The sequence below is a fragment of the Entelurus aequoreus genome, linkage group LG09 (assembly GCF_033978785.1).
Source record: "Entelurus aequoreus isolate RoL-2023_Sb linkage group LG09, RoL_Eaeq_v1.1, whole genome shotgun sequence".
Classification (NCBI taxonomy): domain Eukaryota; kingdom Metazoa; phylum Chordata; class Actinopteri; order Syngnathiformes; family Syngnathidae; genus Entelurus; species Entelurus aequoreus.
Genome location: NC_084739.1, coordinates 34,490,115 through 34,623,700, shown reverse-complemented (window position 1 = coordinate 34,623,700; position 133,586 = coordinate 34,490,115). Strand labels below are relative to the sequence as shown.

Genomic DNA, 133,586 nt, shown 5'->3' with positions numbered 1-133,586 from the left:
TCTCCTAAATTAGAGAGCGCAATCCATTTAGCGTGTCTGTCTTCATGAATATGCAGAACAAATGCTGATTATTACAATGCCCACAATACTTGAATATTTTAGCACACGTAATGTAATTTAACAAGACTAAAACTGCGGGAGCTGTTTTGCGTCTTTATTCATGCAAACTGGCTATTGTGCAGCAATAGATATGAGAAAGGAGGTGATCGTCAACATATACTGTACATACACAATGATGTTTAATGACGTTTTTCCCATACATTGTATATGAAAAAAAAATCTTACAATATCAATAAATCAAAGTTTATTTATATAGCCCTTAACCACAAGTGTCTCAAAGGGCTGCACAAGCCACAACGACATCCTCGGCTCAGATCCCACAACAGCGCAAGAAAAAACTCAACCCAATGGGAGCAACGAGGAACCTTGGAGGGGACCGCAGATGTGGGAACCCTGTGGAACTCCGCATGTTACCTTAACATACTCCGAGGTCACATTGTTAAGGGAGACACACTGCATCCTGTCAGTAAAATAGGAGTTAAACCAAGAAAAGGCTAAGTCTGACATACCAATACGTGTTTTGATACGTTTTAAAAAAATTTTATGATCGACGGTATCGAAAACAGAGCTAAGATCAAGTAGCAGCAACATGGATGACGCATCAGCATTCATTGTTAGCAATAGATCATTAGTAATTTTTGTGAGGGCTGTCACCGTAGAGTGATTTGCCCTAAAACCGGACTGAAAGGGTTCACAGAGATTGTTAGACTCTAAGTGTTCATTTAGCTGCTGTGCAACAATTTTTTCAAGGATTTTCGAGGTAAAGGGGAGGTGGTAGTTTACCATTAGGTCAGGATCGAGGTTAGGTATTTTGAGCAGAGGAGGATTAACCGCTTATTGAATGCTAGGCGAACTGTGCCAGAGGAAACTGACAAGTTAATAATATTTAGCCTTGACGGTCCTGATATTACAAACAGCTCCTTGATAAGTTTCCCAGGAAGTGGGTCAAGTAAACATGTTGTTTGTTTTGTACAATTTACACGTTGCAAGACTTCCTCTAATGTTATTTTATCAAAAAGAGAGAGATTATTTTGGAGGGCAATATCCGTCATACATACATTTGTATCTGCGTTAAAGGCCTACTGAAACCCACTACTACCGACCACGCAGTCTGATAGTTTATATATCAATGATGAAATCTTAACATTGCAACACATGCCAATACGGCCGGGTTAACTTATAAAGTGCAATTTTAAATTTCCCGGCAAACTTCCGGCTGAAAACGTTTCGATATGATGACGTTTGCGAGTGACGTCAATGCTTGAACCGGAAGTATTGGTACACCATTGTATCCAATACAAACAACTCCACAGTATTCTGGACATCTGTGTTGGTGAATATTTTGCAATTTGTTTAATGAACAATGAAGACTGCAAAGAAGAAAGCTGTAGGTGGGATCGGTGTATTAGCGGCCGGCTACAGCAACACAACCAGGAGGACTTTGACTTGGATAGCAGACGCGCTATCCGACGCTAGCCGCCGACCGCATCGATGATCGGGTGAAGTCCTTCGTCGCGCCGTCGATCGCTGGAAGGCAGGTGAGCACGGGTGTTGATGAGCAGATGAGGGCTGGCGTAGGTGGATAGCTAATGTTTTTACCATGGCTCTGATGAGGTCCCGTAGCTAAGTTAGCTTCAATGGCGTCGTTAGCAACAGCATTGCTAGGCTTCGACAGGCGGCACAGCATTAACCGTGTAGTTACAGGTCCAGTGTTTGGTTCGGTGTCTCCTGATAGTAGTATTGTTGATCTTCTGTCTATCCTTCCAGTCAGGGGCTTATTTCTTTTGTTTCTATCTGCATTTAAGCACGATGCTATCACGTTAGCTCCGTAGCTAAAGTGCTTCACCGATGTATTGTCGTGGAGATAAAAGTCACTGTGAATGTCCATTTCGCGTTCTCGACTCTCATTTTCAAGAGGATATAGTATCCGAGGTGGTTTAAAATACAAATCCGTGATCCACAATAGAAAAAGGAGAAAGTGTGGAATCCAATGAACCCTCGTACCTAAGTTACGGTCAGAGCGAAAAAAGATACGTCCTGTATTGCACTCTAGTCCTTCACTCTCATGTTCCTCATCCACGAATCTTTCATCCTCGCTCAAATTAATGGGGTAATCGTCGCTTTCTCGGTCCGAATCGCTCTCGCTGCTGGTGTAAACAATGGGTAAATGTGAGGAGCCCTTCAACCTGTGACGTCACGTTACTTCCGGTACAGGCAAGGCTTTTTTTATCAGCGACCAAAAGTTGCGAGCTTTATCGTCGATGTTCTCTACTAAATCCTTTCAGCAAAAATATGTAAATATCGCGAAATGATCAAGTATGACACATAGAATGGATCTGCTATCCCTGTTTAAATAAAAACATTTCATTTCAGTAGGCCTTTAATAGAACCCAGTTGTAGCTGGGACGTGTTGTTTTTAATCTCCTTTCTTTTAAAAAAAAATATTTTATTTGTCAGTTTTCTTAATACAGACATATACACATATAATAAAGTAAATAAATAAATTATGAAAATAAAAAATAATGAATGAAAACGTTTTTTACACAGATCATAACATGTAAAAACAAAATACATACAAAGAGGCTTAACTTATCAATTGAATGTTCACTTTCATCAATCACATCAAGTATGCCAAAACATATACTTCTTAGGGGGGGTTAGGGTTATTGACTACAGTTTCCGGTATTCCAAAATAGGTCTCCACACATCACGAAATGTATTTAAGTTACCAGAAATCTCATATTTTAATCTCCTTTCTAATGAGTTCAATATACATTTTCCGGAGCGCGTGCTAAAAAGTGGGTTCCAATTGTAGATGTCCAGAAAAAAGTGGTACATGTCTGCTGCATATTACAAAGTAAAATGCCACAAGCAGGAGCATGATAACATGACTGTTCAGTAAAAGAGTGTTTCCATGGTGCAAGTTGCGTAGTATATGCAAAAAACTCACTTAAATAAGGCGGTATGTATTCGCTTTCAATTGTACACGCAGTCTTAGGAGATCACACGAAACACGGCAGTACATGGCATTTTATATTTTGCACACGTTGTTTAGCGCGTGGTATTCGGATCTAAGCAGATCATGCCCAAACTACGCAATATGAAATTGCCTCTTGTCTCTTGTAGGAGATGTCAGCAGGCTGATGCAGCCCCGCCCACATTTAGAGCTAATTCAGAAATTTGCTAAAATCAAGTCTAAAATGACTACTGAGTCTATTTTGAAGGTAGTCAGCGTTACCTGCTCCTCTCCCAGTGTAACAGTTTCCCCCCTTTCTGTCTGTTATGCAATTCAAACAAACGTCTCTTTATTGACAAAAATATTCTCATGTCAGGCCAAATTCTGAATCTGGCAACCACCCCATTCAGTTGGAAAGTCTGTTCAATTATTGCTAAGTGAGATGGCCAGAAATCTTGGAACACCTGGCCATTACACCTGCAGGACATTAGAAAACACATTCCAGCCTTGTGGGAATATTTTCTTTGGAATTGTTTGTCCATTCATCCAAAAAGAACCCTAAGAGGCTCACAATGTATGTTCTATTTCATCCTAAAGGTGTTTGATGAGGTTGAGGTCTGGACTCTTTCAAGTTCTCCCACACCAAAATGATCCAAGTCTGCCATGGGAAACCTTGCTTGTTGGAACAGAAAAGGACCCTTTCTTAGAGTCTTAGGGTCACAACAAATGCAAACCTCACAAACCAACAGCTTTCAGCCACAACACAATTGCAAAAGTAACGACAAATATAAACGCAACAACACAAAACATATAGCAACAACACAAAACAACCACATTAAGCGACAACGGAAGTGACAGGCACAACAGAAGTGACAGCAGAACAAGTTTTGCAGACAAACCAGGTGGCTAATTTTGCTCAATTCAGAGCTGCAATCCTCTGTGCACGAGTTTAGTAGATCCGTTTTGCGTGTGCTATCAAGTTTTTTAATACACGCAAACCTTTAGGAGCTCGGGCCTGATGCTCCGCTGTACGAAATTGCCTCCAGTCATCTGTAGGTGATGTCAGCAGGTTGAAGCAGGCCAGTCCACATTTTCGGAGCTAAAAGTGGCCGATCCAAAAAGTGCTGAAATTTGTTAGAAAACAATCCTCAAATCACTACTGTGTCTATTCTGAGCGATCATTTTACCTGTAGACATCCTTTTTAGGTCCAGAACTATGAAATAGGAGACAATGTTGTCAGGATTATAGGGGCCCTTTAAAGAAGAACTGCACTTTTTGTGGTATTTTGCCTTTAATGCGTTCTATCTCTTAAATAAATGTAAATAAAAGTCCACTTATAATGGAGCTAATGGAAGCTATGACTTTGTTGTGTCTATCGCGTTTATTCTGACCATACAACCTAAATAACCATCCAAAAAGTGCTAGCACTCCTCCATTTACATTTCCTGACCTGAATATTAACAAAGTATTAGCAATATTTACCAATATTTAATTGATACGCTGTTCTCGATTCCAATCCCTAGCGATATTGTTGTTGTAAGCCCTAACGTTAAAGATATATTTTTAGAGAGGTAATTTCCGTATGCTGCTGTATTTGACATCATCAGCTGGTGAGCTGCTTTCTCACCTGAAGCTCATGGAAGTTTTTTCTAGATTATAAATCATGCCTCTCACATTGATGGAAAAATGTTATGGAAATAAACGGAGAATTTGACAAACTTTTGTGTTGAGTTGACTTTGAGTTTATTTCGAACGTGCATGCATACAACATGATACATCACAATTTCCAGTTTCTCTATTCAACATGTTCGAAAAGGAGTAGGAAGAAGCAGAGCTTATTTAATCCTACCCCTTTTCCTTTACATAGCAGTTGCTAAAACTTTTGTTCACTTCCTGTTCTTAATTTATTCACAATGTACTCCATTAGTAATAACAATAAAAATAAATAAATAAATAACAAATACTTGGTCAAGTAATTAACAGTATTTCATATGGTGAGATGAGTAAGATTATTTAGAAAATGAATGAATCAATTAAATAAATTCAGAATGTTTATCATGGTTCTTCTTCTTTGTACTTTGTAAACACTTTAAGTTTGAAGAGTTTCTTGAAGTGGATCGTAGTAGTACATTGTTTGATTTCTTTGCTTAATCCATTCCATAATTTAATCCCACATACTGATATACTTAAAGTCTTAAATGTTGTACGTGCGTACAAATATTTTAAATTACATTTTTCTCTAAGATTATATTTCTCCTCTTTTGTTGAGAAGAACTGCTGTATATTCTTGGGTAGTAGATTATAGTTTGCTTTGTGTATAATTTTAGCTGTGTGCTAATTCACTATGTCGTGGAATTTCGTTGTTTTTGATTCAATAAATAACTTTAACAGCCAATTAATCCCAGTAATGGAGAAAAAGATACAAAAAGAAGGTTGGTTCCATTTCCGAGGATTATGAGTCATCTCAACGAGAATATATCAACATCCCATCAGTCGGCATCCCAGTGAGAGTAGACATTGTACAGTAAGTAATGTTTTGTTAAAGGCCTACTGAAATGATTTTTTTTTATTTAAACGGGAATAGCAGATCCATTCTATGTGTCATACTTGATCATTTCGCGATATTGCCATATTTTTGCTGAAAGGATTTAGTAGAGAAAATCGACGATAAAGTTCGCAACTTTTGCTCGCTGATAAAAAAAAGCCTTGCCTGTACCCGAAGTAGCGTGACGTCACAGGAGCTAGTATTCCTCACAATTCCCCATTGTTTACAATGGAGCGAGAGAGATTCGGACCGAAAAAGTGATGATTACCCCATTAATTTGAGCGAGGATGAAAGATTCGTAGATGAGGAACGTTACAGTGAAGGACTTGAGAGGCAGTGATGGACGTATCTTTTTTCGCTCTGACCGTAACTTAGGTACAAGCTGGCTCATTGGATTCCACACTCTCCTTTTTTTATTGTGGATCACGGATTTGTATTTTAAACCACCTCGGATACTATATCCTCTTGAAAATGAGAGTCGAGAACGCGAAATGGACATTCAGTGCCTTTTATCTCCACGACAATACATCGGCGAAATGCTTTAGCTACGAGCTAACGTGATAGCATCGTGCTTTAACTGCATATAGAAACAAAAAAATAAACCCCTGACTGGAAGGATAGATAGAAAATCAACAATACTATTAAACCGTGGACATGTAAATACACGGTTAATGCTTTCCAGGCTGGCGAAGGTTAACAATGCTGTGCTAACGACGCCATTGAAGCTAACTTAGCAACTTAGCAACGGGACCTCACAGAGCTATGCTAAAAACATTAGCTCTCCACCTACGCCAGCCAGCCCTCATCTACTCATCAACACCCGTGCTCACCTGCGTTCCAGCGATCGGCAGAAGGACGAAGGACTTCACCCGATGCGTTTGGCGGCCCGGAGACGTAGGAAGTCAAGGTGAGGTCGGCGGCTAGCGCGGCTAGCGCTCCAACAAAGTCCTCCTGGTTGTGTTGCTGTAGTCCGCTGCTAATACACCGATCCCACCTACTACTGTCTTCTTTGCAGCCTTTATTGTTCATTAAACAAATTGCAAAAGATGTCCAGAATACTGTGGAATTATGAAATGAAAACAGAGCTTTTTGTAAAGGATTCTACGGGGTACCATAACTTCCGTTACTCTGACTTCGTCACGCGCATACGTCATCATACCGCGACGTTTCAGCCGGATATTTCCCGGGAAGTTTTAAATGTCACTTTATAAGTTAACCCGGCCGTATTGGCATGTGTTGCAATGTTAAGATTTCATCATTGATATATAAACTATCAGACTGCGTGGTCGGTAGTAGTGGGTTTCAGTAGGCCTTTAAGTTTGTCGGCTCACATGATAATCAGCGATGTTTTTGTAAGAAAAAAGTGAACGTTGCGATGCGTTTATATGGAATTAAATATGCCGCCTTATGCGTAAAATTAGTAAATGATAAATGATAAATGGGTTGTACTTGTATAGCGCTTTTCTACCTTCAAGGTACTCAAAGCGCTTTGACAGTATTTCCGCATTTACCCATTCACACACACATTCACACACTGATGGCGGGAGCTGCCATGTAAGGCGCTAACCAGCAGCCATCAGAGGCAAAGGGTGAAGTGTCTTGCCCAAGGACACAACGGACGTGACTAGGAAGGTAGAAGGTGGGAATTGAACCCCAGTAACCAGCAACACTCCGATTGCTGGCACAGCCACTCTACCAACTTCGCCACACATAAATAGTACATGTTATTATGAGCGTGCCTGTTACTACATTGCATATATGTCAGGGCGTGGACTTTGGCTTGGTTTGTTTTCCCATGGTGCAAAGGATTTGGACCGGACATGGCGTGAAGGTAAATACATTTTTAATTTTAACACTCAAAAAAGGAACAAACAAAAGGCGCTCACAGTGGAGGCAAAAACTTAACGCAGGGAACAAAAACTTGGACTATGCATAACTATGAACATGGCAAAACAAAAGACAACTAACTGTGGCATAAATAAACACAACTTACTTGCGGAAGCAAAGAGCAGCATGAACGATGGTATCAAGAGTGTCAGGGGTATATCGAGAGTGTGATGTCGCCAGGCTGATTGCCTGGCAACTACGGGCTTAAATAGTGAAGACATGATTAAAGACAGGTGCGTGAGGACAGGTGAAAACTAATGGGTTGCTATGGTGACAAAACAAACAAGAGTGCACAATGAGTCCAAACGTGGAACAGGTGAAACTAATGGGTAACCATGGAAACAAGACAAGGGAGTGAAAAAGCAGGAACTAAAAAGAGTCCAAAAACCAAGCAGAACATAACTTAAACAAAACATGATCCTAGACATGACAATATATACTTACATCATGTATATAAAACGTTGATGGCGGTGTTAGATTTTTAAAAACATTTTTAAGGACTTTATAGGTAGACTAAAGTGGCCCCCATAGGCTCCATTGTAAGATTACATTTATTTGCTAGTTAGAATGCATACAAAAAGAAAAACTTGTGTTTGCTTGTCTTACATAAGGACTGTGAATGATAGGCCAATTTCCCCAAAAATGTATTTCCCTTTTATTGATTAAAATAATATATTTTCCAAACTGACAATTTCAGTGACCACACTATTATAGCACATAGTGGAAACACAGCTCAGGATTAATTGACAACAATATTAAACTGATGCCTACATTAAAGTGTCAATCAAAACTGAGAGTCATTATAATTCAGCAGCACCTCGTGGCGTTACCTGGACTCCTAGCAGAGCAGTGCTGACAGTGTTTACCCACAGACCAGAGCCCCTCTGAGGAGCCAAGGGGAAATAACAGCCTGGCCAGAAGCTATTAAATCCCTGATGGCTTTTGACAGTAATTTCTTCATGAGTCCACAGCTCATGGGGCCTGCCAGTGGTGAGATGGGGTGCCCATTAAAGCACACAAACTGTGCCCACAAATCCCACTCAATAGTATCTCTGTGCTCAGGGGGTTTGTTTGTGCGTGTGTGATGGAGAGAGGTGAGAAAAAAAAAAAAGGGACTGAGGAGCTGGAGAAGGGGAGACCTTGCCAATTGTGCGATGGACCGCGTTAACGATGCCAAAAGGTTTGGACGCTTTTTCTCAGCTACTCCATCAGTTCAGGCAGGAGTCCAAGCCGTCATAACCATACTTTGACACCCGGCCAAGTCGTAAAAGGTGTTTACGTTCATCTCAACGCAAACGGAGCAGAAATCACAGATGACCAGACTCAAGCTTTGTGGACTAAGTAGAAGTTGACGTGAGGGTTGGATTAAAGATGGATAAGAATCACCAATAAGGTGCTTTACCTGTGTGCACATTAAACAATTACATGGCTGCTTGGAACAAACTAATGTTTTTCTGGGCAGGATGCTAACATGTGACCACCATCATAACTGGCAACATTTCAAAAAGGATTGAAATTGCATCTCAGAAAGGTGTTGGAACTTGCAAAAAAATGTAAATGTGTAGTTTTGACCCTGTGTAAATGAAAATAATTTGAAAAGAAATACAAACTTCAAATTCTAATCATAGAGCTGGAATATAAATCCTTTAACCCTAGAACCAGAGTAGTTTAAGGTGCCATTTGTATTTTAAATTTAAACTTATATTTCTGTCTTTTCTAAATCTGACAAAATATACACATTAAACTACTCAAAATGTGTATTGGTCAATTTCATGCAACTTTATTTTATTTTTGACAAGAATCCTAAGCTGAAGATGACTCATTTTCAAAAACAGGAATGGCTTTTTAGCACACAATAGAATGATTCAACAAAAAAATGTACAAATTACATCAGTAAACAATTTAGGTAACAAATTATTTTGGGTAAATTAACTTTTTTGGCCAAATGTTTTAGTATAACATTTTTTTTTTTTTAAATCAGTTTTACGTTTAACTATATTTAATTAGTTAGGAAAAAAGTTACAAGTGCAAAATAACAAAAATGCAGTAATGTAAGAAAAATGCGAATATAAAAATGTCGACAAAACAGTTAATTAGGAGTGCTCACAAAAATCGATTCAGCTCCATATTATGATTTGTATTTGTTCCAGTTGTAAATCCATTCATAATTTTCCAAAATTGATTAAAAAAATAATTAAATAAATTGTTATTTAATTGAAAAAAAACAAAAACGTTTTTAGGCCACTTACTCGCTGTTCGTCTACATCATACATCAGCAGCCAAGAGAGTTTTTTTTTTTTTTACCCTGTTTTAAGAAGGTTTTATTATAATTTTTGTACCAAAAAATATACTGCGAGAATTGTTTTAAATCGAATTGAGGCGTCATCCCAGGAATCAGAACCAAATTGAATCTTAAGTTGTTGTAAGAGTCCCATTGGAAGCAGATAGATACCTTCCATTGCAGGCAGATATATATATATATATATATATATATATATATATATATATATATATATATATATATATATATATATATATATATATATATATATATATATATATATATATAAGAGTTGGAATTGGGGGTTGAATCACCAAAAATTATTCCCGGGCGCGGCCACCGGTTGTGCTCACTGCTCCCCTCACCTCCCAGGGGGTGATCAAGGGTGATGGGTCAAATGCAGGGATTGATTTCGCCACACCTAGTGTGTGTGTGACAATCATTGGTACTTTAACTTTAACACACCTTCTCATTCAATGTGTTTTCTTTATTTTCATGACTATTTACATTGTAGATTGTATGAGGGCATCAAAACTATGAAAGAACACATGTTGAGTTATGTACTTAACAAAAAAAGGTGAAATAACTGAAAACACGTTTTATATTTGAGTTTCTTCAAAATAGCCACCCTTTGCTCCGATTACTGCTTTGCACACTTTTGGCATTTTCTTAATGAGCTCCAAGCACACCTGTGAAGTGAAAACCATTTCAGGTTACTATCTCTTGAAGCTCATCGAGAGAATGCCAAGAGTGTGCATGTCATGATCCGTGGCCCGGATCATGTTTAGTTTAGTTATGTTCTGTTAGTTTTGGACTTCTTTAGTTCCTGGTTGCACTTCCTTGTTTGTTTTATCACCATGGCGACTCATTAGTTTCACCTGCCTCATTTGTTTGGATCACACCTGTCGCTAATCATGAGATCACTATTTAAGTCCGCCTTTGTTAATCACTCGTCCTGGCTTCATTGTTTATGTCACACTGTTTCCAAGTAAGTTTTCTTGTTCCATGCCATAGCTTCTGATACTTCTTAGCTTCACGTGTTTGTAGGCACGCATGCCTTTTTTGTTCTGTGCCTGTGTTTTGCTAGTTGGGTGATTTATGTCTAATAAATCAATCCTACCTTTACGCCTTCGTCCGGAGCCGTCCTTTTTGCATCTTGGAAGAACAACCGCGCAGCAAGTGTAAACCCCGATCGTGACAGTGCAAAGCAGTAATCAGAGCAAAGGGTGGCTCTTTTGAAAGATCTAGAATATAGTTATTTCACCTTTTTTTGTGTTCATTCATAGTTTTGATGCATTCAGTGACAATCTACAATGTAAATAGTCATGGAAATAAAGAAAACATATTGTATATATATATATATATATATATATATATATATATACATATATATATATATATATATATATATATATATATATGTATATATATATATATATATATATATATATATATATATATATACAATTATTATTTTGCTTTTTTACTGTCTCGTTTTAATGCTTTTATGATGTTTTTATTCCGTGGCACTTTGAGACATGTTATTCAAATGTAAAGTGCAATACAAATAAAATCTATTATTATTATTATTATATTTGTGAAAAATATGCAAACAGTTAAAAACATGCAATTTCTAAATGATTTAAATGATTATATTTCATGGTAAATAAATGCATTTTTGAAGCAGGGACAAGCAAAAAATGCTGTTTCAAGTCTTCAAGGTATGACTCTTTTAAATTGTATTCATTTACTATGCAATGGGCATGACATTTTGCTGAAATAAACACATTTTTAGTATTTAACTGTATCGTGAATTTATACATTGTATTTCCTGTGGGTGTAATGGCACCATTTTGTTGCAATGTCACACAAATCATTAAAGCCCCCAAATTGATATGAGACTGTAACTGTATGACACATTCTTTAACAGATTGTTTTCAAAGATATCGAGACATATTCAAACCTGAAATATTCTTTGGTGTGTTGTAGATGGAGACATTTTTTTACGAAGGTCCGTCAAACATCCCTCATCTAGTCCAGAAATCGGCTAGACTGGTCTCAACCAGACCATCGGGCCGGATTATATTACGGAAAAGTGACTAATATGTTAATCGTGAATTAGAAGTTCAGGGTTTATGAAGAGGTCAGCGTGAGGTCACTGACTCAGCTTTATAAGACTCTCTGTGTGAAAAGCCACAGTTTAGCACTTAGTAGCCTCAACATAATTATGCTGGAACAATGAAGTGCAGTGTAATGTGTCATGACTGCTCTGAGCTGACTGTTATTCTTCAAGAAAGAGTCCATTCAACAGCTTGCTTGTAAGTATATCTTATGCAAATACACACCTTTACACGCGCCATAGGTCATGGATCTCCCGTTGGAAGAACACTTGCAAAATGTTGCCATGGGGGTATTTAGCATACTGTCTGACAGTGGGACGATACACAATATATGCTATGTATGACTAACACTTGGCTTCTTGGGACTGTGTCACCAAGGTCTTTTGTTGGCTACAACACACACAGTAACACAAAACTTATGTATGTAGAAATCTAATTGGATTCGACTCACATTAATTACCTGATATATTTGGCAATGTCCCAGACACACAAAAACAAAACATGTACAAAACGGTTCTTTATTACTAATAAACAAGAATACATCGGAACATGTAACACGTTTCTTATGGTTAGTGTTTGAAACATTCTCACAAGCTGCCATACAAGGCGCAGGAAAAGTCACTATAAGCAAAATATCAGTTTTAAAGGGGAACTGCACTTTTTAATTTTTATTTTGACTATACATATATATATATTTTTTCTATTTTATTTTTTTTTTCTTTGCATTCTAATTTGTAATAATCGGTTCGTTCTAGGTGGCTCGCAATGCAGATAATGGGAGTAATCCATTCTGCCTTTTAATCACTCTAAAATGCATTCAAAAACCGCCAACAACACTCCAATTACATCTCGTGACCTGAATATTAACCAAATATTAGCGATATTATTATAATAAGCGCTAACGCAGGCAAACTGTTTTTAGCAGGGCCGTGATCACAGAGCGGTCACTAGCTTGTGCAGCTGCAGTGTTGAGATATTGACATACTGAGCTGATGCATCATGATTGCCTCTAAATTTATAGTAGATTATAAATCATGCCTCTCACCGGAAAAAAATGTGGTCATAAAACCAGAAGTTGTTCATCTGTGACATCCAACTATTACCTAGCGATGGAGAGAATACAACGACAAAACGTTATTCTGCGGTATTTCTTTTTTTTTTAACCTTCGTGTGGATCATGATTACTTCTTCATCTAAAGGAGAATATAAGAACATCCTATCAGTCGGGATCCCAGTGAAAGCAGACATTGTACAGTAGGTGATCATTTTATTTGCATGTTGATAGTTTGTTTTTCTTGTTTAGCACTTAGCAATAGCGCTATGTGATGCCTGTTTCACTAAATCCGGATCTGTTTAGCAAACAGCTTCTAAAACTTATGAATCCTCCTCCTTATATTTAGGCTTAATAATATAAGGTTCTGGATCATCATTTGTTCCAAAGTAGTCTTTATTGTTTCTCACAAGTCTGCCGTAAGTAGTAGTGTTGTTGTTGAAGGAAAAAACGAACATTGTGATGCGTCTGTGAAATGTATACGATTAAAATGATAAAAAGTATGTAAATATGACATGTACCGGTAATTCCGAATGTGCCTGTTACTACATTACATTAGTGTTGTAACAATACCAATATTTTGGTACCGGTACCAGTACTAAAATTATTTCGATACTTTTCTAAATAAAGGGGACCACAAAAAAATTGCATTATTGGCTTTATTTTAACAAAAAATCTTAGGATACATTAAACATGTTTCTTATTGCAGTTAAGTCCTTAAATAAAATAGTGAACATACTAGACAATTTGTCTTTTAGTAGTAAGTAAGCAAAAAAAGGCTCCTAATTAGTCTGCTGACGTATGCAGTAACATATTGTATCGTTTATCATTCTATTATTTTGTCAACATTATTAAAGGCCTACTGAAACCCACTACTACCGACCACGCAGTCTGATAGTTTATATGTCAATGATGAAATTTTAACATTGCAACACATGCCAATACGGCCGGGTTAGATTAGTAAAGTGCAATTTTAAATTTCCCGCGAAATATCCTGCCGAAAATGTCTCGGTATGATGACGTTTGCGCGTGACGTCACGAATTGTAGCGGACATTTTGGGACACCATTGTGGCCAGCTATTAAGTCGTCTGTTTTCATCGCAAAATTCCACAGTATTCTGGACATCTGTGTTGGTGAATCTTTTGCAATTTGTTTAATGAACAATGGAGATAGCAAAGAAGAAAGCTGTAGGTGGGAAGCGGTGTATTAGCGGCCGGCTGCAGCAACACAAACACTTAGCCGGTGTTTCATTGTTTACATTCTCGAACGATGACAGTCAAGCTTTACCATTGGCCTGGGACAACAGAGACTCTTACCAGGAGGACTTTGACATTTACTGTTAATATCTGCTTACTTTCTCTTTTAACATGTTCTGTCTACACTTCTGTTAAAATGTAATAATCTCTTATTCTTCTGTTGTTTGATGCTTTACATTAGTTTTGGATGATACCACAAATTTGGGTATCAATCCGATACCAAGTAGTTACTGGATCATACACTGGTCGTATTCAAAGTCCTCATGTGTCCAGGGACATATTTCCTGAGTTTATAAACATAATATACATTTTAAAAAACGAAAGAAGATGTTGTGATGCCAAAAAATATCGACGTAATCATAGTAGTATTGACCAGATACATGCCTGTACATGATATCATTACAGTGGATGTTAGGTGTAGATCCATCAATGGCGTTTGTTTACATTTTGATGCCGGTGAGCTACGGTGTGTAGTGAAGCATATTTAGCTATTCCTTGTACTGCAGGGATGATACTTGTAAGAAATGTACTTTATTTGTTGCCATGAAGGCGAGTATTAGTGATTTAGAAATCGCTAAAACACTGCCGACTGGGGCTGGACTTTAGCCGCTAGCTCGCTAGCCATGTCCTAAAGTCCTAAAGTGTTAGTTTTTAAGCCAAAATGCGTCAATTCTCCCTATTCTGTCTGCTTGTAAGTACTCCGTGATTGTGTGTTGCCGAACATGCTCGTCTGCTCGTAAACCAGCAATGTCACGACGTGACTTCGACGCGGGCGCAGGGCGGGGGCGGCGGGACCGGTACGTTTCAGAGACCGTATAGTACCAAAAATGATTCATTAGTATCGTGGTACTATACCAATACCGGTATACCGTACAACTCTACATTACATATATACTTACACCTTGTATATAAAACAATGATGGAGTTGTTTGAATGGTTTTTAGAGCCTTTTATAGGCGGAATAGAGCGAATCCCGTTGACTCCAATGTTAGGGGACTTTTGCTGGAAGTGAGTTGGAATGCACTAAAAAAAACATATGTGGATTGTGAATGAAAGGCAAAATTCCAAATGAAGTGCAGTTCCCCTTTTAAGTTATCAACACAAGCGGAAAAGAGTCCACAGAGAAAAAAAGCACAATGTGAAATATCAAACATGAAGAACTTGTACAACTCAAAAGGACACATACATTGTATGTGTTTAATCATCAGGACACAAGGAGCTAATAACTACAACATTCACAGATTCAGCAGTCTGTTTAAATACCTTATTTCTACAAAGTGAATTTACATTTTTATTAAAGTACAAAGTGCAAATACTATTGTTTCTGTTATCGCCGATTGGTGAGGGCAGAATCTCAGCTGATGTTTTAGCCTTGTTTCTTCGATGGATGCTGAGGGGATTAAAACAGAATCTCATCAGTTTTGCAAGTGTGTCTGCCACTTCCATAATAATAAATAAAACACATTCTGCTTATAATAAATACATAAATAAATTGTGCTTTACTCTACGAACGATATGTCACTCAACCACCTTGCCAGGGCCTCCCCTGACTAAATTTGGGATCCAAGCAGAATTGTATTTTGAGAAATGTGTAGAAACGTGTCATTATAGGAAAATGTTTGTGGTCAAATTTCAAATGAAGCGCCCTGTCATTCATTAGTTGACATTTTACATGTGCTCATTCAAGCAAAACGGGGCCCCTCTTAGATCTTGGGGCCCTACACAGCGCTTGATCTGTGTATAGGGAGAGGCGGCCCTGAACCTTACAAAAAAGTGGGTTTGAGTGACTAATACATGTATGAAGTATTGTTAATTCATTATGCTAAACATATGATCACAACAGTGTAAGTTAGATATATCCTCTAAAGAAATAAGCAGAGATATATTTAAAAAAATAAATCAAACTTAAATAGAAATGTCTTTTTTTTAGATCAAACTTCAATAGAAAGTTCTTATTGGCCCATTAGGGATGTAATTGACTGAATAGTCATTAAATCACCTTTCTTTTGTTTTGCTTTTCCAAACCGTTTCTATCTGCTTTCTTCAAGGGGCTTGTGAATCAAACCCTGTGGTTTGTCAAATGTAATAATCATTGAAACGGATTTGAGTCAAATATACAAACCCCGTTTCCATATGAATTGGGAAATTGTGATGTAAATATAAACGGAATACAATGATTTGCAAATCCTTTTCAACCCATATTCAATTGAATGCAAAGACAAAATATTTGATGTTCAAACTCATAAACTTTTTTTTTTTTTGCAAATAATAATCAACTTAGAATTTCATGGCTGCAACACGTGCCAAAGTAGTTGGGAAAGGGCATCCACCACTGTGTTACATGGCCTTTCCTTTTAACAACACTCAGTAAACGTTTGGGAACTGAGGAGACACATTTTTTAAGTTTCTCAGGTGGAATTATTTCCCATTCTTGCTTGATGTACAACTTAAGTTGTTCAACAGTCCGGGGGTCTCTGTTGTGGTATTTTAGGCTTCATAATGCCCCACACATTTTCAATGGGAGACAGGTCTGGACTACAGGCAGGCCAGTCTAGTACCCACACTCTTTTACTATGAAGCCATGTTGATGTGACAAGTGGCTTGGCATTGTCTTGCTGAAATAAGCAGGGGCGTCCATGGTAACGTTGCTTGGATGGCAACATTTGTTGCTCCAAAAGCTGTATGTACCTTTCAGCATTAATGGTGCCTTCACAGATGTGTAAGTTACCCATGTCTTGGGCACTAATACACCCACATAACGTCACAGATGCTGGCTTTTCAACTTTGCGCCTATAACAATCCGGGTGGTTCTTTTCCTCTTTGGTCCGGAGGACACGACGTCCACAGTTTCCAAAAACAATTTGAAATGTGGACTCGTCAGACCACAGAACACTTTTCCACTTTGTATCAGTCCATCTTAGATGAGCTCAGGCCAGCGAAGCCGACGGCGTTTCTGGGTGTTGTTGATAAACGGTTTTCGCCTTGCATAGGAGAGTTTTAACTTGCACTTACAGATGTAGCGACCAACTGTAGTTACTGACAGTGGGTTTCTGAAGTGTTCCTGAGCCCATGTGGTGATATCCTTTACACACTGATGTCGCTTGTTGATGCAGTACAGCCGGAGGGATCGAAGGTCACGGGCTTAGCTGCTTATGTGCAGTGATTTCTCCAGATTCTTTGAACCCTTTGATGATATTACGGACCGTAGATGGTGAAATCCCTAAATTCCTTGCAATAGCTGGTTGAGAAAGGTTTTTCTTAAACTGTTCAACAATTTGCTCACGCATTTGTTGACAAAGTGGTGACCCTCGCCCCATCCTTGTTTGTGAATGACTGAGCATTTCATGGAATCTACTTTTATACCCAATCATGGCACCCACCTGTTCCCAATTTGCATGTTCACCTGTGGGATGTTCCAAATAAGTGTTTGATGAGCATTCCTCAACTTTATCAGTATTTATTGCCACCTTTCCCAACTTCTTTGTCACGTGTTTCTGGCATCAAATTCTAAAGTTAATGATTATTTGCAAAAAAAAAAAGTTTATCAGTTTGAACATCAAATATGTTGTCTTTGTAGCATTTTCAACTGAATATGAGTTGAAAATGATTTGCAAATCATTGTATTCCGTTTATATTTACATCTAACACAATTTCCCAACTCATATGGAAACAGGGTTTGTACATGTTAAAAACATTTAATATGGTAGGGCCACGCAGCCTGACCAACAGCTTCTTTCCGGAAGCTGTTAGACTGCTGAACTCCGACGGTGCTCTGTAGCCTCTTTTTATGTTTAGTTATATTTTATATTTGCATTGTAGGATCAGAATTCTATTTTTTGCACTCCTTCTTTATTTTTTATATAGGCCTTTTTTATGTGAAGATTGTTAAATACATATTTTACATATGTTACCTTTTGGTACTTATTGGGCTAAATCTGCAGTGTAAAAAAATGTAGATTTTACAGTAAAAAAGTCAAAAAATATATATATACGTATATATATATATTCACATCTAAATCGAGATTTATCTGAATTCCGATTCGACATGGATTCATAATTTTCGATGATTGATTTCAAAATGTATATATAATTCATTTTTAAGAATACATGTTTGGGTTAAAAACAATAAACAACTATGATTGGTATTATTAATATTTTGAATACTGTTGCTTTTATTGATAATTGGTTTTCTTTTTTTAGTATCGTATTATATCGTAAAAGGCAGCAACACAACAAACACAGCAACAACTCCAGCATCTAAAACAACTCTTTTTGAGGCGATGAATACCACAACAACAACAATCTCACCTAAGAAGCAGCTTACTGTAGTGCAGTCATTTACACAAGGTAGCATGTATGACGAGAAAAAAGAACAATGCACAAAGCGATCACTAATGTAGTTACTCTGCATGCACATCCAAACCGGACAGCTTGTACGTGCGTGTGTTGCTGCGAAACTCTCGTGGAATTATAACACATTTAATTATCAATATAGTGTGTGTATGTGCAATGAAGTGTACATTAACATCAGTACACACTCACAAGGATCCCAGGATACTTCATGGAAAAGCCTGCGTTTATCCACTTACTAAAACGTTATAGTCATGTCAATGATTTACTTGATTATTTATTTGCACATTTGCATACAATGCTTTTTTTTTTTTTTACAGACATATTTAATTCAAGCAAAGGTATTGCCTCCCAGAGGAAGCTCTTAATTTAGTTAGTTAAAAATGATTGCATAAAAAGTAAAATTTATATCTGGTCTAGAAAGAACAACATTATACATATTTGAATTTTGCTAAGAGCAAGATGCAGTGTATGCAGTGTCATTTCAAACTACTAGTCTTTCATTAAAGACATGCACCTGGGGATAGGCCCCTCCCACCTCCAAAGACATGCACCTGGGGATAGGTTGATTGGCAACATTAAATTGGCCCTAGTGTGTGAATGTGAGTGTGAATGTTGTCTGTCTATCTGTGTTGGCCCTGTGATGAGGTAATGACTTGCCCGAATGCAGCTGGGATAGACTGCAGCCACCCCGCGACCCCGAGAGGGACAAGCGGTAATACAATGGATGGATAGTTTTTGATCAAATAAATGCAAAACATGTCAATTGAAAAGTAGGGGAAAAAATTGTGAATAAAATTTTCTGTGAAAAAATCAAAGATTTTATTCGCCCATGCCTAATTCCCAATAAAATATGTTTGCTGAAATATTTTGGACGTTTTTGTTTGATTCGGTCTTCGCCAAACATTTTGGAACAGACACTAGAAACAACAACTGGAACCACTGTACTGTATTGTCATGTAATCACATGAAATAGCATTGTTTAAAAAATACAGGTGACATACACTATATTGCCAAAAGTATTTGGCCACATGCCTTGACTCACATATGAACTTGAAGTGCCATCCCATTCCTAACCCATAGGGTTCAATATAATGTCGGTCCACCTTTTGCAGCTTCAACTCTTCTGGGAAGGCTGTCCACAAGGTTGTGGAGTGAGTTTATAGGAATTTTCGACCATTCCTCCAAAAGCACATTGGTGACGTCACACACTGATGTTGGTCGGGAAGGCCTGGCTCTCAGTCTCCGTTCTAATTCATCCCAAAGGTGTTCTGTCAGGTTCAGGTCAGGACTCTGTGCAGGCCAGTCAAGTTCATCCACACCAGACTCTGTCATTCATGTCTTTATGGACCTTACTTTGTGCACTGGTGCACAGTCATGTTGGAAGAGGAAGCTTTTTCCCACAAGGTTGGGAGCATGGAATTATCCAAAATGTTTTGGTATCCTGGAGCATTCAAAGTTTATTTCACTGCAACTAAGGGGCCAAGCCCAACTCCTGAAAAACAACCCCACACCATAATTCCTCCTCCACCAAATTCCACACTCGGCACAATGCAGTCCGACATGTACTGTTCTCCTGGCAACCTCCAAACCCAGAATATTTAGGAGCGAGGAAATTTCACGACTGGATTTTTTGCATCCTATGACAGTTCCACGCTGGAAATCACTGAGCTCCTGAGAGTGGCCCATTCTTTCACAAATGTTTGTAGAAACAGTCTCCATGCCTAAGTGCTTGATTTTATACACCTGTGGCCGGGCCGAGTAATTAGGACACCTGATTCTGATCATTTGGATGGGTGGCCAAGTACTTTTGGCAATATAGTGTACATGATTCCCGGGCGCGGCGCCGCTGCTGCCCACTGCTCCCCAAGGGGATGGGACAAATGCAGAGGACAAATTTCACCACATCTAGTGTGTGTGTGACAATCATTGGTACTTTAATCTTTAATCTTTAATTGTGGTATTCACAAAGGGGTTATGGGGTTAATATAATAGAGGGAATGGTTGACTTACAAGTTTACTGGAAGATAAGCCTTCTCCTGTTTTGGCCCCTGTAAGACAAAGAGTGACAGGACCCTTAAACTCTATTGGAAGGAGGAAATACTTCAGCTCAATTCACATGTCAAATCCTTACAAATTGACCCTTCACTAACCTTTAATCCCCTTAGTTACTGTTGCTAGGCCTATGAAGCTTATCGCAATGGTTTACATATGCTGGTATTTTTCAGCTCACCTTCTTCCTTGGTCACCCCCAAGCAGCCCATGAGCTCCTGCAGGGACAGTGCTTTGTCATTGCTGATGTCGCAGTATTCCACAAACTTCTTCACACACTTCTTGGGCTTAGATTTCTTGCGCAGGAAGCGTTTGAATGGCTTGATTTCCTTTTTCCCAATGTCGCCGCTGGAGTTTTTATCCAGCTGACCAAAATACCAGTGGACCACCCTCTCCTCGAGGGTGTGGTTGGGGTCGGGCTCCACCACTCTAGAAGATAAAATCATCATAATCGTAAGATAAAAAAGATGCATTTTTTTGATAAATGTGTTATTTCATTGTTCGTACGTATTATATGTTAATAAAAACACTTATTGTTACTATGGATGGTACTGAATTCATACCGTCGGTACTACCGGTTACTGATTCAAGTAAAATCAAGCGGTTCTATATTTTGACACCTTTGTTGTAGTGACCGGATCAAGCACTTGGCAGGGAAACAAGCAGGCAAGCACTTAGTCGTACTGCCTCTAGGTCAGAGGTCCCCAAGCTACGGCTAGTACCTTTTTTTAAAATTAAAAACTGTCCTGTGCAGCCGCTCAAGAAAATCATATTGTTGATGTAGATGTCCATATCTGCTGTATTTGCCCTTCTCCTGTATTTACTTTACAAAAGAGAAGTGTGGGATACTTCTCTTGTCGCCTTATTTGTATTTGAATTCATCAAATGTTTGGATAGTGATTAGTGTCTGGCGCAGGACAGGAGGGAATAGAAAGAATGATATAAAAAAATAAGACAAAGGAGAAAATTGTGGGGATAAGAGGAACAGTACAAAACAAAATATATATCTACCTACAAACCCCATTTCCATATGAGTTGGGAAATTGTGTTGGATGTAAATATAAACGGAATACAATGATTTGCAAATCATTTTCAACCCATATTCAATTGAATGCACTACAAAGACAAGATATTTGATGTTCAAACTCATAAACTTAATTTTTTTTTTTTGCAAATAGTAATTAACTTAAAATTTCATGGCTGCAACACGTGCCAAAGTAGTTGGGAAAGGGCATGTTCACCACTGTGTTACATGGCCTTTCCTTTTAACAACACTCAGTAAACGTTTGGGAACTGAGGAGACACATTTTTTAAGCTTCTCAGGTGGAATTCTGTGTTGTGGTATTTTAGGCTTCATAATGCGCCACACATTTTCAATGGGAGACAGGTCTGGACTACAGGCAGGCCAGTCTAGTACCCACACTCTTTTACTATGAAGCCACGTATGTAACACGTGGCTTGGCATTGTCTTGCTGAAATAAGCAGGGGCGTCCATGGTAACGTTCCTTGGATGGCAACATATGTTGTTCCAAAACCTGTATGTACCTTTCAGCATTAATGGCGCCTTCACAGATGTGTAAGTTACCCATGTCTTGGGCACTAATACACCCTCATACCATCACAGATGCTGGCTTTTCAATTTTGCGCCTATAACAATCCGGATGGTTCTTTTCCTCTTTGGTCCGGAGGACACGACGTCCACAGTTTCCAAAAACAATTTTGCTGCAGCGGTTTTGTGCCCGGTCCCGCCCCCCTCCTCTGTCGCGGACGTCACGGCCCTCTCTCCATCCCTCCTTCCCATATACACTGTGTTCCAATTTTTAATGCAAATTGGATTTAATAGTCAAAAAATTATTATTTTTTGTTTGTTTTTCCATTAAACTCAAGGATGGTATTGTGTCTCAAGTCTCTGTAGATCATTGACATTAATCTCAGACACCTGTGATAAATAAATAGTCTCCCTGGTGAGCCCAATCAAAGGAAAACTGCCTAAAAGTGATGTTCCACATTATTAAGCAGGGTACAGGTTTCAAGCGATATGGGGTAGAAAAACGCTGCTGAAAAGCGTAAGATAGTACACTACCTTGCTCAGGGTATGAAAATAATGGATATTTTAAAAAAAACGTATGTGTGATCTTTGAACTGTAAAGACATTTGTTGCTAATCCAGAGCACAGGTGAGTTTGTGCAGATAAAAGCAAAATAAATAATATCTCTGCCAGACACCGTTATCGGATTAAGAGAGAAGCTGCTAAAAGGCCATTGCAAAGCAGTAAATAGGTATTTGAAGGCCCTGGTGCCTCTGGAGTGCCAAGAACCTCAAGGTGCAGGATCCTCATGTAGTCTGCAAGTGTGCTTAATGCTAAAATTCGGCCACAATAATATTTACGTCAACAAAGCAAGGAGAAGGCGCTCAAAAGTAATGCCACTTTTCCAAAATGCACTAGCACGATTCTAATTTACATTGGATTTGCCATAGACATGCTACAGATTAGCATGAGCCATATTACATGGCGATTTCAACACCTCCAAATTTTGTAATGAAAACTACAACTAAGATGCACGTTACAATCAAACAGCCGGTGTGTAATAAGTGCAATACTTATAGTTTGAACACTTTTTAGGTATCAACAAAAGACAAGACTGGCTACGGCAACACAGTGTAGTCAATACACGACTGCCGTCTATCATCTTGGAATTACAAATGTACGCAAAGTCGAGTATATAAAACCTGGAAACTAAACTCAGAAGTGTATGAAAACAAGATAACAGCTGGGCAGTACAGCTCAGTGTTAAAACGTTAAATAAAATGTTTTGATTTTATTATTAAACAATTAACATTTATTAGCACATTTGAAAACACACCAAAGTTCTAAAAATGTATACTGTTGAGTACCGGTATCAATGCTAGGTACTGGGAATTGTATAGCTAACGTTTTATACATTGATGCTTTCAGCCTAGAATGAATAGCAGTCCGACATCCCATGACCTAAATATTCAACCTCTGAACTGATGACCACAAAAGAATAACAATTTGGCAAAGCATATAACTATACTGTGTTGCTTGTGCTATTATTTTTCTGACAGATAACCCATATGGTGGTGCTGTTATTAGACCCTAAAACTGAATCCCATCAATTTGATTGACTTGAAATGACCACAACATTTGGAACATCTTCAGGGGACAGACAAGAACATGTCAAATTTGAGCAAGATTGGTCGACAAAATCAAGCAAGCCGTCTTTGTGGAGGCACAGACGAGATTTAGCAACTAATTGACATACACGGTCAGGGCTTGTATATATAGTAGACTGTCTTACTTCCTGCACAATATCTACTAATAGTCATCAGTCTGACAGCCCACTGCTCTGTTTCCTGTGTATATAAGTAGAACACTGTAACCAACATCTCTGTCAATATGTTTGTCTTCTGGTTGACCATGAGGTCATTAAGTTGTCTGGTACAGTTCCCCAATATTGTAATCTGTCCACTCAATTGTTTTCCATGTCTATATTGCCATACCATCATTCAGTATGTTTCTAAGACTAATTTCTTAAATAATTAGCTTCCTTCTATTTTCACACCTACATGTTAAGTCCCAGTTTCCATGCTCCATCTCCAAAGCGACTCTTGGCCATACGCAGTGTGCCTTTCAGAGGTGGGACCAAGTCATTGCTTTGCAAGTCACAAGTAAGTCTCAAGTCTTTGCCCTCAAGTCTCGAGTCAAGTCCCGAGTCAAGACAGGCAAGTCCCGAGTCAAGTCCAAAGTCAAGACTGGAAAGTCTCAAGTCAAGTCACAAGTCCTGCATTTTGAGTTTCGAGTCCTTTCAAGTCCTTTTAACCACAGACTAATATTTTTACACAGATTGTGTATGCTTTTAAACCGCTGTATTTATTTATTAAAACAAGTGCATTTGAAATAGCAGGAAAAAAAATAGTACTGACATTGCAATTCATAATAGCACTATTAACCAGTCATTTTAATAGTTTAAACAATGTTAAACATTTAACTCATTCCTTTACAGAATAAACACATTTGCAAAAACAAGTGCAACTGTACTTATTTGTACAAAAGTGTTAACATTGTATTTCCATGGCATATTGCATTGTAACTAGTTCCACAGCAGTTTCTATTCTGTTCTTACCTTATCTCATTGATCTCATCTCATACTGTATGTGTGTTTATGTGTGTGTACACATGAAAAACATAACAAATACATGAACATAACAATGAACAGAGTTGTACTTTTTAGATGTCAGTGCCCTATGCAATATGTACACATATTCTTAATATAGTATACATTTTAACTGACCTTTATTTGACTATGTTTGTCTTTTTGTAGGTGGCTAAAATACGCGGTGCTGCTGACCGCCGTCTAACGTTATGTTACATTGACTAACGTAACGTTAAGTGTAGGTACCTCATGCAACCCTGCTTAAAAAAATCACTTGACAAAAAGTATGAATAAGGTAGCAAACTGCAGTGGACGCAACATATTGCCGTGTTTGAAATGATGTTATAACCATAGACATCTTATAAGTAGATGCAGCATTGGTTGCTGTGACGCGAGCAATTTGCATCTTGAAGTGGTGATGAGGAGCCGGCGAGCAGCCTAAACTGACAGTTGACAGGTAGAAAACAAAGATGCCGGGCTGGTGTTCAGCATTTTCCTACTCAAATGAGCGGACTGTTGAAAATAGGAATCGGGGGATTACTTTTCACAAGTAAGATTTAACATTAATGTACTATTGGTTGTATTTTATGAAAATAACATTACCACAGAGTTGAGAAGGAGCAAAGATATTCAATATTTGTATGTGAAAATCACAAAGAAATCTTCTGGGGGAGGATGACGCCCCTACAGGGGTTTGGTTTACAAACTTTCAACCCCACCTAAAACAAAATTCACCAGCCGCCACTGATTATGATGCATTCTCATTTTAGGCAAAATATAAGACAATACTTTCTTAACAGTATAATTGTAACCAGGAATAAGTCTTCAAGTAACAATATTCAAATACTAACATTGTTGGGTAAGACAGCATTTGGTTTTATTCTGAATCCAGTGAAACAGATTGGTGGTTTTAGCTGATATAAAGACTTTCAGGTGTTTATATATGTTGAAGTATTTGGCAGACGCTTTTATCCAAAGCGACATACATAAAAAATACATATAAAACAATCACTGTAAACATGATCATTTAAGGGAAGAATGTAAAACAAAATATCAATACAAAGTGTCAAGACAGAATAAACTCTCTGCTGCTGCAGCAACAGAGATACGGTCTATAAGATATATAGATATTTAATGTATTCATAGATTGTTTATGTAGGATATACGCATGTATATATAACCTAATTATATTGTTTCTTCAACTTAAAAATAGCTGACCGTTTTTTTCCCCCTTCTCTGGGATTATATTCCCAGTTTTGATCTCGGACATCTGGTCACTTATAGCATATAAGAATATTATATTACTGTTAAGCAAACTATGAATAATAAAACATGTGTCCGTTATAGCGACACGTATGACAAAAAAGCGCGTGAAAATGAGTGGTATTCAGTGAGGTAAAATGAATTAAATGCGCTGACAGTTCATTGCTCCTGCCAAATGAATTGCACTGAGTGGAGCGGATCACCACTCCAAGATGGCGGCCCCGCGTCTCGTCTGCGCCAGTAAGCTGTAGCGCTCGATGCTGCGTCTACTTATAAGATGTCTATGGTTATGACGTTAGCAGTGAGTTTACAGCCTCACTGATTTAACTACAAAGCAAATAAAAGTCATGTTACTTAGCCAATAAACGTTATCTTACATTCAAAACTTACCCTTCTTTGTGCATCTTGTTGAAGTTGTTGCGTCTCCGTCTGTAATATTCGAACTGCGTGATTTGCATACGGCAATTCGTTTTTTGTTGACCAAGTCGTAGTTTTTATACCCGAACGAAACCAACTTTGGTATAAATCTTTCTCACTGCCGCGTTGTTTGACAACTCTTGTTCATTGGTTGTCCTGCAATTTGATTGGCTGAATGCTGTGTGATGAAAACAATGTAGATCTAATTTGATTGGCTGTTGTACTGAGAGCACACACGCTGACAGGCAGCACACACACTGATAGACAGACATGTACAAAATGAAAGCTACGGAGCGCTCCCAAATAACTTTTTAAGCTTTAGGTTTTGGGGAAAGTAGCAAGTCATGTCAAGTCAAAAGGCTCAAGTCCAAGTGAAGTCACAAGTCATTGATGTTAAAGTCTAAGTCGAGTTGCAAGTCTCTTTACATTTTGTCAAGTCGAGTCTAAAGTCATCAAATTCATGACTCGAGTCTGACTCGAGTCCAAGTCATGTGACTCGAGTCCACACCTCTGGTGCCTTTTGTACGGTTATTTCAGCTTATGTAGCTATATGGTAATGTAAATAGAAGAAGAAAAGGCTACATGCCAATGAGCTAGAGCTGGTAGCTGTCAAGCTCCAGATCTAACCAATATTTATAACTGCAATAGTGGTGAACTGCTTTTAATTTTTACTGTAAATACAAGCTACGCAGGTAATTATTTGCTTAGATTTAATCCTTACATCCCTGAAGAAAATATGAATAATGATGTTGATTGTTTATGTTGTGAATGAATGAGATCGAGGCATAAACACTTCATTTGATCTACAGCTGTCTATTATTGTTGTCTACCTATGACTAACAAAACACACATGCATTATTTTTACTCTAGCAATATTTCTATTTTACCATATACTTTAAAAGTATTGAATTATTTCAGCATGCTCTTCTTCATTTGTGAATAGAGCAGCTCTTTACAACATGCAAGAAATAACTCATTGCATAATGTAGGTAATCCGATTTTGTGTTGTAGAAAGCTGATTTCGAGACAGTTCGTACAATAAGTTACTTGTGTGCATGTAAACGCACTTAGTGAGGATATCTGCATGTACTGAAGCACACAGCCAGTTCAAAACTTGGGGGGACAAGCGTTTTTGCAGCAGATTCCCCAAAACACTACAGAGTTCCTGTTGTATAAAGGATCATGGACATCTGTAAACACATTGGCAGATTGACATTTTAAGATTGCTCGCAAACGTACAACACTGGGCCCAAACTTTTTTTAGTGGGGAATTTCCCAAAGGCACCCCGTGTCCTCACCTTTTGCCAGGTTAATTTGACTCCGATTCCTGGGGTTACGATGCAGAATCGATCCTCAATACAACACGATTCTCAATTCAAACCAATTCATTTAGTAGAAAAATTATAATAAAACCCTTTCAAAACAGGTTACAGGTTACAAAAGATCCTCTTGGCTGCTAACGTATGACGTACGCAGTGAGTAAGATTGGAGATGGCCTAAAAAACGTGTTTGTAAAAATGTGTTTAAAAAAAAAAAAGTTTTTAATTACTGTATAAATCGATTGGAATGAAAATAGAAAGGGATCATGATTCCTTAGTAACAAAGGTGTTGTCAATCAGTCATTTGTTCAACTTGCTTAGTTATATTTAAGATTAAGATTAAGATTAGTTTATTTCAAAGGGGACAATGCAATTTCACAAAACACATGACTACACATGGTTAAAAAAGCCAGAATTAGCCAGTAGGCTATTTTTCATCTGTAGTCCCCTGGCCATGATGTACAAAAGGCAGTAAAATTAAAATTTCAAAGAAAAAGAAAATACATATACATATACATATACATATACATATACAATACATATACCATATAATAAAAAATAAAATACAACATCACAACATAACATTTATCTTAGCATCAAAACAGGTTCATCTTTTAGTGCTGGCAGCTGTAGGCCTTGATAAGCCACATTTTAAAAAAATTTGTGAAGGCCTTGTATGTTGTAACCAGTTTAACTTCCTTAGGTACTGAGTTCTACACGTTTGCACTCCTTACTGACCAGGCCGACTTACTGAAAGTGCTCCTTGCGCAGAGGAATATAACAGTCACCTCTGACAGAGCCTCGAGTGGCACTCTCACGGCTGTTTCTTTGGCTGATGAACTCTGCCAGAGGATCTGGAGCCAATTCATGCAGTATTTTATAGGTCAGTTTTAAGTCTACAAACGTTTGAAGACTGTCCCAGTTTAAAATACTATATTTTTTTAGAATGGCACAGTGATGATAGTGCCTAGGTTATTTATCCATAACTTTAATTGCTTGTTTGTAAAAGATTTCCAATGTTGTTGTTTTTTATTCTGACCAGCCTGAGACCAGCTGGTAAGGCAATAGTTGAAGTGGCTAAAAATCATCGAATGCAAATACAATTTTGCAGCTTCAGTTGACATTTCATTCAACATTTGACATTTCATTCAACATTTGTAGTGTTCCTCAAGGTTACATTTTAGGTCCTCTCTTTTTCATCATTTGGCCCACGAATTCAGTTTAAAAACATGTGAAGATTTGCAGCAAATCTTTCAAAACACTAGAGTGCTGACTTTTTTTAATTACATGTTGATCAGTTTGTGTTTAACTTTATAGATTCCATTGTAAAAAAAAAAAAAGAAAAAGAAAAAGAAAGACATTTCCAAACATACTTTCCGGCGGATGCTGGATCTGTGACAGCGTGCACCATGTCCGTCGACAGCGCGTCAAGAACACTTGTCAGGAACTCTGTTTTCTTTGCGCCAGGACAGCCTGAAAAAGAATCCAAACATATCTGGATGAGTACCCATACAACAAACACATAAAACAACAACACAGTGTGGAATGCTGCCATCATAGGTGGCCTAATAAATGTCTGGGGAGGGACGTCATGTAACAGGCAGCATGGTTAAAGACAGCCAAGGAGCAAAATAAACCTAAACAAGTTTCTCACAGTTGTCTTAACTCCCCCTTCCTCATAAAGTGTCAGACCTCCCTTCATCTGGAGGAGGAAGAGGATACCTGCCAATCATCAGAGAGGCCCCTGAGTGCTTTTACCAGCTGGAGATGTTTCTAAACATTGTATGTATAAGTCAATTCTTCACCTGAGACACAAAGTACACCAAAAACTGTCCTGACAGACACAATATGAGTCAGGGTTGTGTCTCAAATGAGCATGGATGGACACACCAATAGTGGGATTATGTGAAATGCCAAGCAGATAAATGCACCAAACATGTCAATAACAAACATTAATGATAATGACACTACTATATATGCAGAATGACGGGAAGCAATTCAAATAAGGGAAGCCTGGTGTGGACTGGCCCTAATGATAGCCTGTTTGACCATTTAGTTTTAAGAGTGAGGCATCGAGTGGAAGGGCTGAAGGCTACAGAGGTCTGAGAGATTCCTGGATGTTTCTACTGGCTCTCTTCTTTCTCACACTCTGGCTCTCCACTGCTTTTCTGCTGCAACTCTTTTTACGGCTCAGGCCTGCGGGGCCAGATTCTCCTGCGCTGAAGATAATAGCATGCTTGCCCTTCTCTAACAGGTGGCGACTCGGCAACACGCCTCCGCTCCACCTTTCCCAACTAGATCCTTATAGTCTACAGTTGGGTAATATATACACAAGTCCAGACTGTTCCGCGGTCTTCTTTGCACGCTGAGCATATTTTAATTCAGGTTTTAGTGGAACCTGTTGGCCCACGTCTAGTAAAAGTCCAACCCACCTGTAAGCTACCAAAAGAGGAGCCTTGTCAAACTTACTGTAATCAATTAGTTTAGACCAAAGACATTCAACTAAATCGTTTTTGGGGGCCATTTTTCCAGAAAGCTAAGGACCAGGGGGGGACGTGGGGGGGCAGACTTGTCCTTTTACTATCAGTCTTATTTTGCATATTCCGTACAACCAGCGTTCTCTACAGTAGACATTTGATTTTGGTCTGTTTATTTTGTCAGAGTTACCGGAGCACTCTCCTGTTTTTAAGGACCTTTTGCAAAAAAGCTTGTCAAAGATCATCTATTGAGGCACTATAGCAGGGGTGCCCAAACTTTTTGACCAGGGGGCCGCATTGGGTTAAAAACATTTAAGCCGGGCTATCTATATCTATATCTATATCTATATATATATATATATATATATATATATATATATATATATATATACACACACACACACACACACACACACACACACACATATATATATATATATATATATATATATATATATATATATATATATATATATATGTGTGTGTGTGTGTGTGAAACAGGCCTGTAGAGATGAAATAGTCTTGTGATTTTTTCCCACACACACACACACACATATATATATATATATATATATATATATATATATATATATATATATATATATATATATATATATATATATATATATATATATATATATATATATATAGATGTAGAGATGAAATAGTCTTGTGATTTTTTCCCACACACACATATATATATATATATATATGTGTGTGTGTGTGTGTGTGGGAAAAAATCACAAGACTATTTCATCTCTACATCTCTCTCTCTCTCTCTCTCTCTCTATATATATATATATATATATATATATATATATATATATATATATATATATATATATATATATATATATATATATATATATATATATATATATATATATATATATATATATATATATATATATATGTGTGTGTGTGTGGGAAAAAATCACAAGACTATTTCATCTCTACAGGCCTGTTTCATGAAACAGGCCTGTAGAGATGAAATAGTCTTGTGATTTTTTCCCACACACACATATTACGCTCTACCACGGTATCGAGCACTATTTTTTTTGGATAATCTAATTAAGACATATATATATACATATATGTATATATATATATATATATATATATATATATATATATATATATATATATATATATATATATATATATATATATATATATATATATATATATACACACACACACGTACATATATATATATATATATATATATATATATATGCTTAGGCGGTCCATCGTAGTCGAAGATGACGTAGCTTCCATTTTGTTGCTCTGGTCGGTGGCTATCGTTGCTGACGACGATGCCACTCCATATGACTATGAAGTCCGATCCTGGAACCACACGTCCTGCTACAGTGGGGACATGTCAGGCCTGGATCAGGGGGCTGGGATGGTTCTGGAACTGCATGGTGGTGTCTTCGCCTCCGCTGATCCCTCCGGTGTTGGTTCCGACACTCCTCCAGATACATGACCCCGTCATGGCATAGCGAGCGCCACAACGATCGATTGGCTGCAGCTGTCTCAAGTTCGTAGGGTTTGATGTTGCACCTCTTCAATATCCCTTTCAGTTGGTCTTTGTACCGCAGCTTTTGTCCTCCGGGCTTTCTGCTGGCTGAAAGGAGCTGACCATAAAGCATCTGACGAGGCAATCGGTGTCCTGGCATCCGGATGGTGTGACCAACCCACCGGAGTTGTCGCTGTGCCAGGGTGGCCTCTATGCTCATGGACTCAGTGCGCTGTAAGATGTCCGTATGAGGAACTCGATCCTGCCATGTGATGCCAAGAATGCGTTGGAGACATCTGATGTTAAATGCATCAAGGCAGCGGATGTGTCTGCGGTATATTGTCCAGGCTTCTGACCCATACAGCAGAGTTGAAACACACACCGCCCTGTAGACAGACACTTTCGTTGAGGTTCGAAGGTGGTTGTTTTCAAACACCCGGGAGCGCAGTCTTCCAAAGGCAGAGGAGGCTGAGTTGATACGAGCCTGGATGTCATCATCGATCCGGCATGTTGGGGTCAGAGTACTGCCGAGGTAGCAAAATTGCTCAACGAGTTTGAGGGGTGTGCCGCTGATGGTAAAGACAGGGGGTGTAGGGGATGGGGACCTCTCCTGGATGAGAACCTCTGTTTTCTGGATGTTGATCACCAGACCTAGTGAGCGGTAGACTGATGACATGGTGTCTAGTGCATGCTGCATGGCATCAGGAGTGTGGGCGAGGAGTGCGCAGTCGTCTGCATATTGCAGCTCCTGGATGTTGGTGCCTGACATCTTCGTCTTTGCCTGTAGGCGCCGGATGTTGAATAGGCTCCCATCCAGGCGAAACTCGATGGAGACACCACTATCCTTTGTGATGGACTGGCGGAATAGGAGTGTGGCTGCTGCCAGGAAAAGATTGAAGATCGCTGGGGCCAGTACACACCCCTGCTTCACCCCTACTTTCACTGGGAAAGAGGGGGACTGTTCACTGCCTACAAGTACACAGGCCTGCATACCATCGTGAAACTGTTTTAGGATGCTGAGAAACTTGGGGGGGACACCAAACTTCCTGAGGATGCTCCAGAGCAAATCACGGTCAACTGTGTCAAAGGCCTTGGTGAGGTCAATAAAGGTAATGTAGAGGTCCTTGTTTTGTTCCCTGCATTTCTCCTGGATTTGACGGGCAGCGAAGATCATGTCTAGTGTACTTCGGTTCTTTCTGAAGCCACACTGTGTCTCTGGGAGGATGCCCTCTGCTAGAAATGAAAGGCGAGAAAGCATAATTTTCGCAAGTACCTTGCCGGCCACTGAGAGAAGGGAGATACCACGACTGTTTCCACAAGATGATTTATCTCCTTTCTTCTTGTAGATGGTGACAATGTTGCTGTCTTTCCATTCTTGAGGCAGGGCCTCCCTGTGCCAGATGGCTAGTATGAAATGAAACAGCTTCCGCTTCAGTAGATAGCCTCCCTTCTTCAGTATCTCAGCCGGAATTCCGTCAGGGCCAGGGCTCTTGTTGTTTTTGAGGCTCCTGATTGCAGTAAGGACCTCACTGAACATGGGGGGATCATCAAGGAAGGGAGAAGGCGGGAGATCTGGGAGTGCATTGAGCACTGATGGATCAGAGGGGTTTATTTTATTGAGCAGTGAGTCGAAGTGCTCAGCCCAACGCTCAAGAATTTGTTGTTTATCCTTGAATAACACGTGTCCGTCTGCGGATCTTACTGGAGCGATGCTTCGCTTTTGTGGGCCATAGATGGATTTTGCAGCAGCGTAGAATGCGTAGGTATTATTAGCATCTGCATATCCCTGGATCTCCTGGGCTTTTTTGAGCCACCACTCATTTTCCATGAACCGCAGTTGTTTCTGTGTCTCAGCTCTGGTTGTTTTATAATGGTGGAGGAGTGATGGAGAGTGAGGGTTGGAGAGCAGGGCAGCATGGGCTTTGCGCTTGGCGTCCAGCAGCTCCTGTATTTCTACCGAGCTGTTGTCGAACCAGTCTTGATGGTGCTTCTGAGTAAAGCCGATGGTTTCAGAGGCAGCTTGATGTAATGTTGACCTCAGTTTTGCCCACTCACTGTCCATGTCACAGGTGGTACCGTAATCCTCCAAGGTGGAAAGCCCCGCAGCTAGCTTGCTGCGGTAGTGAGATGTACACTCTGGAGAATCCAGGGCCCTGCAGTTCAGTCGCTTTCTTGGCTGCTGTTTCTTGTGCGGGGGTCGGATTTTCATCCTCAGCTTGGATCTGATCAGCCGGTGGTCAGTCCAGCATTCAGCCCCACGTAAGGCCCTGGTTACGCAGACGTCTTGTCGATCTTGTTGTCGTGTAATTATATAGTCCAGCAGGTGCCAATGTTTGGACCGTGGGTGCATCCAAGATGTTATGTATTTCTTTTTTAACTGAAAAATTGTGTTAGTGATGAGAAGTTGGTGCTCAGAGCACAGAGAGAGGAGTCGAATGCCGTTGTTGTTTATTTTCCCAGATCCATGAGGCCCGATTATTTTAGTCCAGAGCTGGGCATCTGTGCCAACTCGGGCATTGAAGTCACCCATGAGGACAAGCTTATCGGACTTAGGGACTCTGGATAGGGCAGCCGCAAGAGACTCGTAGAAGGCATCTTTGATGTTACTATCAGCATCCAGGGTAGGGGCATACGCACTGAGTAGCGTAGCAAACCGGCCTTTCACCAGGGGGATACGCCAGGTCATGAGCCGCTCACTGATGCCTTGGGGGGACTCTGGGATGTTATTGAGTAATTTGCTTTTTACAGCAAAGCCAACTCCATGGAGCCTACGTTCGCCTTCCGGGAGACCCTTCCAGAAGAAGGTGTAGCCTTCGCCGACTTCTGTCAGGGAGTCTTCACCCGACAACCGAGTTTCGCTGAGTGCTGCGATGTCGACATTGTATCTCTTGAGCTCATGTGCAATGAGCGCCGTCCGTCTATGAGGTCTCTCCGTCCCATCCTGCGTGTCGAGGAGGGTGCGGACGTTCCAGGTAGCCAGGTGTATAGTCATATGCTTTCCTTTGTTATGTTTTCGACCGCAGTAGGGGATGCCTTGGTGGCTGCGGTTTGCCACCCAGGTGTGAGGAACAGACAATTTTTGGGTCACCTTTTCCAGACCCTTCCCCAATTTGGGGTGAGCAGTGCGGACCCTAAATAGGGCTGCTCAGTCACATGGGCAGCTGCCGGAGGAAGATCATGTTCCTGATCCCAATCTTCACAACGACCATCACACCCATGCCGCCTCTGTGCAGGATTCAAGCTAGGAGCTCCCAGTCACATCCTTGACCTGCCCCCGTCGCTTTATCCTGTCGCCAGAGGACTTTTCGGAAGAAGCTGAAGCCTGCGCAAAGAGTGTATTTGTGTGAGGGATGGTGCGCGCAGTTCCTTCCCCCACAATCTTGGCCACACCCACCATATTCCAGTGGCACGAGAAAAACTTGAGACGACCTTCAGGTGAGTGCAGTTGCAGGGGACTGCCAGAGATCCGGTCTGCTGGAAACCTGCCCATGTGTGTGTCCCCGGAGCACAGATTTTTCATTTGGGGTTTACTCCCGTAGCCATACTGCCTCCCGGTTTTACCCACATGGCTGTGGGGTGCCTTCAGCACATTGCTTTTCTGTCAGGGTGTGCTCCCTTAGCCTTTGCCTAAATAAGCTGACCCACAAGGCAATGGGGCTATTTACCCATAGTTGGGGCAGGGTTGACGGGCGTCAGGGCGTGTTCCACACAAAGGTGGGCCTATACGCCACGTCTCTGGGGCCCACTGCTGCTCCGAGATCCCCTTCAGTTTAGTTCGGGGTCTGCAAAGACCCTTATCCGTGTGTGGCCACGAGGAGGCACTGAAGGAGTCTTGGTGGTGGAGAGGCTTTGTACCAGCAGGAGGAGACTTACACACTCGGCTCCTCTTTTCACCCCCCGAAGGGGGCTAGCTGGCGGCGGTAGCTGTAAGCAGAGAGTAGCAAGCAGAAAGCAACATGCACTATCTACAGACATCTCTCTACTTCTACTGCACTAGACGCGTCACACACACCCTGTGTGGATACATATACACACACACACACATATATATATATATATATATACACACACACACACGTACATATATATATATATATATATATATATATATATATATATATATATATATATATATATATATATATATATATATATATATATATATATATATATATATATAATATCATTGCAGATTAGACGAATTGCCTTTTCCTTACATTGAACAAAAAAAGTCATATGTCCCATGATGTTTAAAAACTCTGCACTGAGTCTATTTTATGTTTACGTCATTTTTTTTCCTCTTGCACTAATTGACTAATTGCACTTGCCCCGCGCTCGCCCGACACTGCGACGCGAGCGTGATGTCGACACGTTATCGATGGAAAAATGAATTTTTAGACAATATGATTTGCCTGAGCAACTAGGAGACCCTAAGAGTAACAAGCGGTAGAAAATGGATTGATGAATGGGCTAGAAAGGACAGATTTAAAAAATAATAATGATTTTTTTTTTTTTTTTACTCGGGACTACCCGCGGGCCGGATTTTGGACGCTGGCGGGCCGTAACTGGCCCGCGGGCCGTAGTTTGGGTACCCCTGCACTACAGTGTTTTTAATAATCTGCTGCAAAAATGTAAGTCTCTCACAAGTTTGTTGAACTGAACTGGTGGGCCGCCAGTTGAATAGCACAAATGATTAGGGACGGTATAGCTCGGTTGGTAGAGCGGCCGTGCCAGCAACTTGAGGGTTGCAGGTTCGATCCCCGCTTCCGCCGTCCTAGTCACTGTCGTTGTGTCCCTGGGCAAGACACTTTACCCATCTGCTCCCAGTGCCACCCACACTGGTTTACATGTAACTTAGATATTGGGTTTCACAATGTAAAGTGCTTTGAGTCACTTGAGAAAAAGCGCTATATAAATGTAATTCACTTCACTTCACTTCACATGAGAAAGAGAGGACCTAAAATGGAATCTTGAGGAACACTATATAACTTAAGAAGTTGAACAAATGACTACTGACTGCACCTGAAGTAAATAACCTACAGCAACACCTTAGTTACATAAATCACATTACAAATTAAATGTGTAGCTGCCAAAAAGAAGAGGACTTAACGGTGTGCCTTGAGTAATGCCTCAGTTATGTTTGGACCCCAGTGTTTTATGCTTGCTAGCATGGTTAAAAAGTCAATGCAAGGATCCGCCAAAGTTTTACTAGGAATGTAAAACTCTTTGTGATGGACACTTCAATTCACATTGCAATACATGGGTTATGATGCGATTCACTTATAAAACAGAACGATTCAATGCGATTTGATTTAGTGTATGAATGATTCGATTTAGCGTATGAACAATTCATTAATATTTGATATGGTGTATGAATGACTCAATTCTACGGTTACCGTTTGTTGATGGACACTTTTTTTTTTACACCACAAAAGAACAAAAACATTCCTTCCTGTGCATACACTCCTCATGTTAGACGACAAATAGTTAGGACCTTGGCACCAAGCGCTCAGACGAGATCTGTTCAAGCTAAGTCTATGAGCATGAACTGATGAAAACTTAGATATCATGTGAATTCCATTAAAATAACAATAATCTGATGAATGAGAACACCCATAGGCACATTCTATAAATGTGACATGCTTCCAGTATTTTTACATTTTTAAAACAACATACAGTATATCGCCAAAGAGGTTTTATAAAGTAAAAAGGCAAACACATGTCAAATATATTGATTTTCCTCGAGTCAAATCAAGCCAGACGCCTGCCTACAGGTTCTATGACTTTACTGGGGGGGGCAGGATTTCCGGGACAAAGACGGGAAATGACGTGTGTTGTGGAGTTGAAAGGGTAAAGGAAAGTTATCGGAAAAGAGAACAAGACACGGAGACTGAGTACGAGATTGTTTTGTGAAATAAAGAAAGACAAACTGGAAATCTGTCTGTACCTCCATTCCTTCCTTGTTGATGTTACAATATTGATGGACGGCACAGCACTGAGACGGTCCGTGGTGTTCACGTTGTGTATCTTGTGGGTAATTATTTGGCGGGCAGCCATGTTTCTCGCTTTGTTTTTAAGACAAACTGTCTACTGATTGCTAGTCTCGCGCAACACCCAGTCCAAGTATTTACGTCAATTATCGTCTCAAATTACGTAAATAACGTAACAAGCGTATGACTCTTTTCACGGACAACCCCTGGCTCTCGTGTTCTTTTAAAGGCAAAAACCATCAACTGATTTTTAGTTCGGCGTGATAAGCGGTCTATGTGTCTTCACTCGATTAACTTAAGGTTACACAGCTGAATCTTATCAACTGAGGGGGCTGGAACCGACATAGCTGAAGCGGCCACTTCTCGATATCCGGTCCCATCGATTAATCGTTAACAACCCTAGTGTTTATAGTGGTCCAAGTCTCTCTATACAACAGGAGCACTCTAATGTTTTTAGGAATTTGCTGAAAAAATATTTGCCTCTCAAGTTTTGAACTGAACTTGGGGGCCAGTATGGTGTCATTCCCGGGCTGGATTTGGCCCTTGAGCTGTCACTTGAATAGCCCTGGTCTAGACAATCACACAATTTCACTCTTGGAAGATAAATAGATGTTTATGTTATAATCAAAGGAGGTCATATTTTTTTGGCTTAAGAGCACAGCCTAACTTTTCCACTATTGGCAGCAGATGTCTGGCAACCATTCCCAAAGCAGCTGTCCATCAAGATGGTTTTTTATGATTGTATCTTTAATGCCCATGTTTGACAGTTCAAGTCGAGAAAGCATGAAATCATAAGATTGTTTCCTGCTTCTATTCCAATGCCTCCATTTATCAAGCTGCACAAGGTTGGCCAGTAAGTGCATGTGTGTACCTCTGTGTTGCTTTCAATAAGAAGCAATGTTATTCTATGGAACCACATGGGGCACAGTCCTGTCAGCACTCACATCAGCAGCTCCCAGTGTTTGCCCAAAAGTATCCCGTGATCCCACTATGGACAGAAAGAAAGCCAACTACACTACTTTCCACTCCGGCTCCTAACAGAGCAAGTGGCTCCTTTCTCGCATCTTGGCTCATAAACCTCTCAACACCAGCGCTTCAACAGCAAATGGACGTGGAGGCAACATTTATAATCACGCCTGGTTTATACAGTAACAGGGTTTACAGCCATTGACGCAATAGCTCATAAAAAATAGATGCTGAGCTTTTTTTTCTGTGTATTTCAAAACAGGTGACATGCATAATTCTTGTCAGAAATCAGCACAAACTATTGTTTCTGGCGACATATATTGCTGTATGCCAAACAGGAGCAATGTCGTCAGTACCACTATAAAGACAAACAACAACAAAGATGAGTAATATTTATTGATGTATGCTGCCCGTCCCACTTTTTGGCAATACAAGTCAATGATGTGTGAGCAGAGCCAGAGTTGCTTTGCTGCTGCTGCTAAAATGCAACACCTGTGACCAGAGCGCCCAAGTCTGGTCTGGCACACACGGCTGCATAAACACTTGCGGACCGGAGAGGAACAGTGGAAGCTCTGTGCATTTGCTATTGGATTATTAACATGTTTACCAAACTACCAGAAAAACTGCCCCAGTGCCAAGTGCCTTAAACTATGATTTGGTTGTATGCGCCTGTAGGCTGTAATTGCTGTTACTTTGTCTGCAATTTGTTATGTGCTGTCTTGAAGGATACAATTAAGTATAACAACATGCATTTTTCAATTTATGAGTAGGTTAAGGGAAAGTTGCCAAACATTATAAATAATGATGGCAAGTGGTTGAGCATTTATTTACATAACCAGCAGAAAGAATGTAACGTAATACAAGCAGCCCACTATATCTTTAATTGTGTATTAATCAATTTATTAATTTTTTTGTGCGGTGTACTGTATGGTTTTGTTTTTTTGCGATCAGAAAAAATTGTTTTGATGTCCATTTAATATAAGGCAAACCACCAAAAGACCATTGCAGTTAAAATTCCCCTCGAATGCTAGCAACTTATTTTATTGTTCTGGACCTAAAAATTATGTCCCCAAGTAAAATTACCCCCAAAATAGGCACAGCAGTGATTTTAGGCTTGTTTTTTAAGTGAAAGTTTTCACGCCCGATTTTAGCCCCGATCCTGCTGACGTCATCCAAAAAAGACCAGTGGCAATTTCATATTGGGTGGTATGTGTTTTGGTGGCATCTTCATCCCGAATTATGTTATTTTCTCTCAGTATTTGAAGGAATAATCAAATATGTCTGCCAGATGGATTGTTGCAGGTTGTAGAACTAATACTTAAAAAGGAGTCAGCCTGCATACATTTTCAAATGATGGGAATATGAGATAAGTATGGACTTGTCCTGTCAAATTGATGCGCGCGAGATGGGACGAACCAAGTGAGAAGAGTGTAATTTGCGAGGATAATTTTTTTAATGATTGTATCTTGGAAGCAGAAGAGTTTTGGATGGGAAACATTGAAAAGATTCAGGTCAAATGCAATCCTGAAAATCAGGAGCACCATCGAGGGGAAAACGACTGAGTCAGAACCTGCGGAAAAACGGAGAAAGAAGAGCAGAAAACGAGAGTAAAAGAAGGTAAGCTGCTCATATTCTATTTTGTGTCCTCTTCTACTGATGTTTGTTTGTTTTTTACCATGAAAAGACTTGTACACAAGGATAGCTTTTTATGTCACTCAGGCAAATCATATTGTGGATGTGGCTGCCCATATCTGCTGTACAGATTCACTTTGGAAAAGAGTAGTGTTGGATATGTTTGTTGCCTTATTTGTATTGACTTTATTAAATGCTTAGGTAGCATTTTTCTAAACAAAACCAGTTTTCTTTTAAGTAATACAAAAATGTATCATAGCTGTTTGTCTGTTATATGGAAGAATATAGTTAACTATAGAACTGGAACCCAATGTTAAGAAAAAAGTATTGATTTTGAAACGAGAATCGATTCTGAATCGAATAATTACCCCCAAGAATCAAATCGAATCGAATCATGTGGTGCCCAAAGATTTATAGCCCTTATATATATATATATATATATATATATATATATATATATATATATATATATATATATATATATATATATATATATATATATATATATATATATATATATATATATATATATATATATATATATATATATATATATATATATATATATATATATATATATATATATATATAATATATGCGTCATAGCAAATAATGTGATCATGTCATTTTGATCACGCCCCCTAACCACAGATATCTTGACAATCTAGGGTAAATATAAATAGCAAATGGGTTATACTTGTATAGCGTTTTTCTACCTTCAAGGTACACAAAGCGCTTTGACACTATTTCCTGATTTACCCATTTACACGCATATTCACAAACTGATGGTGGGAGTTGCCATGCAAGGTCCCAACCACGATCCAAGGGTGAAGTGTCTTGCCCAAGGACACAACGGACGTGACTAGGATGGCGAACACTGGGATCGAACCTGGAACCCTGAAGTTGCTTTACCATCCGAGACACACCGTCCCCAGGCATATATATATATACATATATATATATATATATATATATATATATATATATATATATATATATATATATATATATATATATATATATATATATATATATATATATATATATATATATGTATATTTACATTCCCAACATCTAATTTGCATGGTTGGCCATGACGCATGTGCATGTAATTGTAATGGACAACAGAGGTGAGAGGGACGGCCAAAAAATACATTAAAGTAAAAAACATTAAAGTAAAACAAATATGTTTATTAATACCAATAATTTTTTTCCGTTAATTCTTTTTATTGTTTTTTAAAATTCCACAAGCAAGACTGAGTGGCCTGTAAGCGCGTCTAGATGGGGGAGGAGCCCGCAGCAGCACCAAGTACTCAGTGGGAAGAGCAACATGTGTTTTTATGTCAGAGTCTCCAAAAGTCTCTTCACTAGATATGCCGCTAATATCTCTTTAAAAAAAAAAAGAATATCGAGAGAAGTCAGAACACTAACTAAATATACTGACAAAGTGGCTAAGTTGCTGACACAAATCTCTCCTGCTCAGTCTACTTATTCTCTGGCAGACTAGGTGGGTACTATATGATGTGTGTTAAGACGCAATGTTACCATGCATATTGACACCTATTTTACAACATGCTGCATTGGCAGACAGTCAATAAATGAATGTATGGCACTGGTCCCCAACCTTTTTGTAGCTGCGGACCGGTCAACGCTTGAAAATTTGTCCCAGGGTTATTTTATTTTTATTTATTTTTTAATTTTTTTGTCAGAAAGAAATACAATCATGTGTGCTTACGGACTGTATCCCTGCAGACTGTATCGATCTATATTGATATATAATGTAGGAACCAGAAATATTAATAACAGAAAGTAACAACCCTTTTGTGCGAATGAGTGTGAATGAGTGTAAATGGGGGAGGGAGGTTTTTTTGGGTTGGTGCACTAATTGTAAGTGTATCTTGTGTTTTTTATGTTGATTTAATAAAAAATATAAATAAATAAAATGTTTTTTTTTTATTATTTTGGTGTGTGGTTGGGGACCACTGATGTATGGGATTGCAGTCAATACCCTGGCCTCTAATAATATTGTCCATTGATAATAAGCAAATCTTTTGTACTCAATAATCTATTTTGCTTGTTTTTTCAACCTCCATGAGAACACTCCCTAAAAATCCTCTCAACTTCAAATGAGTTATCTAAGCTCTTTCCAAGCTATCTGTCAGTGCCTGTCTCTGACATCCCACTATCCATTACCTCCACCTCTCTCCCCTGCTGCTTCTCCTCATCGCCTATCTTTCTTCATCCCACTATCCTCCATCTCCCATGTCAGTTGGAGATGAATCCCCTCCCCGATCTGTCTCTGTCTCCTGGCTAACTGACCATGAAGGGGCCAGTATCTGGCAATGCTCAAGCCTTTATCAAGTGTTTCCTTGACCAACACTGCTAATGATATCAGCAAACACACACGTCTATTGTTATCACAAAATTGGAAGGGTGGCAGCGGTTGGAGGCCAACTCCTGAGGAACTTCCCCATGTGGTCTAAGCAGAGAAGAAAAAAAGAAACCATCAGCCTTTAAGACATACCTTGAAGATGCCGACTTTTGTAGTGGTCCTTTGGTTTGGTTGGGTGGGCCCTGGCGTTGCCGTCACATTTTGGCTGCTCATACCTTAAACACAGGAAATAGTTTAGGTCAATGTCATGTGATTGACCAAAGACAGAATTTACACACATCTAACTTGATGGGAGTGATATGAAGACAGTAGGGGTCACAGAGAGAAATTTAGAGGGAGACAGGGAGCGTGGGACACAAAAAAGCTTTAAAAGCTTCCCTTGGAGAGCCAGAGCCCCTCTCTTGCTCCTCTACAAGGGGGCCAAAAGTTGGTCTGGGACAAGTCAAGAGAAAGGGGAAAATCCACAATTCTATGTGTGCGCTAATGTACTCGCTGGCACTATGCCTGGATCCTTGTCATTCTGATAGCAAGCCTGTGTACCAGTACCAGTCGTACCAGTACACCACACAGCCACCCTGACCCTTGACTTGTCGCTTACCAGGAAAACTTGGTTTACATATCAGTCAGATTCCTTTCAGTCTTCTCTGTGAAGTTCCAGTTAACATGCCCTAGCTCGAATGTACTATAACTTCTGGACTATTAGACGCTATCTATTTTCTCATGCCTTGAATCCTTCGCTTTGTACAATGCTGCAGATAGTTTATGGATTTTTCAGAGTTTACAAGATTCCCATGCCGCCAATAAATTTAGCCTTTTTATATTAGGCCCAAAAATTTGACAGAAAGGTCACGGTGGACCAATTAAATTGTTCTCATTAAATCAAGCGCACTCACACAATCATTCAGTCAGCCATTTAGCGCGTTATGCACTCATCCTTATCAAAGGGAAGACACGACGGAATGCACAAGACACAGCCCCAAAGCCAAAGAAGATTGACCCAGCCGTGTAAAAAAGAAAAAGAGCCACTGCATGGAACCGAAACTACTACCACTAACGGACCGAAGAAGACGACTTCAGCGGTTTCAGCGTGCAGGAGGAGGAGAAGGACAAAGACCGCTTAACAGTAAGCTTCTATATGTCTGGTTACAGGCACAGATTTTTTTGTTAAATTTGTGAATGAACACAAGTGCCTGTGTAAATATTTATTATTTTAATGTGTACACCTGTGGTCAATATCGAGTATATACAAGATCAAGTCTGTCCAAAAATTAGGAGGGTGCGGCTTATATTTGGGTGCGGCTTATATTTGGGTGCGCTCTATAACCTCCAAAACACTAAGGGCAGAGTTCTCGTTTAGCTGTGTGGGTGTCTTAAAGATGAGAACGCTACATGTAACATGCAATAGACTGTAATGACTTGCTTTGAGTAACTTTCCGCAACGCAGTCAGCCGAATAAGCAAAAACATTGCACCTCAAAACGAACTAAGGAATAGCCTATTAGAAATTAGTCAGGGCTTGAAAAATATGAATTTTTTAACAGTCAGTTAAAACGGCATTTTGTCATTGCTCCAGGATAAAAATGTTAAAGTGCATTTGTGACGGGCCATTGTTATCCTTCTTTTATTGCCACTATCTTATTTCTTATATATGACATTCCTGCTATTGGAACCGTAATTTCCCTTAGGACACACACCAAGGAGCAATAAAGTTTTATCTAATCTAATTTAATCCATAATGCCATTATTGAACCATCGACTGCAGTCAGAGTAAAACTTTGTATAGTCTGACTGGCTTGTCCACATGGACAAAACCTCCCCACAGATTATCACTTTTTTGCTAGAAGTTTGGTATTTAATGTCTAGATATCTGCACTCAAACCGAGTGCCGTTCTAGCTCGTTCTTGCTTGATGTTGCTTTATATCTCACAAATACAATAGTACAGCACTGTGGAACCTCACAAATGTAACACAATCTGTGCAGTGAAACTGGTTGACTTCCAAGTTGGGTCAAATAAAATAATACATTTGCTAATAGGAAGTTATGCAAAGGTGGCTTAATAAATCTTTATTTACGTTACAAACAATCTTAACTGTGGCAACTTGAACATCCATCCATCCATCCATCCATTTTTTACCGCTTGTCCCTCTTGGGGTCATCGCAGGGCCAAAAAAATAGATAGACAACATTCACACTCACATTCACACACTAGGGTCAATTTAGTGTTGCCAATCAAGCAATCCCCAGGTGCATGTCTTTGGAGGTAGGAGGAAGCTGGAGTACCTTCAGGGAACCCATGCAGTCACAGGGAGAACATGCAGACTCCACATAGAAAGACACCGAGCCCAGGGATCGAACCAAGGACCTTCATATTGTGAGTCACACATGTACTACCTGATGTGGGATCTGAGCCGAGGATGTCGTTGTGGCTTGTGCAGCCCTTTGAGACACTCGTGATTCATCAAAGTAAACATTGATGATGATTGATTGATACTAACCCCCATCTATAGAGATTCTTGGCAGACATATAAAGAAGAGTAATGGACAGTGCCAATGGGCCAAAAAGTTATTGTCTTTGTAGTCTTTTATGGTTTCAGTTATTTTATTATATAGCTATAATTTCAGTTTTGTATTCTTCATATTGTACAGCACTGTTTAATTAATGGTTGTATAGTAATTGTCATACTTTTCCTCTTTGACATCATTGGTACCGAAAAAAACACATTTGTATGCATAATGATGGCTTAGAATTTGTTAAACATTTGAGGTATTTATTTTCATAACTCTCTGGTTGGAGCTACAATCATACAATTTCTGGGACATTTGACTTTGGAGGTTCCATGGTATATGTCTGCATTTGTATTCAGAAAATGACTCTAGCTGGGTCAAGTAGTCGGTTGGCGAATGATCACTAATCTGATGAAAGGATTATTGTATGTTTTCCGCTCAGAACAAGGCAGTATTTGGAAATCAAAGTAAACCCAACATGAGCTACATTCAGTTTATGATCGAGGTAGTCTGCCCTACCTGGTGGAGGTGCCAGGTATAGGTCGTCCTGTGTCTACCAGGACACACCAACAGTAGCCGGTGGAGGGGTGGCACTGGACTGGCTTGTACAGTCCACCTTGGGCACAGTCGGGAACAAATACAGCATCGTTCTTGTGCTGCCTTGCTTCCTCTTGAGCAGACTGTTGTTCTTGGTCACAGGATGAGGCTGGGAAGGGAGAATACAGAGGCATTTGGAGGTGTTTGATAGTTACAATAAATACACACACATATATATATATATAATATATTATAATATAAATTGATGACAAGTGCAAAAGAGATGCAGACCAACCTATTCAAATGAGGTTTTTGCATGTACTATCATTTGTGCCAAAGGAGACACTCATTTCTCTCCATCATTGTATGCTTCAATGGTCCAACCTGTGCTGTTTTGTTATGTAGTGGAATATGCAGCACACACCACCTGAGGCAGTACTGGATAGTTTTACGCTCTGGGCGAACCGTTCCCCACAGCACCCTAAAACGTCCAATCTAAAACTTGACTTTTACAGTCTTCTTTGATGCAAAATCAACAGTTACATTGTCATACAAAAGTTGTTGTGCAACTGTACGATTGATGCTGATGATGGCATGTCCAGAAAAACGCTTTTGTGATATCGTGGACATCAGTACGTTTTAATAAGCTTCACTGATTCGCTGGTCAGTCAACTGGAGTCGCGTGAGTCACGTAGATGACTGCACAGACTTTTTTTTCCCCCCTTTTTTACGTAACAGTCTAGAAAACTGGCATGGTTTCTTTTGTGCCCTCGCATAGATTGAGCCCTGGACGGTTGTCCACATTGCACATAGCAAAAACCAGCCCTGCACACCACCTTTTCTGGCCAACAAACTGTAAAAGTGCGAACAAAACTTATTTTTCAGGTCCGGTGTGATGATGTGTCTGCAATGATCGAGAAATGCATGAAAATGCATGTTGTAATAAGGGCTGTTCGAATAGGAGATATGTTAAAAATGTATTGCCGAAAAAAAGCAGACACCAAAATTAATTATTTGAATTTTTTTTAATCAGTCCCTTTTGTCATGCAGCAGTATACAAATATAAATTGATATTGCTGAATAGACAATGTGTATCGTTTTTTATTTATGATAGTCCAAATATGTTGACCTACGTACATAGAACAGAGGATTTTCCTTGTAGTGTCTGTCTTTGAAGCTATCTGCGCATAACTGTGTTAGTTAGCACAAACATTTTAAAGGCCTACTTTATTTAAACGGGGATAGCAGATCCATTCTATGTGTCATACTTGATCATTTCGCGATATTCCCATATTTTTGCTGAAAGGATTTAGTAGAGAACATCGACGATAAAGTTCGCAACTTTTGGTCGCTGATAAAAAAAGCCTTGCCTGTACCGGAAGTAGCGTGACGTCACAGGTTGAAGGGCTCCTCACATTTCCCCATTGTTTGCACCAGCAGCGAGAGCGATTCGGACCGAGAAAGCGACAATTACCCCATTAATTTGAGCGAGGATGAAAGATTTGTGGATGAGGTACGTGAGAGTGAAGGACTAGAGTGCAGTGCAGGATGTATCTTTTTTCGCTCTGACCGTAACTTAGGTACAAGGGCTCATTGGATTCCACACTTTCTCCTTTTTCTATTGTGGATCACGGATTTGTGTTTTAAAGCACCTCGGATACTATATCCTCTTGAAAATGAGAGTCGAGAACGCGAAATGGACATTCACAGTGACTTTTATCTCCACGACAATACATTGGTGAAGCACTTTAGCTACAGAGCTAACGTGAAAGCATCGTGCTTAAATGCAGATAGAAACAAAAGAAATAAGCCCCTGACTGGAAGGATAGACAGAAGATCAACAATACTACTATCAGGAGACACCGAACCAAACACTGGACCTGTAACTACACGGTTAATGCTGTGCCGCCTGTCGAAGCCTAGCAATGCTGTTGCTAACGACGCCATTGAAGCTAACTTAGCTACGGGACCTCGTCAGAGCTATGATAAAAACATTAGCGCTCCAACTACGCCAGCCCTCATCTGCTCATCAACATCCGTGCTCACCTGCGTTCCAGCGATCGACGGCGCGACGAACGACTTCACCCGATCATCGATTAGGTCGGCGGCTAGCGTCGGATAGCGCGTCTGCTATCCAAGTCAAAGTCCTCCTGGTTGTGTTGCTGCAGCCGGCCGCTAATACACCGATCCCACCTACAGCTTTCAGTTTGAATCCTGAATTATCCATAAAAGCTTAATGTTACATAGCTTTTTAGTTGAAATGCTAGTATTGTGGTAAGATCCTATGAAAAGATGTGGAGGATGAGTACCCAGAGACAGGGTGAGTAGACTGCTATATCAGCCCCCCTGTGGCACTGTTTACGGACATTAATGGGCTAAAGACACATGAGCGCAGCACCCTATGCTGCAAGTTAAGTAAATATTTAAAAACTCTGTGGATGTATGTGACAGTGAGAGAAACAGACAAGACACCTATAAAAACATTTTTCCATCGGGCCTTCACCTTCACACGCTAAGGCACATCAACACACTACTGCAGGGTACTGTAAAGCGGCTTCTCTATGTTTACATGGTCACAATTCCCAGAGAAAATGCAATGCTTCTGTGTTTTATCTGTCTGGCCGGAGGAAAAAGGTGGGCTTTTTAGCAAAGCCTCAGCAGGATCTAGTCTTGTGTGTGTGTGTGAGATTTTAGAATTTAATTTAATGCAAGCTGATCTTTTTGCTGCTTCCCTCAAGGATCGGAAGCTCCTTCAGGATTAGGGATATCCCTTTTTCTTTGTTTACTTTCATGAGAAGTCTTTAGACACAAAAAAGAGAGTGAATGAAATGCTTCCCTGCGTTTCTTAACAGACTCTCCTCGCTCCGGTTCCTTTAGTTGGACTTTCTTTGTTGGAGACGGTTTTCATTGTTTCCCTACTCCAATACCCCGAAGAACAGATGTTAATAAAAACCATTATTGCTGTGTTTTTCATGCTTTTTTTTTATTGCTTCCAAATTATGATAATGGGATTCATGCACAAATGCACTCATGCATGCTGGCTTTTTTAGCTCGAGGGTAAAAGAACAACGTTTTATGCAATCCAAAACATATTTCCCCAAAGAGCCATAAGGTAATCGATCTGTGTGGTGAGATCAACATGCATAAGAATAGGATTGATCATGTGTTTGTGCCATGTGCTGATAATTACAGATCATCTGCAACAAAAAGAACCACAGAGACTCAGATCCTCAATGTACTCCAACATCAAGATGTTCTGTACTGAAGAGCAGCCACAAACCATGATTGCTCTCAAAAGTCATCAGGGAAACACAGAGAATGCTTTGAGATGAGTTCTCAAACACCCAAATCGCTGTCATTTAGAAAAGAGGACTCTTGGAAACTCACATGGTGCTCTGGTTCTATTGTTCTGTCGGCTGCGGACCTGCTCCGTCCACAGAGTGGGGTACTGGGAAATGATGTCTGAAAGAAATCACCATGACAGCTTTATTAGCATCAAATGAAAACCCGCTCATATATCATTGAAGCCAAATGTGGATGTTCCAAAACTCACAAACTTTAAATATCACATCACATCACATCACGGTTGCCGCATCTCAAATTACATAAAAAAAACCCTGCATTTGACAGTTAAGGGTGGAAAAGGAAAAATTGTGTAGGTAAACAATGGACTAGGGCTGTGAATGTCATTAGGCCTTCAGATTATAACAGTGATTTCCGACAACCGGTTCGGGGACCGGTACAGGTCCGTGACACATTTGCTACCGGGCCGCACAGAAACATTAATGAATTCATAAACTACCGCATTTTCTCCGATTTTTAGTGGTCTTGTGGTTAGAGTGTCCGCCCTGAGATTGGTAGGTCATGAGTTCAAACCGCAGCCGAGTCATACCAAAGACTATAAAAATGGGACCCATTACCTCCCTGCTTGACACTCAGCATCAAGGGTTGGAATGGGGGGTTAAATCACCAAAATGATTCCGGGGCGCGGCCACCGCTGCTGCTCACTGCTCCCCTCACCTCCCAGGGGGTGATCAAGGGTGATGGGTCAAATGCAGAGGATAATTTCGCCTCACCTAGTGTGTGTGTGACAATCATTGGTACTTTAACTTTTAACTTTGGCCTGTCCCACTAAACACACCAATAAGCTTGTTAATAGATGTATATTACAACTCATTTGTTCTAGTACATGGGACAATGCACATTAATGGACATATAAAATGTTAATGTGCCAGATTGTAGCCAAAGGCTAATCTTTCATGCTAATTCTTTTTATGTTTTTATCTGCCACACGTAGAAAGTCGGTCGGTGAAAATAATGCATTTTTAATCCGGTCCCTGGTGGAAAAAAGGTTGTGGAAGCATGGATTATAATACTAAAAATGACTTTTTTCTGATGACAACGACTTCCAATGTAACTTTGTGCATGTTTGCAAATGTTACATAATAGATAGACATAGTTCTTCTGCTACTAATAACATGCTGTTGTATTCAAGATAGGGATGGGTAACTTTCACATTTGAATCAATACGGTACCAATTTCTAATACCTGGAATCCGCATCTGTACTCATCTCTATCCATTTTCATTTGCATTTTTGTGTGTTTCTGGGGTATTAAAGGTAATTTGTTTAATAATTATTCATCTTTTTTACTGAACATTAAGCACTGAGCTAATAATGATAATTGTCCTGTCCAATTGTTATAACTTGTTTTATTATACTTCTGATTCTCATTTGAGTGTATTCATTTCCGTTGGTCCAAAATGTGTTGCAATAGTCAGAAAGTAGTCTTAAAAGTTGAATGTGCCCAGTCTTGTTTTTGAGCATGTTTATACTGTAAGTATTGTATTTATTGCACACCAGCTGTTTGATTGTAACATGCATCTTCATTCTACGGTAGTTTTGATTTCCAATTTTGGAGGTGTTGACATCACCATGTAAAATTACTAATGCTAGTAAGTCGCATCTACAGGATATAGCATATTCAATATAAATTAGCATTGAGCCTGCTTGAAAAGTGCGGCCTTACTCCTGATCACTTTCTATCAGAAATGCTTGCTTTGTTTGCATGGAAAATTGCAACATTTACAGTATATTGGGACAATCTGCTATGAATACACCTGCACGTCACGTCATGTGCAACCCAGATTTCGAAAATTGGTACCTGTTGGATTTTATATCAATCGTACTTGGTGGTACCGATGGAATTTGTTCCATACCTGTAAAAGTACCAAATTTGGTACCCAGCCCTAGTTCAAGTGTCAAAAATGATGATAGCAATAAGAACAGCATTATTTTCCTTTTTTTCCCCACTAATCACTAAGCCTGGGCCGCTTCAAATTATTGAACGATAAATGAAAATGAACTCGATAACTTTGTTGGCATCGATCCATTACTTTGTCCTTTTGTGTTTGTTTTCTTCATCTGTTGCTGTCAATCAGGGTGGACGAGGGGTCACTCTGTGCATCGCTCTAAGCACTTACCACGTTCATTTAATAAGCGGAATTAAATGAGCGCAGTGAACCCTCTTGTCTTCCATCCGCAATCTTTGTCTCGGTGGGCGGAGGTGTGACCGCTAGCTTACCCACAGGATACACTGACAGAGCCCGGCTAGTTGCGACTCACTAGAGAGAAGTGCCGCAATGTAACAAAAATGTGTAGCAAAAAGATTATTTCAAATCCAAATGTCCCTGTGTGGTATTATTTCAGCTTCTAACCAAATAATCAACAAGGACATCAAAGCCAAAATGCCAAATTATTTGGAAAGTGATGTAAACAAACAAACAAAACAACAACAAAACAAATCACCAAGTAGGGAAAAAAGTGGCACTTCAAGGAGTTCAATAATTATTGAAGTTCAATTTTTGCTAACCGATATTAAAATAGCCATTTTATCTATATCTGTGTTTACTTACCTAAGATAGTTATAATGTATTGACCTTACAATTACAAAGTAAGAAAAAAAAGTTTATTGTGTTCTAAAATGTTTAAATTTGCATTATTACTATCGCATATTAAGATTACATTAGTGCTTAATTTGGTCTCCAAATAATGTTGACAATAACATTGTTTGTCTGCAATAATTTGTGGGACAATATATCCCACAAATTATCGATCCAGGTCTACTACTGACTACCCGATCAAGTAATAATTTTTTGAGTACAGAAAAGCTAAGAGATTAGACTAATGACATCGTCTCAAAGTTTAAATCAGTGGTTCTTAACCTGGGTTCGATCGAACCCTAGGGGTTCAGTGAGTTGGCCTCAGGGGTTCGGCGGAGCCTCTGCCGTGGAGGTCAAGACACACCCGACTCATCGTGTAAATAAAAACTTCTCCCTATCGGCGTATTATGATTACCCCCCAAACGATGTTCTCTCTAATTTTCCATCTGATTTGCATGTGTGTAATTTGTTGTGAGTTCATGCACTGTGTTGGTTTTGTTCTTTGAACAAGGTGATGTTCATGCACGGTTAATTTCGTGCACCAGTAAAAAAAACATACAACTTTGTCTTGAATTTTTTAAAAAATACATTTTATTTTTCACTAAAGAAGGGTTCGGTGAATGCGCATATGAAACTGGTGGGGTTCGGTACCTCCAACAAGGTTAAGAACCACTGGTTTGAATACTATCTTGTAATATAAACTATTTTTCTATTGATCTTATAATATATATCCTCAGAAGAACCAGCGTCCTCTGCAGTGGACATTTGATGATATGCATAAAAGGGCTCTTTTGTAACTCAAAAGAAATATCCACTGCGGAAGATTTTGGCTCTCAGAAGGATTCAGTATAGTGCTGTGTTTCATATTCACTCCTTGTCACATCTGTTTACTCAAAAAAGAGTGTAACAGTCTATAACATAAAGGCAACTGAGATTGATGGTGGTAGCAACACAAACAAATTATTAATATTGACTTTTTCGATTTATATTTTATTAGGTTGTTTATCCAGTACAGTGGTACCTCAAACTACGAGCACATTGCGTTCCACGACCAAGCTCCTAAATGGTATTGAAAAAGCAGATGTTCCTAGTTAGACTATCTCCCACAATCAGTGTTGTGGTAGAGATGACCGACCCCCTGGACACCCAGAGCAGCTTCAGGCATGTGCATTAAGCCAAGGTGTGGGCGCAGGAGCAAGCCTCCGCACTAGGAGATGTCAGCTGGAAGGCTGTGGAAGCTGGACCGATGCCAAAGGTTTGGCTTCCAATGGTTAGAAAACAAAGTTATTATTATGTGAGCTGTGTGCTTGGTATTTTTATGTATTTGTATCTATTTATCTATGTTCTTATGTTTTTATGTGTTATTATGAATTTGCACTAAATTAGTTTTGTTTACAATATCGTTGTACTATGTACAATGACAATAAAGATATATTCTATTCTATTCTAATGCTAGCAAGTAAGACCGGAAGTTTCCTTGCGGCGTTCATTGTGGCATTTGCTACGCCATTTAGCGCCTCGGAGGCTCGTAACTCAAATTATGCTCGCAATTTAAAGCATAAAAAAAATACTTGTAAGTTAAAGGGTCTGTTTTCAACATTTACACAGATGGCTAGACGGAGCTACATTTCCAATGTATTTTACATTGCCCTCTCATGGCTTCTCCTTGCTAATGACGTAATTACATACGTATGTAACACATGCACGCGCATTACCATTGAGTGTTGTTAGCTTATAATAGCAATTTGGATAGCTAGCGTTAGCTATCATTGAATGTACAGTACAGGCCAAAAGTTTGGACACACCTTCTCATTCAATGAGTTTTCTTTATTTCCATGACTATTTACATTGTAGATTGTCACTGAAGGCATCAAAACTATGAATGAACACATGTGGAGTTATGTACTTAACAAAAAAAAGGTGAAATAACTGAAAACATGTTTTGTATTATAGTTTTTTCAAAATAGCCACCCTTTGCTCTGATTACTGCTTTGCACACTCTTGGCATTCTCTCAATGAGCTTCAAGAGGTAGTCACCTGAAATGGTTTTCACTTCACAGGTGTCATAGTTTTGATACCTTCAGTGACAATCTGCAATGCAAATAGTCATGAAAATAAATAAAACGCATTGAAATGAGAAAGGGGGTCCAAACTTTTGTCCTGTACTGTATTATCTATCATAACAACAACATGACTGCAAATTGTTCGTCTCTTGGACTGCTTTTGTATGTGTGCACACGCTCCCTGCGCATACGTGTTGATGAGACCAACTGAGTGACCGCTGTACACACCAATCACATACCAATACATTTTTATTGCATAAACTTTGTCATTGTGAAAAATATCTAACATTTTTTAATTGTCAACAAATTGGGTTCTGTTAAACCATTGTTTGTAACATAAGCTTATTATATTTTTTTGCTTCTAAAAATGTTACTGTAAGGAAGTTGCAAACAGCACCTTTGAGGTACTCGTAAGTTGAGTACCACTGTATTTCTATTTCCATTCATGTGTGATGTTTTTTTCTTTTCGTTGACACTTATAAAAGTATGGTCAATAGATTCAGTAGATAGTAGATGGCTCACCTTCTTCATCTGTAGGTGGTTGTGGATCCACCACTAGGCCCGTTTCATCTGCATTCAGAATGGAGAATATTTGCAAAGAGACTACAATTACAAGAGTAAACTAGACACACAAGTCACATAACTGTGAGATTTGCACATTGCCCGGCCGAGAAGGATGTAAGCAGAAACAGAAGTGAAAGACAAGAGTGTGTATGTTGGATGCAGATTTAAAAAAAGTGTTTAGAAAGATAGTGGTCATGTACTCCTATGGCTTCACCAAACAGAGATCAGTGTGCTATTAGGGATGCATGTCCTTCTTATTCCAAGCATGCGTCAAGGTGGAAGAGACAAAAGCATCCAAGAAGTCAGAGACGAATCCAGCTCAGTGTTTGTTTGGTGACTGTTTGTTTGATTTGTGGTAAAGGGGAGACAAGGACAGACGTTTGGAGTCGCTGAGGGTGAAGCCAAGGCCATAGGTGTGGTTAACCTCACTGTGGGTCACTCATTCTGCTAGAGCAAAACTCTGTTAGTGCAAATCAAACGAGTGGCTCCATAAACAAGGATCAAATTCTTTCTTTAAACAATGCATTCTTCATTGCAATAAATAGGCTGCCCTTCCTCTTCTTGTTGAAAGAAAATTTTCAGACGTAGTGTTTTTACCCCGCTCACTTAAGGGATGGAAATGCCATCTAAAAAAATCCTGTTTATGATTTGAATTTATGACCAACCACTAATGATCCATCTTTACTTTGCGGCCTTTTACATTATTACAACACCTCCTTTAGCATCTGCCAGGAAACCCCTGTGCTATTTGTGGTTAGATTTACTGCTGATTGCCAGCCATCAGCTGCATGTGTTTCCAGCATGGGAATGAATCTGTCAAGTTAAGCACCACAGAAGGCTTTATGGTAAAGCATTTTGTGTTTTAATGGCACTTCATTGCCTCGACAGACATCATCCAATAATTTTGATGCTGATGGGCTTTTTCAGGATCAAAGTATTGATGCAGTTACTGCTATTTAAAGGCCTACTGAAATGATTTTTTTTTATTTAAACGGGGATAGCAGATGCATTCTGTGTCATACTTGATCATTTCGCGATATTGCCATATTTTTGCTGAAAGGATTCAGTATAGAACAACGATGATAAAGTTCGCAACTTTTGGTCGCTGATAAAAAAAAGCCTTGCCTATACCGGAAGTAGCGTGACGTCACAGTAGGAAGGATTCCTCACAATTCCCCGTTGTTTACAATGGAGCGAGAGAGATTCGGACCGAGAAAGGGACGATTACCCCATTAATTTGAGCGAGGATGAAAGATTCGTGGATGAAGAACAATAGAGTGAAAAACTAGAGAGGCGGTGCAGGGTGTATCTTTTTTCGCTCTGACCGTAACTTAGGTACAAGGTCTCATTGGATTCCACACACTCTCCTTTTTCTATTGCGATCACGGATTTGTATTTTAAACCACCTCGGATATTATATCCTCTTGAAAATGAGAGTCGAGAACGCGAAATGGACATTCACAGTGACTTTTATCTCCACGACAATACATCAGCGAAGCTCTTTAGCTACTGAGCTAACGTGATAGCATCTGGCTCAAATGCAGATAGAAACAAAATAAATAAATCCCTGACTGGAAGGTTAGACAGAAGATCAACAATACTATTAAACCATGGACATGTAACTACACGGTTAATAACTCTCAGCCTGGCAAAGCTTAACAATGCTGTTGCTAACGACGCTGAAGCTAACTTAGCAACTTAGCAACCGGACCTCACAGAGCTATGATAAAAACATTAGCGCTCCACCTACGCCAGCCAGCCCTCATCTGCTCATCAACACCCGTGCTCACCTGCGTTCCAGCGATCGACGGCGCGACGAAGGACTTCACCCGATCACAGATGTCTGCTATCCAAGTAAGTCCTCTTTGTTGTGTTGCTACAGCCAGCCGCTAATACACAGATCCCACCTACAACTTTCTTCTTTGCAATCTCCATTGTTCATTAAACAAATTGCAAAAGATTCACCAACACAGATGTCCAGAATACTGTGGAATTGTTCGATGAAAACAGAGCAGTTTGTATGGTGACACATTGGGTACGAATACTTCCGTTGCCGTTATGACGTCACGCGCATACGTCATCATACATAGACGTTTCCAACCGGAAGTTTAGCGGGAAATTTAAAATTGCATTTTATAAGTTAACCCGGCCGTATTGGCATGTGTTGCAATGTTAAGATTTCATCATTGATATATAAACTATCAGACTGCGTGGTCGGTAGTAGTGGGTTTCAGTAGGCCTTTAAGTGTTTACACACCACACATATTTACAGTTTATGCAACTTTTTCACACCATGCTGATTAAACAAACTCCAATGTCACCTCTTCTTTTAAAGCAGGGGTGTCAAACGTACGGCCCGTGGGCCGATGAGATTGCCAAGTATAAAAATGAGCTGAACATTTTGAATGAAATAAACTGCTGTTCTAAATGTGTCTACTAGATGTCGCAATAGCTATTCTTTGTATTTTTGTAGATTATGCTACATATGTAAAAACAAATAAACCACATGATGTTAGTGCACCAGTCAAGGAAAATGAGCAAACTACATAAATAGCATCCTGTAATTTGATTTTGATATTTTTTTATCTTGATAGATTGAACATTAACACCAATGAGTTGACTGGTGAACATTATCACATCATTTATTCAGAAAGTATAAATAATGACAAATAACGGTAGAATACTTTTAACCGCAACATGTAAGTGTAAAAAACTCCAACAACATTATGATGTGTACACTTTCAGAATGTGCTTGTTCAATCTGAAGTTGACTTTATTTTTAAGTTATCGTGCCGTAGTTTTACCAGTCCAGTAAAACCAACCCCCAGTACCTCTGTTTTAAAGTGTGCATTCCAGCTTGATCTAAATATAATGACCAATCTGAGATCCAGAGACTCAAGAGAGAATATGATAATAATGCATGCAACCATAATAAACACATAATAAATCCAGTAACCAACTGTAAACTCCCAAATTCTACATTTTTCCAAATACTTCAGTTTGTTGTTTCAAGTCGTAAAAATTGAGAGCAACATATCTTGGAAGAGAGCTGGAGGGGAAACCTGTGGTTGCTGGAGAAGTGCAGATGTTGAAAGTTAAATAAGGGTGATGAATAACGTGTCAACATTTCTTTGTATCTGTTGGAGCTGAAAATGCAAAGTGATACAATCAGAGAAGTATTTATAACTCATCCGTTAAGGCCGTTGAAATGGTTGCTTAACACATCGGCTCTTGAAAGCCGCTGCAGCTCCTCGTGGTGTACACAAGAAGTCGTCATCACATTTATCTTAAAACATTTCACTCAGTAAAAGATGCATTTTATAACAGCCTGTAGGCTTTATGTCAGAGTGACAAAATAGTGACAAGCCGTAACAGGCGACCTGAGCCACACAAAACAGGCCAACACGTGTACCGAGACGCCAGCATATCCTCCTGACAAACAGGGTCCTCTGCGGTAGATATTTTGTTTTGGGTCTATTTTATTTTGTCACTCTATTTTCTTTTGTCAGAGTTACCCAATTCTGGGAAAAAAATCACTCTCTTATTGGACACCGGTTCTCAGGAGGTTAGGGATAGGGTTAGGTGTATGTCGAGCGGCCAATTTTCATGTAAAAGTATGTGATCGCTATTGCCAAATAAGGCCTTTTATTGCCGATCACAATCATTGATCCCTTCTTGGTGACACTGTATTTATTTTTAGACCCTTGGCTAAAAAGCAGGTAGCAGCTTATTATGTGTCAGTGTGGAGCCACTCTTCCAAGCTAATAATAATCCCCTCCAATACATTATAAACTGCATTTCTTAGTATCATCAAGGGAAACTTCGCTTTTTTAATTTTGCCAATCATTTGCAATCTTTATGTGAGACAAGCCCAAATGTATTTTATTTTTTATGTATATTCTAACGCGTAAATAAACGGTAGCAAAAGTCAGCTAACAATAGAGGTAATGGGGGTCATTGTGTCAATAAAACCGCTCTAAAAACCTCCAACAACATTTTATATAGAGACTGTAAGTATATATGTAATGTGGTAACAGGCACATTATTAAGAACATGCAATATTTACATATATGGGTCATTTTAAGCATACAACAAAGCATTAATTTCACAGACGTATCACAACGTTCGCTATTTCCTTCAACATCAACACTGCTACTCATGGCAGACATCATGAGAGTCAACAACAACTACTTTGGGACAAATTATGTTCAACAACCTTATATTTTTTAGCCTAAATATACGGACGATGAGCTACAAGTTTTAGAAGCTGAGTGATAAGCAGATCCAGCAAGTAGCACTATTGCTAGGGGCTAAACAAGAAATAGAAAATATGAACATAATAAAACAATCACTAACTGTATAATGTTGGCTCTCACTGGGATGCCGACTGATGGGATGTTTACATCTTCCCATTTAGATGAAGAATTACTCATAATGCTCACACAAGAAAAAACTGCGTCTTTCGTGTCAATCTTGTCATCTTCAAGTCTAAGTTGAATGTCAAGTTGACTAACTTCACGGTTTATGGCAACAACCTTCTACTATACAAGTGAGAGGTATGATGTATAATCGAGCACAAACTTTTACCAACTCAAAGGCGATGCAGCAGCTCACTGGCTCAGTATGCATAAGCTAGTTACCATATTTTTCAGACTATAAGTGCACTTAAAATCATTTAATTTCCTCTGATTAATTCTGGTTGTGCTCACCGACCTTGAAGCAATTTTATTTGGTACATGGTGTAATGATAAGTGTGACCAGTGGATTGGCATTCACACATAAAAGATACGTGTGGACTGCAGGTTGACGCCTGTTTAATAAATGACGCTAAACAGTACCTGTAAGCAAATAACACCAAATCGTTGATGCTTCATTGAGAATATAGAATATAGACGCTCAAAAATATGTCAACATGTTTTAGTACGACATTGGTAAGCTATAAGGCCGCACCGCTTGATGGAACGTGGAGCATTACGGCTACCGTAGTCGGACATACTGAAATGGTGCCTATTATGAGACATATTATCTAGTGTTTTGTTTCGCAATATTATGCAAAACCAACTTTTCTTACCTAATGGTACCTGCTGATGTGTATTTGGGACCTGATTAAGTCCCAAAAATGTTTGCGTGTCCGCCATTGTAGTCCGCGCTGTAGTCCATAAGTTCCTTCTTTTTCTCTATCCTCTTGTTGTGGGGCATTCATCCTCCACTGATGCCATTTTCTAATACAAAGTAGTGTACAGTTCTAACATATATCTGTCAGTAGACTCACTATGAAAGCGCTAAAAACCACCGGTACAACAAAGATGACAGGGAGAAGACACAGTAAAAGTGGAGGCACATAAATAACACAACTTTTCAGTAATCTATGCAACATTTTGACCAAATAACTACCATTACATGTTATGTAGACCACAAGGTAGTGTTTTAAATGTATTAAAAAAAACATTATATTACCCCTTTATAACCCCTTTTGTATGTACAGTACACACCTGAATAATGCCCCTTATAATCCAGTGCGCCCTATGGGCCAACAAATGCTGTATCTTTCCGTGCCGCTAAAAGTAGTTCCTCTGCGTTAGCATATATAATAACAATATTGCTAATACTTAGTTAATATTCAGGTCACGACATGTAAATGAAGTATTGTTGATGGTTTTTGAATGTTTTAAGAGGGCTTAATGGGCGCAACAGACGCAATGGACTCAATGACGTAATGACTCCGATTAGCATCATTAAAGCCACATTGTACTTTCCGTATATTAAGAATTAGAATGCATAAAAAATACATATGTGATCTTGTTTTACATAAGGATTGTGAATGATAGGCAACATTCCCCAAAAAGTGCAAAAAAAAGTGCAGTTCCCACTTAAGTACCATTATCATGTAGCACTATCACTGGAGGATGAAGCTAAACATGTTACACAACGAGAGCAAGCCTGTAGCATGCATGCTATTACTAAACTGCTAAGCAAGCTTTAAACAACACCAAGAAATAAGTGCTTAGTAAACTTTGAAAAGCGTTGATGGAACTGCGTGACAGCAGAACGTAAGCAGTTATCAACAAGAAATTAACAAATAGATTGAAAAAATTCTAGAGAGGATAACATAAAACAATTGTTGGTGTGTCAGTATACAGCACGTTTAAGGTGGGCGGATTGATTCATAAATGTTGTCGATACCAAGGGTTGCATCATTATATGATTAATACCAAAGTGATTAAATTGATATTTTAATTTTTTCATATCTTTTTTTGTTTACAAACTCAGGGAATCATTCCCCAAAGACAGGAAGACTTTGAAGGCAAAAACCAAAGGATTTAAATGAGTAGACAGCAGTTTTTGCTTTAGTTTAGTTATTGTGTACTATTGACTTTGTTTTGCTTAAACACTTGTATGAAATAAAAGTGTAATAAAATAAAATAAGCAACACGTTTAAATAGTGTGTTGATATTGTTAACATTCAATAGCACTCACCATAAATACATTTATAAAAATTACAGTTAATACTTGTGATCAGTATTGGTATCAGTCAATCACGCTCATTGATGATCACTGTCGCAATCTCCAGCATAAAACCCTGGTCGGAAAAATCAATCAACAATTTGACATGATTGTTTCTTAAATTGACTTCTCACCTTTTCCTGGCTCCCGTGTGGTCGCTCTCTCTTGTTTTGATCCTGAAAAGCAGGAAAACTTCTAAATTAATGAAATAGGTTTCAGTTCGAAACACATTTTTAAACTTGATGAATAATATATTTGGAATATATTAGGAATATAGCAGTGCTGTCTAAATGAACACATAAATATGGAACAATCCATACTTATTGGTGTTACTCTGATTAAGTATTGTAACGCAATTAACCCATGTTCAGTACAGAATGACTCAAAATCCTTGAAACATCTCTGGCAACATATCAGTTTGTCTAAGAAATGTTAGTAATGCACATATGCAAATGTTCATTTGATCCGGTAGTGGCAGGTTAAGTCCATTAGAAAGACGTTGGCTCTATCAATGCTAATTTTGAGTACCGTACAAAAAAAAGGGTCAGCCGAATCTGTCAGTCTTGACTCTCTTTGCTCATGCAAAATTAATCACCATTAATTAGAAATTAAGGATATTCAGTCAACATTAATGTACAGCAACGATGAGATTGATCTAATCAAATATTTTAACAGTTCAACAGCACAAGTACACATACTAGACATAATTATAATATATGACGTGGTTCTCGTTTTACAGCGTTCCTTGTTACAACGTTTTGCGGTTATAAATGCACTTAAATTATTAATACTGTACAAAAAAAAAACGAGAGGTGCAAAATTTCAAAAGAAAAGTTAGAAGGTATTTGATTTCCTACCGACGTATATGTCCAGCTGTTCTCATTATTGCAGCTAAATAAGATCCTTTGTATTTTCTCCCCTTCTTTTGACGTCGACAAACAGTCGAGGGAATAAGAGTTATTTTTGTGACCACAGCATTATCTGAAGCTACATGACGGGTGTAGTATTGTAGTACACCGGACCCTTGATTTACGAGCCATTCATTGTACAAGCTTTTCAATATACGAACCAAAGGCCTAATAAAAGTATGCTTTGGTGTACGAACCTTGTCTCGTTGTATGAACATTTCAGCCACACATTTTGTGTCTGCAGCGCAGGCATTTTGTGCCCGGCAGCACATCCATTGTTAGCAGGCTGATCGATCTGCAGTGCTCACTGTACATTAATTCAGCACAGTGATACTGTCAGCTACTATGCTACTTTTTGTGTTTTTTAAGTGTTTTTTAGCCTTTTTACAATTTAATTTTTTACAACAATGGACAAGCGATGTATGATTTTAAACATTCAGGAAGTATCCACAGCGTTGTCGAGACAGCCTTGCCCTCATGCCCCCTTTATCAACAAGATAAAGTGGATTTTATTTATTTGTTCCTAATCATTGTAGCGTTAAAGTTAAAGGCTTACTGAAACCCACTACTACCGACCACGCAGTCTGATAGTTTATATATCAATGATGGAATCTTAACATTGCAACACATGCCAATACGGCCGGGTTAGATTAGTAAAGTGCAATTTTAAATTCCACGCGAAATATTCTGCTGAAAACGTCTCAGTATGATGACGTTTGCGCGTGACATCACAGATTGTAGCGGACATATTGGGACACCATTGTGGCCAGCTATTAAGTAGTCTGTTTTCATCGCAAAATTCCACAGTATTCTGGACATCTGTGTTGGTGAATCTTTTGCAATTTGTTTAATGAACAATGAAGACAGCAAAGAAGAAAGCTGTAGGTGGGAAGCGGTGTATTAGCGGCCGGCTGCAGCAACACAACCAGGAGGACTTTGAGTTGGATAGCAGACGCGCTACCGTGAGTACGCAGCTTTGGCTTCCAAACATTTGATCGATTGCCCGTACGTGCGTGCCGCTATGTGCATGTCACGTACATAACTTTGGGGAAATATATGTGCTGTATGAACTTTACGGAGGTGAACGGTACTTTGGGCTGTGGGATTGAGTGCGTTGTGCGGGTGTTTGAGTTGTATTGGTGGGTTATATGGACGGGAGGGGGAGGAGTTTGTTATGCAGATTAATTTGTGGCATATTAAATATAAGCCTGGTTGTGTTGTGGCTAATAGAGTATATATATGTCTTGTGTTTATTTACTGTTTTAGTCATTCCCAGTTAAATATCAGGTTCCACCCGCCTCTCACAGCATCTTCCCTATCTGAATCGCTTCCACTGCCCTCTAATCCTTCACTCTCACTTTCCTCATCCACAAATCTTTCATCCTCGCTCAGATTAATGGGGTAATCGTCGCTTTCTCGGTCCGAATCGCTCTCGCTGCTGATGGCCATGATTGTAAACAATGTGCAGATGTGAGGCGCTCCACAACCTGTGACGTCACGCTACTTCCGGTACAGGCAAGGCTTTTTTATCTGCGACCAAAAGTTGCGAACTTTATCGTCGATGTTCTCTACGAAATCCTTTCAGCAAAAATATGGCAATATCGCGAAATGATCAAGTATGACACATAGAATGGACCTGCTATCCCTGTTTAAATAAGAAAATGTCATTTCAGTAGGCCTTTAAGGAGTGTTATGTTTTAAAACTGTGAGTGCATCAATTTGCACCACTGTGTGTGCGTGTCGGCGGGGAGGCTACAAATAAAGACAGTTCATACTTTTGTTGTTTTGGCTTTTTTAATCAAGGAATAGTTGATCCATCACCTTCTTGTTATGTTTGTCTGATTTACAGTACTGTAAATCACTTTATATTGAGTTTAAAGTGTACAAACTGTCACTAAAATATGGACTTGTATTAAGGCTGGAACCCATTATTCATGTTTACATTGTTTTATTGTGGAGAAATTTGCTTCAATATATGAACTTTTCTATTTAAGAACTAATTAAAGAAGAACTGCACTTTTAGTACAAGGTGTAACAATGGAGGTAATGGGATTCGCTCTATTCCGCCTATAAAATGCTTTAAAAAACATCCAAAAACATCTAACAACATTATATATAGAGGCTGTAAGAATATATCTAATGTAGTAACATGCACATTAATAACAAAATGTAATGAAATGTAATTTATGTATCTTGGGCACTTTAAGCATACAACGATGCATTAATTCCCCAGACGTATTACAGCGTTCGCTATATTCTTCAACAACAACGACAATACTAATCACGGCAGACTTCATGAAAGCCAACAATAATGACTTTGGAACAAATGATGATCCAGAACCCTATATTTTTGAGCCTGAATATATAGAGGATTATGTTTTAGAAGCTGAATGATAAGAAGATCCAGCAAGCACTATTGCTATTGCTAAAAAAAAAATACAAACTACGAACATAATAAAACAATCACCTACTGTACAATGTCTGCTCTCACTGGGATGTCGACTCATGGGACGTTTACTGTTAATCTTTCCACTTAGATGAAGAATTATTCATAATCCTAAGTAGGGCTTTTAATGGCATTATCGCTAATACTTAATATTTAGGTTACGACATGTAAATGGAGTATTGTTGGTGTTTTTTTAGAGGGCTTTATGGGTGCAATGAATGACTCCAATTAGCTGCACCCTTAACCATATATTACAAATTAGAATGCATACAAAATGTAAAACGTGTTCTTGTCCTACATAGAGACTATGAATGATAGGCAAACGTCCAATAACAAGTGCAGTTCCCCTTTAAGTTTGTAAATCAAGGTTCCACTGTATTGTAAGTAGTATTTTCCTATTTTTTTCAAATGTTGACAGGTATTGGTACACCTTGGTGAAAAGCATTGAAAACATATTATAATTTTTGAGCTAGTGGTATAACCATTAAATAAATATTGATTGTGAATGGCTTAATAGCTTTTCGCTATGTAATGTATATGGAGCACCACAGGTTAGGGGTCACACAGGCGATCATAACCTATACCACACAGATGAAGATTATGACATGAGAAAAGTTGCAAAGGCTGTGCCCACCTTGGCAGCGAGGCTTTTTATTGGCCACTGCTGAGCCACTGATAGGTCGGCCATTGGGGGTGACACACCAACAGTATCCAGTGTAGCTGTGACATTGAACCTGTAAGCAATTCAGTGCATGAAGCTTCAGTAATACAACAGGAATGAAACCTCCACAGCAGCCATTGCTCGTATCATAAAGTTTAAAAAAATAAAAAATAAAAATAAAAATAAACAAACTGGGGGTTACCTCACTATATGTGCCATCAGGGTTGCATACAGGCACAAAGACCTGAGGGAATAGCTTCTTGGCCTGCTGTTCGGTGTACTTCTTCTCTGCTACGCATCTGGACGTATCTAAGAAAAAAACACAAATCACTCCAATCATTACACATCTCACAGAAAAATGCTACGACCCACAGCTCCATTACTTTCCTATTTCGCACAGCTGCAAGCGCAGCATGTTCAAAAATGTCAAGTTGCTGAATATCATGGACGGTGATGATGATAATGATGATGAATTCAAATAAAACACAGAGGGTTGGAAGAAGGAGGAATACTATTTTGGAGACATTTCGGAAGCAGCAGATCAGATGCTTGTGTGGCTGGGAAAAGGACCAACACCCTCAGTCTTATTAGGTACACGCCAGGCTGGTGCCTGGTGGTAAAGCCATTACGAAACGAGATGTCTCGTGCTGCCTTCGTAGAACATTCCAGTCAATGGAGAAAAGGGCTGACGGCGCACAAGGAAAACCTAACCCTTCCTCTGCCTCTCACCATTTGACCACGCAGCCAATTCAACCTTTGTTGTCAATGGAAATGTGCTTCATCAGAATACTTTCACTGGTATTTTACAGTAACAATCTAGGCCAGCCATCACCAAATGTGAACCTTGGTCCGTAGCCGACAAAGTGACCGCAATGTAGTAATATTAATAATATAATAATGCTTGCAAATCGTTGTATACGATGATTGATTAATTAAAATGAGACAATGGAATTGTTTGTTTACCTACGGAGAAGTGATTGGGAACATGGCTTGACGCCGATATCCAAATATTTAAAAGTGAATGGATGACTCAATATATGTTTATTCTTCCAGTTCCAAAGTGTCTCATATGCTTTGAAACAGTATCGCTGATCAAAAGCAGGAATGTGAAGCACCATTATGAGTTGCAGATCCTTTGAGAAGAATCCACAGAAATCTAAGGTAAGTGCGTGAAAAACAGCAGCGCTTAGAGTCATGACACATTCACTTCGGGCCCTATTCTCCCATGCGCTTAAGTGAAAAAAGCTGTGCAATTTCACAGATTTTGCCCGCCACGCATTCTCCCCTTCTGAGGCTACAATAAGTACAGATGCCCCAGAAGGTTAAACATGATATTGCACTTGAATTTTGGTTGCAGTGTACACCACATATAAGAAAATTATACAAGAAACCAGAAAACTATTAAATCTATTTTGACCAATTCAATTGCGACACCTGGAGGCATCCATTGAGAAGAGGAAAAAAGGACCAGAATGCCACTCTGCATTAAATATTTAAAAATAAAAATTTAATGGAAGAAACGCAGAGAGCGACAACAGCGGAGGGGGACCACGCATATCGGACGTGCTTGACCATGCTGGAATTAACAGATGTTCAATACAATTTTAACTGGACAGTGATCATTGAACTACTGTATGTGATTATTTGATAGAAAAAATACATATAATGTAGCGTTTATCAATTGATTTGATAGATTTTTTTTACATTTAGTATCAAACTGTTTGTCTTGGGGGACCCTGCCTTCCCCTAGTAGGGTCTCCCAGGTCCTAAGTGAGGGATCAGACAAAGAGCAGCTCGAAGACCTCGATGAAAAAGAAAAACCAAGGACTCAGATTTCCGTCGTCCGGATGCGGGTGACCGGGGCCCCCCTCTGGTGCCAGGCCTGGAGATGGGGCACGATGGCGAGCGCCTGGTGGCCGGGCCCGTTCCAATGGGGCAACATGGGTCGCCCCTCCAATGGGCTCACCACTCATGGGAGGGGCCATAGAGGTCGGGTGCAGTGTGAGCTGGGCGGAGGCCGAAGGCAGGGCACTTGGTGGTCCGATCCTCGGCTACATAATATAGCTCTCGGGATGCGGAACGTCACCTCGCTGGGGGGGAAATAGCCTGAGCTGGTCCACAAGGTGGAGAAGTTCCGGCTTGATATAGTTGGACTCACTTCAACGCACAGCAAGGGCTCTGGGGCTGGACTCTCTTCCACTCTGGCGTTGCACAAGCTTTCTACCAATCACCACCTGGTGGTGAGTTGGCTCCGATGGTGGGGGAGGATGCCGGACAGACCTGGCAGGCCCAAACGCATTGTGAGGGTCTGCTGGGAACATCTAGCAGAGTCTCCTGTCAGAGAGAGTTCCTTAAGGCTCTGGATGCTGTGGGGCTGTCTTGGTTGACAAGACTCTGCAACATTGCGTGGACATCGGGGGCGGTACCTCTGGATTGGCAGACCGGGGTGGAGGTTCCTCTCTTTAAGAAGGGGAGCTGGAGGGTGTGTTCCAACTATCGTGGGATCACACTCCTCATCCTTCCCGGTAAGGTCTATTCAGGTGTACTGGAGAGGAGGCTACGCCCTACAGTTGAACCTCAGATTCAGGAGGACCAGTGTGGTTTTCATCCTGATTGTGGAACTGTCGACCAGCTCTATTCTCTTGGCAGGGTCCTTGAGGGTGCATGGAAGATTGCCCAACCAGTCTACATGTGCTTTGTGGACTAGGAGAAGACATTCGACCGTGTCCCTCGGGAAGTCCTGTGGGGAGTGCTCAGAGAATATGGGGTATTGGACTGTCTGATTGTGGCTGTTCGCTCCCAGTATGATCAGTGTCAGAGCTTGGTCCGCATTGCTGGAGGAGTAAGTCGGACCCGTTTTCAGTGAGGGTTAGACTCCGCAATGGCTGCCCTTTGTCACCGATTCTGTTCATAACTTTTATGGACAGAATTTCTAGGCGCAGTCAGAACGTTGAGGGGATCCGGTTTGGTGGCTGCAGGATTAGGTCTCTGCTTTTTGATTCAGCTTTCACTGGATCAGTTTGCAGCCGAGTGTGAAGCGACTGGGATGAGAATCAGCACCTCCAAGTCCAAGGTTCTTGCCCGGAAAAGGGTGGATAACCATCTTGGGTTGGGGAAGAGATCTTTCCCCAAGTGGAGGAGTTCAAGTACCTCACAGCCTTGTTCAATAATGCGGACACTGTATCGATCTGTTGTGGTAAAGAAGGAGCTGAGCCAAAAGGCAAAGCTTTCAATTTACCGGTCGATCTATGTTCCCATCCTCACCTATGGTCATGAGCTTTGGGTTATGACCGAAAGGACAAGATTATAGGTACAAGCGGCCGAAATGAGTTTCCTCCATCAGGTGGCGGGGCTCTCCCTTAGAGATAGTATGAGAAGCTCTGTCATCCGGGAGGAGCTCAAAGTAAAGCCGCTGCTACTCCACATCGAGAGGAGCCAGATGAGGTGGTTCGGGCATTTGGTCAGGATGCCACCCGGACGCTTCCTATGGGAGGTGTTTAGGGCACGTCCGACTGGTAGGAGGCCACGGGGAAGACCCAGGACACGTTGGGAAGACTATGTCTCCCGGCTGGCCTGGGAACGCCTCAAGATCCCCCGTGAGGAGCTGGACAAAGTGGCTGGGGAGAGGGAAGTCTGGGCTTCTCTGCTTAGGCTGCTGCCCCCGCAACCCGACCTCGGAGAAGCGGAAGAAAATCGATGGAGTATCAAACTGTCAGCTGTCGCCTCGCAAGCACACGCACACAAAAACAAACACCCACAAACGGCCCTTCCGACGCGTCACAGCTTCACAAACATGCACACTTAAAAGAAGTCTTGACATTAAAAATAACATCATAGTGGTAATAACAAGTGAAACAAAGTTTTATCTACGGCGCCACATCCAGGTCAGGAAGAAAACGCTGTTGAGCGTGCATTTACACACACACTACATTACCATGACAACACACATGGCAAGCACTGCCTGGATTGATTACGGCCTTTTCAAATGTAAAGTGTTGTCTTTTACATGGATTTCAATGACATTCACAACTGTCAGGAAAATTCCATATTCCATTATTTCACACAGCCAATAAGAAAGACATCTTGGCAAAGTTTTATCCCCCTTTCATTCAGCACTTCTGCCTAATTTATGTGTAGTGGCCGTGTCTGTAGGCTGGATGGGAGAATACGAATAAAAGCAAGGTGTGTAAATTCAAACGCGTAAAAAACACCTTAGCCCAACCAAGAAAATAATGCCCTGATGCACAGCGGCGTGCAAATGAGTGTTCACTCAGAATTTTATGTATTTTGAACAAACATTTGTAAAGTGACGGGAGAATCGTGAAGAAGTGCTTCTGCCGAGACTTACTTGAAGGTTAACAAAAAAAAGACTTGTGTGACATAAATCAAGCAAATCCCAATGTCAGCTTCCACAATAACAAGAAAATCAGAAACTTTAACAAAATATGTATTTTTACAGCTTGATGCAGTTATTCAGAGCTGCCTATGTATACTTACCCATAGGTAAGTGGATATATATATATATATATATATATATATATATATATATATATATATATATATATATATATATATATATATATATATATATATATATATATATATGTGTGTGTGTGTGTGTATTTGTTTGAATCGCAGAGAAGAACTGATGTATAATGCATCTTACATTATTGATAATGAAATAAACAATGTAGTCCTTTTTTATTTCAGTTCACTGTGTTCACTCAAAATGAATATTATTGAAACAGTATTTTATTACATTTGATATTCATATGCGCTAGTCTGTTTGATGTCATTTATGGCAATATGAAGTTCAGATATTTGCTGTCAGAATTTTTCACAAACTGACTTTTTTCCATTTTAATTGAAGACGCCTGTCTGACTTCAACACCATGCATGTCCAACATATGGTACAACCTCATTTGTAAAAAAAAACAAACAATCACCCTTAATGATATACTTCTGGCAAGATAAGTAGTGGTTACCATATTGTTTTAACCAAAACTTGACTCAAAATAGGTACCACATTCCTTCAGGGCCTTGAGGCAGTTGAACCATGTGACATTTTGCAGCCAATGAGTAAAGTAGTAGTAGCTAGAAAAGCACTCAAGACCTCCGGCAGGCCGTGCCTACCATTACTAAAAAAGTTGTGACTCTTCAAAATGTAGTCAATGGTTTCTATTCCCATTTCTGACATTTCCTGAAAGTTCAATCAAAATGTGATTTTGTAATTAAATTACCCTTGGACAAACCTATACAAGCCATAATGAGCAATAATCCAACAGACTGGCAGAGAAACAGCTACATAAAAAATAAAAAAAATGCATCATTGCATACTGGAACTTATTTAACCAGCCACTTCTGATTGTTTGAACAGGTAAACAATCATAACGCCAAGTAAATGCCTTGTTACACACTTTTTGGTGGGTGTAAATGAATTTAAGGGACTTAAAAATGCCTATGACCTCAACTCAGCGTGTTGGCCAACTGCACCATCTGTTTAAAGTCTCAGTGACGCTTCAATGGTAACTTGGTGTGACACACAGTCCCCGTCTGTCTGGCAGGTTCAAATTCTATCAAAAAATTCCTCACGCACATTTGACAAAAAGTGCTCATTTTGTCACAAGCGTGCAAGTTATTGGCATGAGTTGCACATTCAAATTGGATCATCAATACACACACTAAACGCATATGCTACTTTATTTTCGCCTCTGCATGTGTGTGTCACTGGCGTGCAGGGCCAAGGTGATGATGGGAATGATGATGATCATGATGATGGAAACAGTGAATTAAAGTTAGATCTACTGGAAAATCCCAAAACTCATCATCCTTCTCCAAAGTCTGAATGGAAAAAATGACAGGCCACTCCATTCATTCCAGCTCAGTTCTAGAAAACAAATACCGTCTCACTCTCATTTTTGTGCTTTCAGGCCGGACGAGTCCTGTGTCTCGTTTTGGGCTTCGAACATCAATGCAGCTCCTGCTTCTTTCAACCCTGTCAACCAGGAGCAGAGGGGGGTCCGAACTCTTATAGACCCAATGTTATTGACACATACAATACGACTTTCATGGACTTTCGTCCCTTTCAACTTCCTAGCTGGAATCCTCTATTCTGTGTCCTCTGCATCCAGATGTCCTCTAAAAGATGTTGCCATGGAGTCCCAGCACGGGCATACATTTGTGGAATGCTTCTCTATCAAACAAGACTTTTCTTCTTCTTAACAAACTTTCTCTCACACGGTCAAAACTGTAACGTATCAGCAGAATAGCGCAATGAAGTAGCAGTGCAGTCAGAGAGTGGGGTGAGGGGTTGAGGCGGCAACATTGGGTGCTTGAGTGCATCCTTCTAACACTGAGCAACAATGAGGACGTCTGTGAGCTGCCTGACCCCACCAGCTCTATGACCCCTTTTGTTCTTACTCTCCAGTTCTATAATCGTTACATGGACAAAACCATTGGGACTCACATGGCCATTATGGATAGGGGAAATGAAAATGAATGTGGAGTTACTATGCTCTCCACTACATTTAAGTTCATGGCAAAACTGAGGGCAGTAAAGTCACGGCTCTCAAGTTCTTCCACACTAAACTCTTCCAAGCATGCACTCATGGACCTTGTGCAATAGGACACAGTTATGTGGAAACAGAACTAACCTTTCTGAAAATGTAGAACAAGTAAATCTTGCCCTATACCTAAGTGGGGGTATTCAAACTTTACCCACTAAGGCAGGGGTCCCCAAGCTACGGCCCCCCAGCGTTCAAAATCGTGCCCGCAGGAAGTCCCGAGTTATTAAAAAAATATATATTTTTATTTTAATTTAATTTTATTATAATTTTTTTAAATCTGTCCTTTCTAATTCATTTTCTACCGCGTGTTACTCTCGGGGTTTCCCAGCCACTCAGGCAAATCATATTGTCTAAAAATGCACTTTCCCATCGATAACGTGACATCGCGCTTGCGCCGCAGTGTCGGGCGAGCGTGCGGGAAATGCACGCTCTTTCAGTCAATTAGTGCGCAAGGAATATATATATATATACAATGTGGCCCCCGAGTCAAAGAGTTTGGGGACCCCTGCACTAAGGGCTGCATACTGAAAAATCAAAAGATATGCTAATGCCATTTTGACATTTTTACAGATTTTTAAAATGTTGTTAAAAAGACTAAAACAAATTATATATTTAAAGATAAAGCTTTTTGTTATTATTAATTATGTGCTCTATTTTTGACTTTGTCCCGCAGGCCACTAGGCCTACTCAGTGGCCTAGTGGTTAGAGTGTCCGCCCTGAGATCGGTAGATTGTGAGTTCAAACCCCGGCCGAGTCATACCAAAGACTATAAAAATGGGACCCATTACCTCCCTGCTTGGCACTCAGCATCGAGGGTTGGAATTGGGGGTTAAATCACCAAAAATGATTCCCGGGCGCGGCACCGCTGCTGCCCACTGCTCCCCTCACCTCCCAGGGGGTGAACAAGGAGATGGGTCAAATGCAGAGGACAAATTTCACCATACCTAGTGTGTGTGTGTGACAATCATTGGTACTTTAACTTTAACTTAAATGGCATACTTGTCAACCCTTCCGTTTAGAGCTGCAACGATTAATAGATTAATTTGATTAGAAAAAAGATTCAATTATTCGGTTGCTTTGTTTAATCGTTTAATAAGTGTAACTGTATAAAATGGAGCTAATGGAGTGCCTAGAACTTGAAATACGCGAACATAGTTTCCACACAGTGGCTGCGATAGGGCGCACATGAGAGTGGTGTTGTGTGCGCACTGAACGGCAGAGAGTTTTAATTTAAAACTTGTATCTAATAATGCACACTAGTGCAATTTAAATTTTAAGTACGTGCATTTATTGAGTTATAGCAAGCAGAAAACAAAATAAAAGTCCCTAAAATACGCATTGAGGCTAGAACGTGTGTTTTATCCGATTCCAGATTAGTCGTACAAACTAATTGGTAGATTACTCGATTACTAAAATAATCGATAGCTGCAGCCCTACTCCCGTTTTTTCCTGTACACGCCTGTATTTAGCTCTTCCAATGTTTTTATCTTTACTAAAAAAAGCAGTATAGCAGTAATGTTTCTGGTACGCTCGCCTTAGCGGCGGCCTCTGCAAGGCTCTGTTAACAGCTGCGTGACTATGGTTGACAATGGCGTGGATAATGACAGGCAGCATGGCAAGTCGCTTGTCAGATGTGAGCGATGGATGGACATAAAACACAACGCCAGAGAAAATATCACTGCCAAATATCTAAAGAAGTGCAGGGTCAGACACACTCATGCTCTTTGTAAGATTTCTAACACCAATTTTAATATACTTTATTAAATCATCATTAAAAATCTCTAAAGCATAAAGTCGGTAAAGAAGTCCAGAATCCTTTTCATGTTATGTGAAATTGACATGGCATTTGTATTTGTTGTGGCTTTTGCAATTGTGCTGTAGCTGAATGTTGTTGTGTTGTGACTTTATGATATTGTCTTGTCGTGTTTGCATTTGTTGTGACCTTTCTCAGCCACCGTTGCAAACCACCATTCTTATTTTGACGTCTTATGGTGATGATGCTACAGACGGGCAGATAGACTTGAGTAATGTCTACTGTCCTTATCGTTAAAATTGCGAAACATCATATAGAGTCTGCCATCCTCAAATCCAATGTTTTCCTTTTTTTAGTTTACATAAATTCAATCGATGTTGGATCAATCCCTATCTTCGATGTAGTTGAATTCTAGGAATATAAATCGATATACTGATTAATTGTTATACCCCAAGTGGGAATGATTTTTGAATTTGAGCTTTATGTCAAAATGTAAGAAATAATCACAGCACAGTGGTATCTCTTACGCCGCAGCTTTAGTATGTCTCGGTTTTCATTCAATGTCTTGGTTTTAGTGCGATTAAACACGCTCGTGACTCAGTCTCTGTGCTTTTTTTACGGAGTACCACTACAAAAATAAAAACACCACAGACTCTAAAAAACTAAAAAAATCAGAATGAATGTTTTGTTTTCATAGAATTCACTTTTCAATGGCTGGATTAACAATGAAAACCGAGTTAGCACAGTATTCACATTCACTCACATTAACACCCATGCAAGATTCAAGCCAAGAACCACTTGCTGCTGAGGCTGACGAGCCATAGAGTCTAAAAGAACACATTCTATTTTCAAACGGATATCCTATAAAGGACATTTCATGTAAGTGCCAAAACCACCTGATAAATAGTAAACAAAACTTATTTCAACTGGAATGGTGCTTGAATGGTAAGCAGCAATCCCTCCCACACACTCACAGCATGTCAACCCCACTCGTCCTCCCAGCACTCAAGAATCAATTATGCTGAAATGAATTTAACCCAGAAGTTTTCTTGTGTGCATTGGAGAGCATCAGGCGGCGCTGAAGCGTGACTCATGACCTGACCTTTGCATGGCCCTCGGATGACCTCAAGCTGGGGGTCGCGGCACTTGGCTCGAAGGAACTCGCAGCGAGATGTGAAGGTCCTGCCGTCGGAGGCACACAGAGGTTTGCGAGGAGCTCCACTACATTCCATGTTGCACTCCTTATCCTGATCCACCCGCAGGAACTGGAGAAAGAATGAAAGTAGGAGATAAGCGGAGGAAACCGTGGCAGTATTTCTTATTTCTGGGAAGCTCTGTATCTAAAGAATGTCCAAAATGAGTAAAACACTGCATTCAAAATCAAATTCATATGCTTTATCAACTCATATCATAATTTACCAAATCTGCCAGTAGCACAGTCAATGTACGTGCTGCAAATTGTTATTCCTTAGCCGAACTTTGTGAGATCATCAGTTGGTGTTGGTGGCCTTATTTTATTCATCATCTTTGATTATTTTTTAACCTAAAATGTGCTAAAGCCTGCTGGCAAATAGTGATAATACTGATGGCTTCGGATTTTATGTATTTTGCTGCATTATGTCATTGTGGCACCTTGGTGATTTGTTTTGTTTCAATTGTAATACCAAATGTGGAATCACCTACGGAAAAAATAGGCACACACTTCTGGTGAAGAAAGCTTCTTTGGTTAAGAAGGTGCATGACATGCTGCTATGCCTCGATCAATGACAAAAACAACTTTAAGTGGGCACTACGTTAAGACACCATCGAAGTGCATTATAATGAATGTGGTAAATGTATATCAGTTATAAATTCTTTTGCGTATCATCTCTACACTCTAATTTTACCATATTTCCGGACCCATATACAGTATAAAGGGATATTTCTGTGTGGAGTTTGCATGTTCTCCCCGTGACTGAATGGGTTCCCTCTGTCTACTCCGGCTTCCTCCCACCTCCAAAGACATGCACCTGGGGATAGGTTCATTGGCAACACTAGAATTGTCCCTAAGTGTGTGAATGTGAGTGTGAATGTTGTCTGTCTGTGTTGGCCCTGCGATGAGATGGCGATTTGTCCAGGGTATACGCCGCCTTGCGCCCGAGTGCAGCTGGGATAAGTTCCAGCACCCCTGTGATCCCGAGTGGGACAAGCGGTAGAAAATTGATAGGTGGATTTTATTAAATGTATAATTCACTAGTATTTTGTAAATCAGATGATGTATTAAAGCTGTGTTATTGAATGCGACATACAGTTTTGACAAAAGAAAGTGGCTATTGCACAATAAGTAAACAAAAGTCAAAACTACTAATACCTCCCATTTAACCTCGAAAGGCCTTAGTGGCCACATGCGTGGACAGCGACTTTCAGCTCTTATTTCCAAATTTGTGTACACTTCTGAATTAGGGTCTTATGCCGCTTATGTGGACACTTATACTGCTATCTGGTGGTGTCAGAAGAGTATAACATACAATGGAATTTGGAAAAAAAAGTGTAAAAATAAAAATTTGCATGTCACTACACATGAAGTACACGTTTGTGTACTTATGGACTAAGTACATCATATCAAAAGATGATTTTTAGTTTTTATTTTAATTAGGGTCCAATAAGCCCAAATAGCAAAGAGAAATAAAAAAAACATTTAAACAAACAGCTTGGGCCTTAAGAGGTTAAATCATTTGGGTTTCACAGGTTCTCGGCAGGGTCCTTGAGGATGCATAGGAGTTTGCCCAACCAGTCTACATGTGCTTTGTGGATTTGGAGAAGGCATTTGACCGTGTCCCTTAGGGAGTCCTGTGAGGAGTGCTCAGAAAGTATGGAGTATCGGACTGTCGGATTGTGACGGTCCGTTCCCTGTATGATCGTGTCAGAGTTTGGTCTTCCTGACTTTGTAAACAATAACAAAAACTGTTACATTCCTGTACTTTCTGTCTGCTTTTTCCTGACTCTGTCTGGATGTGGGAGGAAGGTTGGAGCTCGGGGCACACCTGCTGGCAATCACACGCTCATTATTTAAGCTGATTGCACTCGCCTGCTATTGCTGGTTCTTTCCCTGACGTTGCACATCAGACCATGACAAATATCTCCTCACTAATTTTCCCTGCCTGGATTTGATAAGTATTTATTTTGTTACTTTGTATTTTTTTGTTGTGCCCCGATTCCCTCCACCTTCCTCCTAGCTAGTATTTTTGTTTGCTACTCTGTCTACCTATTTTTTCGTGGCTCGGTTTTTTGCCACCAGTGCCATTGTTTTGTGTTTTTTACCTTATTGTACTTAATTAAAGATTTAGTACGCACAACTCTGCCGTTTCTGTTTCTGGGGTCCATTCTGCTACAAGAGTGTAACATAAAGAACCAGCCAGACAGTTGGACCCATCCGAAGCGTACTTTTTCGATGGGGCCCTGCATACCAAGCGCTACGCCTACACCAACAGGAGGAGATGTTTACTGAGCTTGGCGCCAGTCTTCATAGCCTGTGCTCTCACGGAGATGCTAAGATGGAGGCTCTAGAAACTCTGTTTTCTGTGATACTAACCACGCTCCAGCCCGGCACTCGAACTGGCTGATTACTGCCCTCTGCTGTCTCGCCCTGAACACTTTTCTGGGGATGCTGCCGATGTTCGCCCATTTCTTATCCAGTGCCAGGTACTCTTTCTTGGAAATCTAAAGAACTTGAAATAACAGAATTTATCGACTCAGGTGCTGATGACTGTTTTCTTGATGAGGATTTTGTTAAGATTCAGAACATACCTATTATAATTTTTTTTTAGATGTGCTGTTTCAGACCGAACAACTCACACTTTGTGTGTCGAGTAACCATTTCGAAGAGAGTACATTTTTCTTCATTCCCCCTCCTTCCGCTCCTGTTGTCCTCGAGCTAACCTAGCTTACCACACACAACCCTCATATTGATTGGAATAAATTCACGATAACAAATTGGAGTGTTTTTTGCAACTCCCACTGCTTCAAGTCTGCTAGCCCACGTTCAGTTGTCACTAATACTAATTACCATGCCTAAGGAAATCGACCTCACACGTTTTGCCTGCCTATCATGATCTCGGCAAAGTGTTCTGTAACGCACGCATATTATCATTTCCACCTCATCGACCTTCTTGCAGAGGCTCCATTACTCACTACCTGCTTATATACTATACGACCTGAACGCGAAAACCTCAAATAATATATCACATCGTCTTTAGCTTCCGTTATCATCCAACTTTCCTCTTCTCCACTTGCTGCTAGATTTTTTTTGTCGAAGGCCAAGTCTTTCCGACCATATATTAATTACTGGGCGCTAAATTATTTTACCATAAAAAGCAAGTATCCTTTGACTTTAGCTCCATTAGTCACACAAATGTTTTCACTAAACGTGATCTCAAACGCTTACCATCTAATTCGTATCCGGGAGGGTGACGAGTGGAAGACAGCATTTAATACACCAATGGGGCATTTTGAGCATTTAGTTATGCCATTTGGGTTAACCAACGCCCCTGCTGTTTTTCAAAGTCTCATAAACGACATCTTGCGTGACATGCTCAGTAGTTTCGTTTTTGGTATTTTCAACCACGCTAGAGGAACACATTCAACAATTCCGCTTAGTTCTTCAGAGACTACTTGAAAATTAACTTTTTGTCAAGGCCTAGAAGTGTAAATTCCATGCTTCTTCAGTTTCATTCTTGGGGTTAATTGTGGAGCGAGGACAGCTGAAACCCGATCCGGCCAAGGTTCAGGCCTTGGTCGACTGGTCATTCCTACATCTAGGAAGCTTCTGCAGAAATTCCTGGGCTTTCCGAATTTCCATCGACGGTTCATCCGCAATTATAATCTGGTCGCTGATCCATTCACGAAGCTCACATCCACTAAAACTCCTTTTTGCTTGACCCCAAGAGTCTGAAGCTGCATTTAACCTGTTAAAAGGATGATTTACTTCTGCTCACATTTTAGCTCATCCTGATTCTGATTCTGCATTTTTTGTTGAGGTCGATGCGTCTGACTCTGGTGTGGGGATGTCCTTTCCCAGCCTGACTTGTCCAATGATTAGCTGTACCCCAGTGCCTTCTTCTCATGTCATCTGACGCCTGCAGAGAAAAATTATGACACCGGCAATTGGGAACATCTGGCTGTCTTGCTGGCTCAGCAGGAGTGGAAGCACCACTTGGAGGGTTCACAGCTACCCTTCACCGACCATAAAAATTTGACTTATCTGCACTACGCCCAAAGATTGAATCCTTAACAGGCACGATGGGCTTTGTTCCTCTCCTGCTTCAACTTTACTCCGCCATTTTGGATCACAGATTGACAGCCTGATGCCCTGTCAAGGATGCACTCCTCTCTGGTGGATGAGAGCCCTCATGAGACCATCGTCCCTCAGGCCCGGATCCTGGGGGGGGACTACAATGGGAAGTGGAGAAGGAGGTGGAAGCGGCCATCAAGGAAGTTTCTGTTCCTGCTGCCTGCCCGACTGGTCAACTCTGTGTCACACCAGGCATTTGCTCTAAAGTACTCTCTTGGGCACACAGTTCCAGACTGGCATGCCAACCCGAAGTCAATCAGACTATGTTTCTTGTAGTGCAGCGTTTTTGGTGGCCCTCCATGAGGACCAACGTCAAGGACTTTGTTGCGGCTTGCTCTGTCTGTGCCCACAATAAGCGATCACACCAGACTCCTGCTGGACTCCCGAGGCCGCTGCCCATTTTTCCTTTCCCTGGTCACATGTAACATTGGATTTCATCACAGAACTCCCTCCATCCAATGGCAACAGTCATTCTCACAATGGTGGACCGTTTGTCCAAGATTGTCCACTTCGACGCATAACCTAAACTTCCATCCTCCATGGAAACTGCTGATCTGCTGGTTCAACATGTGTTTCATCTATAGGAGTTTCCTGTTGATGTTGTCTCTGATAGAGGGCCCCAGTTTGCATCAGCTGTGTGGAAGGCATTTTGCAAATCTTTCGGGTCCTCAGCTAGTCTCTCTTCTGGCTACCATCCACAGTCCAACGGCCAGACAGAGCGAGCCAACCAAGACCCGGAGGCCACCATACGCTGCATCTGCCATCAACAACCTGCTTCCTGGGCTCTCAACCTTTCCTGGATCGAATATGCCTTTAACTCTCGCTTCAGTTCCGCCACAGGGGTCTCTTCATTCCAAGCCGGCTGGGCTCGGCAGCTCATCAGCCGATTGCTGCTCAGTTAAAAAAATCAGATATCGGACATTTTAGTTGAAACGTTTTTTTGGCACTCTTATAGATTACTTAAACTAGTGATATCATGATTTTTCTTCTACATTAAAAACACCTCCTTGTTGTCTACATCAGAGGTTCTTAACTTTTTTGACCTCAGGGCCCAACTTTTTCATCACAGAAAGCACAGGGCCAGCTTAAATACTAACACTAAATTAGTAATCTTACTCTCGATTTTAATTGTATCTAACCTACTTACAATTTACCGGATAACCTTTTCAAATGATATGAAAACGTGTTCATCACAAAAAAAATTGTCAAGGCTTAGGTCAGGCTTATTAAAAGAATATTAATCAAATATACTACAAAAGAAGGGACTCATAAAACTGATTAAAAATAACTGTATATACATTTACGCAGTACAAAAATTAATTAATTGTAACTAAATTAATAAATAATAATTTAAGTGCAAATGAAAATACAGCTTCACCACTCTAGTCACAATTTTCTATGACTTTAGCTCCAGACTTCTTCTGTTTGAGATTGTCGTTACTGCCAGAAGTGGGGGAAACTGTATTATAACTGACTACCACTGTGGCCCATACAGACCACAACTGAGAAATAGATTTTTTTGGCGGCCCGCTAGGGGGTGCTCGCGGCCCAACAATGGCCCCCGGCCCAATGGTTAGGAAACATTGGTCTAAATAACATGTAATGGTGGTTCTTTGCTGAACAAATTGTATAGATTTTGTTTAACAGACTTATTTTCAAGCCATTTTTTTACCCAACAGCTTGTTTTGAGAGGTGGAGTTGTTAGATGCAAATTAACCTCTCCCCACCAAGCCCCCTCACACCAAGTGAGCATTTTCCCCTGCCCGTCAGCTTTGTTTTGTATTTGTATAGCTCTTTTTCTTTTATTGTGCACTCTGGGCATTGGTAACCGCCAACAGCCATCTGTTTTGAGTGACTTTCACCACAACACAAAATCCCAGATGATATAGCGAGATCAGCGTCTCACCGTGGTTTGTTGTCGACACCAAGTAGGGAGGCGAGTATGGGGGCGGACGAAAGCGAGGAAGAAAACCCGACTGACGTACAGGTCTGAAGCTAAGGTTAAACTTCTACCTAATCTGTAACTTTCTAATTCTAGATCCATCCATCCATCCATTTTCTACCGCGTATATATGTGTATATTGACAAAAGGCTTTTATATTCTATATCCTGTGAATAACGCCGCTGCACAGATTCTTCAACTTGTAAACAAATTGAGGTTCAAGGCTACAATGTACGTTACGCGACATCGCAAACGTAATACCAGATTATACACCTTATTCGCCCATTGCCGAACTCAGTAGGCACTGGTCCAACTAAAACTACATAGGAAATTAAATCCTTATTTAGCCAGAGGATGGTGATGCTATTGTCTTACAGTAGAGACTAAGCTAGCTACACAACAAATAGAACTAACATTGCTAACATATTTTTCACACTTATCTAACCTACTGCTATTACTTACCGTTTCATTGTCTCCTTCAGTGCCATAAATAGTTGGCACAAAGCCAGCCATTAAAAGTAGTTTATCAGAAAATCCATCTTTTTGTGAAGGTTTGTGAATAAAGCAGGACTCTTCTTGGCACACACTCGAAGCGACTTCTTTAAAGTTAAAGGCACATTTATACGAAACCAAAAAGTTAACGAGGCACTTCTTACTTCAGATGAGACTTAAGGTTTGAATAGTGTCCTGGGTTGGGTAATACCATAAATAACAGCATTTTCGTTCTTAGAGTCGTATTTTGGGCATTTTGTCATCCAAACTACAGATGCACGTGCATAAACTAAAAATTGTGGACGCTAAGGGAGTTTGGGTAGTTTTATACCATTATTGGATAACCTGCTAAAGATGTTCCCAATTGAGCCAATTGAGCACATTCCAAACAAACAGTTTGGAGAAAGTAGTTAGGAAGGCAAGATTTTCTTATAAAAATCTCTGCAATGCCTCCACGCCTTGTTTTCAAATTATCAGCGGACTTATGCAGATCCCAAATTTAGAACAGCAGGTACTAATAGGTAAGAAAAGTTGGTTTTGCATGATAGGGCCCCTTTAAAAACGTATTTTCAACCTTAGTGTTTTTTGTTGAAAATCTGATAATCGCTCGATAATGATTTACATGGGTGTGGCGGAAGAATACGTAGGCGTAGGCTGAAGCAAATTGTCGACTTCTGATTTCTGATGAAAATATTTTGAAGGTATGTACCTTGCGTTGCGGCAAATGATGACACTAATGGTGTTCCAATTGATCGTCCGCCTAAAATTGTTGACCAATTTCAGTGGTAAATCTGTGATCGCCAGTTTCCAATCAATGCCTTTCAATGCTGATCGCAAAAAATGGTCACTTGTAGCTCATACCTTGCAGCTTGGTCCTTTTGTTGACAGACAAGGCTACTGCTAGCAGCTACTGCTAACTGTGGTTGTGTATATCTATACACTGTGCGGAGCGGCCCCATTAGGTAAATATCAATAATAAACTATATTCTCACAAGTAATATTGTCACTGGGGAACTAGAGAAAGAGGCTAAAAATGTGACACATCGAGCCAAGTGAGCAGCTGATGACGCGAAAACTTCCTAGCGCTAAGCTAGCTCGAAATGATGTATATGGAACCGCGTTACATCGGAAAGTAAACAGAAATTAAGTAGATTATCACGTGTCTACAGAGAGGATAATATTACAGCAACAGAGGCAACTGTTGTTCTGTTCTGCTGTGTACGTCGTGTGCCAGACTGCCAGTAGATGGTAGTTTTTACTTTTGTTTAATTGCTGTGTACTATTGACTTTATTTTGTTTAAACAATTTTATGAAATAAAAGAGAGTAATTAAATGGTTCAAATACTCTCAGGGCCTCAATTCCTAAGATCTAAATACGCGCTGTGTGGCGGTATAGCTCGGTTGGTAAAGCGGCCGTACCAGCAACTTGAGGGTTCCAGGTTCGATCCCCGTTTCCGCCATCCTAGTCACTGCCGTTGTGTCCTTGGGCAAGACACGTTACCCACCTGCTCCCAGTGCCAATAGCACTCACCTTAAATAAATCATAAAATGTACAGTTTATAAAACTATGTATCAGCTGATCTCACTTGTGGATCAGTATCGGAATTGGTAGCATAAAACCCTGATTGGAACACCCTTAGATACCACCATAGAAAACAAGCCTTTAGAGGTTATTTGTAAACTACGCTAATTAGAAATTACTTTTAAAAGCAACACCGCTGCAAAGCTCAAACATCAAGTCATCCAGGGATGGCAGAGTAAGTGAAAGGGCTTTTTTAGAAAATTTAATTTTGTAACCCCGATCAAACAACATGCTTTTCAAGTTTCTACATACATGAAAATTGTTGGTGTATTTTGGGGGAATTCAATTGTAAAATGTGTTTCACCGATACACTAAAAACAGTTACATACAAAACTATATAAAATCTACAAATGAAACAAAAAAATGATCAATAGAATAATCAATTCAAGAAATAATCGTTCGGCGCAGCCCTAGATGCTACACTAAGAAAGCACTTCTCCTTCCTTCGTCCCATTAAATGTGCTGCTCCCTCCCTTGCAACGCAACGCGCCTTCCAGTGTGCAAGACAACTACATAAATAAAAGTAAGGGATTGTTCACTTTTCGATGACTGTTTTATTTCATTCTTGTATTTAATCTGTTTATTGCTTTATGTCCTCCATGTATTATGTGTGCAGTGTGAGTCTTAAGACACGTTCACACTTGCAGGGTATGATGCCTATTTCAAACTTTTTGTTAAATCCCGTCTTTTTTGTAGTCCTTACACTATACAAAAAAAAAATCAAATGTGTGCGGAAAGGGTATCTGAACTGATCTGCATGCGCAAATGACGTCACCCACGCTACAGTCTGTTTACGTAAGTAAACATGTCTCCAATTGAAGTAGGTCTTAGTCCTGGCACATTTGTGGACATTTCGAGAATTTTGTTCAATCGAAGTCAACATTTTCTTAACCAAATTATTTTATGCAGGAGATTATAGGAAAGAAAAGAGCAAGCATTTGGACTCTCGCAGTTTGTGGGTCATTTGCTTCGTTGTGAGGAGTCAGGGGTGGTCGAACATTGATGTGAGTCCTATCTAACTTTTCGCCGGTTTTGAATGAATGAATGAATGAATGAATGAAATGAATGAATGAATGAAATAAGTTTATTTCGGTCATATAATCAACCATCAACCATCAACCATTAACCATTTTGTGTGACCAGTTTAAGAGTACAGACTATACATATATAACAATCATACACATTTACACACAAAAGGAAACGAAAAGAAAAGAAAAAGCATGACCGAAAAAGGAATAGGCTGAAGCCAAAGCTTATATTTGCCTATCCTAAACCTTCACTGAAAATAAGATTACCTGGAACATCAACATTAAAAAAAAAAATCAAAATCAATGGGATGAAAGTAATTGTTACTATATTTTATAATTTTCAATTATTTCACCTTTCAATGTTTTCTTAAACTTTAACAAAGAAGTACATGTCTTCAGCTCATCACTGAGCTTGTTCCACCATTTAACTCCTAAAACTGAAATACATTTGTATTTAATATTCGTTCTTGCTTTACCTATTTCAAAAATCAATATCCCCCGCAAATTATAGTTTTCTCCTCTTGATTGAAATAACCTAAGAATACAAGCTGGAAGGCTGTTGTTCTTTACTCGAAACATAATTTCCATTGTTTTTAAAAACACAATATCTGAAAATGTTAACACACTAGAACTTATAAATAATGGATTGGTATGTTCATAGTAGCACGCTTTGTGTATTATTCTAATGACCCTTTTTTTTCTGCTAAAGTGTTAACTATTTCTTTTTAGTAACCGTCTATATTGGCAACACATTATGACACTTATAGCTTTATGATGATGTATTGGTCAAATGAACGCGACCCATTTGTTCAGACTGCGGTCACATCAGACACATCTCATTAATTTGGGACCATATAGCGCACCGGATTATAAGGCGCACTGTCGATGAATGGGTCTATTTGGGTCTATTTTTATGCACAATGCGCACTGGATTCTAAGGTGCTTTAAAAGGGACTTTTTTTTTCTTCTACATTTAAAACACATCCTTGTGTTCAACATAACGTGTTATTTGGTCAAAATGTTGCATAGATTATTCTCAATGTTATTATTACAAACCAATTTCAAGCCGCTTTCTCACCATCTCTTCAAGATGCACCGATTTTTGGACGGTCTTATTTACGTGCCTCCACTTCGACAGCGTATTCTCCTTGTCATCTTTTGTTGTAGTTTTTAGTGCTTCCGTAGCGAGTGTACTGGCAGATATAAGTTAGAACTAACTGTATGCTTCTTTGTATTTGAAGAGGCAACAGTGGAGGATGAATGCCCAACAACAAGACGAAAGAGAAAGACAAGAAGATTATTGACTACTTCACAGACTACAATGAAGGACACATGCAAATTTTTGGACAGATCCCAGATACACATTAGCCGGTACCAGTAGGTAAGAAAGGTTGGTTTGGCATAATAGGGCAAAAAAACATCCGCTAAATAACAATTTGACAGATTTTTGAGCGCTGGGTGTAATGTTCTATATTCTCAATAAAACATCAAAGTTTTGGTGTTGCTTGCTTACCTGTACTTGCAAGTGTCATTTATTGAATGGGCTCAACCTTCAGTCCGCATGTATCGCTAATGTCTGACTGCCATCTATTGGTCACACTTATCATTACACCATATACCAAATAAAATTGCTTCTCGTCAGTAAGCACAACCAGAATGAATACATACATTAGGCACACCGGTTTATAAGGCCCACTGTCGATTTTTGAGAAAAATAAAAAGATTTAAGTTTGCCTAATAGTCCGAAAAATATTGTATCTGATTTGCATCACCATACAAATTAGGCCTGGGTCAGATTTGAAAAATTATGAATAGTACCGTGCGTATTGACATGAAAGAATCAGACATGTGGTCAAAACTCATCGTAATTGACCTGCGCAGTGAACATAGCCTTAAGTTATGTATAAATTCCGACTTCCACTAGAAATATAATCTAGGGTTGTTAATGATAAACTGATGCGACCGGATATCCGGATGGAGAAGTGGCCAATTCAGCTACGTTGGTTACAGCCCCCTCAATCGATCAGATTTAGCTGTGAATCCTTAGGTTAATCGAGTGTAAACACATAAACCGGTTATCGCGCCCAACTAGAAATCATCTGACGGTTCTTGTCTTTAAAAGAACACAAGAGCCATGGTTGTCTGACATAAAAGTAACGCGCTTGTCACGTTACTTACATGGCGTTACCGTCACGGCGGCCCGCCAAATAATTACTTGCAAGATATGTGACATTAACATCGCGGACTGTTTCCGTGCTGTGCCGTCCGTCAATATTGTAACATCCCAAGGAATAGAAGCTCAGACAGATTCCCAGTTGTCGTTTTTTTTTATTTCACAAAATGCAAAGTTCTTGTACAATGAGCTCAATCTCTGTGTCTCGCTCTCTTTTCCGGCACCATTCAAACGACCTTTGAACTCCACAACTCACGTCACTTCCCATATTTGTCCCGGAAGTCACGCCCCCCAGTCAAGCCATTGGCTAGAATCTTTAGGCATCAGTGATGACACTGGCCTTGACTCCATCCATCCATCCATTTTCTACCGCTTATTCCCTTTGGGGTGGCGGGGGGCGCTGGAGCCTATCTCAGCTACAATCGGGCGGAAGGCGGGGTACAATGATGACTGGCCTTGACTCGTGGAAAATAAATATATTTGACATCACTATGGCAAGGCATCTGTCGTTTCATCTTGGAGAATATTTATGACAAATTTTTGCTTTGTCTTAAAGATGTGCTTTTTGGATTTACACAGTATGATAATAAATGTGAAAAGGAATTTTACCTTTGCAACCTCATTAAACTATTGGCTAAGTTTTATATTCATAAATGTAAGGTTCTCAATACCCAACCTGTTTTTTGTGCCTTCAAAAAAAAGTTAGAACTTTACTTTAAAACTCTATCCACATCTAGCAACCGAAAAGCTGTGAAAATTATAATGCTATGCTCTAAATTTAAACTATTTACAGAACATTACTACATATATATCCTCATATATATTTTACATTCTATTATAATTACTTTATTGAATTAACAACACCCTGGCGCTGTATTGTACTGTTTTGTACTTGCTTTAAAGGCCTACTGAAATGAATCCTGCCTCCATTGTTCATTAAACAAATTGCAAAAGATTCACCAACACAGATGTCCAGAATACTGTGGAATTTTGTCGAAGAAAACAAGAGGTTTTTGTATCGGGTCCGATGGGGTCCAACCACTTCCGTGGATTTTGTGACGTCACGCGCATAAATCATATCCAAAGGAGTTTTTCAACCGGAAGTGTGGCAGGAATTTTAAAATTGCACTTTATAAGTTAACCCGGCCGTATTGGCATGTGTTTCAATGTTAAGATTTCATCATTGATATACCGGTATAAACTATCAGACTGCGTGGTCGGTAGTAGTGGGTTTCAGTAGGCCTTTAATTGTCCCTATTGATATGTGTGTTTGTAAATATTGAACTTTATAAATAAAGGTATATAAAAAATAAAAAAACAATTAAAAAATATATTCGACATGTGTCCAGGGACATATTTCCTGAGTTTATAAACACAATATATATATATATAAAAAAACAAAGCAGATGTTGTGATGCCAAAAAATATCGACGTATTCATAGTAGTATCGACCTGATACGCGCCTGTACTTGGTATCATTACAGTGGATGTTAGGTGTAGATCCACAAATGGCGTTTGTTTACATTTTGACGCCGGTGAGCTACGGTGTGTAGTGAAGCATGTTTAGCTATTCCTCGTCCTGCAGGGACGATAGTTGTAAGAAACTTACTTTATTTGTCATCATGGAGATGAGGATTAGTGATTTAGAATTAGCTAAAACACTGCAGACTGGGGCTGGACTTTAGCCGCTAGCTCGCTAGCCATGTCTTAAAGCACCTCTTCCGGTGGGCGTTTCAGTGTTATAACTTCACCTTTATCGTCAGTTCTTAAGCCAAAATGCGTCCGTTCTCACTGTGTCTGCTTGTAAGTACTCCGTGATTGTGTGCTACCGAACATGCTCGTCTGCTCGTAAACAAGCAATGTTGTAACAAACGCACCCAAGTTCCCCGGGTGTCTTTGCCACTACGCAATTAAGGAGTCACGGGTGAGACCTGATATTCAGCTGGGAATGATTAATACATTAAATAAACACAAGACATGTATAACTATTAGCCACAAAACGATCAGGCTTATATTTAATATGCCACAAATTAATCCCGCATAGCAAACAACTCCCCCCTCCCGTCCATATAACCCGCCAATATAAATCAAACACCTACACAACACACTAAATCCCACAGCCCAAAGTTCATACAACACATATATTTCCCCAAAGTCCCAAAAGTTACGTACGTGACATGCATGTACGGGCAAGCGATGAAATGTTTGAAAGCCGCAGAAGTGTACTCACGGTACCGAGACTGCGCATCCAACTCAAAGTCCTCCTGGAAAGAGTCTCTGTTCTCCCGGTTCTCCACAGGCCAATGGAAAGCACACCAAAAATGTCAAAAAGGCGGATTATTCCAAGAAGTGGCTCCGTGGCAAAAAACACTGCGTCTGACAGGTGCTCCAGGTGGTTATAGTGACGTCACTTTCCGCTTCCGCGCGGTCTGATAGAACCAGATGCCTTTTATATCTCCACATATTATTTACGTACATATTTAATATTAACATTCATGTTTACCACATTAATAGTATCCACCTTACATTTATCAGTCAACCAACGAATACTGTAATTTACAGGACCTAACTTCTTCTCTACCCGCACAGGCCCTAACCATCTGGGTGCAAGTTTGGCAGAGAATTTACTTGAAGCTTTGGAAAGTGGGTGCGCCCTAATCCAGACCAGATCCACAACTACAAAGTGTACATCTTTGTGTTGTGCATTATAATATCTGGCTTGTCGAGCTTTGGACGCGCCTACATGTCTCTCCACTTCGTCCTTTAGGTGTGTGTGTGTAAGTATGGTGTGATATGCAGATGTGTGTGGTGGTGGAGCTTTGTGCACCAGTCGTTCCAGGGGTCCCATCAGATTCCGCCCGAGAGTCAACCTGGCAGGGGTTGAACCAGTCGTCTCATGGACAGCGGTGTTAAGGTCAAACCGGAATTCAGGCAGCCACTTATCCCAGTCCTGATGATGGTTCCCTACAAAGGCGGCAATCATGGTCTTGAGGGTGCGATTGACTCGTTCTGTCATGTTGGTTTGTGGGTGGTAAGCTGTGGTTAGTTTATGGGTTACCCCCCAGGATTCGCACAGACGGGACATCAGTTGGCTTGTGAACTGTGGCCCTCGGTCAGACACAAGATATGTGGGAACTCCCCAGCGAGTGAAAATGTCATTTTTGAGAATTTGGCAGACCTTGGGAGTTTTGGCGTCTTTCAGGGCAAAAAGCTCTACCCCTTGGAGTAGTAGTCCACCACCGCCATCAGTACAGAGTTCCGGTCCTTACTGAGGGGAAAAGGTCCCATGAAGTCCACTCCCAGCATTTCTCCTGGGGCGTTGACGGTAGAGGACTGGAGTTGCCCAGCTGGCTTGTCGTTGGGGTTTTTGTATTGTTGACAAGTCCTGCATGCTTGGACGTGACTCCAGACATCCTTCCTTACTGTCGGCCACCAAGCTACTTCCAGAATTTTCAAGAGTGTCTTCATTCTCCCCAGATGTCCTCCGAATGGACTGTCATGAAAGTAGTCCAGGAACTGCGGCACCAGAGACAATGGCACTACCAGCTGATAATTGAAGCCGCCATACTTAGATAGTACTCCCCGGTACCACACCCCTTGCTGAAGTTGATGGTGTATCCGGCCAGGCATAGGTTGGTCAACAGAAGGTCCACATTCCAGACATGTTGTATCAGTTTTTTGGGCCTCAGAGAGATCTTGCAGTGTGCTGGGGATATCTGACCAGTAGGTTTTCGGGACAACGAGGCAAATCTTCCCTTCTGGTGATTGCGGTGCCCGTGACAATGCATCCGGTACCACGTTGCAGCAGCCCTTCTTGTAATGGACTCTGAATGTGAATCCCTGGAGTCTCAGCGTCCATCGTGTAAGTCGGGACGAAGTCTTAGGGCAGTTGAATGCCCAGGCAAGAGCACTGTGGTCCGTGAAGACATCAAAAGTTGTTCCCTCGAGGAAATGTCTCCACTTCTCAACTGCCCACACCACAGCCAAGCACTCTTTTTTGGCAGTGGAGTAACGGACTTCAGCTCCTTGGAGCACACGGGAGGCAAAGGCAATTGGCCTTTCTTCACCTTCAAGGCGTTGCATCAGGACCGCGCCGAGGCCCAAGTCACTGGCATCACAGTGAACCTGGAAACTGATTTGTGGATGGGGCTGAGCAAGCACTGGTGGAGACTGTAAAAGGGATTTGAGGTAGTCGAAGGCCTCCTGGCAGGTAGGACTCCACTCCCAAGGAACATCCTTCTTTTTTAGTTGGTTTAGAGGAGATGAAATGTCGGCCAGCCTGGGGATGAACTTGTGGTACCAGTCGACCATGCCAAGAAACCTCTGAAGAGTCTTCAGGTCTGTGGGATGGGGATATGCAGTTATTGCTGATATTTTTTCTGGATCTACTTCCACTCCTTTGCCTGATATTAGGTGTCCAAGAAAAGTGAGCTGATGTTGAAGCAGGTGACATTTCTTGATGTTGAGAGTGAGGTTTGCTTGTTGTAATTTTGCAAACACCACCTCAAGGTCTAGCAGGTGTTGTTCTTCTGTTCGCCCCAGCATTGCGCAGTCCAAAAGGCATAACTTTAAATTGATATAGGCCCAGAAGGGTGATCATGGCAGTCTTTGGCTTGCTATCCTCATCCATGGCAACCTGCCAGTAGCCACTCTGCAGGTCAAGGGAGCTGAAATATTTTGCGCCTTGCAACGACTCCAGGATCTCATGTATGAGGGGCATGGGATAGGCGTCATGCTGGGTTTTGGCGTTCAAGCCCCTGTAGTCCACACAGAATCAGGGTGTTCCGTCCTTCCTGGGTGTCAGAACAACAGGAGAGGCCCACGGAGAGGTTGATGGCTCTATCACTCTGGTGCTGATCATTTTTTTGATTTGTTCTTCGATTATTTCTTGTTTTTGACTGGACACTCTTTAAGCCCGCTTCCTCACAGGCATCTCATCCATGGTGGTGATTTGATGTTTAATTACCCTGGTGGCCCCAGTAGTCTCAGTCCACACAGTTGGCCACTTCTGCAGCAGTGGTCGCACCACCTCAGGTTGGGATTCGAGGAGGGGGATGGCAGACTGATTAACTTGGGGTTCTTCATTTATGGCCATGTAAAAATTAATGGAGGGACCAGGGTGAGTCCAGCGAAGCATTTCTCTGCCTTTGGGGAGAAATTTGAATTCTCTCCCTCCGGGCATGACATACCTCCTGAGATGAGGTTTGAGTACCATTTGTGATGTGGTCATGAAGTCGAGACCTAACAACAAGGGCATACATAAGTGGCCATCAGCCATCACATGAACCTGTAGGGTGCTGTGACAGTCATGCAGATTGAGGAGCGGGGTGGCTTTTCCAACTGCTTGGTTTATTTGTCCATTTGCCATGACAAACTTTGGAATGCCGCTTGGCTCCAGAACCTCGCCGCACTTCCTCACAGCCTTCCACAGCGTATGACTCATTAGTGAGTACGTGCATCCGGAGTCCAGGACTCCATCTCCCTTAGAGCCGCGCATGTTAATAGGGACCACCAGGAGGGATTGTTCGCCCATAGCAGCGGCAAGGTCGGCCCCACTTCAACTCTGCCCATGCTCCATCTTCTTGCAGGGTTGCATTGTTGGACCCGACTCCAATAGTCTTTACTATTTGTCCAATCCCGTTCAATCAGGGAGCCCACCTTGACCAACTGTTCTATTGTTGTCACGATTCCACGTGAGCGCCCTAAGTGGCTGATCCGTTGGCGGTCCCGTCAGCGGGATTGTGCCGAAAATGTAATCTCAGTTCTTATGTGTCTTGTACATGTTAAGAATGGACAAATTGCTCTGCTCTGCTCTGCTCTATTGGCCAACCTGGGATTGCAGGCACCGAGTATGCGGCGCACGATCTCGGCTTCCTCCATGTCATGTCTCCACTTCAGGCAAAGGGCACGATAATCATATGCGAAATCTCGCAAGCACTGATTAGGGGTTTGAAGAATGGAGTGGAGCTGCATCTCAATCTCAGATTGGTAGTCAGTTGGCAAAAAGGCTTCCAGGAAAGACTGCTTAAATGTAGACCAGCTGGTTATGTTACTGCGGGCTGCCGACCACCAACTCCTGGCAGGACCTTTTAGGACAGCATTGAGGGTTCCTACCAGCTCAGCATCGCTCAGAGGGCGGAGTGCTAAAAAGTTTTCACACTGTTCGATGAAATCGGTGACATCAGCTGAGCCTCTGGACTCTCCAAACTGGGGAAATTCCATCCTGATGGGTGGTCTGGCGGTGACAGCAGGTGTAATGGCGGTGACAGCTGGTGGTCTGGTGGTGACAGCAGGTGCAATGGTGGTGACAGCAGGTGCAATGGTGGTGACAGCAGGTGCAATGGTGGAGACAGCAGGTGCAATGGTGGAGACAGCAGGTGCAATGGTGGAGACAGCAGGTGCAATAGGGAAGGTGATGTCTCTGACAGGTGTGTGGTGGCTGACTGGTATGGCGGCTGCAGGAGTGGAGAAGCTAGCTGGTCGCCAAAACCTTCGGGTTTTAGCAAGGGTATTTTTCAATTCCTCTCCCCACCTTTTGTCTCTTCGACGCAGACATGCTACGACAGCTTGGTCGAAATTCTGCACCTTCGTGTCCACATAGGCTTACATCTCTCCAGCCATGGCCTCCATCGCTGCCCTCAGTCCATCCTCCCGGTTAAGGGTGCTGTCGACCGCTTCTGTGAGTCGGTTCTCCAGAATGTCCATTCGTTGTTGCAGCGTTAGAAGTTGCTCCAGGACAGCTTCTGGTTCCACCCCATCCTCTTCCTCTGCTGCCGCCTCCTGTCTGGACTGTTCTAAATACATAGAGTCCAGCAAGTTAGTCAGCTCAGCAACACCATTTTGATTGGGCCTACTGGTGACATGGCGGAAAGGGTCAAGGGGCGGAGTTGGGTCTTGGGCTGCATCAGCAAAGTCCTGTCTGTCCTCTTCCTCCATTAGGGAGTGGCTGCTGGTCGACATTGCTCCAATTAAACTAATTATGTGTAAGTATTTATTAACTGTCGTATATGTAAGTGTCTATGTGTGTAAATGTATAAAAAAAATGGTATGTATTTATGTACCAGAAAATGGATGTATATATGTATCAAAATGTAGAAACAAATGGTGACACAATAGGAGTGTGTGTGTCACACTGCTGACTATTTAGGGGAAAAAAGTGAACCCAATACACATTTATATTTTAACAAGACAATATTTATGTACTACTTATTCCCCTTAACGTGCTTCGCAAAAAACAACGAAAATATGAGCCGCTGATATCAATGATACACTAAGCCCCGCTTCCCCGCACGGGCCACCACTCTGTAACAAACGCACCCAAGTTCCCCGGGTGTCTTTGCCACTACGCAATTAAGGAGTCATGGGTGAGACCTGATATTCAGCTGGGAATGATTAATACATTAAATAAACACAAGACATGTATAACTATTAGCCACAAAACGATCAGGCTTATATTTAATATGCCACAAATTAATCCCGCATAGCAAACAACTCCCCCCTCCCGTCCATATAACCCGCCAATATAAATCAAACACCTACACAACACACTAAATCCCACAGCCCAAAGTTCATACAACACATATATTTCCCCAAAGTCCCAAAAGTTACGTACGTGACATGCACGTACGGGCAAGCGATGAAATGTTTGAAAGCCGCAGCAGTGTACTCACGGTACCGAGACTGCGCATCCAACTCAAAGTCCTCCTGGAAAGAGTCTCTGTTCTCCCGGTTCTCCACAGGCCAATGGAAAGCACACCAAAAATGTCAAAAAGGCGGATTATTCCAAGAAGTGGCTCCGTGGCAAAAAACACTGTGTCTGACAGGTGCTCCAGGTGGTTATAGTGACGTCACTTTCCGCTTCCGCCCGGTCTGATAGAACCGGATGCCTTTTATATCCCCACATACTATTTACGTACATATTTAATATTAACATGATTTAATACGCCTGAAACAGTTTCTAATAAGTACATGGATGACATAATAAGTATATATATATTTATTTTCCCAGCTGAGCACAAGTTAACTGTGACTGGCAATTTATTATATATATATATATATCGATGGACCCCTATGGCCATTACAATGTCACGACGTGACGACGACGGGGTGGGTGGCGGACCGGTACTTTTCAGAGGTGGTATAGCACCGAATAACTATGATTTATTAGTATCGTGGTACTATACTAATACCAGTATACCGTACAACCCTATTCTCATGGCATTAAACTGATTAGTTGTCTTAGAAGACGTGTGTGGGCTCTCATCCCAGTAGTTTTCATCAGTTCATGCTCATTAACTAAGCATGGACAGATCTAGTCTGAGCGCTTGGTGCCAAGGTCCTAACTGTTCATCCTCTAACATGAGGAATGTATGCACAGGTAGGAATGTTCTTGTTCTTTTGTGGTGTAAAGAAGAATGTGTCCATCAACAAATGTTCACCATAGAATTGAATCATTCATCGAATCTTACACTAAATCGGATCGGATCGACTCATTCTGTTTTATAAATGAATTGTTTTTTAGTTGCACTGTAACCCACGCATCGCGATGCGAATCGAGTCCTCCGTTACTAAGAGATCTACATCCCTAATAATTAAAGCTCCCCTACAATTTCTAAAATTATTTTTTACCATACAGCAAACTGACACAAATAAGACAGCAGAGTATTTTTATACAATATGTCTTGACCAATTGAGGACATTTGATTGACATTTAAGTCTTTTCTCAGTCTGTGCCAACACCTGCACCTGGAGTCGCTCCCGAGGATGTTTTACTCAGCCATGAAAAGAGAAACATGACAACACAGACTCTTGGCTGAATGCATCGGATCACCTGTGTCAATGCCACCATTGTATAAGCACCATGGTATGAAACCCCCTGGCCAAGCCACACAATGGGGCGGCGGTGATGAAGGGGGTGGAAACCAACTGTGACTGCTACAATGACTGAAAAGACACCGGATGATAGAGTGGCTCACTCAAAAAGATGGCGGGGATCTTTGTGTCACTACAGTGTGAGAGTCGGAGTTTCATAACGCTAACATGATTCATCCTCAGCTCGGCCGGGAGAAACAACATGCAGGTGCTAGTTTCAATCATATCCATGCACAAATGCCTTTTTGTCTGCTTTTATAAAGAACACATTTCCACATATTTTTTCAGTTACAAGTAAACACTCTTTATTTAAGCTATTCAGACTCCACAAACAGGACTTCTCAAAGAAACACTTTAACTTTGTGAATTTTTTCAAAATAGAGTAGATGGCACGCCACATGCAGGAACAAATGACACACACGCATACAGTTCATACACACACACACACACACACACACACACACACACACACACACACACACACACACACACACACACACACACACACACACACACACACACACAGACACACACACACACACACACACACACACACACACATCTCTGAAGAGTGTGGGATGAACAGCAATAAAATAAATTTGTTGCGTCTGACATCTTACAAATCAAGTGAGGGATGGTGGCAGCCTCCTATGTTCAGACGAGCAGGGCTGCAGGGCAGCAATGCACCTGGAAAGGGGGCAGGGAGGGAACGAGGGAGGGGGCCAACGTCGCCTTGGGTCCATGAGAGTGTGTGTGTGTGTGTGTGGGTGGGAGGAGCTGTCAACCATTCTCATAAATCCTGTAAGATATAGAGGCCCGTTGAAACGCTTCGGAAGAGGCGTTGGTAGTGAAGTGATCGGATTAAAATGTTCAAATACAATTATTTTTTTTAATGAGCCTTTAAGATGTACAGTATGTCTGTGATCCTCTTTTTTCAAGTTTTCAAAGCTGGCAAGAGGAGGAGACAAATGTCAATGATGAAGAACTGGGGAGATGTTTGCTTCGTGAGAACACATGTCCGTGCCTCAACACTTATCTGTCATCACTCAACACACACACACACAAACACACACAGACACACACACACACACACACACACAGTAAATCACTTTTAACTCCTTATTAACAATAGAAGACTAGTACTATATAAATACAGTTGCGATCAAAAGTTGACATACACTTGTAAAGAACATAATGTCATGGCTGTCTTTAGTTTCCAATACTTTCTACAACTCTTATTTTGAAACAAAAATTGAGCTCTTTGGCCACAATACCCAGCAATATGTTTGGAGGAGAAAAGGTGAGGCCATTAATCCCAGGAACACCAGGCCTAACGTCAAGCATGGTGGTGGTAGTATTATGCTCTGGGCCTGTTTTGCTGCCAATGGAACTGGTACTTTACAGAGAGTAAATGGGGAAATGAAAAAGGAGGATTACCTCCAAATTCTTCAGGACAACCTAAAATCATCAGCCCGGAGGTTGAGTCTTGGGCGCAGTTGGGTGTTCTAACAGGACAATGACCCCAAACACACGTCAAAAGTGGTAAAGGAATGGCTAAATCAGGCTAGAATTAAGGTTTTAGAATGGCCTTCCCTGAGTCCTGACTTAAACGTGTGGACATTGCTGAAGAAACAAGTCCATGTCAGAAAACCATCAAAGTTAGTTGAACTGCACCAATTTTGTCAAGAGGAGTGGTCAAAAATTCAACCAGAAGCTTGTGGATGGCTACCAAAAGCACCTTTTTGCAGTGAAACTTGCCAAGGGACATGTAAGCAAATATTACCATTACTGTATGTATACTTTTGACCCAGCAGATTTGGTCACATTTTCAGTAGACCCATAATAAATTCATAAAAGAACTAAACTTCATGAATTATTTTTGTGACAAACAAGTATGTGCTCCAATCACTCTATCACAAAAAAATAAGAGTTGTAGAAATTATTGGAAACTCAAGACAGCCATGACATTATGTTCTTTACAAGTGTATGTAAACTTTTGATCGCAACTGTATATCCAAATATTTAAAAGTAAGTGTGAATTACATGATATTACTTTTGCTGTGATTGGACCTTATAAACATTCACAGGCACACGCACACATACACACACCACACAAAGTATGCCTCTAAAGGTTCACCCATTTAATTGAATTATTTCCTTATGAAAGTATCATCCGACCTGTGTTAAGTTTGTATAAGTTAATGCATCACCCTGTCATTACTCAGGTATTTCTATTGATTAAACCCTATTAAGTAATAGAGTAAGAGACTCAAAATATTAAAAACTCCCTTGCATTATGCTGTGCAAAACTGCAAATTTCAACAATGAACATATTGTTTAATGAGAAGCTTTCAAACTGACAGGATTATTGTTCAAGTACCGTGGTAAACAGTACTTGGTTTTCATTATTAATCCATTCCAAAAGGTCCGACAAAGACCAAAAAACAAAAAAGCAATGGTTTAATTTAATCAAATTGTTTAATGGAGGTACAGGCATCTGGTCAGGATGCCACCCGAACGCCTCCCTAGGGAGGTGTTTTGGGCACGTCTGACCGGTAGGAGGCCACGGGGAAGACCCAGGACACGTTGGGAAGACTATGACTCCCGGCTGGCCTGGAAACACCTTGAGATCCCCCGGGAGGAGCTGGACGAAGTGGCTGGGGACAGAGAAGTCTGGGCTTCCCTGCTTAGGCTGCTGCCCCCGCGACCCGACCCCGGATAAGCGGAAGAAGATGGATGGATGGATGGATGGATGGATGGAGGTACTGTAAACAGTTCCAGACGACCAAAAATACTAACACAAAACAAATTCTTATTAAGAATAATTATAGTTTAACATCCAGAAAATAACGCAAAAATATATGTAAATAATGAATTAAAAGAATGAATGGACAATTAACATTAGTTACAAAAACGGTGACGAGCGAAGAGGGAAAAGGGGATAAGACAGCTCCACGGACGCCACTTTTGTACTTTTCTTCGAGTTATTTTTTTAATTCAATGGTTTCTCACCTCATTTATCAAGGTACTGCAGAGTCAAAAAATGTCTATACTTTTCAATTTTAAAAAAATGGTCAGCTTTTGCTAAAAAAATAGAGATGTCAAAGTTTACGCGATAGAAAAATGATCACATTAATTATGTATGTACGCAGATTATGCATACAAGTTGTTTTAGAGGCACACTCCTTTACTTTAACAACGAATGGTTACCTGAGAGGTGCTGTGTGTTGTTATATGACCAGCGATCAGGTTAATGCTTACATCAAAGCTGAGTGAGGAGACTCCGACTGATGTACTATATGACAAATTTCAAGTTGTTGGATAAAACTGTTACCAGTTTTTAGGAAAAAAAATTCCTGTTTGATATTCTGACAATAACATTGCATTTGTGTCCAAATACTGAGCACATTTTAAGTTAATTATTGTTAGTATTAAACAGTGATTAGTAACAGTTAATTCAAATCCAAAAGTGTAATTAATATGATTTTTTTTTTTAATGATCATTAGCTACGTTGAGAACAAACAGGACTAAACAGAAAGAAATACATGTATTTTTGTTGTTAATCTTTTAAAAAACGTAATCTTTCAATGTGCTCTGTTTACAAAACGACTGTAGGTCTCTGTTAACTTTTACATATCTATTTTTGGTTTAAACAGGTGGTCAAACATTGTGCTGCTCCAGTGTTTCAAACTATCCTGATATCTGACAAATAGTTTATCCTTCCTACTTCTCTTTCTATCGTCGTAATACAACAGTCAGGGTATGTTTGGTATTTGACATTCATAGTTCTCACGTCAGAAGGAACAGATATGGCGGGCCGGTCAGAAAGACGTGTTTCAGTTTGTGAGCATGTTTGTTTCCTCCCAGGCGATGATGGTGGTCTGCAAGCCTTGCAACAACTCATGCTGGACAACACTCTTATTATCATTATCTCCACATGGCAGCCATCAGCCTGACAATCCAAAAAGATTCATTCACTGAATCAGCATCCTCATCTGGGACCACTGTACAGCACACAGCAGAGTGCCAAGTGTCTGTGAGTTTATTACAAAGCTTCAAGGAAACCAACTGAGCCATGAAATCAAGCATCCAGAATCACCAACACTCTTTAACTCTGTGTCTGTATAACTCACATTGAGCGTAGATTTCTGATGCAGATATTAGTGTATTTGTCAGTGGCGACGGATGGCTGAGATAGAACTATGCCACCTATTCAGGCCAGCGCCGTCATGAAGCAAAGTAAACGATTACTTTGAAGTTATGCAACACCACCTCCGAAGAGGTTTTTTCGATACATAAAGGACTGTGTGAAACAAATAATTAAAAAAAAAATCGACGGAATAATAATAATAAGAAATTAAATAATATGATTTTATATGTGTGAATGCTTTAGAGCACTGGTCCCCAATCACGGGGCCGCGACCCAGTACCGGTCCGTGGACCGATTGGTACCAAGCCGCACAAGAAATTAAAAAATATATATATAAATATTATTATTATTAATTTATTTTTATTAAATCAACATAAAAAACACAATATATACATTATATATCAATATAGATCAATACAGTCTGCAGGGATACACTCCGTAAGCACACATGATTGTATTTCTTTATGACAAAAAAATAAATAAAAAATAAAAAATACCATACTCTATTTGTACTATGTTTGTGAATATATATATATATATATATATATATATATATATATATATATATATATATATATATATATATATATATATATATATATATATATATATATATATATGTATATATATATATATATATATATATATATATATATATATATATATATATATATATATATATACACAATTAGAGATGTCCGATAATATCGGTCTGCCGATATTATCGGCCGATAAATGCGTTAAAATGTAATATCGGAAATTATCGGTATCGTTTTTTTTATTATCAGTATCATTTTTTTTTTTGTTGTTTTTTTTTTTTTATTAAATCCACATAAAAAACACAAGATACACTTACAATTAGTGCACCAACCCAAAAAACCTCCCACCCCCATTTACACTCATTCACACTCATTCACACAAAAGGGTTGTTTCTTTCTGTTATTAATATTCTGGTTCCTACATTATATATCAATATATAAATCAATACAGTCTGCAAGGGATACAGTCCGTAAGCACACATGATTGTGTGTGCTGCTGGTCCACTAATAATACTAACCTTTAACAGTTAATTTTACAAATTTTCATTAATTACTAGATTCTATGTAACTGTTTTTATATTGTTTTACTTTCTTTTTTATTCAAGAAAATGTTTTTAATTTATTTATCTTATTTAATTTGATTAATTTTTTTAAAAAGTACTTTATCTTCACCATACCTGGTTGTCCAAATTAGGCATAATAATGTGTTAATTCCACGACTGTATATATCGGTTGATATCGGTATCGGTTGATATCGGTATCGGTAATTAAAGAGTTGGACAATATCTGCATATCGGATATCGGCAAAAAGCCATGATCGGACATCCCTATATACAATGTATATATATATATATATATTGTATATATATATATATATATATACATATGTATATATATATATATATATATATATATATATATATATATATATATATATATATATATATATATATATATATATATATATATATACATATATATATATATATATATATATATATATATATATATATATATATATATATATATATATATATATATATATATATATATATATATATATATATATATATATATATATATATATATATATATGTATGTATGTATATGTACAGGTATGTATATAAATTACAAGAAGGCAAAAATAAACATTTTAATGATAATACAATTATCATAATTCAAAATAATATCATAAAATATATTCATGATAAAAACTTCAAAAATGTAAATCAAAGAGTGTAGATAAAATACTTTGTCATACAGTTGTCATACAGTATGTACAATTAAATAAACGTTTTTTTTTTTACCAACATTGAGGCCTCTCTTAGATTTTCAGAAAGACTTCTAGATTTTGGCATTATAAAACTGAAACGCTAAAACTGAAACGCAGCCTCACCATGTTTCATCCTACTCAGCTGGAGAACACTGCTTGATGTTCTCAGAGGCCGAGATGTAAGAGATGCACAAGACTATTAAGAGACTTGTACACAAGCCGTGCTGTTTTAAAGTATATTCTCTGAGCTACAGGGAACCAGTGCAGTGACCTAAGCACTGGACTAATATAGTCATATTTACTAATTCGAGTCAGAACTCGAGCAGCAGCATTCTGGTTGTACTGCAGCTGCGTTACAGCTCGTTTAGAGAGCCCAGTGAGAAGGCCATTACAGTAGTCCAACCTGCTGGAGACAAATGTTGCACTTGTCTGTCTAAGCCTGATTAAGACATTATTCCTCTGATTTTGGCAATGTTTTTAGGTTGTAAAAATATGCCGATTTTATTGACTTAATGTGACTGTTAAAATTCAAGTTTGGGTCCATTATTACGCTTATATTTCTAACCTGATTATTAGGTGTCAGTGAAAGGGTCTCAAGGTGATTAATAATAGTTTCTCTTTGCTTTTGTAGGCCAAAGACAATGTTATGTTTTGTCTGAGTTCAGCTGAAGAATCCAAACACTGATCTGTTTGATGCAGCAACAAAGTGAATCAATCAACAAACTGCATTCACCTACCGTCAGTGACACATAGATCTGAGTGGCATCTGTATAATTGTGGTAGGACACATTGAAGCTGTGTATTAGTTGGCTTAGAGGCAGCATGTACAAGTTGAACAATAGATGCTCTGAAGAACCCCACAGGTCATAGCCATTTGGTCAGAGACACAGTTACCAATTTCAACATAGTATTTCTTGTGATCGAGATAGGACCTGAACCAGTTAAGAGCAGAACCGAATATTATCACACAGTTTTCTAACCTCTGTATTAAGATAATATGGTCAACTGTGTCAAAGTCCTGCAAAAAACCAAGACAGAGACTTTTCCTGCGTCTGTTTTCAGGCGGATATCATTTGTCACTTTGATCAGAGCTGTTTCAGAGCTGTGATGGGACCTAAAGCCTGATTGGAAAGTATCACACGCATTTGTTACACAGGAGAAAGTCACTAAGCTGTTGGTATACAACTTGTTACTGGACTTTGCCCATAAATGGCAGGTTTGATGACAAACTGCTTAGCATGGACCTTAGAAATCAAGTGGGCAACTCATCAAGGCAGCATGTTGATGGACTCAGACTGTGGATGACCTTATGTCTGTGACAGGAGTGAAATGTGCCAGCTCTAGCTGACTGGCTGGCTGCAGAGAAGCTATTTGTTTTCCAGGAATTATTGGATTATTAATTACTTGAATTTTATCATGAAAGAATATTGCAAACTCATTGCACCTTGATGTAGAAAGAAAAAGCTGTCTGTCAGTTAATTGTTAGTTGCAACTTTTGCAAGAAAAAATTAAAGATCCCCGCCGTAAGTCAACATAGCAAATGTTACAGTAAACCCTGTAAGATCCGACCAAAACATCTGGTCTTATACCTAGAACTCAACATAACTTAGTTGTTTTATTTCTTGTCTAAAGGTTTTATTTTTTTCAAAATGCATGTTACATATTAATAATGAACTGTTTTGAGGGGGCCAAGCACCAGGTACAATTTTTTCTAGGGGTGTAAAAGTATTATAAATACAGCGTTATCATCACAATAATACCGCGACGTATGACAGTATAAAATGAAAACTTGGTCAGTGTAGTTTCTTGCTGGCACTTTTGAATAGGCCGGTCTGGAAGTAAACTACATCTCCCAAAATACCCAGCGTAGCACAAGTGTGTGAGGTCTACATGTGAGGGTCGTAAAGGAGAGAGAAATAATTGTTTTTTCGGGCACTTCCTGAAGTTTTCTTCAAAATCCATCCATAACTTTGTGAGCTATATTGCTAACAAATACACAAACAAACCCTGGCGAAAAGACAACCGCCTTGGTCTGTGTACTGCAAGGCAAAACAATCGCCTTCATCTGGAGTGTTTCCAAGACGACACATAAAGCCGATCGGAAGTTGTGACGTTTTAACCCGCATTTTTTTTCAATACAATTGAATCAACTCGTGGTTTGAATGGTTTTGTTAACCATGTTTTAAGTAGGAAATGCGACAGGCGGCAGCGGGGACACAAAACAAATGTTTGGTGATACTGCACTGCGGGGAACACAATTAATTTGAGAAGCAACTTGATAAACCACCACCCGGAAAATATACAGTATTTGATGCCATGGAGGCCAAGCATCAATTTGTGAGGTATATACATTATTGAATGTTAAATTGTCAGTTAACCTTTCTGAGAATCAGCATTTTCCAAAGTGATATAAGATGTCCACTACAGAGGACACTGTTTCTCTGAAGTTAAAAGTTGAAAGACACCAACACCAACACCAACATTAATGTTTTACATTTGTAAAATGTAAAACAATTTACTGGATGTTTATATTGTCAGTTTAAAGACACTTAACTAAACTTTTTTTTTAAAATACATACATTTAAAAACAATATTATATATATATATATATATATATATATATATATATATATATATATATATATATATATATATATATATATATATATATATATATATATATATATATATATATATATATATATATACAGTCGCAATCAAAAGTTTACATGCACTTGTAAAGAACATAATTTCATGGCTGTCTTGAGTTTCCAATAATTTCTACAACTCTTATTTTTTTGTGATAGAGTGATTGGAGCAGATACTTGTTGGTCACAAAAAACATTCATGAAGTTTGGTTCTTTTATGAATTTATTATGGATCTACTGAAAATGTGACCAAATCTGCTGGGTCAAAAGTATACATACAGCAATGTTAATATTTGGTTACATGTCCCTTGGCAAGTTTCACTGCGATACGGCGCTTTTGGTAGCCATCCACAAGCTTCTGGCAAGCTTCTGGTTGAATTTTTGACCACTCCTCTTGACAAAATTGGTGCAGTTCAGCTAAATTTGGTGGATTTCTGATTAGAACATTTGAGCATTATGTTTGCGTTCAATTACAGTAAGTGTGTTTATCCGAAACATTCTTGCCACTTCATTTTACACACTACAATATTCTTAAGTCTTTGACATACACCACAATAATCAATAATATCATACTGTGGGCTTAATACCGTGATAATACCGTACAGTGAGATTTTGATACCATTTCATCCCTATTTGTTTCTATTAATTTCAATGGAAGATGTTGATTTTGAACTTCTCAAGTTCAGAGCTTCATCACAGCACCAATTAAGCTTGTAAGTTGAGGTATTACAAAACAGCACTACCAAAGGCTCCTTTATTGTCTGCTGTCTTCTCTCTTGTTCACAATTTGTATCTGTTGAAAAGTGTTTGCCTATCATAAAGTTGTGTTTTTTTGTTTTGTTTTTTTACAATGATTGGCTAAAGTTTGAGGGGAAATTAATACATACATTGGGAAAAATTGGTTGAATTTGCGTAAATTGCCACGATCGGAATATCGCTAATTCCTCTAGGGCAGTGGTCGGCAACCCAAAATGTTGAAAGAGCCATATTGGACCAAAAATACAAAAAACAAATCTGTCTGGAGCCGCAAAATATAAAAAGCCGAAGTCTTATAGTGAAGGCAACACAGAATGTAAGTGTCTATATTAGCTATAATAGCCTACTCTCAAAATGTGTCGCAGGCTAAAGCAAATCTTCGTTGACAGAAATGTGGAAATTGTATATTTACTCTACACATTTTTACAACATTAAAAACCATTAGTAAATCAGAGGCCACTTACAAGGTGAGATTACGCCTAGAAATTACTGTCTTTTAATGATCAGAGGTATGGATGTGTGTGTACAAGTTAAAGGAAACGGCATGCTGTCTTCTTCTAATGGATTTATTACAATCTTTGGCAATCAGAAATGCAGCCAATATTACATACAGATAATGTGTTGTGAGACATGCAAAACTAAATTATATTCAAAGATGATAAAAGTATAGGAAATTAAATGAGCTCAAATATACCTACAAATAATGGGCAGCACAGTGGAAGAGGGATTAGTGTGTCTGCCTCACAAAACGAAGGTCCTGAGTAGTCCTGAGTTCAAACCCGGGCTCTGGATCTTTCTGTGTGGAGTTTGCATGTTCTCCTCGTGACTGCGTGGGTTCCCTCCGGGTACTCCGGCTTCCTCCCACCTCCAAAAACATGCACCTGGGGATAGGTTGATTGGCAACACTAAATTGGCCCTAGTGTGTGAATGTTGTCGGTCTATCTGTGTTGGCCCTGTGATGAGGTGGCGACTTGTCCAGGATGTACCCCGCCTTCCGCCCAATTGTAGCTGAGATAGGCGCCAGCGCCCCCCGCGACCCCGAAGGGAATAAGCGGTAGAAAATGGATGGATGGATGGATGATGCATAATGATGCAATATGTACATACAGCTAGCCTAAATAGCCTGATTGGCACTCCAACAAGTCAATAACATCAACAAAGCGCATCTTTGTGCATTCACACACAGCATGAAACTTTTGGTGGACAAAATGAGACAAAGAAAGAGTGGAAGATTTTACTTGCGTCACAGTCCACACTATGGTGAGGTCAAGAACCGCCGAAATTAGTAGGACAAAACAATGTTCACCAAATACTCATATTAAACATATTAAACAGTGGGCTTTATAACAATTGGGAAGGTGTGTGTCATGTTTGTCCTCAAACAAAAACCATACTAAAACAAAAACAAATATTTTTTCCCCCTTCTTTTTCCATTTTCAATCTTTTTATTAAAATGCTCCAGGGAGCCAATAGGATGACGCTAAAGAGCCGCATGCTGACCCCCGCTCTAGGGTCTGGCTTATTGTACATCATAGTGTTACATTTATGTACAAGTTGCTTTTTGTATCTGTTCCAATAGTACCAACAGATGGCAGAATAACAAGAGACAGTCAATAGAGGATACAGCAGGTGGAGTGTCCCAGACCAACAAGCAGAAAACCTCAAATCCAATTATCTGTGCAGCATTGTGGGACTGAATGGAGTACGGGAAGGCGAGCCTCCAGCAGTGAGCATATTGTAGGCTGATAAGGGCCTTTTGGACCCGGGGGGGCTCATGCTTCTAGCGCCTTGAGAGGCCCCTCAACACCACTGCCTCAGGGTCCAACGGGGGCCACAGCCGAGAGCCGAGGTAAATGTGTTAAATGGCCTTGGCGGGAGTTTCCTGCGTGGTCGGTCGGTTGCAAAGGGGATCATTAGTTTCAAGCGTAGTGAAAAAGGAAGAAAGTGACAGCCTTTAAGCAGGGTATACTAACTCAATCAAAGGAAAGGACTGTGAAACATGCTTGAAAAGAAAGAGTTGTGGTGAAGAGCCCAGGCACACACACAGACACACAAGTTAATGAAATCCTGGGCACCAATGAAGCCCATATGAGAAACATTCACAGTTTAAAAAGGAAGAGCTCTTCACACACTATTTCATGCCATAAACCATGGAAAATGTTCTCATGAAAAAACCCAGTCAAATGTCCCATAGATCTGTCCGCTTCTTTAACCTCAAATATGCACAAAGTAGTACATGGAGACATTTTCAGGAAACCAACTATAGCCTCTCGTGTGTCATTCAAACAATACGCCATTAATCACTTGCCATGTGCTGTTCCAATAAAAAGCAAGTGATGAACCGCAAAGGGGAAGTTTGACACAGACCTGCCATGAATTAAGTTTTATTCACATAGCAGAGCGTGGTACTCATCATCTATTCCAGTGTCCAAAATAAGTGAAATTAAGTGGAGCATCTGCTCGCGCAACATTTCCTCCCACATTCCAAAGCTTCACTTGTGTCATCGGGAGAGAGGATCGCCGACCCTTCACCTGCAGGTTAACAACTCATGGCCATTTGTTTCCAACAAGATATTAAGGTATTTTGGACGGGGACATAAATAATGGAGCCTGGGGAGGCAGCTGTCACATCAACCTTTAAATCAATAAAGCCTCTGACAGAGCACATTCCACCATGCAAGTTCATGTATACCTGCACTTGATTGTGGCCCTGATTTGGATTTCTCTAAAGCAGTATTTTTTAAAGAAGAACATTGCTATGGATTTGGATGGAGCAAGACAAAGAAGACCTGGACAAAGTTGCAGACAGGTTCATGCACTAAAGGCAACTCCCAATACAAGCGTTTTGATCAGTCAGAGTCAAAATGTTCGTAGAAATATAAAAGTTTCTGGTAACACTTTAGTATGGGGAACACATATTCACCATTAATTAGTTGCTTATTAACATGCAAATTAGTAACATATTGGCTCTTATTAAGCACTTATTAATGCCTTATTCTGCATGGCCTTATTATACAACCAGTAAGCCATTAACTAAGAGTCTTCCCTCAATAACCTCAGAATTATTGCTTATTAGTAACCCTAACCCAAACCCAAACCCTAACCCTAATACTAACCCTTATATGTTCCCTTAGTGTCCAAATAACTCTAAATTAAGTCTTTGTTACTTTAATAAAGCAACTAATTAATGGTGAATATGTTCCCCATACTAAAGTGTTACCAAGTTTCCTGTTTCAAGATTATTAGAATAAAATAAATTAAAACTGATGCGCAACAATGCAGACCTTTATCTGTCGCGCATTTATTTATTTGGTTAAAATTTAATTTATGACCCCATGACATCCCTTTTGTCATATTTACGCATATTTTCTAGATACATGCATCGAAAAAGAGCTGCGTGTATGCAATATGGACGTTTTGAGGGCATTCCTACCGTAAGAGCGGAGAACTTCTGAGCGCGTCCGGCGCACAGCAGACAGAGGAAGGCTAGCATAGGACAGGCGCGCATCCTGGCAATAGTCAACTCTCCCAAATTATGCACGGTCCAAAAGGCACACCTGTGCAACACCAACGCAAAAAAAAAGTGTAACAATCTCTAAAAAAAAAAAAAAGTCAACTATTCCTTCCAAAAGAAATGTAGATAAAAGAGCGCGTTTGGTTTCGTCTGCGTCACAGTTTGTGCAGACAAGTCTCCTTATTTCAGCCTTGATGATTAAGCGCAGTGTATCTGAGCCTTTTCTCCCTCAGCAGCGTGTCTTCTTCCACTTCTCCCTCTCTTCAAGACGACTTCTTTTCTCCACACCCCCTCCCTCTACACTTGAAGACTCGATCACTTTGCAGCACCTTCACTTGGGAAGGTAGTCGGATTGCACACACAAAAACTGCATGGCTCTGCAGCAAAGACCTTTCCTTTAACTCTTCAGCAACACAATATATATTTAATATCACACATATCTAGCACACGAGTACTATCACAGTGGCCATTGTGTCAAAAATGTAAAGCATTTGGTGACTCTACTGTCTATAATTTACAATCCTCAATTGTATTATTCTCGCTTGATTGTGTATATTTATCACAGTTATTATTTATTTATTATGATGTATTTGTTATTGATATCAAATCTTCTTAAGTGCATGTTCATAAGTGTATTTCTATGTTTAGTTTCACAAATGTGTTGTTTTGGTTTTGTTACATTGTTGATATTGTCATATATTTATTTATTGTTTAAACTAAAATAAGTTACTGAACACATGGTAATGGTTTAAGGCAGTGGTCCCCAACCTTTTTTGCACCACGGACCGGTTTAATGTAGGCATTATTTTCAGGCTTTCCAATGGTGCCACATAAATACAGCAAAAATAAGTGCAGGAAAAATACAACTCACGATAACGCTTAATTAGTGGGAGTCCTGGGCTTATTTCTTTGCAATGATATGCAGATGGAAATCAGCCTTTGGCTACAATCTGTCACATTTATATTTTATATGTTCTTGTCCAGGGTGTACCCCGCCTACCGCCCGAATGCAGCTGAGATGGCTCCAGCGACCCCCGTGACCCCGAAAGTGATAAGCGGTAGAAAATGGATGGATGGGTGGATATTCAATAATGTGTGTTGTATCATGTCACAAAGTTATAACAATTACAACAAATGGCAACTTACTATAAGGAGTTTTTTAATGTCAGATGTACAATAAAACTCCTCATAGAACGTCCCACTAGACACGCCTACAGCTTGTTTATAGACATAAACAAGATTATTGGTGTGTCTAGTGGGACAGGCGAAAGTTAAGTTGGAGAAAATGCAGTCGTTCATAAATGATTTAATGTTTCTGTACGGTCCGGTAGCAAATATGTCACAGACCGGTACCGGTCCCCGGACCGGTAGTTGGGGACCACTGGTTTAAGGTATAAAGCTACAGAACAGGATGGGATAAACTTTATTTATCCCACAATGGGGAAAATGTTGTGGTTGCGCTGCAAATTTTACCTACAGTAACAAGAGTAAAGGCTTGATAATAAACAATAACTAAAATTGGTAAGTGTGTGGGGGGCAATATAATAGTTTTGGTTTAATCTATTGTATTTTAAACTATTCATTTTATTTTCCTTAAACAATTGTATGCAATTGAAAGATACTTGCATTATTTTGTTGATGTTTTATAATAATACATTTCACGTACATCCGTGTCCTGTGTTTTATTCTGACTACACCTCCAGGCAACTTCAACCCTAAACTAACACTCTCCCCGGATTGTTAATAATCAAATGTGGATACTTTTTCTTATGCTTTCTCATCTTTCTCTCTCTCTCTCTCTCTCTATGTCCACTACTTGCTGTACATATCCTACCAAGTCAGACCTACACTGTTTCAATGTCCATTTCTCTGATGATACAATTGTTGATGACTGAAGTGATGATAACAACCAAGCCTAACCCCCCCCCCCCCCACCACCGCCCCCCCCCTTCCACATCCCACACCCCGGATTGTAAATAATGTACATAATTCAATGTATATACTCTGATGATGATTATCTTGTGTGATGACTGTATTATGATGATAGTATATATCTGATAGTGTATATCTGTATCATGAATCAATTTAAGTGGACCCCGACTTAAACAAGTTGAAAAACGTATTCGGGTATTACCATTTAGTGGTCAATTGTACGGAATAAATTCACTGTGCAATCTACTAATACAAATCTCAATCAGTCAACCAATCAATACAATCATGATCGACAAATAAAGGCAAAAATCATTGATCTAAAAAAAATATTTAAAAAACAAGTGAAAAGTATCAGTATTGGTGATACTATAGCCCTATATGTATAGTACTTGTTTTTGGATTGATACCAGATTTGGCAGTTAGTTGTTAGTGAACATTGCACATAATTACGATTGCGCCACCAAGTGGCAAAAAAAGGGAATTTTTGTGAACGTGACTAAAGCATTGCAAATGCATTTTAGATTTAAATGTTTAGGAATCTCACAATACAAAAATGAAACAATTCATATTTGGTGAAAAAGTAAGATTTATTTTTATGAGATAACGCAGAGTGTTTAAATTAATCCGCCAGGTCTACCACATTTTTAAATAAACGTGTGGGTGTTTCGTGAGATAAATGGTGCATCATAAATATCCAATCTAATAGTAACATTATTACATAGGGACAGGCGGACTGATGGATGCGTTGATATTATTGTCACAGTGTCTATATCACATATGGTTTACTTTATGTGCCCTGGCCCTGGGTGATAAAGTAAGCTATAATAACGCACTTACTTAAATGTTCTTGTTTCTATTTTTATCAAAATGTATGCAACAGCTTATATTTGGATTATTTTTTTTATATAAAAAAATATTATAAAAACAAATAAACTATATCAAATATAAATAATAAGGTTTTATAATCAAAAATAAATCTCAATGTTGTTGTTACATTTACCTATAATAAGTAACTCCCCTCATCTGTTTTGTTAACGTGTTACTATCATTCAACAGTACCACAAGACCTACATTTCCCATGATGCATTTAGTTGCGTGAACTGCGTTTCATCTCGCGTTATTCTATTTGCACGTCATCATTTCCTTTCCGCTTCCTGTCACCAACCAGTGATAGTTGCGTGGTTTAGCTGGAACAGCTAGTCGAACGCATTTTCTAATTTTACCTCCAAAATCTAAACTCTTTTGGAATAACTTCGACCATCATGTCGTACCACAACGAAGGAGACGTTAGTACACATATTATTATTTTATTTTAAACATGTTGTCGTTATCATATTTAGGAACAAAGGTGATCGGCAAGCTACTAGCAAGAGCCGGTTAGCTAGCCCGGCTATGTTACACACTTATTTACTCATATAAGAAATTGACCCAAAATAACAGGACAACTTGGGTCTTATACATTACCTGTGCATGTTTAACACAATTCGATTTCATTTTTATTTCTCCATTTGCCGTTATGTGTAGGGTTTTTGTTCGTAACTGTGTTCTTACCATCCATCCATCCATTTCCTACCGCTTGTCCCTTTCAGGGTCGCGGGGGGTCGTACCATGAATTGATTAACGTTGACCCCGACTTAAACAAGTTGAAAAACTTATTCGGGTGTTACCATTTATTGGTGAATTGTACGGAATATGTACTGTACTGTATAAACTGTACTGTTTCATATAATGTATTTCCTTCCTTTGCAATCTACTCATAAAAGTTCCAATCAATCAATTCGTCACTAAATATAATCAATGACCGCAGCTACTGATCATGCATCTTGTTTTACAGCACGGTCCCTACGACGGTGACCGCCACACAGGTTAGTGAACACGAACAACAAAGACGTTGTGATCCAAAGTTTATTTTGAAGTTAAAGTCCACATTATAATTTGTTATTTATCTCCTTACAGGTGACCCTAAGGCAGACCTAGCTTATGAAAGGCACTATGATCAGCAGACCTACCATGTTATCCCAGAGGTGATCAAGAATTTTCTTCAGTACTTCCACAAAACCGTCTCCGACTTGATCGACCAGAAGGTCTATGAGCTGCAGTCCAACCGTGTGTCCAGTGAGAGTATTGAACAGAAGATCTATGAGATCCAAGATGTCTATGAAAACAGGTCATTTTCAACATTTCTTCTTGGCCGACTCCTCCTGTTTGTTTTGCTGCAAATTTGTCATTGAAGTGAATATTTACTTCATGGCTAACATGTTGTTCTTGTTTTTAGTTGGAACAAGTTGACGGAACGTTTCTTCAAGACATCTCCGTGGCCAGAAGCCGATACAATTTCATCACTGGTTGGCGACGGTGGGTGAACTGGTTTAAATTTCTGTGAAAAAATGTTGAAACAATTAATCACCAAGTAACTTTACATTCAGTACCTGTCCATGCACCAAATAAGTTTGATTTCTCAAATAGTTAGGCTCTTTTGTTTTCTGTTTTTTTGGTCCAGCTACTTAGGCAAAACATATTGTTGATGTAGATGCCCATATCGGCTGTACAGATTTACTTTACAAAAGAGAAGTGTGGGATACTTCTCTTGTGGCCTTATTTGTATTTAACTTCATAAATGGATTTAAATTATTATTATTTGGCGCAACCGGACCGGAGCAGGAGGGGATAGAAAGAGAAAAAATGAAGACGGGGGAAATTTCAGGGATAAGACAGAGAGACGACAACAATAACAACCACAACAGAACAGCATCAGCAAATACGATATGTACTAATGTCATACGAATGGGATAGTAAAGAAGCAGTTGGTGAAGTAAATATTAATAACACAGAAATGACAATGAACATTATTACACTACAATTGGAGCAATACAAATGCCAATATAAATAGCACTATTGATAATTAATAATAACAATTACCTCTATTATCAACAATACAATTGTTTTAAATGCAACAATACATATATGTAATGATAACTTGAAATACAAAAGAAAGCAGATAAATGGAGGGGAAGAAAGAGAAGCAAACTGTATTAACCTTGTAGATTGTTATAGTAAAAATAGGTTTGGTCATCGTGCCACTCAGAAGGGTCAGCAGCAGGCCATAGACAGACGCGCCCGGCAGATGACAAGGCATGGGAGAAGCAGGGGATGGACAGCCGCCAAGTTGTTCGTGTTGCGCCATGCAACTTTTCTGGATGTCATTGAATGGATCGACAAAGCATGGGCTTCAGTGACAACCGAAACCATCCTGTCCGGATTAAGAACGGCTGGAATAATTGGAACTGCAACTGACGATGACTCTGACGTAAGCGACGTACCGATAGAAGAGGAAGCGGCGCATTGTCTACCTTTGGAGTTGGCAGAGTTGTTTAGAAGCAACACAGAGGAAGAAGATTTCATGGGATTTAGCGATCAAGAGTGACAGATTGTTTGGTAAATGTATAGCATGTTCTATATGTTATAGTTATTTGAATGACTCTTACCATAATATGTTATGTTAACATACCAGGCACGTTCTCAGTTGGTTATTTATGCGTCATATAACGTACACTTATTCAGCCTGTTGTTCACTATTCTTTATTTATTTTAAATTGCCTGTCAAATGTCTATTCTTGGTGTTGTATTTTATCTAATACATTTCCCCCAAAAATGCGATTTATATTCCAGTGCGATTTATATATGTTTTTTTCCTTCTTTATTATGCATTTTCGGCGTATGACCAATAGTTGCATTAGAGAGTGTGCATGGCCACTTGGACTTCACATGTAGGTGTGAAAATATAAAAAACTGACTATTTGAGAAATCAGACTAGTTTAGTGCATGGAAACGTGGTGAGTGAGATGTAGTTGCCTGATGATGACTATACAATGAAATATGAACAAAATATATTATCTCAATGGTCCCCAACCTTTTTGTAACTACGGACCGGTCAACGCTTGAAAATTTGTCCCACGGACCGGGGGGGGGGGGGGGGGGGGGGTTGTCATAAAAAAATACAATCATGTGTGCTTACGGACTGTATCCCTGCAGATTGTATAGATCTACATTGATATATAATGTAGGAACCAGAAATATTAATAACAGAAAGAAACAACCCTTTGTGCGAATGAGTGTGAATGAGTGTAAATGGGGGAGGGAGGTTTTTTGGGTTGGTGCACTAATTGTAAGTGTATCTTGTGTTTTTTATGTTGATTTAATACATTTTAAAACATTTTTTAAATGTATTTATTTTTTAAATTCTTGTGCGGCACGGTACCAATCGATCCACGGACCGGTACCGGGCCTACCGGTCCGCGGCCCGGTGGTTGGGGACCACTGTATTATCTGATTTGTCTACATAGATATATCTCTAATATAGTGCTGTATCATTTTGGATCATGTTTTTCATTAAAATGTATGTTGAACAAAGACCTTATCTGAAAAGCATATCTGTTCACTAACAAACCAAATGCTAATCATGTTTTCTAGTCAAGTGGCATATTTCCATGCTGCCTCCGGTGTAGCACGACATCAATATCATCAGCTTATCACAATTTGCTTTCTACAGATGCTGTCTTCCTCATTCTCTATAAGGAACTTTACTACAGGCACATCTACGCGAAAGTCAGTGTAAGTAACCACTATGTTCTAATGTCTTTCACTGGATCTTGAATAGTGATGTCTTTGTTTTTGACCAGTGTGTTTTTTCTAACACTATGCAGGGTGGACCCAGTTTAAACCAGAGGTTTGAGTCATATTACAATTACTGCAACCTCTTTAACTATATTCTGAGTAAGTTTTATGTATATTTATTTTCCTTCTTTAAGTTTTACAAGATGGACATTCATATGTTTTTTGTTGTGAACAGATGCTGATGGCCCAGCCCCCTTGGAACTACCTAACCAGTGGCTTTGGGACATTATTGATGAATTCATCTATCAAGTATGATCTAAGATTTACAAATAGATTAATAAGCAGCAGAATTTTCCCAATTAATACCACGATTTCCTGTTAAGTCCTGTTAATAATTTCACACAGGTATTTTTTGTATGTATGGGTTAAGCTGTGTCAAGACATTACTCTGTTAGTTCATGAACTGTTTTGGGGGATTACACCATATAATTTGCACCTCTCTTCCTCCTCCCCTTCAGTTCCAGTCGTTCAGTCAGTACCGCTCTAAGACGGCCAAGAAGCCGGAAGACGAGATCGAGTTCCTGCGAAACAACCCAAAGATCTGGAATGTTCACAGCGTTCTCAATGTTCTCCACTCCTTGGTGGATAAAAGTAACATTAACCGCCAGCTGGAAGTCTACACTAGCGGAGGTATGACCATTTAATGTACAATTTGTTGTGATGTAAACTCTGTGTTTATACACTAATGCTAAAATATTGAGAGTGATTGGGGGTTAAGTATCTTGCTCAAGGATGTCGGGTCAAACTGACATGTTGATGTATTGCAGGGGACCCAGAGAGTGTGGCGGGGGAATATGGACGCCACTTGCTCTATAAGATGTTGGGTTATTTCAGCCTTGTGGGGCTACTGAGGCTTCACTCTCTGCTTGGGGACTACTACCAAGCCATCAAAGTGTTGGAGAACATTGAGCTCAACAAGAAGGTACAACCAGTAACTTGTTATAGTAAACTTGTCTTTTTTTTTTCTTTGCAGTCTCTCAAATGGTTCTCTGTTGTTTTGTTTTTATGCAGAGTATGTACTCTCGTGTTCCTGAGTGTCAGATCACCACCTATTACTATGTGGGCTTCGCCTATCTGATGATGAGGCGCTACCAGGATGCCATTCGAGTGTTCGCCAACATCCTACTCTACATCCAGAGGACAAGAAATATGTTCCAGAGGTCAACGTATAAATATGAGATGGTGGGTGCCAAACAGGTTTTACATAAATGCTGGCCTAGTAGGACAAGTGCTGAATGTGTTTTTAACAGACATAAAATACCATTCTTTAAACCATAAGATTGTAAGATTACCGTATTTTTTGGACTATAAGTCGCAGTTTTTTTCATAGTTTGGCTGGGGGTGCGACTTATACTCAGGAGCGACTTATGTGTGAAATTATTACCACATTACCGTAAAATATCAAATAATATTATTTAGCTCATTCACGTAAGAGACTATACGTATAAGATTTCATCGGATTTAGCGATTAGGAGTGACAGATTGTTTGGTAAACGTATAGCATGTTCTATATGTTATAGTTATTTGAATGACTCTTACCATAATATGTTACGTTAACATACCAGGCAAGTTCTCAGTTGGTTATTTATGCGTCATATAACGTACACTTATTCAGCCTGTTGTTCACTATTCTTTATTTATTTTAAATTGCCTTTCGAATGTCTATTCTTGGTGTTGGGTTTTATCAAATAAATTTCCCCCAAAAATTCGACTTATACTCCAGTGCGACTTATATATGTTTTTTTCCTTCTTTATTATGCATTTTCGGCCAGTGCGACTTATACTCCGAAAAATATGGTAGTTTATTTCGAAGGGGACAATGCATAAAACACATGACTACACATGGTTAAAAAAGCCAGAATTAGCCAGAAGGCTAGTCTTCATTTGTAGTTTAAAAAAAAAATCAAGGCCATATGTCGGCCATATTTCATTTCGATCTCAATTACTCAAAATATTCTAAATAAAATATAAATGGAGGCATTTAAAGACATAACTGATATGATGATCAGAACACAATCCTGTCATATACGTATTTTGCAACATACTTCATTTATACCAAGATATTTGGCCACATGAACGCAGCACGTGCATCTCAAAATGGAAGAAAATAAAGTTAGTGCCCCTTTTGCAGCAAAGGTAGCTTCCAATCATCTTGAAAGACTTTCCAGAAGATTGAGTCGTGTCTAGAGGAATTTTTGAAGAAAATGTAAGCGGCACAAGTCAAAGCTCTCAAGTCCTTCCACACAAAAATCCTCTAAGCATGCCTTTTTTAGACCCTGAATTTGTGCATTGAGGCACAATCGAGCTCAAAAGGATCTTCCCAAAACTGCTTACAATTGGCTATGGTGTTCAGGCAAGTGAAATGTAATTTTTTAAACATTAATTTTCGTGCCAAAATATCACTTAAAGGAAATATTGCAGCGTGTAAGGATGGGCTTGGAAGAAGGAGTGTCAAAAGATGAAGCTAATTGTTTTAATTACATTCAGACTTTTTCTTATCAGCAATCGAACAGTATCCATTAGGGGTGTAACGGTACGTGTATTTGTATTGAACCGTTTCGGTTCGGAGGTGTATCGAACGAGTTTCCACACAGACGTATTAAGTAGCGTACCGCACGTTGTGTAAATAATGCACACCGAGGCACAACACACGGCATGCTAGCAGCGACCGGGCTACGACAACATGTAAAAGCCAGAGCTGGAATACCCTCATGCCTCGTTGAGATCTCCCGTTTGGGAACACTTTGGCTGCGCGATACAAAAATGGAGGACAGATGTTTGCCAACATTGTTCAGCAGCTGCTTCTGACAACACGTCAAACATGCTAACCCATTTGAAGCGTCACCACCGCATTCAAGCAGCCTCTCCTCGGCAAGTCAGGCAGGGCTAAAGCAATAACAAATGTTTTTATAGCAGCAGATTTAAGACCATATTGCATAAGAAACTAGATTTTGACCCACTTCTATGGTGGAAGAACAATAAGCCCATATATCCTCTTACTGCCAAGTTAGCCAGGCTGGGGGTGGGGAAAGAAAAGTTAATCTGTGGCTGAGTTGACTTGAAACTGTTTAATGTTGCAATTTTTATATGTAGAAGAAAAGTTTTGTCATTTTATTTAATCTGAGCAACAATTTGAGGCAGTTTAACATTGATTAACGTGAACCCCGAGTTAAACAAGTTGAAAAACTTATTCGGGTGTTACCATTTAGTGGTCAATTGTACGGAATATGTACTGTACTGTGCAATCTACTAATAAAAGTCTCAATCAATCAATCAATCAAAAAAAGCACTTTATATGTAGAAAGGTTTTGTTAAGAAACCATTCTGAGCCTTAGCTTATTTAGTTTTTATTTTATGTATGTTGACCGCATTAACCCTGGCAATGGACCCTGTGTGTATATGTATGTTTTGCCATTGTTTACAAATTTGGTAAATAATTAAGCAAAACATTTGTATTTTGTTGTTTTCTTACTGTACCGAAAATGAACCGAACCGTGACCTCTAAACCGAGGTACGTACCGAACCGAAATTTTTGTGTATCGTTACAATCCTAGTATCCATACATCCGTGGCTTCTCAGCGCAACAACACAGGAAATGTGTCCCGTGAAAACCAGTCGGACCGGTACAATAACTAAAGTTCCGTGGGTGAATTACCGTATGTAAACACACTACAATATCAAAACATTTTGAATGCTCGCCTCAGGTATTCGCTGTTCCCCTTGCCTAAATGCCGCACTGAATTGCAAGACAGGGAGACAATTAAGGGCACCAAAACAAACTCGCTAGTTAGCATCATATAGCTAACTTACCTGTTGTCATCTGCATTTTCTCTCCAAGCCTTAGTGTTGACTGCTTTCTACTTTGCTGCTAATCATATTTGGGTGATTACAACCTGAACACTGTCAGTCCGAACCAGTTGTAGTTCTAGAGCATTTATTAGTAGCTAATGAGAAGGTACATTTTTGACGTGATGGATTGTAAACAGAGGTCACAACACCGGAAGTCAATTACCAGGGGGGCGTGACTTTAGGATAGAGTTGCTAAATGGAAAATGTTTTCTAAGTTCTATGTTTACATGTTATAGAATTCTACATCACATTTTCAATGATAATAATGTTAGTAAATGATCTACTAAAAACATAAAAATGTTGTGGTAAATACATAGGACATGTAAGTGTCAAAAAGACAGCCAAAAGAGGTTCGTAGATGAGAATATCTGAAGGTAAAATATAGTGTAGAAATTCACCCAATTGTAGGAAATGTAGTCTTGATTTTCAAAATCTGCCCCAAGTGGAGGAGTTCAAGTACCTCAGAGTTTTGTTCACGAGTGAGGGAAGAGTGGATCGTGAGATCGACAGACGGATCGCTGCGGCGTCTTCAGTAATGCGGACGCTGTATCGATCCGTTGTGGTGAAGAAGGAGCTGAGCCGGAAGGCAAAGCTCTCAATTTACCGGTCGATCTACGTTCCCATCCTCACCTATGGTCATGAGCTTTGGGTTGTGACCGAAAGGACAAGATCACGGGTACAAGCGGCCGAAATGAGTTTCCTCCGGGGCTCTCCCTTAGAGATAGGGTGAGAAGCTCTGCCATTCGGGGGGAGCTCAAAGTAAAGCCGCTGCTCCTCCACATCGAGAGGAGCCAGATGAGGTGGTTCGGGCATCTGGTCAGGATGCCACCCGAACGCCTCCCTAGGAAGGTGTTAAGGGCACGTCCGACCGGTAGGAAGCCATGGGGAAGACCCAGGACACGTTGGGAAGACTGTCTTCCGGCTGGCCTGGGAACGCCTCGGGATCCCCCAGGAAGAGCTGGACGATGTGGCTGGGGAGAGGGAAGTCTGGGCTTCCCTGCTTAGGCTGCTGCCACCGCGACCCGACCTCGGATAAGCGGAAGAAGATGGATGGATGGATGGATGGATTTTCAAAATGTTATTTTCAGGCTTGCGTGCTGATAGAAAGTATCTTTTTTTCTCAAATACCTGCGTGTTTGCCAAGGTTAATAATTACGATTTAGGGAGTAGCAAACGTTGAATTAAAAAAAAAAAAAACTTTACCTATGGTCATTTTACATTAGTAAATACATTATTAAAATGTAAAGTACAGTTTGTCATGCTATAAAGTTCTAAGCAGATGATGTATGTTTCTCTGGCTGCTTGCTGACTTTCATTTACACCTTTGTTAGACATCAAAAACTTTTCAAGTCCTTTAAAATAATGTAAGTGTTAAACATTGAAATAATGTTAGCATAACTAAATGGTGGAGCATCAAAACAAGAATTTAATACACTTTAAAAAACAGAAAAACACATTTACTTGATATATCTGCCCTCGAAAACCCACTTTCAGTAGGAACAAAGAAAATGATAGATGCCACTTTTATGTTCATGTGTAATAGATCAACAAACAGAACGAGCAGATGCACGGTCTGCTGGCCATTGCACTCACCATGTACCCGATGCGCATTGATGAGAGCATCCACACGCAGCTGAGGGACAAGTATGGAGACAAGATGCTGCGCATGCAGAAAGGGTGAGACTATTAGACATTTCCTTTTTATTGTGTGCACCGTTGTGTGTCGTAGAATAGTTAAGTTAAAGTACCAATGATTGTCACACACACACACTAGGTGTGGTGAAATTTGTCCTCTGCATTTGACTCATCCCCTTGTTCACCCCCTGGGAGGTGAGGGGAGCAGTGGGCAGCAGCGGTGGCCCCGCCCGGGAATCATTTTTGTTGATTTAACCCCAATTCCAACCCTTGATGCTGAGTGCCAAGCAGGGAGGTAATAGGTCCCATTTGTATAGTCTTTGGTATGACTCAAGAGAAAGAGAGTAATGCAAATGAAAACATTTCCTGTTTTGAATATTTAAGGTGCACTCGTCCTAGGCAATTTGTACCATCCGGACAAAATCTGTATTGGACAAATGTGATCGTTCCTATTAATGTTCAATGTACACTTTCCTGTCCCAGTATGATGGGAAGAGTTTGTATAATTGCTCATTTACCCAAGCGTCCAATCTGTATGTATATGTATATTCTATGCTCTTGTTCAGTGAAAATAACATAGTGACTCTCTTCCCACCAAAGAGACCTGCAGGTGTTTGAGGAGTTGTTCAGCTTCGCCCGCCCCAAGTTTTTGTCTCCAGTGGTGCCCGACTACGACAACGTAGACGCCAAGAACCACAAGGAACCTTTCCAGCAGCAGCTTAAGGTCTTTTCAGAAGAGGTCCAGCAGCAGGCTCAACTCTCCACCATTCGCAGGTGAAATCTCATCACTTTCTTTGTGGACTGAGCGGTATATTGACATTTTACCATATAACTGTATACACAATATACACCAGATATAAGGTGAGACAATACCACTTTATACTGTAATATGTGGTTATTGCATTTAAAATGGTCTGTTCAGTTCTTCCGGAAAGCTGTGCAGTTGTTTTAGTTTGCCCAACCTACATGTCTCTAAACTCAAATAGTTTCCTGCTTGCTGCCAGCTGAGGCTTTAAAAAACAATTTTGTGTGTAACGAGAAAAGTGACGTTCAGTTACTTGTTTTTATGTTTTATGACTTAAACTACCACAGATATCCAAGATTTCAGCTTCATAATCTGCGTGTTTTATTAACTGTATGTTACAGCAGTAAACACTCTTGGTTGCACACTTTTACTTCCTGTTAAAAAATAAAAGCATGGCCGTTATAACCTGGAATCTAAAACAACAAATCACAAAATGCACACATTTGATTTAATTATTTTGGGATTGTTAGCATCAACAAACTGCCATAAGTTCAAAAGTCTTTAACTACACTTATTCTTAATACGTGTCTGGCCAAAGTCTCAAGTAAATGCTTAGCAATGGTTAGTTCGGTTTCGATTATGTTTTCAACCGCTTATGTCGACATCAGTCAACCACTCCTAGAGGCATCAACATAAACAGTTTCCTCAGTATTACATTTAGTTTTGACTTAAAGGGGACCTATTATGCAAAACCAACTTTTCTTACTTATTAGTACTGGTTTTTGTGTTTGGGATCTGCGTAAGTCCCGAAAATTTGAAATGGAAGCATGGCGGAGTTATAGAACAACCTTGCCTTCCTTCATACTTCTTGCAAACGCACTGTTTGGAATTTTCCCCATTTGTGACGTTTTTACCATCTGTGACATCAGCAGATATCCCCATATATGGTAGAAATTTACCTAAAGTGCTTTGCGCTAGTCCGCCATTGTTGTACGACGCTGTGGTCAATAAGCTCTTTCTTTTTCGCTATCTTCTTATTGTTGGGCAGAATAGCTTGTACATGCACATGCATCCTCTGGTGTTGCCATTTTTAATAGCAACTAGCGTATAGTTCGAATGTATAACTGCAAATAGACTCGATATGGAAGCGCAAAATAAAAAGTACAACGGGGAGAAGACGCTGTCGAAATAAGACTGCCCACTAAACCACGCATTCTGAAGAGATGGTTAGAAAACATCTTAAAGATAGTCTGTAACACATCTATACAAAATTCTGACCAAAGAACCACCATCCCAGGTTATGTGGACCACAGGGAAGTGTTTTAAATATTCATCCTAGAGCTCTTTTTAAAATGGGGCTGTTTGCAACATTTACGCCAGGAGTCCTTTTAACCTAATGTGGACCCTGAGGTAAAAAGTTTGGGGACCCCTGCTTTATGCTGATGCCTTGAGAGTGTCAACTTGCCTCTTACGGCTTTTAGCACATAATGACGTTACTACTCCCGTCCGTAGTGCGTGTTATTAACTTTGTGTTATTAGGTAATAGTTAACATTAGCTATGAAAGATTGTTTATTCTGTCATGACTATGACTTGGACTGCTTTTGTGCATGTGCGCATGCTCCCTGTGTGTGAATGTGGCCCAGACATGTTGTATATCACCATTTAGATAAAAAGTAGCAGATCATGACTTTTGGGCCTTATGTCCCAGCAACATAGCGGATGAATGAAACATTTCAAGTCGATTAATCTTACACCGCCATCTTGTTTGACTCCAGTTTCCTGAAGCTGTACACCACAATGCCCGTGGCCAAGCTGGCAGGATTCTTAGACATGGATGAACAGGACTTTAGGATACAGCTGCTGGTCTTCAAGCACAAGATGAAGAACTTGGTATGGACCAGTGGTATCTCCGCTCTGGACGGAGAGTTCCAGTCAGCTTCGGAGGTTGACTTTTACATCGACAAGGTAGACTTTTTGCCAATGTCAAACTTCATTAGGCTAAATGTTTTCTCTTTTCTGTCCTTCATCCTCCAAAACATGTTTCAAGTATTAGTAGATGACTTGCTTAAAGCACTATACTTGATATTTGATCTTCTTGAAAGTTAGCGAGTCAGTTTTTAAGTTTGCTCCCCTTACATCTCCTCAGGACATGATCCACATAGCGGACACTAAAGTGGCTCGTCGCTACGGAGACTTTTTCATCAGACAGATTCACAAATTTGAGGAGGTGAGTAGTGATCTTTAGAGGCATAAAATGGTTTCATTTGACAATAAGTTCAGAGGTCAGTGACGGTGGTCTCATTTACATGGTTCTGTCCTGACGGTGACTCGGTGTTTGCTTTTGTCTCTTCTCAGCTGAATCGGACACTCAAGAAGATGCCAGCCAGCAACACCACCACAACCTCTGGAAGCGCCACCAGCCGATGAATCTGACCTTTGCTTTCAGGTTTCTCAGAATTGATATTGATGACTTTTCTATATGATTTGGAAACAATAAACAATGGATTTGGTGTGGTTACAGCTTTGTTTTGTTTATTTTCTTCAACCACTAGATGGCAATAGTTCCAAGGCTATGTCCCTGCCATGACGTTCTGGAACATTTTTTGATCCAGTTGCCTTATGGAAGTATTTAAAAAAAAAAAAAAATCATGAACAAACTTTGTCTGCATTCATTCACTCATCCTGTCCACCAATGTTGCATATTTTATTATCACAGATCTCAGGGCTGGTGACAGTAACGACAAAGAAATTAAAAACATACCAAATATAAAAATGAACCTGAAAAACACACCACTTATCAGAGACAGCGTCATAGAAAAGAAATAGACACGATTGCACAATTTACACACAACATGTCTGCTATTATGGTAAGCAGGCATTTGTCCTTAAAAAATATATTAACTTCAATACATTTTTTTTTGCTTAAAATAGGAAAATAAAGCAAATATTGCTCTATTTGAGCTCTTTAACCCCCTCTGGTGGCAGTCTTTGTGGCCGTGTCGCCATCTTTACATTAAGAAAATACAACAGCTAATCACTTTTTATTCCATTTATTCACATTTTCTTGGACTTAAGTCATCAATCTTAGCTTCCAAATTTGCCATCTTTAACATATACTTTTAAAGTCCCCATATACACCACAAACGCTGAACATGCTTAAGACAAAAAAACTGGACCGGCATGTTCCCTTCAAGCATCACTGGGTCGTTAGAGGCGTGGCGGTTGACTGCATCATCACATTTCCATCATTACTACCATCACTCCACCAACACTTTTTTTTGTTTTACACTTGCAAACAAACTCAGAATGTGATGATGAATTTGAATATTCATTGTCCCGCTGAAGGCCGTTCGCTGGTCTGAGCTGCTTTACTCCCAGTGTGTGCATTTGTGTTGGTGTGAGTGGATGCAGTCCAGTTATGCTTTCCCAAGTACAAAGTCAGAACGCAGCCCTTTGAGTTGAACACGCGTCTTCCACTTTGTCCATTCTGCTCTTATGATGAAAGTTGATGACGCCTCCCTGCTGACTCTTTTAAAAGAAAAAAATTGCTCTTGAAGCACAACCCAGTTAAACCATCTGTGAGTTTGTGCCCATGAGTGGACAAGACTGCTCACGCTGTGGTCTTCGTGTCTTCCCAGCAGGGTCAGGGTGGCGGTGTGGAGACACAAGCACACACACTTGAGTCACCATCCAGCTCAGACCAGCGAGGCCTCGGCTAGTCATAACTCGGTGATTTCCAGCGGGCTGGGCGTTAACTCCCCGTCCTTGTGGCGGTGCATCGGAGTCGACTTGGCCGACTCGGTGCGGGCGTTTCGTTCGGAATAAAGTCCGCCGTCTGCGTTGAGAGCCTCCAGAGAACGTGCCACAGCCCGCTGGTCGTCCTCTGGCAGGCTGTTGATGTCAGAGGTGAGCAGGGTGCCGGTGCTGCCATGGACCACATGCACACCTTCCGGTCCCTTCAACTCCACAGGAAGCTTATGTTTGAAGCGCAGTGTTCCCCGACCCCCACTCATGCTCACACGCTCGTCCTCCTCGTCATCCAGATCGCTTTGGATTAGCTGATAGTGGAGAGGAAAGGTGACTTTAAATGAGGCTGCTGCTTACAAACTTCATAGATGTTGTGAAGAGGAAGGCAAAGGTCATTAAAGCTGCTAAAATGCACAAAGGAAAGACAAGCAGGCCTAGTTTCAAATGGTTCTTACATCCTTCAAGCCAGCATCCTCTGCAGTTGACATTAGTTTTTGAGAGTTCCAAATTTTAGAAGGAAAAAAAAATTAATGGTGTACAAAACACAAATGTCCACTGCAGAAGACGCTGGTCCCCCGGAGGATATATGAACAAGGGGCAGACACACACAGTTTCTTGGGCCCAGAAACGTCTCATAAAACAACAACACAAACATATTTGTTGTACTAATTTGTGCGTTTATAAGTACATCAAAATATTTCATAGCAATAGAGTAGCGCCAGGACAAAAAGATCCTCATAAGTTAAAGAGGAACTGCACTTTTTTGGAATTTTGCCTATCATTCACAACCCTTATGTAAGACAAGAACACATGTTTAACTTTTTTTTTAATGTATTTTAAATAGTAAATAAATGCAAGTAAAAGTCTGCTTACAATGGAGCCGATGGGAGTCGCTCTATTCCACCTATAAACCGCTAAAAATATCTAAACACCTTCATCAAAGTTTTATATACATTATGTAAATATGTATGTAATGTAGTAACAGGCATGTAATAATTATGTATTTTGATCAATTTAGGCATACTGCGGCACATTAATTTCACAAACGCATCACAACGTTCGCTTTTACCTTCGATTACATCACTGATTACTAACTGCAGAGAGCCAACAAACATAATAAAACATCACTTACTGTACAATGTCTGCAGTCATTAGGGTGCTAGGATTTTGATATATTCCCATTTAGATGAAGAATGACTGATAATCCTCGTGAAGAAAATATGGAGGTGGAACCAAGCGTCTTTTGTGTGTCTTTCTCGCCATTCCCGAGTCTAAGTTGGCTGTCAAAGTTGACCAACTTTTCATTTTACTATCAAGAATCTGCTTGCCATAACCATCATTATGATTTATAATCTGGAATAAACTTTCATGATCTCCAAGGCGAGAGAGCAGCTCACCATCTGATTATGCCAATACAGCAGCATAAGGAAGTTGCCTCTCTGATCAATGCGTCGCAAAATGTAGGTCCTTAATGTTGCGCTTATAATAAAAATATTGCTTATACTAGGTTAATATTCAGGTCACGAAATGTAAATGCAGTATTGTTGGGGCTTTTAGGATGGTTATTTATTGGGTTTTATGGTCGGAGTAGATGCAATGACATCTTTGCTCCATTATAAGCAGACTTATTCACGGATTAGAATGTATTAAAAAAAAATTTAAAAAAATGTGTTATTGTCTCTCATAATGATTTTGAATCACAGGCAAAATTCCCCAAAAAGTGTAGTCTTTTTTTATTAGGATTTTAAAGATGATTCAAATCACGTTGCGGCTAAAGGGAGTCACCATTGTAGCCTTCAAAGTCCTCCAAAACAACTTCAAAACCCTCCAGCAACATTTTAGATACACACCAAGTATATATATAATGTAGTAACAGACACGATCATAACAATATATAATATGTACAATATTTACCGTATTTTGATCATTTTAATCAACTCCTTCCGCACATTGATTTCTGTTTCCATAGCAGCGCACGTCTGACTTCTGACAATAACTTGTGTTCCTACTTCCAGCAACAAATGTGAGTGTTTTCTACTCATGGCAGACTTGGTAACAGACAACGAAGATGACTATTTTTGGACAAATGAGGATTCACAACCTTTTTGAAGCTGAATATACGGAGGATGAACTGCTGCTTTTAGGCGTCAGCACGAAGAAAGGCTGAAACGTTGGAGCAGACGGAAGCCAAGAGAGTGAGGTCAGCATGACACAAAGTTGAAAATGTGGAATTTGGAGACAAACTATTTCGACATAAATGGAGTGCTTACCTTCAAATAAACCAGTAAAAATGTCCCCGGCCAGCTGGACCAAACGGACAACTGTCCATCGAGTGAGTCACACTTTATATTGATTATGATACATGCAGCACGTCAAGCGTTTTATTACAACTACAGTACATACACTGTCTGGCTAGCTGTGTACAAGCAAAACATGATTGTTGACACACAAAAAGCGTTCATCCCCTAAACTTGAATAACTTTTGAAATAATTAATCAATTATTTTTATTTTTCAGATTTACCAAGGAAAATTAATGTTCTAAAAGTTTAGAAAATTTCTACTTCGAGATGCCATGGACTACTGAACAAAAGACATTTATAGTCGAGGCCTATTTTCGGCTGAATTCTATCCACGCGGCTCAATTGCAATTCAAAGAACGGCTTAGATGTTGTGAATTTCCTGCCCACACAATGATCTACAGATGGGTCAACAAGTTCCGAACCCATGGGACTGTTAATAACCTCAATCGTAAAGATACTAACAGACAATCACACTCTGGACGACCGAAATCATCAAGGACACCACAGAACGTTGATGCAGTCAGAGACTCTGTTGTTCGCAGCCCACGCAAGTCTGTGCTTCGACGAAGTCAGGAGCTTGGAATGAACCGGGAGTCTGTGCGAAGAATTTTGATCGCAGATCTCGACCCCTATTCTTACAGGATACAGATTAAACAAAAGCTTACACCTGCCGACATGAGGAAACGAGTGATCACGTGCCAGTGGTTTTGCGACAAGATTGACGTTGCGCCAGACTTCCTTGACAATGTCTGGTTTTCGGATGAGGCACATTTTCTACCGTCAGGTCATGTGAACTCTAAGAACAACATCCTCTGGGGTAGCACACCCCCTGAGTACTGTCTGCAAAGGCCATTACACTCTGTCAAGTGCACTGCATGGGTCGCCATCTCCAAACATGGCATCATTGGACCATTCTGGTTCGAGGACGACAACGAGCGGTTTGTGACAATCAACACCGAGCGATATGTTCAGGTGCTTGGCAATTTCTGGACAGCACTTGGTCGACGAAGAGGGGTCGTCAGGGACCTCCAGTGGTTCCAGCAGGATGGTGCCACCCCCCACACCTCAAACTAATCATTGGCATGGCTACAGCATCGTTTCCCTGACCGACTGATCAGCCGCAGGTGTGACCCGGAGTGGTCGCCGCATTCACCGGACTTGAACGCCCCAGATTTTTATCTGTGGGGATACCTTAAGGACAGGGTGTATGGCAACAACCCCCAGACTATCCCTGATCTGAAGGCAGCAATCACAGCAGCAGTAAGAGCGATCCCAAGGGAAGAATGTGGGAGGGTCATCGAGAACTTTGCCCGCCGGATCCAAATGTGCTTGCAGCAACGGGGAGCTCATTTAGAACACCTTTTTTGAGCGCCAGTTAAACAAAGAGTTTTTGTGGTACAGACTTGAAACTTTAGAGATGTCTGCTACATAGACTTAACCTAATGTAGCTGAATTTTTGTGTTAATCTAAATGAAATTTTGGAAGTTATTCGATTTTTATTGATGAACGTTTTTTTTGTGTCACCCTATTTTTTACAGATACTGTAATATGATTGTATATGTTTTTCAGTCAGTACACATTGGCGTTCTATCGCAGTGTTGTGCATTACAAACTCAAACGCTTTTCGTGCTGACATAGAAGCTAGCTTATCTCTTGCTATAGTTAGCTTTTACGGCTAATACCGAAGCACACCGATGTGTTACTCCGTTGGAAAACTATTTTCTTAGTGTTCGCTCTTACAATAATGTCGGTACAGTTTGGTTATTATACAGGTTACGGAACGTAAATGAAGTATTGTTGGCGGATTTTGAATGCATTTTGAAAGTGATTTAGAGGGATAATTGATTGCTCCCATTAGCTGCATTGCTGGCTACCTAGAACTAACTGATTTTTACATGTTAGACTGCTCATAATGATTGTGAACAAGAGGCACAATTCCAAAAAAGTGTAGTTCCCCTTTAACAGTATATAACTTTTTTTTTTTTTCCGCTCACATCTCTCAATCAACTTTGTCTTAAACAAAAATAACTACAGCTCGTTGTGTTTCGGCAGGCATTGATGCCATCTTCAAATAGCCAAGATGGTGCATTGCATGCAGCTACACCTCCAGGATGTCAAAGTTACTTTTTCCTACACACAATAAACGTGTCCTTCAGTAAGACGTCAGCGAGCGGAAGCAAGCGAAAGAGTGGGAAGTTGGAAAAGGAGGTGAGATAAGTCAGACAGGAGCAGCACAGCAGCCCGCCGGGCCCACCTCCGTGACTGACGAGTGGTCTCCCTGACTGGTGGATACTGTGACCAGTCTGGCTGCAAAGAGTTTTTTCAGTCTCAGGTAGTCGTCCAGGACCACATTGAGCAGGGAACCCTGACAGGATGGCAGTTAAGATCAAACACGACCCAACTTTACCATCCATCTGAGGATGTTTGACTGGGAGGAGATAACACAGCTGACATCATTCAACATGTGAGCGTCTCACCTTGATAGGCCCCTCCCTCATGATCTGGCCTAGTTTGGCGATGTTGTCGTACTCCTGAATCGCCGCTCTCAAATAACGATCGTCATCCGGCTTGGCTTGAGGCTCGCGACCAAACGTTCCCTAGGACAAAAGAAATGTCTTTTAAAAAGTCGAAAACCCTGCTGGAAGAATGTTTTCCTGAAGAGCGTCGGTACGAACATGAGTGCGAGCAGGACTGTTCCACAGGTCCGTTATCTCGCTCAGGTTCTCAGGCAGGTCGTCTTCATGGTCCGCCTGAGCAGCCAGCTCCAGGTTGTGACAGAAGGGATCGAGCCACACGGGATTAGCGCTGCGCAGGTACACATTTTGATATTTGACACTGGTCGACAGTCACAATCTTTCACAAAGTACCAACATTCTTTGTACATGAGGACATTTTGAAAAACTGTGGAGGAAGGAAGAGTCCAATCTGGAGAAATACTATACAGAAACACATTTAGGCACTACTGGGCATTGTACAAAACAAGTTATTTTCTGCCGCATTTAAAAATCAATTAAAATGCATCAGCAATTAAAAAATATCTTATGTGATACTGTCAAAATAAAATTGCAAAAAACATATTAAAAGTGAAAATATCAAATATTTAAACTCACAATTAGTCGCCGGCTTATTCGAGTGGAAAGGGCAAACATTTAATCGCCAGAACAGCTAAACTAGCTTCCGGGGTTGACCGACATCGTCTCACAAGATGTAGTTTCTCTTTAAATATCCTTCTTGAAAATGGCCTTGCAAATATATATCTGTCACCTAATCAACGTTTTGTTCTCTTTCTCTGCTATGTATGGCTATGGCGCAACACTTCCCGCTTCCTGCTAAATTGAAACTTGTGAATGGATACTCACTTTGGAGTGACAAGTGAGTATCCAATCACAGTCACGTTAACATCAGGCTACTTAGATAGGCTACTGTCAACAACTTGTGATCTGATTGGCTATCGCAACTGTCTATCAACTGCATGTGTTCTGAAATTCATCCGCTAACGGTCCCGATGAGTATCCAATCACAGGATGCGTAAATGTCACGTTTAACGTGAGGCCAGCTAGAAGGCCTTACTGACAACAACTCATAATCTGATTGGCTATCGCAACTGTCTATCACCTGTATGTCCCCCATCGCTTACAGTGCACAGACGCTCGCATTGTTGATTCGCACAGCATGACAACATAAGCTAGCTGAATTCTGATTGGATAAAAACTCAAATTAAAAACAGCAGCACTGGAAGGAGCATAATATGACATGAAGAGAATATGAATACTTTTAGATATTTAGGGAAAGTAAATAAAAAAACAATTTTATCTTTAATTAAGATCATGATTTCTGGTTATGTTAGGCCAGCAGGAAGGCCTTGCTGGCCCTGACGGCACACCACTGCTGAAAGTATATTTTAACAATATAAATTAGGAAGTAACATTTCACCCACCTTGTAGGATTGAAATATGCATATTTAGGAAACCATTATTCCCTGCATTGCAACAACTGCATTGTGCCAAATGGTGTCTTTTCTGTATTTACTATTGTGTTCAAACATTGTAGAGTTTGAAAATCTCACCCCTCAAAAGAGTACTTGTTGGTGTTGGGCATGTCCAGAATATCCATTAAACCTTGGTTCCCTGGATGGTAGAGGAGAAAATAACACCTTTCAACTTGCTACAATTAAAAGCCATGTTTAGTATAACACAATAAGTAAACAAAGGTGGATGTCGGGTTTTGTTTTACTTCTATTTGAGCAAAAAAATGTTCAAGTCGGACTCTATACAGTGGAACCCCCATTTACGAACCCCTCATTTGCAAACTTTTAGATCAAGCCAAATGTGTCTCTGTGTGAACCATGTTTTGGTGTACGAACGTTTCATTTATTCATTCATTTTGTGTGCCGCTGGAAGCCTCAGATTATACAAATGCAAGTGTGTTGTAATCATGGCAGACTTGGTAATAAACTTGGGAGACGACTATTTTTGGACAAATGAGGATTCACAACCTTATCTTTTTGAAGCTGAATATAAGGAGGACGAACTGCTGCTTATAGAAGCGAGCGCGAAGAAGAGGGTGAAACGTTGGAAGCCGAGAGAGTGCAAAATGGTCACAATGCAAATCTGGAACTTTGAGCCAAGTTATGCCGAATTAATGAAGCGTCCAAAATCCGTCCCACGGGAAGTCCCAAGTTTTAAAAAAAATTAAAATTTTTTTTTTTTTGTAATTATTATTTTTATAAATCTGTCCTTTCTAATCCATTTCCTACCACTCGGTGTTCCCTAGCCGCTCAGGCAAATCATATTGTCTAAAAAATTCTTTCTCCATCAATAACGTGATCAAGCGCGCACTCTTTCAGTCAATTAGTGCGCAAGGAATGAATATATATATATATATATATATATATATATATATATATATATATATATATATATATATATATATATATATATAGTCGAGGTTACTGCGGTTTATCCGTTATACAGTGTTCAATACCAGGGTAGAGCGGAATATCCCCTGAAGAGCAGAGAAACCTGCTTGTAGGGATGAAATAGCATCTGTGTTTTTTCCTTAACGTATGTATATATATATATATATATATATATATATATATATATATATATATATATATATATATACACAGCCCGGCCCCCGGCCAAATTGTTTTAACTCAATGCGGCCCCCGAGTCAAAAGGTTTAGGGACCCTGCCTTACAGCGTGGCCATTTTGGCGATGTCACTTCCTGTGCAATACACTACCACTGCCATTTTGGATAGGCGGAGTCCCCTAAGTTACATCCTGTTTACGCATCCCAATACTCGGTCGCCACTTCCCAGTGCTTCAGCGTGAGTTTCTTTTCTCGCCGCTCACCAAGTTTTCTCTATTTTGCTTACTCAATATGGCCGACAACCCAGCCTGGGAAGAAAGAGGGAATCACTGTGGACTTAGACTTAGAGAGAAGAGGGAACCAACACATACTGCCCCCACTCCTCTCTACTTCCGTGGCCTTCTCCGTGTCGTCTCCGTGTCGTCTCTCTGCCATTGTCGTCTGCTGTTCGCGGACGGCAAGTTAAACAGGATTTTACTTTTTAGCTTTATTTTGAAGTTATTGTAGCAACATGGTTGTTAACGTTTTTGAGAGCACCAAAGGGATTTTTGTGTGTGCGCGCGCGTTGATAATTTTGCTAGCCTTTGTTGTTGTGTTGTTTTGATAATAAAGAGATTGTTTCTGAAATAGTGAGTGAGGCAAGCCCTCCTGGGGGTGGGGAGGGGGGGGGGGTCATGGTGTGATGCCGGGGCGGAGCGTGTGATCCCAGGAAACACGCTTTATCAGTATCATGCAGTATGACTGTAGAGTGAATGAATGATGGATTCTCAGTTCTCTGTGAAGCGCTTTGAGTGTTTACAACAATGCTACATAAATCTAATCCATTTTATTATTATATTAATACTATACTTGGCATCGTTAATGCCGATATTTGTATCAATGCTACAGCTCTTGAATGTAAACAGGTGTGCACCCTGACGGCATTAAAGACATTTTTGTGAATAATCAAATCGTCCTACATACAGTATGTTTTCATGGGAAACATAACAATGTCCTAAGTCTAACACCCTGTTCACATTGACAAGCTCTGGCTTAGTGGTTAGCATGACTTCCTGTATTCTCCTCTGGTGTGTAGTGTAGCATATTTAGCTATTCCTAATTGTAAACTACCTACTTTATTTGCCCCCATGGAGATGAGGATTATTTAGCCGCTGACTCTCTAGCACAGACGCTACATTCTGTTTGTTCGCTTGCAGCTGTCAAAATTGAGGGACACAGCTAGAATGTGTCATCAACATGCAATATCCTGATAAAACAATAATATTAAAAAGCTCTCTTGTCGGCCAAATTTAGATCATTTATCATCTATATATGATGAACGCTTTGACCTCCCTCCCTCCTCAACAACACCTGGGAGTTGAACTTTCCTTGCACCGCATGCAGAGCGGCTCTAGGCCTATAGACACAACATCACTACACCCTGGACAATGGGCATATGCACACACACACCCCCACCACCACCCCACGCCTTCACCACCGCTTGATTCCCCTTTGGGGTGATGGACGGCTGAGTAGCGCTTTTTAGCTGCAGCCAGCCACCATGGCTCCCACTCCTTCCCCTCTGTTGCAAGTTTTTGTGATTTTATGTAATATGTTTATGTGTGGTATGGCTATGAGGTTTTTTCCCTTGGCCTCAGTCTGGACCCCCTCCTAAGAGTCCAGCCTTTGACTGAATATCTTTTTTTACTCTTCCCGGGCTCAGGATCTTTCTGAGTGGAGTTTGCATGTTCTCCCCGTGACTGCGTGGGTTCCCTCCGGGTACTCCGGCTTCCTCCCACCTCCAAAGACATGCACCTGGGGATAGGTTGATTGGCAATAGGGATGTCCGATAATGGCTTTTTGCCGATATCCGATATTCCGATATTGTCCAACTCTTAATTACCGATACCGATATAAACCGATACCGATATATACGGTCGTGGAATTAACACTTTATTATGCCTAATTTGGACAACCAGGTATGGTGAAGATAAGATCTTTTTTTTAAAATGTATAAAATAAAATAAGATAAATAAATTAAAAAAAATTTCTTGAATAAAAAAGAAAGTAAAACAATATAAAAAACAGTTACATAGAAACTAGTAATTAATGAAAATGAGTAAAATTAACTGTTAAAGGTTAGTACTATTAGTGGACCAGCAGCACGCACAA

General features: G+C 39.9%; 3 protein-coding genes across 4 annotated transcripts in view; 1 reads left to right on the top strand and 2 right to left on the bottom strand.

The window, feature by feature from the left end:
- Positions 1 to 13,169: 13,169 nt before the first annotated feature.
- Positions 13,170 to 107,747, bottom strand: LOC133657373 (SPARC-related modular calcium-binding protein 2-like). The gene is made up of 13 exons (XM_062058634.1): positions 107,376 to 107,747; positions 74,261 to 74,423; positions 65,042 to 65,148; positions 64,813 to 64,912; positions 60,959 to 61,000; positions 54,279 to 54,326; positions 49,140 to 49,214; positions 45,735 to 45,921; positions 42,843 to 42,925; positions 29,108 to 29,207; positions 20,742 to 20,989; positions 20,522 to 20,559; positions 13,170 to 15,548 (listed from the first exon to the last, which is right to left on the bottom strand). The coding sequence occupies exons 1-13, from the start codon at positions 107,448 to 107,450 to the stop codon at positions 15,525 to 15,527; spliced, it is 1,290 nt and encodes a 429-aa protein (XP_061914618.1). The 5' UTR covers positions 107,451 to 107,747; the 3' UTR covers positions 13,170 to 15,524.
- A 2,769-nt stretch (positions 107,748 to 110,516) lies between these two features.
- LOC133657371 (eukaryotic translation initiation factor 3 subunit L) lies at positions 110,517 to 122,812 on the top strand. Of its 2 annotated transcripts, XM_062058630.1 has the most exons (15): positions 110,517 to 110,674; positions 111,223 to 111,253; positions 111,345 to 111,555; positions 111,664 to 111,743; positions 113,938 to 113,999; positions 114,092 to 114,161; positions 114,238 to 114,311; positions 114,521 to 114,692; positions 114,830 to 114,984; positions 115,074 to 115,244; positions 119,455 to 119,588; positions 120,147 to 120,320; positions 122,068 to 122,257; positions 122,439 to 122,519; positions 122,648 to 122,812. In XM_062058630.1, exons 1-15 carry the CDS (start codon positions 110,651 to 110,653, stop codon positions 122,717 to 122,719), a joined length of 1,701 nt encoding a protein of 566 aa, XP_061914614.1. In that variant the 5' UTR covers positions 110,517 to 110,650; the 3' UTR covers positions 122,720 to 122,812. The 2 variants fall into 2 exon arrangements, with proteins under 2 accessions (XP_061914614.1, XP_061914615.1); XM_062058631.1 differs by lacking the exons at positions 110,517 to 110,674; positions 111,223 to 111,253; positions 111,664 to 111,743 and having other exon boundaries at positions 111,477 to 111,555.
- A 171-nt stretch (positions 122,813 to 122,983) lies between these two features.
- The window catches only part of LOC133657369 (cadherin-23-like), a 122,009-nt gene continuing 111,406 nt past the window's right edge, over positions 122,984 to 133,586 (bottom strand). Inside the window, exons 32-36 of the mRNA XM_062058627.1 lie at positions 130,407 to 130,467; positions 129,016 to 129,145; positions 128,818 to 128,937; positions 128,595 to 128,705; positions 122,984 to 124,350 (exon numbers count right to left, since the gene is read on the bottom strand). Coding sequence (XP_061914611.1) covers positions 124,012 to 124,350; positions 128,595 to 128,705; positions 128,818 to 128,937; positions 129,016 to 129,145; positions 130,407 to 130,467 — 761 coding nt within the window. The 3' untranslated portion in view covers positions 122,984 to 124,011. The remainder of the gene's footprint in view (positions 124,351 to 128,594; positions 128,706 to 128,817; positions 128,938 to 129,015; positions 129,146 to 130,406; positions 130,468 to 133,586) is intronic.

Excerpts from the sequence above, each read along its gene's own strand:
- LOC133657373 (XM_062058634.1), bottom strand. The coding sequence starts at position 107,450 with ATGCGCGCCTGTCCTATGCTAGCCTTCCTCTGTCTGCTGTGCGCCGGA. Across the intron at positions 74,424-107,375 it reads AGAAGTTCTCCGCTCTTACG|TTCCTGCGGGTGGATCAGGA; the intron begins GTAGGAATGCCC and ends TTCTTTCTCCAG. Across the intron at positions 20,560-20,741 it reads GGGGGTGACCAAGGAAGAAG|GGGCCAAAACAGGAGAAGGC; the intron begins GTGAGCTGAAAA and ends TTTGTCTTACAG.
- LOC133657371 (XM_062058630.1), top strand. The coding sequence starts at position 110,651 with ATGTCGTACCACAACGAAGGAGAC. Across the intron at positions 111,254-111,344 it reads CGACGGTGACCGCCACACAG|GTGACCCTAAGGCAGACCTA; the intron begins GTTAGTGAACAC and ends ATCTCCTTACAG. Across the intron at positions 114,000-114,091 it reads ACATCTACGCGAAAGTCAGT|GGTGGACCCAGTTTAAACCA; the intron begins GTAAGTAACCAC and ends AACACTATGCAG.